This window comes from Chiroxiphia lanceolata, chromosome 3 (assembly GCF_009829145.1).
Source record: "Chiroxiphia lanceolata isolate bChiLan1 chromosome 3, bChiLan1.pri, whole genome shotgun sequence".
NCBI lineage: Eukaryota > Metazoa > Chordata > Aves > Passeriformes > Pipridae > Chiroxiphia > Chiroxiphia lanceolata.
Window position 1 is genome coordinate 106,934,641 of NC_045639.1, and position 144,179 is coordinate 107,078,819.

Sequence of the window (144,179 nt, forward strand, 5' to 3'; positions counted from 1 at the left end):
AATGACAAAAATCACATGTTTAGCAGAACATTTTCACACCACTAGCTCTATGTTCAATATCCCCGCTTCCGTTTTTCTTCTTTATCAAGAATAGTCTGTTTTAGACTCAATGCAGCATCTTCAAACTGGGGGTTTAACTCTAATACTTTCCTGAAATCTTGCATGGCCTCATCAAAGTCTCCTGTCTCAGGAAAAAAAAAAAAAGGAAGAAAGAAAGAACGAAAATAATTATCTTTCAAACCACAACTGAAGAACACCTCCTAGTACTTTCACTAACAAAAAACAGCAGCTCGACTTATTTGACCCATTACATTTGGATTCTCCAGAGGCCCAAGTGGGAGTCAAAGTGTTTCAGAGCAAGAACCAGAGTGTGTATTTTTGAACCTAAAACAGCCTTGATGCTCAATTCAGCCACATTATTAATTCAGGAGAGGAGCCAAAAGGCCCATGCCAACACTCAGGCTGTTTTACACCTGGCACACTGGTATACAGCTTCCCAGATGATGCCTGTGGTCTGGCTTCATTCTCCTGGTGCTCAAGTCCCTCAGCTTGTGTGTCGGGACTTTGCAACAGCCAAGCTCCAACAAAAGGCACAGGGGTGTCATCTTATGGCATAGTCAAAACCTGGGCAAGAAATTCCCCAGAAGTGTCTGGTAGTCAACTGGAAGTTGAGAAGACTCTGCTCTCTGGAGTTACACCTGCTCGTAAGATGCTTTATCTCAGGTTTAATGGCACTGCTTGGAACTGGCTTCTTTTACCCCAATGCAGACTTTTCCAGAACTGAAACTGCACCTTTCCCCCTATTTTTCACTGAATAGCATAATTTCCAATGACACAGCGGCACACCTAGAATCACAGAATGTGCTGAGCTGGAAGGGACCCACAAGGATCAGAGAGTCCAGCCCCTGGCTCTGCACAGGACCATCCCCAAGAATCACACCATGTGCCTGAGTGTTCTCCAAATGCTCCTTGAACTCTGTCAGGCTTGGTTTTGTGACCATTGCCTTGGGGAGCCTGTTCCGGTACTGAATCACCCTCTGGGTGAAGAACCTTTTCCTAATATCTAAACCTCCCCTGACGCAACTTCAGGCCATTCCCTCGGGTCCTGTCACTGGTCACCACAGAAAAGAGAGCAGTTCTGTCCCTCCTCTTCCTCTAATGAGGAAGTTGTAGACTGCGATGAGGTCTCTCTGCACACACGGGGCGGGCTCGTAGCCGAACGTCCCGTCACTGCCTGACAAAGCGTGTCCCGCCTGGCTCTGCTGTGACACCCGCCCTCCGCCCCTGTGCCAGGCAGGTGCCCCCGCCCGGGACACGGCGGTCGCGCCCGGGCCGCCCTGCCCTGCCCCGCCCCGGGTCGTACCCAGCCGGTAGCGCACCAGCCCCCGGTTGTAGTAGGGCACCTCGAAGCTGGGCTGGCACTCGATGGCGGCCGTGTAATCCCGCAGGGCGGCGGCGAACTCCACGCGCAGGTACCGCACCTGCCCGCGGTCGTTGAGGGCCGTGGCGAGGTCGCGGCGGGCGCTGCGGGCACAGAGCGAGCGGAGTTACGGGGGACCCGCCCGCCGCCCCCGCCCCACGCCCCGGCCCCGGCCCTACCCCGCGGGGCTGCGGGCGATGAAGCGGCTGTAGAGCTCCTCGGCCGCCGAGAGCCGCCGCGCCGCCAGCTCGGCCCGCGCCGCCGCCAGCAGCTCGGCCGCCTCCTGCGCCATCGCCCCGTGACGTGAACGGAAGGGGAGCCGCGGAGGGCGGGCGGAGGGCGCTGCGGGCACTGCTGCAGGAGCGGGCTCAGCCCGGGGAGGGATGAACAGGATGGAACAGGATGTCTGATACCAGAGCGCACACACATACACACAAAATACAGTATTTCAGTGTTTTGGATGCAAAATGTATCTTGGGCTGCATTGAAGAGCTGCAACCAGCCCGGGGAGGTGATTCTGCCCCTCTGCTCCACTCTTATGAGACCCCACCTGCAGGGCTGTGTCCAGCTCTGGGGCTCCCAGCACAGGAAGGACACGGATCTGCTGGAGCGGGTCCAGAGTAGGCCATGAAGACGCCTGGAGAGCTGGATTACCCCTCCTATGGAGACAGGCTGAGAGAGCTGGGCTGTTCAGCCTGGAGAACAGAAGGCTCCAGGGAGACCTTATAGCACCTTCCAGTACCTAAAGGGGCTACAAGAGAACCAGAGAGGAACTTTTACAAGAACACAGAGTGACAGGACAAAGGGGAATGGCTTTAATCTAAAGGAGGGTAGGTCTAGATTAGACATAAGGAAGAAATTCTTTACTGTCTGAGGGTGGTGAAGCACTGAAGCGGTTTCTCAGAGAAGCTGTGGCTGCCCCACCCTTGGAAGTGTTCAAGGCTAGGCTGGATGGGACTTTGAGCAGCCTGCTCCAGTGGAAGATGTCCCTGCCCATGGCAAAGGGTTTGAAACTACATGATCTTTAAGGTCCCTTCCAACACAAACTGTTCTACAACTCTAGGGTTCTATGCAAATGGGGTTTATCCTTTCCTGGCCTAAGTTTAGGTGAGAGACATGACTTGCCCTGAAAGACAGTGCAGAAGAGGTGTCAGACTCTCCTCTCAGAAATGTGCCAATGCACAGCATGAATGTCGCAGCTCATGGCTCTTTTCCAAACAGCCAAATGGTGGCTGGTCCTGGGGAAAGCTCACCCTGTGCAGTGGGGACCTGCAGCACTTCCAGAGCAGAGGCTCAAATCCAGCAGTAAGATAGAAGAGTGCAGTTCTAAGTAAGACATCGTTCCTTAGACCTTTGTGTGTAACAAGGGTGACCATTCAGGTCCTGATATCTGTTCAACAGATGTCAGCTACTCTCTCAAGCCACTTGAAAAAAATTGCCAGATTCCAGTTTGAAGGTTCATGGAGGTTTCCTTGTTGAAGATCACATCAGCCAAGCTCAGGAACCTGGATACCGACAGACAACACTGTCTGCTGAGTGTTTTCAAGCCCTTTATTGCTGTGGTGGGTTTAAATACATTTGGCAAAAGAAACCAGCACAAACATGTCTATACTGGTATCATTACTCTAGTAAAACAGTAGTACAAAAAGGTATACAATAATATTATCAGAACTATTGTGGCATTATTTCAACTCAGGAATTACTTCCTTCACAAAACTGTGAATTCTGAGAAAACCCAGTAATCTCCTATGGAATTACAGAGACCAAAAAAATGGAGCCTGCTCAGAGTAAAACATACTAATATGAACCTACATTCAGCTCACATGGTTTTAAAACTAGGCTCAATCTACAATTAGAAAAGAATGCTTTTACCTTAAATCTTTTTTTAAAAGTGTAACAAAAATGGAGTCTATTAACATGGTTGTTTATTCACATAAATGGAACCAGTAAAGGTTTCTCTTGTGGGGTTTCTGTTTTGTTTTTTTTTAATGTTTCCCTAATAGCAGCACTATCTGCTACAATACAGTACTTGAGTTGTATTTTAAAATATAGTACATCATAAATGAGGATACGTGGGCCTTTATCCTCAGCTATACTGTGCTGTGGCACAGAGGACAGGACTTATAATTGCCTGCTTCACTGGCTTTCATACAATGCTTACATACACTGCACATCCAGAATCGATACTCCAGGATAGGGTCTCCTGTTGCAACACATACAGGAAGTTTCTCATCTCCACTATTAAAAAAAAAAAAAAAAAAAAAGAGTAAATAAAGCTGAAAGAATAAAAACATGGTGTGTCAACTGTTAATGAGAAGTTATTAAATCATGTAACACTTCACTGTTCACATAGCCAAATACGTAAATCTTCCCACCAGAGAATGCCCACCCCTAGAACCATACAGTCAACAAATCAGGACCAGCAGATCCAAAAGATGGAGTGAAGGGAAGGCCATATAAAGGTAAGGTCAGATTAGACACCTGCACTACTATTATGCTCCTTCCTCTGACGAGTCAACTTGACAGCTGTTAGTGAGATTCTGTACAGCTGCACAGTAGGATCAAACAAGACATGTTAAAATCCTATTTGCTAAAAGAAAATTGACTCACAGTCAATTTTCATACTCACAAATTCCATGCTCTTAGCAGGAAACATATGTCAAAGACACTGTTGTGGGTATAGCCATTCCAAGGACTTACCCCTTAAAAGTGCCCTTCTTACTCTATTTTTTTCACTTGACATATCCTCACACCATGTAGATTTAGGTAATTCACAAAACACTGGGACTTATTAGTTAATACTAGTTAAACATCACTTGTGGATATTTGCTTCACACCACAACCGTGATGCAACAGTAACATTAAAGAAGTAATGTCATGTGACACAGTATCAGAAGTCCTAAAACTCCTGTGCTCTGTCCACCTGCATTTCAAATTAAGGTGAAGTTACATCTTTATGCTCAGTTCCTGAATACAGTCAGTGTCTATTTTCCCAAACAATACAGTGCTGTATACCCTTTCTGCTAAGTGGCTGACACTGCATGATGCTGCCCAATATTTGGTTTAAGCAGCAAAGCATTTAATTAACTTGGTCACACACAAAATCTGCTAAAACCCAAAATACAGACCAACAGAAGGAAAAAAATGATAGTATTATTACAGTATCATATAAAAATAAGCCCACCTCTCAAGAACATCATCCAGATCAGACTTTTTGTTATACTTTGGACTGTATCTTGTGAATATCTCTAGAGCAAGATCTTCATACTGTTGCCTCTGCTCTGGTCTAAGAGTTTCCAAGGATTCTAGTTTAACAAATGCTTTTGAGCAAGTATCAAATGCTCTGTTTGCACATGCACAGAGTGCCAAAAGGGAATAGATTCAACTGCAGGGATAATGTCTTCATAATCTCTCAAATGAAGAGCTAAAAAAGAAGGAAAAAAAGAAATCCAGGGAAATTATTACACGTCTTCTGAGAACTGCAAGCATCTGGTATGAAATATTTGCTACTAGGACACAGTATTGATCCGACAAATTGGACAGAGTGAACAGAAGTCTTTTCACTGACATGACTATGAAGCATTGCTTTTTAAAAATAAATAAAATTAGGGGATTTGACTGGGAAACTTCTTGACACACTTCATTTTCTTTGGTTGGTTTGTTTTAAAGATGTTACAAGGTTTTGAAATAGATCTTCACTACTTGGATAAAGCACTACTTGCTTCTCTTAACTGCCACAGATTTTTTATGAAGCTCTACCGGGAGGTCCGATGTGAATTCAGGTGTGCCTTAGAATTTAAGGAAAGAAATGAAACAGTCAACAGAATAGCTACAGAAACTGACCAATTTAACCAGGTAATATTTGGAAAGTTAAGATTTGCATTGTCTTCAGGAAAGTCCTTTCCAGCCATATTGACTGCAGCCATAATCAATTCATTATATGGTTTTGGTTTAAATTCCATGGATCTATTAAGAATAGAAAAAAGTGCCAACTATAAATGACATTATGCACTGTGCAGGTGCTGTGCAATTAGAACAGTTTCTGTAACTTCTTTACAGGGTTAAAAATAAAGTCCTACCTGTTTTAAGCGCTGCATCTACAGATCCTTTATAGAGCTGTTTTTGTGCAAGTATGAAAAAATGGTAAGCCTCAGCTCCTCGCCAAGCATTGTCTGCAAAGCGATTAGTTGAAGAAAGAACATCTTCTTCCAGCAAACCAGCCAAAGCTGAAGCACTCTGAAAACAAAGCAGTATCACAAGTAATTTTTATATGAAACAGATACAGCAGGAAATGGGGATACATGAAAAGAACTTTTCTATACTTGGTGATTACACCACTGTCTGTGTTAACTAGGGGAAATATAAATGGACCTAAAGTGAACACTGTCAGACATTTTATACAGAGCACAGGCACAACATATGGTGCAGATTTTCAAAGATAAATATTGTATACGTGTGTACAAATATGTTTTGTGCACATCTGCAGACTGGTTCATACTTTGGATTAATACTGCATTTCAACACCAGAGCTCTTAAAACTTTGTCTAAACTATTTCATTTGGGCATATGAAGATGAATGTGTGCGCAGAAAAAAAAATGCTTCTATTTGTTTCCCTCATATCTGGAGCCATCTCCCTGCTAAATTAAAGGTAAGATAATCTAATCAGAGATCACTCTTTGGGATCAATCCTTACCCCTAAATGACATGAAAATGACAGTCTTGCAGGAAAAAAAAAAAGTCTGGAGTTTCTTAGTATGATTTTCATTGTTACAGTGAAAATATTAGGAAAAACACATTAAACTTGGGAAGAAAAATATCTATTAATATATATGATTTAAATGTTTTAAAATAATACTTAATAGGTTTTCATGGAAGACTTGCTTTAAGAAAAGCTTTGTTCTTAGCAGGAAAAAAAATTATTAGAAAAACATTATAGCCTCCCATGAAGATAGCTTGCTTTATTCTAGGTATTACATACCAGAATTCAGAAAGGAAAAAAAAAAGACACTACCTCTGAACTTTTCTCTTTAACTTTTCCCCTTTGTGCATTTTGCATTTGTTCGTGGCACTGTTCCATAAGTAAGGCTGACAACACATAAAGCTTTTTAACTCGCAAAGGTTTTGTCCTTTTCTTCGACTCTTCCTCTGCAATCTTAAAAAACAAAACAAAGGGATTTAATTCTCTTATACAATTGCATGCTTGTTCAAACCTAGGAAATCATGCCAAAAAATGATTCTGCCTTTCTATGTAATAATTTAGACTGCAAATATAACTATAAATGAAAATGTCAAAGTGAAGTATGCACATTATTCTATATTTATTTAGGTAACATGTATATAAAGCCAGATTCTCATGAAGGATAAATCAGTGTAACCATGTATAAGTCTATTGACTTAGTATAAAAATAAACTGAAAAATAGCAATTTTTAAACACATACATAGCTTTCAATATGGTCTGGTGGTTTTCCCAGGAAAGAAGAATGGCTTTTGAAAGTAACATATATTATATATATACACTGCTATATATATTGCTGTAAAAATTACATATCATTCTTACAGACTTTAAGTTATGTACAGAAATCTCTGCAACCAACCCAAATCTAAGCAACATCTCTATCTTAAAGCCCACCACAACCATTTCTAATTGAAGGTACTAATTGAAGAAATACCAAAATTTAACATCTTAAAGTTATTGACATTGCTATTTTTTTAAAAAAGGAGATAAACCTAACTCACATAACACATAAAATACTGTGGACATGGCAGCCCAGGCCAGTCCACCATATTTCTTTACTAGGCAATGCAGAGCAAAGGACTTTTCTGAGGTGCAGTTCATCTCACCACTGAAGTGAAGTCCTCGAAATGATGACATCCCAAAAGTATCCTCTCCATTAGCTACAGAGGACATCAAGGGTAACTATTATAGAGATACCTGAACTCTGAGAGTTGAATTCATCAGTATCCTGTATAATGGCATCTGCTCCTAGCACAGGCATTGTTAAAACTAAAATAACCCCAAGAGAATAAAAGAAAGTAGCATGGAAGTAATAAGAATTAGTGCAAAAAGCCAGCCACTTGACACAAAAATAAAACCTGTGATACCTTGAACATGAGCTTAGCAGCTTCAAAGAAATAATTGGCTTTACGATAGAGTTCTATAGCATCAAGGATTTTATTCTTTTCCAGCAAATGACTTGCATATCTGGCTAGCAAGGATCCAATCTCTTTCATATTGTGATTTTTAGCCAGCTCCACAGCTTTATTCCACTAAAAATGAAAGGAGACAATTATTAACCTAATTTTTTCAAATACATTCTCAGAACAAGACAGTTATCCATGAATAGACGGATACATTTGTGTGCAATATTTCACTGCCATTTAGAACCAGACTACTATAAAATTAACATAAAAAGCAAGGGAATACAAATGCTAACATCATTGCCAATCATGTGATGCAGCAGGCCTGTGAAACAAATGCTGGACTTCTGTCCAAAACCACATACAAAACAGTTGCTTCTGCTTTGGTAAAAGCTTTGCAAAATCACTTCAATGCAGCTCATAGCTGGACACATGGATTTCAACACTTCTGACATTACTAAAGCCAGACTCTCAAAAGCAGGCCTAAAAGAGGACTTCAGCCAAGAAGCTTAAAGCACACAGTAACACTTTACTTATCCTTCTATGCACCTCATTTTGTCTGCGAATTTTCCTGATCTTCAACAGTTTGGCTACTGTGTTTTCCTGAGATTAAAAGTTTGGCAGGACTGAGAGTCTCAGCTGTATCTCACACCTAATAGCTCCTCAGATCAATAAACTAAGAGATTGTTGATATAAAGCCAGCTCTAGCCAGTCCTGCCATTCCCATACATCAAGTTCCTCATAGCCATCCTCAGTTTTTCTCTTATTTGTGTCGACGCAAACCTTTGCATAAGTAAGTCATACCAGGAAACAGCTCTAGATGTAAACACACAGATCAATTTTCAGATCAGCTTTTTCCAGCTACATCCTCACTCAGTCACAAATCTATTTGCATCTATACAAAGAAGGAGGGGGATGTGGAAAACATCCTGAAAAGACATCTCTCTCTCCTCCGGTCTTCCTCCCATTCCATCAGAAGGCAGCACGGCCCAGCTCCAGAGAGGCTACAAACGTCTGTATGCTGAGCATGCTGACCACACACCCTGCATGTGCCTTCCCACTGTCCCTCCAGTGGTCTAATCTTCATCTCGGCTTAACCTTGAAGTATAAATCTTCCAGAAACTGTGACAAATCTTCCAGACACTTAACAAGGACTTGTATTTAACTGGGCACTAGGATAGAAATCTCACAGTTAAACTGGTATTGGTAAAGCAGATGATCTCCTCCTGTTTTACCTGGTTGAGGTGCACACAGGTATCCACTGCATCCTTTGGTTGATTACATTTCAGAAAGGCTGACACAGCTTGTTCACACATCCCCACTCGTACAAACATATGAGCTATATCCTGCAAAAATCATCAGCACCATGTTAAATTCACTTCCACATTTTTAGTACATTGTGTACTTATATTGCTTAATTTAATTCCGAGAGGCTGGGGAAGGGGTTATTCCCTTCATGGATCCTATGAAGGCATCATGCACTGTTGCAAATATTTAGAACAGTGAATGTGCTACTTTCACACGCTCCTTCTAAATTTAAAAAAGCTATTTAAAAATTTTTCTTTCAAATAAAATCATATCAAAAGGATTGTATTCTTACTGTTTAGAGTATTTTATGAAACTTTGCTACTACAGTGAGGTTAAAAAAGAAAGTGCTAGGTCTTGCTTTACTGAAAATGGCATTAAAAGGAGCACGTTTTGCATTTTTCAAGCATTTTCAATTAATCAACCATAGCATAGTTTTAAATTAGCTATTACATAGAAGGTCATATCCTGCTATACATACACAGCTATACCCTGTACATCTATATATCCTATTCACCCTATCCCACCTACTTTTTCTCCTTTGAGAGTATCTTCTATTTTCATTGTATATTAGTATTCCCACCAGAGTTACCATGCAATAAGTTAGGGATAGCAACTAGGAAGGATTTAGGGAAAAAGAAAAAACAATAGTGTAAAGATGACAAAATGAAATCTAAAGTAACTATCCCTCCATGAGTGACTTCTCAGTGAAGCACAGCTATTTCAGAGAGAAATGCCACAATTTGGGGAGAGAAACAGTAAATTATGACTAAGCCATGTGGCAATAAAACATGATGAACAATTGGACCTTTCTGGAGAACTGAGACAATAAAGGAAAGGAAGAATAATGGACTATGAAAACAACATTAATACTGGAGATCAATACCACAGTAACACTATTATGCTTAAGTGAGTAGGTCCTATGCTGTATTCCTTCTCTCTTCCTTAATCCTCCCAAGATGTGAAATTTTAAATAAATAGTTGGGTATAAATAAGACAATGAAAAATAAAGATGCTTTTTGCTTACAGGGAGCAATTTATGATTCTCTGGAAGTGAGTTAGCCAGATTCTCCAGTCCTTGGTAGTCCTCTAGCATGTAGTAACATTCAGCTAAACGTTCCTGGTTTCGTCCTTGCACGTAATACTGTACAGCATTTAACCTTGTGGGACAAAAAAGATGTGGTGGCTTCTGATATATAAACAGGAGTGAAGTTTTTAATTCTGTAAGCCTTTTGCATTTTTAAATCTAAAATCACATTATTTTTAACATACAGCTTTCCTTGGAAAAACTTTTGTAGCTAGAATTTCACTGTTTTTCTAAAAAGTACTACAAGTTTTAATTTTCAGAGATCATTATATTCAAGAAGTAGCAAGACTGATTCTCTGACTAGCATAAGGTTAGGAAGTCAAGGAATCTTGAAACTATAGATCATAGCAGATAATGGATAACCTACAACTAAACCTTCAGAAAAGGGCTTTACTGTTGTGCCTCTGTATTTTAAAACACAAGCACTGAGACCTCCAGGACCATTCTCCAAAGTTACCTAAAACATCTAAAAGTCAACTTTCAAAATCTAATCTCAAGTTTTCAACTGCTTTGGAACCCAAGTTCTTTGTGATAATACAATTTGGGTAATCACAGTACACAGTGGAGCTGTGGAACTCTGAGACATAGAGTTAGAAGGCAACAAGAAAAGTGCATGAAAAAAATTCTTGGCAAGTTATTAATTAAGAAGACATTACCTCTGGCTCACTAAGTACCTGACTGCAAAATGTGTTCTGCAGAACACATTACAGGTGTGCACTGTGTGCACTGTCCTTAAAATCTTCCTTGGGTGCCCAGTTTGGGCAACAGCTGGAGACAGATCCAGGCCATAAAGAAATCGGGACCTTTTCAAATATTTGTGGGTTGAAGCATTCTAGAAAATTCACTGATGTTTAATAATTCTCTCCTACCTTTAACTACTATCCAGCCTAATACAACTGTAGAGGTATTTCTCTTCCCCTCCCCTCCTTTGAAACAGATAGACTTCTGGCAAAACAGAGATTTTTATCACCTTCATTCTTTAGACAGCTGATAACAGCTCTCTGTTTACCTTATCATGGAACCATAAAGGTCTGAGCTAAATCACATAATTCCAAAATTATCCCATGTACTGCATCCTGATGTCTGTCCCTCATAAATTAAGTCTTGTCATCAGTTTAATAATTTTCTTTGTAATTTCCTTCTTACTAGTTCTTCTACAGAACATACCACTTCTGACGGTCTGCAAAGTAGTCTCCAATAGCATTGTGTGCCTGTTCCAGGAGGGCGTCATCCGAGTCCCCTGAGCCAGTTCTCAGCAGCTGCAATACCCGAAACCAATCTCCCAGTTTGATCCGCAGACCAATGGCAAGATCTCTGGTATAAACAGAAAATAGCAGGGAAAAGTCAAAGACAGTAAAATAGGTAACAAAAATCTTGAGAAAAGCATCCAAAAGTATTTTCATGTTCTTAACCTGCATTGCAGGTATGACAGTGATCCCAGATATCTTATTTTGATTTTAAACACTATTCTATGAAAGCAAATACTCAGAGAGCTCACAGGTTATTTCAGACACATGCACCTCCTTATTAGCCACACTCCTGTGTGAGGTGTTAAATGAGCAGCTGGTGAGACAATTGGGCTGATGTTACTCCAGGTTACTTCTTACTCTGTTCTGTATCTTTCATGCTGACCACCACAAGAGATGGCAGCAGCTGCAAAAGGCTGGAGGCAGGAGGAAGATGAGGAGAAAGGCCAAGGAGTGAGGAATATGAATAATGGAGACTAAAGCTGAGATGAAATAATGTGGATTTCAGAGACTTCTCTTTCAGATTCAGGGTGACTTTGGCTAAAGGAGAAAGGATTCAGATGTAGTTTTTCCTTTTTATTATTTTTATTATTCATGCATACATATGACTCACTGTGTGTCTGTCTGGCATATTTTTCCATCAAATAGAATAATTCTGTATTACTTCATATAAAAGTAATTCTGCAGGTGCATAGAAAATAAATGGGAGAGACTTATACATGTCTTCTAAAAATGCCCTCAGCTTACAAATGAAGGAAGGCAGTAGCAAGTCAGTGCAGTCAGCAAAATAAGAGCATCCATCTAAAAACATTAAAATTGTATTTGAAAAATAGATTTATTTCATCCTGATTTATGGTAGATATTTCTCAGGATTTTTCTAGTGGTGAGGAGACATGTAACATCAATACAGAATTCCCATATTCTCATAGCTGGAGAATAAGATGCTCTACTGTTGAAGAAACCAGTAAAAAAAGTAAGTTTTTGACTTCTGCAATCCTATAATGTCCACATTTCTCTTCAGCCATGTGAAAAGGAATAAGCCACACTTAAAAATCAGTGTTCCAGTGTGACTGAAGTGCTCAGGAGGCAGTCCACCTCCCCAAAGCAGCATCGAATAATTAACTACGGGCAAGAAAGTTTTCCATTACCAGGCTCTAATGGGCATCTCCCTCTAGCTCCTGCCTTCTCCCTCTGCCCCCCTGTCCTGTCCCCCTTACTGGGAAAGAGGAAGGTTTCTCATTCTTACAGCATGAAAGAATAACTAGTCTTTTTCTCCATCATTCCCTACTGTTTTTCATGGCTCCATTAATCAAAGCTTAAAAATTTCATGTGCGCACAAGTGATTCATGTTTCTCCATGTTTGACCACCATCTACAGGCTACACTGTACAACTGCTGCTGATGATTTATCATTATCCTTTTCCAGCAGAGACAGTGCTCTAGCTAATTGCTTAGTGTTAATTTATATTCCCAGCAATACTGTAATTTTGCTTTGTTTGTTTTCATTTCTGAGGAAAAATTCCATTGATTGGTCCACAGTTTCATCCAGAGTCCTTTCTGTCTCTCCAGAGATTACAGTTCATTAAAAACTCTGTTGTTTGTATATGTAATTGGGAAGAATGTGTACTTGGCTACTAGCTAAGACCAACAGCACATAAATTAAACATTAGTTAAGACTGTTTGTAGTTTTGAAATCCCAGTTGAAATACTGACAAAATACTTGTGAAAAAAAATCTATGAAACACAGCACTACCTAGAACAGCCGAGGTTTTGCAACCAGTTTGGAATGCACTGATTTACATATAGAACTGGTTATCTATGGATACAAAAAAATTCTCTCCATTTGATCCTTTCATGTCTTTGCAGAAACTGGTAAAGACTCTTCAGAGCTAAAACAGCCATTCCTGATTTAGGCATGCTTTTTTTTTTTTCAGACTTTCTTTCTTTATTTGCTGCTGAGATTGATTCCGTACAATTACCTTCTGTCCATATCCAGATACATTCTTTCAGCTTCTTCAAATCTGCTAAAATAGGCTGCCACTTCTGCTTGCTTCATGGACTCGCTCTGCAGGTTGCCCAGACACTTCACAAATTTAATACCTTGATAATCTTTGCAACGCACGAAAGCTTGTTCAGCCATCTGCAGATCCAGCTTCTGAAGAGCAGCTTCAGCCAGGAGACGCCTGTGTGAAAAACAAACATGACAGATGGAAAAGCAGCTAGAGAGTAAATTAAATAAGGATCCATTTAACTAGTAATTATTTAAAGAAGACACTGAAGTTATTCCAACTGTATTGTTTACTAGCTAATCTTAGTACAGTTGTATGATTGTTCCCAGTACCTTCTGTGACCTGTCCAGTACCTTTCTCAGGGAAAGATGTTCAAGCAATTGCTAATATCCTATTTTTCAGCTGTTCAAATGGACACTTGACTTGGGAGGAATGGGCAGGATTTGAGTGTTACACTTGTCCTGCATGAAATGAGTTGCTGGTCTCAATGCAGTTCCATTTAGATATGTCTACCTATCCATTTGTCATTGCTTTAAATCTTGATGGCAGCTTCAGTCTAAAAGCCTCCAACTACATTGGCCACGACAAATAAATTATCCTTCTGATCCATCTGGATGTTCCTTGTCCTGTTAGGATGGCAGTCTGGGAGAGCAGGGAACTTTGGGAAACCTTGTACTGGTTCCACCCCATTGGTTAGTTCTGCAAATAGTGAACTTATACCTGCAGGTCAACCTACCTCAATCAGGTGCTTGAGTGAGCTCTAGAATTCTCTGCAAAAATCAGGCTAGTTAAATTTAGCCTGGCTGACTGACACTGAAAGAAAGGCAGCACAGCAGGGCACTGACAAAACCAATAATACTGCTGCTGTATTCAGTGACCTAAGCCATGCTTAAGGCAGTACCAACTCCGTATTTTTGAATCAATTTGAGAAGGCTGGTATCACTTCAAATCAAGTGCTCATCACTGACATCAAAGAAACCAAGAGAAGAAGAGTATGGCAAATTTAATCCATCTACTAAACACATCATCCTGTTTGCCGCATTCTAGAATTAAGGGCACTGTCCTGTTCTGATCTGGAATGTATTTGTTTTATATCCAGTACTTCTAATCCATCTCTTCTTTATAAATATGTGACATGTGTTTTCTTGCATAATAAAAATGAAGTTCATGGCAATTTTGGAGCAAGATGAACAGAATTCGATGTGTATTTTGTGATTTTACAATATAAAACTTTTACTGAGACACAGATTTTCAAACTAATAGCAAAAAGCATGGATGACTTCAAAGCTCCAAAAATCTTCAGCTAGCTCAAAATGAAGATTCACAAAACCAACATTCTACCCAACACACTCAAGCTAATAAAACTACAGTATTATTACAGAAACTTTCGATATGTAGCTAGCAAATCCTTTTTTTCAGAATGAACATTCTGGAGACAAAAGCACAACTAGATAGGAAGAAATTCTTTTAGGGACAAACTTAAAAAAAGCTGCCTTGGCCAGTCTTTCAGCAACTCTTAATTTTCCTCTGAACTGTCAGAATTAACAGCCAAACATCCAATCAGTTAGCTTCAAAATAAAGCCAAAATTAGTAAAGACAGGTAAGGATAAAGAAACAATCTCCATAGAGTTAAAGAGAATTGGCATCATTCATCAAGAAACTTGTCAATGAAGTTTTAGGTTCTGCTACTCACTTTTCATTAAATTACCTACTGATGCATTTATTCTTACAGCCCTTATGACTTGGGATATTAAAGAGATTTCCAGAACTACTGTTTTCCCAGGTTTATTCTTTATTCTTTGCATGTTTGCTTACATGCAGGCTTTTCAACTTTAATAGCTGAATCCATGTTTAGTTTAAGCATGCCAGCATCTCCAACTCTCAGATTACTTCTGAGATGCTGCATCATAACATGATTAACATACCCAGCCCTTGTCATTTCTGTCCTTTATGGCCTGTCCAAAATGGTACAAGGTTAGTCAAACTACTCTTACCTTGTTATCATTCTGATGTGTTCCCTTTTTTTTTAAGCGCTTTGTCATCAAAGTTCAATATCAAATATATAAATTTAATTTTTAATTTAACCAACTGTCAGTTAGCTTTCTGTCAGCTTTTTTATTTCCTTTAAACTCACCCCTAGAAGCAGGGAGCATTGCGTTTTGGGGCTCATACAGCACAGAGCTTGTACCCTACACACACCACATGCTTGCCAGTCCAGGTACTCCAACATTCATAAATTCTTAGTGCATACTGCTTAGCTGGTTTTAATTTGAGGTCTTGTAATTTCATACTAGATCTGTCTGAACAGTAAAAGAGTACAAAAGAGCACAGATTTACACAAAGTTGGCTTATAAAAGATTTTACCAAAGTCTGGGATGTGGATTGTCTTCTATGAATTGGGAAGATTCCTCAATGCCAACTTTTTCAATCAACGCTCGACTGTCTCGTAATGACCGGATCTCAAAATTGATGATGTAATCTTTGTTAGGATGTTCAGGATTCTAACATAATGGATAAAGAAACATATTTTTATTCCATGTGACCTTTGTTTTCACCCAACATAGATATCTACTGTTCAAATCAGTAAGACAGACACCAACTTTTCCTACAAAATAAAATTAATTATACTTACCTTTAATATTTCATCTAGAAGAACAGACTTAATTTCTAAATCTTCAAAGTTGCAAATATATCCAGATGTTTGTATAGGTTCCTTAAAATTAAATAAGTTACAAAGGAATCAACTTATATTCTTTCTGATTAAATCCTAATCAAATCTATTAAGTATACATATAAATACATTCATCTGCAAACTAGGATTTAATTGCACTTCCAACGAGAAACAAATACTGAAGTCATTAACATTATTGACAATTCTATAAACACAGACATCAGAAAAAATTCTCATGTTTTCTGTAATTAAATTATGAGAGAGATAAACACCTATTATTTAGAGTCAACTGAACTGTGTTTTACAAGTATCTCTACTAAAATTGCATTTGTTTCCCAAAGCATACAAAAACATTATGCTCCTGAAAATATCTCATATGACAGCATTTTTATGTTTCCAGGACTGATAGTTCATTTTACTTATTTGTTCCAAAACAACATTCCTACATGAGAGTTGGGAAGATTTTGAGATTTCCAGAAGAAAGTTCATATAAACACTTGTCTAACTGAATGGTAAGCACAAGAATACTATTATTCAAGAGCCATTAACTTATGAGCAAACTTGTAAAATGAACAGTTTATGTATGTTAATATTTACCTCTGGATCCAAGTTTCTGAAAACATACATTCTTGTTTTCTCCATCATTGCAAACAAATCTGGGTTATCTTTGGCCCATTTCATGTCCCAGACATCTTTGCGTTCCAGTTTCAGCTGCTCCCCTATCACCTGCTGTCCTGTGCTGTCTATTGCCCGCGCGTCCAAGTCAAAGAAAGTCAGAACACCTGAAAGGTCTATGATAGCGAGACGACTACAGACAAACAAAGGAATAAAAAAATAAGACAGCTAAAAAACCACTATTCAAGGCTGCAAATCTGAAATAGCTCTCAAAACTGGCACAGTCTAATGCTATAGATTCCATGAGATGCCGTCGTGTGCCAAAACCAGCACAGATGCATGTGATTTTCATTTATCTGCACAGCAGAGACCAGAGACATGGAAACATCTGTTCACAGAGGATCTGGCCCTGCAAAGGCTCTGAAATACGCCCATTTTTTCATCCAGCATTTTGAAGATCCTTAGTACATCAGATATCAAGTTGAGTAAATTACAGGTTCTGCCCCTCGCCAAACTTTTCTTGACAAAGACTAAAATTAACAACTGAACAGAACTTGTTTTCTTATTTACTAGGAGGCAATGAAGCAGATTATTAAATTAAAAAGTCAGTTTGGTGATGTAAACTGTTAATTCCTAAAACAGGATTTCTTACATTTCTACAAAGGGTATTCTTTAGGTTTTTTCAAGGCAATAAAAAGTATAATCCAATTAATCTTTCAAGTCATTTAAAATATGGGAAAAATACAATTTCTAAAATGTTACATTTGAAAATTTCCAGTTACATAGGTCTTCAGGAAATCATAGAAGCCTGTATTTACTACATTTTAGAAGCCATTTTAGAAGCATTTCTAAATACTGAATGGTAGACACTCTAAATCCCTATTAAAATTTCAAAAGCAATTTAGAAAATTTACTTTAAAAAGCTTATGGATCTGAGCCTTCTTCCCTAGCACAAAGTCATTTAGGAAAGAAACAGCTTGGGTTCAGAACAAAATGAATGTGGCTCTGACTCGATCACATTACCTTCTGACTGAAAAAATCTATTTTTGGGCTATATCTAAAGAGGCAAGAGCATTAGGAATCTTTTTTGAAATTATAAAGTCATTTTGAAGTGATTAAAATTGTCTTGCAAGTTCTCTTTTGTCAGTATATTTTTGCCTTTCCTGCCAAGACTCTTGTGTGCTCTCTTGCCCCAAAATAGCTGTAAAGTAGAAAGCCAGTAGAAAGCCAGTAGCTGTTCAGTAGAAAGCAGCCTTGCTAGAAGTATTGCCACCAGTTACAGCATGTAACAAAATTAATATGAGATGAACAAACTTTCCAGACATTAGAAGGACAGGGAAATCTAAAGAAGTCTTGGAGATACAAAGTTTCAGGTTATAACATAATTTTTTCAACTAATTTCATGATCACAGGAAGGTTATGCTTGGCTCATCTAATAAAACAAAGATATTTTCATGTGTACAGGGTATGAAGCATAGGAGAGCTTTACTAAGTGTCTCAGAGCAGTCTCTGATGACTGTCTATAATTAGTAATAAAGAAACGGTTAAGCAACCATTAATAACAAATAAAATTAATAGTTTATATTAAATTAAAATTAGTACATACTTATTATAGAATTATAGATTTCATAGAATTAGTATTTTCACAAATTTTAGTGCTTTATTTTGAAACTTGATACATATGTTAGAAGCAGATCTGTAACTTACCTGGAGTTGCAGTTCAAAGACAGCTGATAGGCACGACAGTTCAGGAGATAGGTCTGCACTAGAGCCACACTAGGGAGACTGTATCTCTGAATAGTGCCAGATTCTCTTCCCTAGGGAAAAGCAATCCTGGCTTAGCAAGAGAATTTTTCCATCAGTAAACTCTTTAAAATGGTTTTCTTTACATGCTGTCTTAGTCAAAAGAGCTTTCGGATTAGTGACAGAGCGTAAGTGGAAAGAGGGAGTATCATCACCCTAAAAGTTCTGAATTCTGCTATTTAAACATGATGCTACAATTGACAGATCTGCTTAAATCAGTGGTGTTAAAACAAACAGCTCTAGTCCACATACAGCCCACAGCCCTATGAACTTCCAGACGTGGTCTACATAACAAAAAAGAAGAACAGTCAAAAGATCTTTGTCCCATGCTGGTAAATCCCCTCAAACAGTGCTACTTTTAAAAGGAAGTGCTGTAAAATACACTGGTTATTCACAGGCTTGAGTAACAGGAAACAAATCTAAGTACTGATGTGATTTATCTTTATTTTGCTGAATGACATACCCATTCCCTGTGTCAAGACACTATCAGGCCAACAGTCTGAAAGGAGTTTGACATCTCTGGACTGAAATGGTCACTGCCACTATTTTCTCATGGTGTTTCTGTAGACTGAATAACATATCCAGCTTGGTTTACCTACTGTTTACCTACTGTTCAACTCTTATGCTGGAAATGAGTAAACATTAAACTTTAAGGTAGTCTAAACTTCATTCCTTCTTTTTCTTTTTTTCTTTCCCCAAAGCCACCCCTAAGATCCTCAGCATGAAATATCATCTTTGATTTTTTTCACATCTGTACGCCCTATAAACTAAAAAGCCGGTTTGGTCAGAAGCATTAGAAAAATCTAGCCACTGCAACATGAATTCACCTTCAGCACATCTATCCAGATTTGATCTCAAAGGCATTTCCTCTCATTCCCTTCCTTTTAACCAAAGACACTGATTAATTATTGTCTGAATTTCATTTTCTCATTCCTGTTCTTCAGGCACAAACAGAATCCCATCATTACCAACTAACCATAACACTTTTTTCATTCATGCTTTTTCTCATGACCCATTGATTTTGTAAAATCCAGCAAAGGATATAATAACAAACAACAACAACAACCAACAGCTCAAGTAGAAACATGGGAAAACACCAAAGGTCTTTCTTGGAACGTGGATAACATGAGGAAACAGTGTTCTTTTTCTATCTTTGTTCTGCTCACTTAGTTACTAATATGGATATAGCAAACTACCATACATTATACCATTAATCTGTAAATAGACAAACTTTATAAATCTTTTTGTCTAGAACATAAAGCCTAGAAGAGACTTCCCAGAACTCAGATTACAGAATTAAGTCTTAACGTGGACTTTATCAAACCTATGTATAAGTATCAACTCAGGCAACTAGTCCTAAACTGTAAGTACTTCATGAATTAGCCCTCCTAAGGAAATAACCCAGGTTAACAGAAGAAACTGTTAAAGTTATCTCTGGAGACGTTTAAAAAGAGATTTTGTCTGTATAAGTTCTAAATTCAAAAATGCTTTGAAATTATGACTGCTTATGACATTCTGCAGAAGAATCTCATGCTTACAAGCACAAGGAGCAATAAGAAGTTGTTTTAATCACGTAACTTACCACAAGTAGTATCTTATCAGATGCTGTTATTGCACAAATTGGATCTCTTGTTCCCTGAAAGTATACAAGCAATATCAGTATAAGTTTTACTGCAAAGGTAAGAATACCCTGCTGAAAAAGAAAAAAAAAAAAAAAGAGGGTTTATTTAAATACACAAGAATGTTGCTAAGTATCCACACGAAAAGAGGATCTCAAACCTTGTCGGCATACAGTGTATGGATGGGTTTATGATATTACTAGCCTTTGTTATGGGAATCATGCCAATAATATTAACAGCTTCCTTTCTTCTCCTGCTCCTCCTCCAGAAAAATAAGAAACACAAAATATAACAGAAAACACAGGAAGGCAACTATCTCTGACTTGTGAGGTCCCTAATTAATTTCAAGTATATTTGTAGGTATAGCCAGCACTCACACACCACATAAAGTGAAAATGGTCAAAAATACTAGAAAAGATTACAAGGGTTATTGAGTTTCAACAAGCCTGTATTTTGTGGAAGAGGAGCTGCTTCTGACCACGAAGACAGCAGGTATCTACATACTGCACCTCAGAATATACTTTTTTCACATTCCCTACAATTTACTGTATATTTACAGTAATACTTAATGACACAGTAACAGCACAAACCAGAGGGAAGAAACATAACATGTAGGCAAAAAAGGTAAGAATGAAAAAAAAGTTTAAGTACAACCACTTCTACTAATGAAAATCTATGAAAATAAATAAAGCTAACTACTGCTCTTTCGAGCTACCAGTGACACCACAATAAACTAGTTAAAAACATCACTCACTTCAATAGCTCTGCTGTAATCAAGGCGTCCATCTCCAGCTCCTGAAGAGGTGTCATCAATATGATAGATCCTGTAGAAAAAACAAGTCCAAACAGAGGATCATTTTTGGTAGCATATAGCTATCTCCAATCCTTGGAGAAGAAACCACTGGAATTGGAGAAGAGAGCAAAAGCTATGCCTGTTCTTATGTTCCCATAGTATTCCCATTGATAATCCTGCTTTCAATTGATATAAAGATATGGTGATTGCTTTTACTTTCACAGCCCCTGATGGTCCATTCCCATGTGATCGGAGAATTTTCATTCTGCAGTAAACCATCAACCACCTTCAAACATGCACTTCCATATTTCACCAGGCTCTTCTCTATACTTATGAAGAGCTTCGCCTTCATAGCCACAAAACTTATGTATTACTGTGTTATTCAATACTTCATCATAACTTCTCTTTTGCCTTAAAAAGTAGCATTGGGATAGATTTTAGAATGCTAAAATCATCATTAAGGCTGAATTACAACTATTTACTTTTTCCAATATTTTACCAAATTTACAATCTTGTCCAAGGCTAGGACATTCAGGTCCTACAACAATGTAAGTTATTACACCATGTACAAATAATTATTCATTATTACAGATATATGGTGACAGGAAATGGTAGATTTTTACAGCATCTCTATGGAAGAACACAAAAAATAACACAGAAGGAAACCATAACAAAGTTGAAAGCTTGTGGAGGTGTCAGAAAATTTAATGCTAGAAATGAGCACCTGGGAAGGAAATATTTTGGACACAGAATGATGTTGATTTTGGCTTGTTTAGTTTGAGAGGATAAAAGTCCATACAGGATTAGTTGTCAAAGCCACAATCAGACACAAGTGTATTTAGAGAAGAACCAGCTGGACAGACTATGTTCTGTCTGACACATGAGAAGGAGTTAAAGTTATCAGAGGGAATATAGCTGCCTGGAAACAAAGAGCATGGAGGAGAAAAAGGGGAAGGGTAAAAAGGCATGAAGAGACACAGCTCCCTCAGAAAAGCACGTAGAGAGCAAATGGAGACACTGAACAGGAACTAATCCAAAAATGTCTAAGAAATTTGGATAACAAACACACATTTGTTATGAAAAAATACTATTTAATCTTACAAGCCTACAAGTCAACAAATCTGATTAGAAAAATGAGAAGAGTTTATATTTTAGGCATGGGAGAGTCCACCTTTATCAATAACACCAGAGCAAAGGAAGAAAAATGACAAAGCCTGAAGACAAACCTTTCTCTGCCTTCTTTCCTGGTCCGTGCTACCTGATTGATTTCCATTGCTGTGAGCTTCTTGGCCACACGGTACTGCCAGATGTAAAACGCTCCTCTGGAAGCTGCTATCACATGTGTTTTGGTCATCGTGACAAACAATGGCTCTGTCATGAAACCCAAAGGGTTGCAAATTTAGAGTGGCAAGCACTGGAATAGATGCCAAAAAACAACAACCCACACCCTCAAAAAACCTAGCAGCAGTTTTTGTTAACTGCTAAAAAGTTTCACAGGGGCCTTGTGGCCTTTTGCACAAGAAGAGAGAAAATCCTCATAAGTTCTGATTTTACAATTAACACTTTTCCCCCTATTATTTCAGCAGATTTCCATGTGCTAATGTCAAAAACATCAAATACATATAGACAAACTTTCAGGTTAATAACCAGTTCAGGAACACCTTGAATGTCTTTACAAGATCTATAACATACCTCCATATCTGACATATTTGTAATTATTCAAATGTAAATAAAAGCAGCGCTACTCAAAAGTTGATAGTCTAGAAGAGATTCTTTGATGAGCACCCCTTAAAAACAGTTCGTAAATTTTAAATTAGACGAGACCTAGAAATACTATTTGTATCTCAGTTAATAGCTAAGCCAAATATCAATTCTTTTCCTGAATGGCAGCAAATTAAATATTTAGCAGAGTGTATGCTTAATCTTACTTTATTATATCCAAAGATTACACTGTAGGAATGCAGGGTATTTTCTTTACTTCAGCCCTAAGCTCGCTTAGAATATGTGCATAAACTGAGTATCTCATTCCTGATGTCCATGTTCAGTGACCAAATATACATAAATATATATATGCACACAAAGCATTACAATATTCTTTATAATACACTGTCTTGTTTTTTTTCCTTTTTACAATCCTTTGTTTCATCTTTCTGAAAACCAGTGAATGCACATAAGAAGGCATAGAAGAATGAAGAAACCTAGTAAGTAAATCCCCCAGTGCCATCATATTCTACAAGAAAATCATTATGCTACCAAAACAAGCCAGGCAAATTCAAAAGAATTGCATGGCCCAGCCTGGTGGGGGAACACTGAGTCATACAGATAACATGATGTGAGCACAAAATACAATTCTTTTACCGTGGGATCTTTTTTTCTGTATTTTAGCACAGAACAGAACTCTGGAGGGAGCTATAAGCCTGCCATAAAGGAGAACAGTGCTACAAGAGACAGATGGGGGAAGATTGGTTGAACAGATTTTATTTCTTTGAAACCAAGAGGATTATATAAGCTACCCGATGGATGCAGAATACTTTTCAGTAAAACTGTGAATACTGGGTAAGAAGGCTTAGTGATGATGCTTAACATGTGAGGAGCACAGTTGTTTACATTATATGCAACTCAGTGTATTTCATGTACTTACAACACATTCAATAATTAGTCACATCCAAACTGAAGGGTACAGTCTCCTGTTTCATCAACAGTATTAATAAATTCTACATATTTGTTCTGTTCTTTTATTAACTTGCAGCCATAGGTGCTGTAACAATTATGCTTTTATCCTTTAAAAATGAAACATCAAAATCTTCTGACTTGAGCGGGAATAAGGTTTGCTGAAATCACTCAATTTTTGTACTAAGCCTCATACTGGGACTCAACTTAGTCAACATTTAAGCACTTGTAGTCCAAGACAATGTTAAACCAGGCCCACACCTGAAAGCCATGGGCATTCCTCATACTCACCAGGTGGCTTCCCATTTGACCTGCAGCTTCCACAGAGCCTAAACTTACTCATTTGTGCACAGCTTAAAATACCCCAATCCAGGAAAAAGGATGTTCACATAAGGTCTGTTGTGACTGTCAGAGACTGAAACGGTTAATTATTTATGCATTCTAGGATTGCCAAGGGACTTTTGCAGGCTTCTGCAGGACTTTTGCATTATACCTCTGATGGCCCATCAAAGCCCATCCCCCCTCTGCCAATCTTGAAAAGCAGGAAAAACCCTTTGGCCAGGCCCCTCATGGGAACTCAGCACGGACCCAGGAGATGTTGGAGGCTCATGGCATGGCCTGTGACACTAACCATGGATATAGTAACTCATAACTTCTTAGAGTGTGGGGCTTCCCCCCTTCACCCCCAACGGATCATGGCCACCACTTCAACTGACAGACATGGAAGCGGCAACTACCAAGTTTCATCGCTGGACCCCGTGGGTGGTGACTATATACATCTGTCCACTCTCAGCTTTTCTTTCCCTTACTCTCCCTTACCCTTATCCTGTCTTTCCTTTGCCTCCCTTATGCATTTTCCCCCCAGGGGTTATCCCTATGATGTATGTATGGCCAGTCTTCGCAAACGAAGATTTGGGAAAGGTCTTACACCCTTCGAGCCTGCGCAGTGGATTTTTTAGGTGAGACACAGTGTGCGCTGAGCTGAGCCCACCCTTTAATCCTGAGGTTCATCTGCCGGGGCCGAGCAAGCTTGGACAGTGGCAGTGAGGTCCTCAGGACGTAGGTTTGTTTAGAGTGACCTTCTCTTAGATGGATGGCCTTACAGGGCTGACGAGCTCCATCTGCCTGGGGGACTCCTCTGACCGGGACTCGAACCCGGGCCGCGGCGGTGAAAGCGCCGCATCCTAACCACTAGACCACCAGGGTGATAGATAATATAGATAACACCCAAAATGCTAACATACCTGTTCAAACAAAATTGTTAAAATAAACCCTGCCTATATATGTTTTCAGACACCAATTATTCAGTCGTTTCACTCTAATCCACTCCAAGGGAATTATTGATAAGAACGTGGGTTACCCCCTCCCCTTTTTCTGGGGTGGGTCGTAACAGTGATCTAGAAATAAGATGGCAAAGCATCCATGCTTTATCCAGGGGATGCAATCAGTTAGGCATTTTATGAACATGTTTGACTTAAACTCACTGTGATTGTCAAAAAACACACATACACCAACCCCTGACACATTTCCCTGCCACTTCTTTTATAGCAGCTCTAGGAGCAGCTTGACAACAGAGTAAGTTGGATCAGTTCATTCATTTAACTAACCTCAAAATTAAATAAATAAAAGATTAGTTTAAGTTGGATTAAAGAGAAAATCACAAATTCTGGAGCAGGCAGGAATGAGTAGCCAGTATGGAGGGCAGGGCCCTCCCTTCTTTGCAACAGCAGGCTCAAGGATGATTGGATTTAAGCCAAATGTGAAATCCCAGGGATACACAGCACACAGACACAATCATCAGGATCAGGTCCATTCAAAATCACATCTGGAAGAGAAGTATCTACATGTGGGAACTGATGGTTTTACAAAACTGCCTGTATAACTTAAACAATTGCATAGAAAACATGATTTTTTTTCTAGAATTGCTTTAGCATTTTATACTGGTCAGTCATTGAACAAGAAAACACAAAAAAATACAAACAGAAAAATCTGTTGAAAAAGAAACTAAAATCCAAGTCTAGACTGGACACAAGGAAACACTTTTTTACAGAGAAGGTAGTCACACATTGGAACAGGCTTCCTAGAGAGGTGGTCAGTGCCCCAAGCCTGTCAGTGTTTAAGAGGCATTTGGACAATGCCCTTAACAATATGCTTTTGGTCAGCCCTGGAGTGGTCCTGAACTGGATTGGTCAGTCAGTCCCTTCCAACTGAAAGTATTCTAGTCTGCCTTTTCACCAGAGAGCCTTCATCACTGGGCTACTGTCAGTGTAGAGTCGTGACGGCCGATAAAAGATATGAGGAGTCAGTTTTGTACAGAAAAGATGTCTTCTGTCTTTATTTTCTCATCTGCTTTTTTATACCCCTTGCTAGCAGCAAGCAGTATCCTTATTTTAGGTAAGCAAGCAACAGTGTTTTCATTGGCTACGTTCTATGGGCGGTACATTTGGCAAAGCTCAAGGCCTTATTGCAGTTCCCACATTCTAGGCCTACCAACTTTACAGTCTGCCTTTGTTTTCTCCATCAGGGCTGTGTACTGACTTCCTTATCGTCAAGGATACACCTGAAAGTTTGCCCAGTCGATATCTTCATCCTGGGAGCTAACAGACCCACTATTAACCCCTTCAGGCTACCACTCTGCTCCTAAAATATTCTCCTTCTTGACTGCATAACAGCATAGATTCAACACAAGGGAAGGACGCCCCCAGCCACTACAAGTTTAGGCTGTTGTTGGGGCAGAGAAGGAAGTAATGGGATTTCTCCTTTCCTAGGAAAGGAAAGATGCTCATTTCAACTCCCTCAGGCTGAGGAAGATCCAGAACCCCTTTCAAGGCAACTAGTTTAACTACTTAGTTTCCTTTAGTGTAGAGAAGTATTACCAACTTATACAGCAGCGCTGGTTTTAGCAGCCAGTGCTGCTCACTTGAGCATCAGTGCCCTTCACAGAATCTGTGCTCTGATTGTTAATCAGACAGAAATGCAAGCACCTAAAGCCTGAAGGAGGCAAGATATTTGGGTACTCTTCTGCTCAGCACTTTCACTGCATAGCAGCTTTCCATGCTAAATGTAGACTTCTGAGATAGTCTAACTCTTCCTGCTGATTTCCTGATAGCCAGCTTCAGTACTAAGACAATACTTAATTTTCAGACCTTGAAAATATGTATGGAAAACATTTAAACAGGTGCCTTACTTTTCAGTTATCAAATACTGAAAAGTATTAAACATACCATCCCCATCAAAACAACTCCAACATGTGAAACAACTGCCCTATAAGTTTTCTCTGGACCTTCTTTCTTTTCTCACCTCATTTCTCTTCACTGTTCCTTCATAAAACCTCCTCCCTGAAGGAAAGAAGCTTTACTTATTACATATCCAGGAATCTCAACTAACCTTCCACAATGTCTGCATTTCATCTACACACACTCCTTCTCACTTCAAAACTGTAAGAAAACACCTGCTTTCATGTCTGATCTTATAAAAATAGTAAATGGAAAACAAACTTTATGCATGACTACGTTACTTTGCCACATGAAAAAGCTGAGATACTTTCTAGTATACGAAGTGGGATACACAAACGCAAGACAGGCAAGTCATCCCACCCAAATCTGATGGAAAGGAAGCAATTTGACAGACAGACACAATACTAAACTGTTGTTTTCATACAAGTCTGATACAGGCTGTTCCTGAGAAACTGGAATGAACTTAGTCCAATCAAGAAAATCTACCTAATTTTAGAGCTTGATTCAAATGTCTCTAGAAGTGTTGGCTCACAAATAGAAGAAAATGTCAGACGGCAGCTGGGACAACTGAACTGCATGTGAGACAACTCATGAACAAACACAGTTTACAGAACACAAAGAAATACTCAAAATCAGTTATAATTTACATTAAAGGGTTCAACTTTAAGTAACAGCAATTCAAGTGCTGTTTCACATGTAGCTCAGTCACCCTTTTCAAGGCATCCAGGAGGGAGGCAAGACATCTGGGCACAACTCCAGCTCTCTGCCTTTAATCCACCTGTATGTTGGTCAGGCTGTTGTATGAATTTCACTGGGTACTAAGGCAAACTTGAAAGATAACACTTCCCTGTGTCAGTGCTCCTAAGCACATGTAAGAAGATGATATAATCCAGCCTGAGTGACCTTTTCTTAACAGATACCATCTGCTGTGTTTCCATTAAAAAGATATTATATAACAAGATATTTAACCTTCTGTAGTTTATATTTAGTTATTCATCAAAGGACTTCATCAGAAAGCCTGTAAGCCTGTGAAACAAGCACAGAAGAAACTGTGTTGGTTAATTTTTGTACCAGAGTAGGATGGAATGCAATAATGCTAGACAATGAAGAAAAGACTAATTTATGGGCTAGCAAACACGAGCTATTGTGAAGGACCTCAAACACAAGGCACAGGAAGCACAGGAAGAAAAATGCCTTTGGACAAAATAAAAAGCAATATGAAGAACAGCCTGAAAGCTTAACCATCCATCAATGTCTAAAGAAAGCTGAAGTGATGGCCCTTCATCAGATAATGACTGATTAATCCTTTTTTGTCACTGTTAGCAGAAGTAAACATTAGAAAGCTAATGACATAATTAAAAATTCAACAGAATGTAGGAAATAAGCACTTCTTCTTTTGAGCCTTTCTTGAACTACTGGCATAGAGCCCAACAACTTAAGATTTGCATCTCCTGGGGGTGAATCAAACATTGCACAATGTCACAATTCATTAGGAGATTAATAGCACTTTGTTGGAACATTATAAAATGTTATAAATTGACAATTCATACAAGTTGTGCCTTAACACACATTCTCAGATGCATTATTCAAATATCCTGTCAGCTACTTAGCATCCCTAAATGAGCAATCTTTTTTCTCCACTATCGATTTCCTGCCAGGACAAAGCCCAAGAGGCTTTGCCCAAGAGCACAGCACCAAAATCTCGAGGAGGACTAAACCCTTTATGCTCAGGAGAGCACCAGGTGATTGCTGTTCCAACAAGGGGCACTCTGCTAAAACCCAAAGATGGTGTGTGTTCAAATTGCAGTAATTACAGCCAGTCAAACAGAGTTTAGACTCGTGGCAGAGAAGAGCGCCCACTCAAGAACAGGAAGGAGCACACAGATACCAAGTGGCTTGTTGAGGACATCTACAGCATGAGAAAGCATTTTTCATAAGTATTTCTGAAAATCAAAGAAAATGATAACCTAAGTTGTATTTAAGCCACTCTAAAAGATGGCACTTAGAAGTCTGAAACAAGAACAAGAGTTCAAAACAAAAGTTACCTGAGCAAATTATTTTATGGACAGAATTTATGCAACAATTTATCGCTTTACTAAAAGAAAATTGAAAAACTGTATTGGTAGAAAGGAGAGGAAAAAAAAGAATTTAACAAACAGGTGATACATTTTTTCACAAGTCAATAACACTTGAGTAATAGATATGTAATTTTACTTTTGTACTGCTTATATCTTAAACTATTAATGGTTACTCTGATCTGAAAATTGATTCAATGCTGATTTTTCTCATTCATGAACAGGACAAAAAGCTAATGATTTTGTTAGAAATTATGTACCTACTGGAATCTTACATGAACTTTGGAAAGGTCGTCTGTCCTTAAGGTTTTACAAGGTCTTCTCTCTCTATTGACCTCAGCAAGGCCAGACAGCTGCTTAAGTTCAGCATGCTGTCAAAGGAACAATTACACATCCTACTGCCAAGAAGCTCCAACTGTGATAAACAGCATGATATACTGTACAAAAAGACCTTGATTATGTACAGCTGTCAACCCCTCACACAAACTGACCATACATTATAAATATTTCAAATTGTTCTATAAAGTTGTATCTTCAAATGTTACAAGAAAAGGAAAGTAACTATGGTGAAGCCAGCACAATGTGCTCAAAATTGCTGCATTTAAAGGTGTTTGCTTTTCACTTTTACCTTCAATCTCTTCTGTAATTTTGGTAGGCAAGCTTTAAAGCAGTCTTGCAGGATGCATATATTAAAAAAAAAAAGGTTGAATCTTTGGCTGTGTTTACTAAACAGCAATGAAAGACTTGCTTGTAATGCTTGAACTACTGAGGCTACAGAAAATTTTCAGGACTCAAAAATGCAAATATTCCCAACCTCTGGTATCTGCCCATCTATGAGGCTGAAGGCTATAATGCCCAGCATTTTCACAAGTGAAGTCACACTAGAGAAGAGCATTGCAAATCCATGCACTCAACTGGTCCGCAGACACTGGAGGGAACAGCAGGAGACTGCAGAAAGCTTAGTTATGCTAAAGGAGGAGAAGCTTTTTCCAGATCGTTTAATCTCTTCAGGACAATTCAAATGCAGCTGGAATAACAGCAGCATTTTTCAATTAAATAGCATCATAACTGTCTTCACTGGAGAAGATTCTTTTACAAGCAGCTGTAGGAGATGGGTCATAGTAGAAGAATCATAAAGAAATGGATACCTTTGTTCATAATATAAATAACACTATCACAGATAGATTCAGAGAGCTCGCATAAACAGAACACTAGAAAAATGCCAAGCAAAAAGTTTACATGCAGAGGTAGAAGTGTCCATGCAAAGCTAATTTTGACTGTCTGAGTGGGATTCATCTCACCTAATTTTAGACATCTCTGACAGATGAGCTGTCTGCCCTGGGCTTCTTTGTACCCAACAAAGAGCAAAAAGACCCCTTTGTGAATGATTCACTGAACTTATTTTAGATGTCAGCTGTAGAAATGGGACAAACTACTCCTTCTAAGTCCCTGAATCCTCCTCCCACCACCCTGATCCCACCTGCCAATTATGTTCTGGAAACTGGTAGGCACATACAGGACAGGGGGGACACAACAGACACCCAATTCAGACCACCATCATCCACCACATCATCTTACTTCAGTGCTCAGGTTTGGGGCTTGGGTTTTTACTTTCGGCAGGAGGGATGTTTTTGGGGACTTTGGGTTGGTTGTTTGGGCTTTTTTCCCCTCCATTCATTATAAAATTTTTGGTGTTGAATTTCCTGGACACTTTATTCCTTAAGATTCTGATGTGCCACCCCTGTTGTGAAAGATGGCAAGAGGACATCAAACTGACACCAACAGAAATTACAAGACTAAAATCTTCCACAACATTTCATACACATTCCAGAGGACAAATCAAACTCATTTATCAGCGCAGGATACTTTTAATTTTAATTATGATCTGCAGTATAAGGCATGAATTTCACCATATATATATAAATATATATATATATGAGACTACAGTTGATTTCCTGCTGCTATCACTGAAAAACTGAACATTAGCAAATGACACTTACAAACTTAGTTAATATATAATAAAGAATAAAACTGTTTAGAAGCACTGGTTAAGGAGAATAATCATCTTTATGATCTCAGCTATTTCTAGTCTTTGGTTGATTTTTTTCCCTACTTATATTTTTCTGTGAATTGTTGTTACTTCCTTGTCTAATAATTCTTCACCTTACTTTCCTTAACATTTCTATCTTACTAAAACTTTTCCCATCTATTTTATCAGACAGAATGGCTGTTTGTTGTTTAATATTAAAACCAAGTATTAGCACTGTGGCTTGGAGCTAACTTCTCTGATGACATTAACTTAGACAAAAGAGTTTCATTTTGCAGAGAAGATGAAACAATGGGTCTAGAAGGCAATTGACACTGAAAAAACTTTGAGGTTTCCTATCACAATGGCTACACCCCTTTTTGGCACAGGTAAAGAAAAGATTTTGTTTTGTTTTCATTAAAAATTAAACCTAATTTCTGCAGAATCAGAGCACGTAAGTTCCAAAGCTATATGCACATATTAAGTAAACACCTTTACATTAATAAAATGAGAGGGGAGCAATTCTTCCAGGTTTACAATAAACAACTGTTTTATCCATAACCTGTTCCAGTATGCCTATTCTCCTGTACTGTATCAGATGCATAGAGACTAATTTTTTTCCCTAAGGATTTTAGTGTGCTCACAAAGTGCCACATGACTGATCACAGCAGAGGGTACACTGTATCCCACCTTTCCAACATAGTGGGATCACATTAGATGTCTACTGCCAAATACCCCTTCTACTTACCATCACTTTGTTAAGAGGTTCAAAAACTAAAAATAAGTACATACTTTTCATTTAAATAACTAGACTCCCCTCTCTCATTCAAAAGCAAATAAATATTTTTGCTAAACCTTCATTACAAATTATTTAGCCTTTCAACGAAACAGAAGAGTTACTCAATGAATTAAGCTTCGAAACGAAAACTGCAAATGGGGTTCACAGTGTCTATTCTGAATCCAAATTCAGACCTATTTGGATAACAAATCAAAAATAAAGCAAAACCAGGAACAAACAAATGTGGATTCCTTAATCAAAAAGCTCATTAATGTTTCAGTTTGTCCACATTTCCCTCATCTATTTAAAGAGAAAAAAAAAAATCAATGATCTTTATCCTCAAGCAAAATTCCCAGAAAACAGTGGTTTGCAATTACTTGGCAATGTTCTGCACCACACCTGCAGCAAACAAGCAGTAATGAAAGCCTGGAATTCAGCCCTAGGATTCATACTCCTGTTATAATCCACTGGAGTTTTTTTAAATTGAATTTTAATTTATAATCTGAAACTATTTAGATAAAACTATTGTGAGCAAGATAAGGAAGAGATATTAACAACACTGAAACACAAGAATTTGGGAAGCAGCAACAAGTTAATTTTAAATTAAAGTCCAGATCAAATTATTTCACTTGCTCTGATAAACTAGACTCTCTTCAAAGTACCTTTTCCTAAAAAGGAGTTGAATTACACTGTTGTGAAGGAAAATTGGAATCATCAAAAACATGCATCCAAAAAAAAAGGAAAAGTAACAATTTTTAAAGTGTAGCCAATTTTACAAGGAATATGACTAGTTTTATGAGCCACTGTTTTTATTAACAGAGTAATTAAGAGGTTATTTCCAACACAGATTACAGTTCACAAAATGGGAACTCCTGATTACATGTTTATTTTACTTAGAGAGATTCCAAGCAGAAGGGAGAAGCCAAAATAAAATCATAGTTACAGCTACATACAGAACACAAGGTCACAATATTTGAATGGAAGTGGTGTTAACACACAGTGATTATATCATTGAAAAAGACTTGCATAGGAAATTAACTATAAAGACTAGAAAAAATGCCAACAGAATAAGACTATTGCCAGTTGCTTACCAACATCAATATATTTTGGGTCCAAGGGCGTGCCAATAGAATTGCAGAGAACCAGCACATACTGTATGGATACAAAAGCAAGGGTCATTACTAATTGAGAAAAAAATATGCTAGTAATCTGCACAAGGTTTTCTGTGAAGATGCATCTCATAACCCACGTGTCACACAGCTTAATGCTGATCGGCAACAGAAAACAGAGGGACTATGACTGCAGTAAATATAAAGCAGCATAAGCATGAGAGTAATAAGCTATTTGCCAATTATAAATGAAGAACAAGCACAAAACAGGAAAATGACCAGCTGTTTTAAGCAAAGGAGCAAATCTACCAGACAAAACACAACAGGAAGGATGTACCACCAGCACAGCCCACAGACAAGACATGGGCAAGAGAGCCACTGTGTCACCTGCTGTGTGTGAGGCACTCACTGCACTGTGATTATGTACGAGCATGATCCACCACTGACTCAGGGACTTAACTCTCATCAGCTGCCCATGCAAAACATAACCTAAAAACTCCCACAAGTTAGGAGGACCTTTGTTCTATCCTTCGCAGACCCCCATCTCCTTGAACCTCTAAGAAGGTAACAGTGTGGGCAGAAATGTGATAAGGGTCTCCCTTTGCCCTGCAGTATCACAGGTGCTACAAAACTGGTGAGTTTTGTTAGTTTTGCCCTCCTTGTAATCCCGCTGGGGAAGGTGTTGATAGCACAGGAACCTCGGATTGGGCTGTTAAATTCAGGAAGGTACAAATAAATAAAAACTGACTAGACACCAATGCTTCACTGTTGTAGCTGATGTATTTCCTTCTCCAGACCTAAATCAAGGATAAAATAGCCTAACAGTGATTGTACAGGGAAATGTCTTGAATGACAAGTGTGGACATTAAGGAGCAACTTCTGCTGTCAAATCTTTAGACTTAAAATAAAATAAAAATAAATAAAATATACTGGGCTACCAAAACTTGAATTGCCTAAGAGCTGATACCCTGACTCACCAGGAAATGAAAGATAATTAGTTTTCCATAGCTCTTTCACCTCCTGAACAATTCCTGTAATTGTGGTAGCAGACTAGAGCAACTGTACAGCTTACCCCTTTAAAATAACAGATTGACATCTTATTAATCACATGAGAACAGCTCAATTTAGCTTTTCAGCTACTATATGAACTTCACTCTTTCAAAGAAAAAGATCTGAACAAGGATTTCTTTTCATTAAAAAATTTATTTTTTCTGGTTCTGCCATCAATAAGCACCTCACAAAGATAGTATTTTTATTTCTTTGTTCATGAGTTCAACTTTACACCAGCATACTCAAATTTCTCTTTTCCAGAAAAAATATGTTGAGCATCCACCTCTGTAGGAAACCACACTGGGCTTTTTTATTTCCATCATGTTTATATTATGCCTTCTTTAGTCACCTCTGAGACTCCAGGTCAGTAGATCAGAGCCTGCCAAGGGGTGATGCAGTAACAGTATCCAAGACAGAGGCTGTATGACCTACACAGAGCGGTGCCAGGGGCAGGGAGTTTGCATTGTCTGATTTATCCAGCCTTACTATGGATATCAACATTAAGTCCTTCCTAACTTACTGACACTCACCATCCACTTGCAATATCTTTAAAAAGGGCCTGCTGAAATTAGGATTTTGGCCCCATTAGCTATTGCTGGAGTTTCTGCCATTTTGAAATCACAATCCTAATGACCAAAATCTCTTGTAAAACAAATCTGTTTTTCAGAAAGCAACTCTAATGAACTGCTACCCATAAACTTGTGCGCTTCATTTCCTAAAAGCGGGCCCCTCATGGTGTTAATAATTGCACTGGAGCCATTTCAAAACAACTGAAAGATCCTTATTATCTGTAATTTTCAGATGCTAAAATTAAATCTCTTCTTTATGCTCAAGAAAGTTACATTAAGTCCCTCCACTGTTTGTTTCCTATTTCTAAAATACAATCCAGAAAAAAAACATTATATTGCACTCAACTTCACCAAATGTTTTTTGCCATGTATGTCCATATGACAGTACACCATTTATTGCACAATCAAGCAAAGCAGCACTAAAGCATGATTTTTTTTTTTACCATTGCACCAAATGACTCTGTCTCATTCTCCTCCTTTGTAAGCAATATACAAGTGATATAGAAAATAATTCAGAAGTAAATGCAGTAAGAAAAATCATTTAACAGTTAGCATGATGCTAAATGAACATTCATTAGCCAAAGGATACATTTATCATACCATTTGTCGCTACATATAAAATAAATTAATAAAGAGAAGTTTGTTGTAACATGTAATTTATATCACCTAAGAAATTGCCCTTTTTTCCCATTTCTGACTGATGAAATATTCATTACCATTCTGATGCTCTCCTGCTTTTAGCTTGTCTCTGGAGAACTGTTCTAAATATTTCTGAAGAAACATTAATCTGGAAGTCTGCAGTTTTATTAGGTTACTAGTGGCTACAAGGAGTTAAACTGTAGAGGCAGTTAATCAGTTCCTTTGTTGTTTGTTGGGGTTCTTTGTTTTTAAACACTGAGCCCATTCAAGTGCCATTCTGTCAAATGACAATTGACAACTCTAAGACAGATTGAGACTTGTCCATTTCATCTTATTCTGGCTGTAAAGAACTGACGTGGAACAGAGCATTTCAATTGAAAATTAAAAGACAGGCTTTACCTGAGGTTGATTTTCATCTGCTTTAGTTGCTAAAACACAGAAGTCTCCATAAGTTGTTATGGAAAGAAGGCTCTTGACATATTTTACATACTTCTCGTTGTTTTTTGTGTCCCAAAAGACTACACAGCATTCCGGGCGATCGGGTCGGGTGTAGGCATAAACAACTGTGTTGGAGCAGTAACCCCACTGCCAGGAAAGACAATTTGGATAAAACCTATCAGAAATTATGAGAGTTCAATAATAAATTGTTCACAGCTAAGACAGAAAGGGTTTATTTCATGTACATCATCAGCATTCAATACCTTTTACCTGTCAGGTGATGAACTGATTTATTAAAAGTATGTGAACACAACTCCAGTAATAAGTTATTGCCATAATATTAAACTGGCAGAAGAAGCCTCCCCATCACACAGAGTAACCTCGGAACTGGAGGACCAACGTCAAAATACGACAAGATCCCACTTCCCCGCATTTCTTCCTTCTTCAGCAGGTACAGACAAACACCCACTCTGATGCTGGGTTTTGCCATGAACATGCTTGCTCTATGACTACTGATTTGGGAACCCAAAGTTCATTTCCCAAGGGAAATATAATAAACACCTCAAACAGTGCAATTCCTGAAGCAGACAAAAATAAGCAATTATATAAGAGCACTGTAATAACTCACATCACCTCTTTTATATTAGTAACATGAGAAAAACCCTCTCTTCCTCCCAGAAGAATATAATTATTCATGTAACAAACAGGAGAAAGGGCAAAAAGGTAAAAGAAATGGAATATCATAGAAAGATGCATTTTATTGCATTCAAGTGATTTAAAGTATAGAATTTTCTAATGCAGCAGAATCAGAAAATATCTGAGAGAGGAGGTGAAGCTGTCAAATAAACAAGGTATAAAACAACTTAAAAATGATGATGCAATTGTAGAAAAACTAATAGAATTCTCTGCATCAGCATCCACAAGAGAGGGGAGGGGAGGAGAGGGAGAGGGAGAGGAGAAGGCTTGTTGGAGTGCTGACCACAGGGGTTCCCACACTCCACAGGAAATGAAACTGAGACAATAAACTAAAGCATCAGCAGAAGAATTTCTAGAATAGATCTCTAAACTGAATGGCAATAAATTGTCAGAGCCCAAAGGTTTTCACTCAAGCAGAGTTGAATTCTATGGAAATTAAAGCATAATGCTGTGGAATAGAGCCAGAGGACCAGGAGTGGGCAGATGTAGAAAGCCTTATGATTTCAGGAATCACAAATCAGTAAATCTATCTTTGACACAAGGCAGAGATGTAAAAAAACAAGTGAATAATGGGATTAGGTGGACATGGATAAATATAACACACTGGACAGTCATCATGTTTTTAGCCCTGGAAGTTGAATCTCATTCCTTTATTATATTTCGGAGAAGCAACAGGCATGTAAATGAAAATTACCCAACTGATGTAACCCACTTGATCTTATCAGTAGGATATCAGTTGGATTTTCAATAAAATCAAGCTCATTTTGGATACAGGAAAAAAAGTAAAAGGATTGGAATAAAAACAGTTTTTGCAAACCAAGCGCAATATGCACAGGGTCCTTCTCAGAGATGCAAACTGGAACTTATACTACTTTGAATATTCAAAATGTATACGAAAGGAGTAAGTTATGAGGTAACTGTAAATTGTGTTTGTCAAACATAAAACTGATTTCAAGAAGTGGCAAAGGACCCCAGCATGCTAGATGATGACATTTCTACATGGTGGAAAGTAGATTTCTACAAGGTAATATATACCAGAAGAAATGTAACTACAGCTATAGACTCTAAGTTAGTATTACAGTTCCAAAAAAATACTATGTAAACTATGAATAGTTTAAAAAAAGATCAGCTCAATGCATAGTTTTTACTGTCATATTAACTTAGAACCACCTTTCTCTTATTACACTCATACTTATGTAAAAGAAAAAAAATAGGGGAAACCAGATTATTCAGTGGAGGGGTAATGTGATACTAACACTTCAGGTCATTAATTCCAGTCCAGCCTAAGTTAATAACAGCTTTGAATCACTCCCACTTACTGACTGCCACCTTTTAGAATATCTACTTCCTAAAAGGGAGTTACTGATATAATCAGAACATAGCAGAAGTAATGTGTATTATTTATTGAAGGAAAACATGTATCATTCACCAATAAAAATATTTAACATTGAAACTGAGTATACTACCAACACATTAAGAGTTTATTTGCTGCAGAAATAAAATAATTTGAACACATCTTTTTCCACTTCAAGTGAAAGGAAGGGGGAAAGAGCTTACACATGCAGTTTCTAAAACCAAGACTTCCAAATATTAATTTGCAAACTGTGCCAGATCCTGAAATACACATGGTCTCATAGATACTGATAAGTTTAAGAGAAAGCAACAGGCCTGTGTTCCAGCTGTTAGACATTTCCCAAAATAAACATTAGGTAGCATTTCCTGCAAGACTAATTTCCAGCTCAAATTTCCAAAGTCTTTTCCAGCAGATTTACAACAAATTATTTGAGATTGCTTCCCAGCAGATTTGTGTTTATAACTCTCTGACCACTGTTTTTTCACAACCAAGTGGAACAATACATTTCAATATATCTGCAATATGTTCCTCACATTGCATTCTCCCTCTCTGTAATCACAGTGGTTACACGCTGATGATTAAAAACCATACCCTGTGCTGGGGAAAAAAAAAAAAAAAAACACAATACTGCAAACTGGAAAGTAATTGCTACTTTTTGTTAAACTGTAAATTTAAGTGAAATAGTCCTAACTCTTAAAAAAAACAAAACCAAAAACCAACTAAACAAACGAAAAAACCCAGATGATAGTCAAGATAAAAACATTATTTACAACTAGCTGTGAATACACACTTCTAAAAAGTATATTGGGAATTGAAATATCAGTAGGAAGTATGTCTATCAGGTTATATTCATTTCTACTGTTCAGGTTTCTACACGACTCTCCTGGTTCAAACTAATAATTCACCACCAGAAAAAATGACAGTAAAAGTACGGCTCAAATAATTCCCATCGTATCACTTAGCCCACTTTGGCTGACCAAACAGCAATGAAAACACTGGAGCCTTACCTACATGACAGCCTCAATTACTACCAGATTTAGAATTGTGCCTAATTCTGTTAATATTAATAATGCATACATTTCCTTATTATGAAAATAAAATCAAAAATTCATTGTAAAAGCAATGAATAAATCAATTCCATCACCAAGACAGACACTCAGACTCCAATAAACCTTCAAGTCAGTAGTGTTAGTCAAGCAGTAATCATAAATTAAGCACTAATAGACATATATGAGACCAAACTACTCTTTCAACCTGTTCAGAAAGAAAAGAAATAACAGGAAACTTATTAATACAGTTAAGTGTCACGTTACTACATACCTTGTAATGTGGACGGATGTTTGCAAAATATATGTAATAATCGACAGCCAGTGCAATTTTCAGTCCACCTCCCTCCCAAGACAAGGAGGATATTTGTTTGCCAGGAACTTTCAGTGTATGTAAATGCTTGGTTAAAACAAGGAAAGAAAAAGAATCTGAATTTATCACAGGAAAACCTTTTTTAAAATACATAAGCAACAGTTGTGGTAGTGGATGAAAAAAAACCCACAGATCTTCTTAACAGTACTCCATAATGACTCTCAAATTGCAACACATATGTAAGCAATGAGGGAGATACTTAACATGCAATACCATAAAGTGTTCTTTTGCTTCAGTATTGGTGTGTGGTTTTTTTCCAGAGAGAAAGAAAAATCAGGACTCAGTGATAGTTCAAGCTTACAAAGATAAGGAGTAGATGGAGAACAACAGTATAAACGTTTATTCCTTTGGCTGGTAAGTTGAATCACCTTTGTAATTTCAGTCACAACTAAAACAAACATAATAATAGTAGCAATCCTGACATGCCTGAGAAGTTTCATTGATGCTGGAAATGTAGTCAGTTGACGCACAACACCCCTAACTAGAGCTGATAGTTTAATCAAATAAAAACATATTGCTAATCTATGTCAAGAGCATGTAATGAATTAGCTGCATAGGTACACAATTGGCAGTGAGGCAATGGATGCTTTCCTCTTCGCTATTCCTTTTCAAAAAGAGTCTAACAACGGCAGTTATTACACTTTTCATCTTTTTTTAAGATCTTTACTTTGTTGAAGAATTTGAAATTGAATGAAGGAAACAATTGGGGAAAAAAATAGTGTCTCAAAACCAATAACCCTAGTCCCACAGAGAACTTCTTTTTGGTATGTTTTTGTTTGCAAATAATGTAGATGAATGTAATAAAGGATACACTAATCTACTGTTTACTGTAAGATTTTGAATAATCTTAGGCTTTAAAGAGATATAACATTTTACTGAGTGTAATACTGATACATGCTCAGATTCCTTTTGAGGGCAAAACTTTGGGCCTATAGAAACTGCTATCAGTACCCATTTTGTGCTTCTGACCGGATGCAAATACCAAGTCAAAATACTTGTCACACATTATTCACAGAAAATACCATCTTCCAAAAAGTTAAGTTCATATCTACGTATCAGAACTAGAACAAAACAATTCTAAAACCTAAAGAATTTACTTCTAAACACTAAATACAAAATCTGGAACACCAGTTTCAGTTCAACTGAGGGACATTAGCAACTAGAGATGTAACATTATTGTCAGAACTTTGGTTCCATTAAATACTGTCAGCTAAGGAAGCCCCTACAAATGATGCTGGATCTTAACCCCTTTCACAGCACAACTCAGAGCTGGCCAATACTTCCTCTGTACAAGGGATAACCTTCCTCACAGTCATAAATAACACCAACTTACTGATTTCCAGATATATTCCTAGGAGGGAAAGGGAAATTACCTGAAATTACCCAGCAAGGCAAAAATAGCACCATAAACAAAAATATACTGGAAAGTTGTCTCTCAACTATCAAATATTTAACACACTATAAAAAAGACAGATGTATGAAAAACACTTAAAAAACAATATCCTCAACAGCCATACGAAGAAGATTAGAAACAGTTTACCTTTTCTGAGGTTTCTGAACCATTGCTTTTACTGACACTGGATGCCATTTTCTGGGTTTTAGTGATTCCATAAAAATAGAGGGGATCTTTCACTGCCATGTTTTAAGCTCCTAATCTAGAGATGTCCTGGTCTTGTACACAGCCAGTGCAAAAAGGCAAGTACCTCTGGATTTGATACACAGATGTTGACATCTTGACTGCTGCCTAAGCTCCAAATCACTTACTGTCTATAGTCTGAGCTCTGGTATCTGAGTCAGGTGTTCCACGTTAGACACCCCACATATCCCAGCATTTAGTGTTTTACGAGATGCACTCGGATTTTCGTGCTGGCCACTGTCCTTCTGTTCTAAAAGGGCACTTGGTCCCGTGTCATCTTTCCAGATCCACATGGATATCCCAGATAACCTGGAGTATGTTGAACACACTAAACACCTGCATATTGGCATCCAAATTCCACCAGTAATGACCATATAGACAAGACATACTAAGATTAAAAAAAACAAAAAACAAAAAACAAAAAACCAAAACACATTTACACTATTTGAGTATATCAAATATTTTTACCTCACCAAAGGGAGTATAGAACTGCACAATGTTGGCATCTTGAGAAGTTCCTTTCAGGGAGCCTGCCACTGCCAATACACTTCCACAGGGGTTCCACTGAATACACACAACATTCATACCAGTGTCAATCAAAACAGGATCTAGTTTTCAAGGAATAAACATTACAAATATCAACACAAGTAGACATTTTGGGTCAAGAGGAGCTCAGTAACTCGCATCCCACATTTTGTACCTACTGTAGTCATTCTCATTCCTCATTATCTGGCATCTTCCATTGTCATAACAGACAGCAAGGCAAGGACAATCTGGTTCAAGGTAGCCTTCGGTGCCGTGATACCAATGTATCCCAGCAATACTGAATGCTCCAGTTAAGTTCACCAAACAACTCAGCTTCATTTTCACCTAGATAAGAATGATTAATTAAAGCCATATACAGCTTGCAAAAAAACAGATGTCTAAGCAAAATTGTTTTCCTGTCCAGAGAAAAATTTTCAAGTTCTCAGAATTTCATGGGTTTAAAAAACTTCCTTATATAATCAAAGCCAGATCAGACATATGAAAACATATATTTTTAACTACAAAGAAATACCTTAACATTGGCATTTTCAGTCTTTGAAAAATAACTGGAAAACAAAGAAAACCAACAACATAAAAAACCCCACCACACACACACACGTGTGTAACACATGGAACCCTGCTGGAGCTTTAAAAAAAAAAAAAAAAAAAAAACAAACCCAATAATTTCAAACCATTCCTGGCCACATTGGTTTTTGTTTAAAAATAAACCATTAAAAATAAACCGTTTTCTTAATAAAAGTCTGATGAATAACATATAAAAATAAGTGGAAAAAATAAGTGTCCAAATTAGAATACCAATTAAAGTAAGTTAACTTTTGCAATAATTAGCTCTGGATGCCTGGTAAGACATGTAAGGGCTTTTTCTGAAAGGTAAGAGTATTCCTGGATCAATTCAAAGAGGGATACCAGGTAACCTGTGGGAGAGAGAGGGGAGAGGAAGAGATAGCACAACCATACATATTGTTGATATGGTGGGGGAAGTGACAACAAGTTATTTAAAGAATTTCAGTAATTTGTAGCAGTTGGAAACACCATGAGTCACACAGTGGGAAGAAAGAAAGATACAGTGGGAGGTTAAAGAAAAGAAAATGGGAAGGGTAACAGATACTTTCTTGGGGAGGCAATGGAAAGGAGAAGAAAATTTGCCATATTAAGCATCTAAAAGTTAAGAACATGGTCCCAAATACCTTTTTTTAAAGTCAATGTTTTATTTCTATTTAGGATTTTGTCATAGTCATATTCCAATAGTCCAAGTAAGTAGACAAATATAAATAAATAAATAAATAAACAAACCTAGATTGTAGGAATGCAAAAATATCCTATAGTTATCTCCTTTCATCCTCCCACTCACTACCAGGTTTTCTCTAAAGCATGTAACATTCCTTATGTAATAAAGAATAATAGGAGCAATAGGAAAATAAAATACTGCTTCTTTTTGAAAGCAAGCTAGTACTTTCAGAAGCAGAAGCTGTAAGAAGTTAATATCCTTTAAGCCAGCACTAGTTCCTCCAATTAGTTCCTTTTACTTTAATGAAAGTAAGAAAAAACAATAGCTAAAAAATATTAAATCTGACCTATCATCACAAACATCTTCAAAAATAAAAGATTTTCAGATGTCCTAAAAAGCCTCATTTAATTTCTTTAGTGTGAACATTCCTACTTTTACATTTTCAGTAACTATTCCAAGGCAAAAAGGCATTAGTTGATGTGACATTCATTTAGCTATCAAAAAAAGAAATAATTAAAAGCTGTAGAACTCTTGAATAAAAGCTCTGTGCACAAGACATTGTTCAGTTCTCAGTACTGTAGTCGACCAACTAAACAAATAAATGAACATGAAATAAATTAAGAGGAAGTAAGCTTTGATGCCTGTTGAAGTTAATACCTTAATTATACCAGTATGAACTTACAATAAAATTTCCCTGATTGTCATAAATGTGAACCTCTCCATTTGCCATTCCAAAGAGTAAAACTTTGCTATCAGAGGACCAAGCCACGTGGCACAGGTGGGAACCTTTCAAGTCTTTTCCCCAAATGCGATTGCCTGTAACAGAATATTGTTTGTACTTAATAAATACACTACAAAATCAAAAACAGGATGCAAGTTACCAATGTAAACACTAAAACAGCTAAAGAAAGTCAAAGCAACAACTGCTAAGTGACTATTAATTTTATTTACCTAGAGAAACAGGGCCACTATGTATATAACACTGCAAACAGAAGTTGTGTAACAACAAAACAATTAGTAGAGCTTAAATTTTACCATCCACTGATCCAACAATCACAGCTCCATCTTCATACACAATACAAATCTTTTGTCCATCAGCATTCCAGCTCATACTTCGAACAACTGATTTATTTCTGTTGTTAATCATCTCTTCATACCAAGCACCTGTTAGTAGTGAATGAAAAAGTAAGTTACACTTGTGATTTGATAATCCTCTAGAGGATTCAAGATACACACTAATCACTGAATTCAAAATTAAGTTACTCTTCATTAAAAAGGTATGCAAATGAGATGGTAATGATATTTCTTAGCCATATGAATTCCCAAAGATGTTGTAAAAAAACACAAGTTAAACATAATAGAGTTTATAAAAGTTCCCAAGCAATCAAATTAGGTTCTCAATGAAACAGAAAAACCCCAGAATGGTATTTTTAAGTAAACATGATGCAGTAAGTCACATGTGACTCTGCAATGCAATATACAACAAAAAGCTACAGAAGCAGTAAGTTTTGGAAAAGAATTGATCTTTGGAAAGAAAGTTCTGCCCTTTCAGTAAAAGTCTAGCAAGACAGTGTCCCCCAGAAGACACAGATATAATTATTGTGAAACCCAGTGTTCAGATGTGAGCAGCTTATTTCTGAAATGAATACTAACAAATGAAGAATCAGAAAGGGGAGCCAAAGCCCAAGAGGGGCCCTACAGGAAGAGCTCTGTGCTTAAGTAATTTCAGAACTGACAAGAATACACTAGGAAACATTATCAGAGAGAACAACCATCTTTGCTAGGAATAGGTAGTAAGTAATTTACTGAATATTTCCCGAAATTATGAGCTTATTTATGTGACAGTGGCCACCAAATTTCAGGTAGAAAGACTAATTGAGTTATATTTATTATTCTTGAAATGCAAAGCTAAGATGAGATTTTATTTGTTTTCATTTTTCATTAAACTAAAATCCCCAAGAGAAAAAGAAAACCCTTTATTTTATTTTTTTCCCACATATGTTGGGCAGTGGTTAACTTGACTGTGAGGTTTGCTGGCTTTCAAATGAATTGAAGTGCACCAAAGTAGTACATGGAAGTATGAAGAAGTCAAGAGTAATTAAAGATCATTACAGCAATACTTAGTCATATTAGTTTACTGCCTTAATTAAACATTTCTAAAGATTGTTTTTATGGAAGTATTTAATTGATGCTCTAAGTAGGGTTGCTAAGTTCTTGCAGTTCTACCAATATGTCTGTGCTTGATGCACAACACATTATTTTCCTCTAAGGGAATAAAGTAACAGAGATAAGAAATTTAGAGCAGTTTATCAAGCATATGGCTAAGAACTGATACACTCTCTCAAGGGAGGTCTGCAGTATAAATGCCTTTTGTAGACAAGTATTAGAATAAAAACTCAGGAATTGTTTTAAAACTATTTTGAGCTTTACAATCTGCAAAATAAAAACTCTGAAAAAGAAATGCAAAAATTTCTAGGGGGTTAAAAAAAACCCCAAACATTTCTCACAACATGGAACATTATCCCATCTCAAGTTTATCCTGCAGAATACCTTTATACAGCATCCACACAATGATGAGGCCATTTTGATCACTGGTAGTCAGTTTTTGATACTGTTCATTCCATGTCACAACCTGCACAAAACCTAGAAAGCGATACAAATTTTTTATTGACATTACTTAAGTAAGTTAACAAAAACCACCACATCCCACTCAATCAACCTGAAGCTTTTCAGAGATTTACACTGCTGACTTTGACTTAGTTGTATTCTTTCTGTACCATTGGTTTCCTCTTTCAAAATTCTGCTCAACAGCTCCTTTTGCTTCTGTATTCACCTACTTGAGTGACATCCTCTCCAAATCCTGCTCGGAATGTTGCTTCCAAGCAAAACCCAAATAATGGTGGTTTCTTACCGCCTCTGACAGCCTGGAACACTGACAAACCTTCACTGTCATAGGAATTCATGGTTTTTTTCTTTCTCTTAACAATTTGATCCTCACTAGTGCTGCACTTTTAAAACAAAATCTCCTTCACAATTAAGAGCACTCTACACAAAACTCTGTCAGACCCTCAAGACTCATATGGGATCCTACTCATAAATATTTGACTTGAATTATCTTCAAATCTTATTTTATCAGTTTCATACTGGATATGAAGTTGCATCATGCTTTTTCATGCCATTACTATTAGTCACCCATTTTCTATGTATCCTTTCCATTTTACAGGATTTCATTCATGAACTTTATCACCAGATGCAATCAGAGATATCCTGAATATCAGGGATTTTTAAGGTAACAGCGATCTATTCACAATTGAAAACATCCATTCAAAGTATCCTCTAAATCAATTCCTCACAATTTATTTGTTCCAATCCTATTTAACCAGGTCTCTAAAATAACCTGACTCTTGGCAGGTTTCAAATGCAAATCCTCATTAAAAGTCAATTTCTTCAAATAATGCAAGGATTTTAGCATTCTCTTCATATCCCGTTGTCCATGGGATAAACTTTGTCTGCATACTATACTGCAGTTTAAGCATGTATACATTCTGTAATACATCAATAAAGGGAAAATGAAGATATATTTAAGACAGAGTTAAGGTTTACTGAACTAATTTTGATTTCTTCAGAAGAAAATGTAAAGTTACCATAACATATAGGCAAATCACACAGACACTATATAAACAAACGAAATGGACTTATCCACATATGAATCACTAGAAAAAATGCTTAAGGCTTTTATTGTCATTTCAGATTTTACCCTATAATGTGGAATTTAAAACTTTATATATACAGTGTGACAGAAAATTGTTGTTCTTTCTTTTTTAACTCACCAATTCCAGCATCAACTGCCTATCAGTTTATCTCTTCTACCATAAAGCATTCTTTATCTGTCATCTACCAAGGCAGTGTGTGAACAAATGTACAGAAGCAAACATATCATGATCTTTTATGTAAATACGTAAAAATATATTCCTGTCCCACACAACAGAGCAGCACTTCCATATTAGCCATGCTGAAGTCAGAGACAACAAGTAATATTCCAGTAACACTGCACAATTAAGAAAAACCCAAAAGCAACAACAAAGTCCCTCTTTGTACGTATGGCACATACAACAGCATCACCCACTTAAATAGAAATCAACATTTCCTTCTCAAGATAATGAGTGGGCACCAAATAATATGGAAAAACCGAAACTGAGGTAACACAAAACACAAGTTAGGTTGTGATGTCCAAGTTCAGACTTAACCTTCCAAAATCCATAAGCAAACTGGAAATCATACCAGGCAGAGCAGAGATTTTTCTGTGCAGGATGCTCCACATGTACAAAATCAGCCAGGAGAACTGAGGGAAGGTTGCATTAGTTTGATTCCCAACCCAGTGATTCGCTTAAGATCATGAAATATTGACTGCAGGTCTTTCATCAGATAACTTGGTAAAAATTGACAGCCAAGCTGTTACATACCCAAGTTGAATACTGCTAACCTTTATTTCAGGCTTAAAAATAAAAAGTTATACCAAAATTACTCTATCAGCTTCACAAAATCTTGTATCTTTTGATTCTAACCAAAGGTAGATTAAATGCCTAAATACACTTACCACTGTGACCTTCAAGAGTTTGATTGACAGAAACATTGCTAGGAGCCGCCAGCCCCTTTATTTTTGCTTCATCTAAAATAACAAAAATCATATAAAAATAAACCTAACAAACCATACATATTATTGTGTCTCTATGAATACTGCAGCTCTAATCACTATTTACATCAATAAATCAGCTAAAAGTATGTAAATGGTAACCGCAGGCTGAATTTCCCACCCATCAGCTCAGTGTGTTCACTATTGACATCTGTCATCCAAACTGATATATGCTTTATGGTCTAGCACTCTTTCAGGAAAAAAAAAAAAGCACAACAAAATAAACAAAATCCCCCACAACAACAGCTGTGGCTATCACATTTTATTACATTCAGAAAAAGGTTTAAAAAATTTTGAGAATAGATTTTACTTTTCTTGGAACATATTTATTTAAATGAAAATACACAACTTTCTCCCAGAAATTAGTAAGGTGGCAGACAGAGAGCATTCAAACAAAAATCATGAAATCATGAAAAAAGGTCCAAAATAAAGGGAAAGCCTGCACAAAAAGAACAAGAATTAAATGCATGCCCTGAAAAAAGAAGCAGAAGCACTTAAGAAAACATCAGCAGATATAACAGGCAAATTACACATGCATCATGTAAGACCAGCTGAAGAAAAACTGTTCAAATTAAAGTAATGAAAGAATTTGATGTTAGTGCAAATATGTAAGTAGCCAGGTACAGATTTAAAACACATGCCATATCAACAGGTAACCTGTGGAAGAAGTTATGCTTTCTAAAGTGTGGTGGGTGTTGTTCTTTAAAAAAAAAAAAATTAAAACCCCTCATTTACCTGTTTGTGTTTCTAATTTCAGAACTTTCAGCAATCCGTCCTCTCCACCACAGGCTATGAAACCTTGATTCTTATTCCAGGAAATACATTTTAAGCGGACATTACCGGGAATTGCAATCTGAAAAAGAAGTCCTTTGTATCTCTACACAATTGCAAGAATCACGTTTTATTTCACATGCTCTACTTGAACACCTCAAAGGCACCTACGATAGCACGTGAGACAAATTTAAGCACGTGAGAAAAATTTATTTCTATTAACAGAGCAGTACACGCAAAAAGAGACAGAAGACAGAATGACAAGCACTATGGAGCTGTGCCACACTGGAGCAGTCGAACACATGCAGTAAATAACAATATCAGGACACCTTCAAAGGTGTGCTGACAAAGAGGACAGAGGGGTCACACAGTGCACAGGGCTTCGGTCTCCAGCCGTGTCCAAAGCATCCCGAGGGAGCAGCTGCCGAGCTGCGGGAGCAGCTGGAACACTGGAGACCGAACCCCAAGCCCCAATCCCAGGCCGAGGGAGCCGGGGGGGACAGAGCAGGGCAGCGTTCTGGGAAGCGCTGCACCGGGACCAGACGGCCCGCAGCGGGAGAGACCCCGCGGGTCCCTCAGGGCTCCGCGCTCCCGATCCCGGGGAGCTCCCGGGTGAGACGGCGGGCGAGTGGGGAGCTCCCTCTTCCCCAGAGCCGTCCGCGCCCCGCGTGTCCCCCGTGCCCCAGGAGCACCTTCTTGCACAGGTAGATGAACATCGCGGCGGAGCAAAGGGAGCGGGCCCGGGCCGCCCCGCACGGCAGCGCGGCCGCCGCGTCTCCCTGGCAACGGGCGCGGAAATGGCGCCGCTTCCGGAGGGGAGCGGACGGGCGCCATTAGCGGGCTGTGCCCGCCCCGGCGCCGCGAACGGGATGCTCCGGGGCGGGGCCGTGAGGGACCTGGGCGGTGGAGCTATGGGTAGTGGCAGGGGCTTTGTGCGCGGCGCAGCCACTGGCGGTAGTACTCGCTTGGTTATGCGTTCATGAAGGTCACTCTGCTTCTACGCGAAGGAAAATCGCAAAGCTTGTGAACCCCAAGTTCTGTGCGCGCGGCGTTTGTAGTGTAACTTTTATCAACACAGAATCACAGATGGCTGGAAGGGACCTTAAAGTTCCAATCCCCATGCCGTGGGCAGGGACACCGTCCACTAGACCAGCTTGTTCAGAGCCCCATCCAGCCTGGCCTTGAACACTTCCAGGGATGGGGCAGCCACAGCTGCTCTGGGCAACCTGTGCCAGTGCCTCACCAGCCTCACAGTAAAGAGTTTCTTCCTCATATCTAAATGTGTCTAAGAGAATTTGTATCCATCTAAATAATCAATGTCTCTCTTGAGTGTGTAATTATTGGCTTGTGGCACACAAGGTAACGAATCCCATTTTTCTGGACAACAATATGTCGTATTTTTAAAAAAATCGGTTTTATCACCTTGGTTTACCTGGTACTCACGAAATGAGACAGATAATTGCTCAGAGGAATTGAATGTAAATACTATCATTTGTAACATAAAATGAAGTTATGAATACTAGTGCATGAAACAAAGCCTGCCCAGCTGACAGCTTGCAAGACACATCTGGCCTCCAGGACAATATTCCACTGTGGTATAAAATTTTACATCTCATCTGACAACTGGCCTTAGTGTAAATGGGACTGATGTCATCCACTCTCAATTGCCAAAAAGTTGTAAAGTCTTGCATTAGATTTACAACTTGTTTATTCTTACCAATCATGGAGGCCAAGGCATACTTCTGGCCCTATAAATCCCTGTATAATACCCATGGCTAAACAGAGGACATGAAAGAAAGCAAAGTGCTGGATATAAACCTCCCCGACTTAGAGAAAAAATATATGCATACACAGCACTTTGAGGAACCAAGTGTAGCATAGCCAGGTTGTCCCACTAATTGAACGACAGCAAATTAATACCAGTGGGGACACATCATAAAATATCGACCACAGTCCAATCCAGCATCCTTGGACTGTTTCTAGTTTGGTTTTTAGCCCTTGCTGAAACTGTTCACTTGTGCTATTAAGTGTTATATTCCAGCTTAACATTAATGTGTAGACATACCTGAAGTCTCACTCCCATGTGCAGTGAACATAACTGGACTTGTTTGAATCTATTATGTGCAGGGTATGAAACATGCACAGAAGTCATTAATATGTCCTTGGCAAACCAGTTACCAGATATTTTATGTAATTACATTGCAAAACTCTACAAAATATGTTGGAATTTTTTGATTAAAAAAACTTAATCATAGTTTTTACTCTAAATTTAGAGAATCTAAATTTAAATATAGATTCTAAAGCATTTGGATTATTATAAGTGCCAGTGTACAAAAGTAGTAGATTCCTTTCACAATTAATTTTTTTAATTGTTAGCTTGTGTGTTTTCTTCTACAAGCACAATAGACACAAGTAGTCTCAGTAAAGTCCTTGGTATGACAACAGGAATGATTAACTAATAATAACTAATAACTGACTAATAAGTAAATCTTGCAAGATAAAAACCTTAAATTGGACGATATCTGTTACCATTCTGAATGTTAAACAACATTTTTAATGCTTGAAATTACTGTTAAACCTTTTACCTATATTAATAAGTACTTGTAGGTTTTAAAATCAAATGCTTCTTTTTCCAACTATGTAACTTGGGGACAGTATCCTGTTTAATTCTGTGAATTTCTCCCATTTATGCCTCCTTTATCTTTGAGGTTTTGTTTTTTTGGTTTTTTAAACCCTTTATTTCATAACACACATCTTTTAAGTTGTATACAAAAACACTTCCAACATCAATGTGCATATCATACTGTACTTTATTAAAATAAGTTACAAGATCCCAACTTACTTTCCCATTTAACAGACAGAAGACATAGGCACATTTTTTTCTCTCTGTCTTGCCATTTCACAGTTTTATATAATGTGATATACTGTATCCATTCATTTTTTTCTGTATTTACTTTGAAGTAAGAGAATAAAAAATGCAGTTATTGCAGAAAAGCAGTATCTGCTGCACTACTTGCAGTACGAACTGAAGCACAGCAGGTGTAGTGTTATGGCTATGAAGTGACTGTACATGAAGATCCTCAGGGTCACTGTATTTTCAAGACTGTTTTCTTCATGAAGTCTACTTGGCACTTGTCAATAATAACAAACCAACTCCTGTTTTGTAAGCTGTGCAACAAAGTAAAGCAAAAAAACTACAAAAAGTTTTGATTCTGAAAGATTATTTTAAAATCAAGCAGAAGGATAACTCAGACAACCTGCTGTCTGTCTTGATACGCCCGCAGCTTCTCAGACACTTCATCTAGTGGCCAGTTGTTAAGGGCAATAAAATAGATGGCTATAGGGTTTGTTTTATTTTTAATCTTTCTCATTGCTGCATTTTCAACACACATTTCAACACACAATCTGTTTTCTAGATGAGGTCAATACATGCTTGAACCACAGATTTCAAAACATTTTAGAGACCTGTCATGGTCTGGCATCTTCCCAAATAATCTCAACAACCCTCACTTCTTAGAAGGAATTGGACCAAGTGACATTCAGGGCTGAGAAGTGGCAGATGATTGTCTGTGCTGTGTTTTCCAGGTTGTCTTGAAACAATGCTAGGGATACAAATGGCCTACCAAAGAAAAACTCTGAAAGGAAGCCTCTATTCTTTATAATCAGGTAAAATCCTAACTTGAAACCACTGCATTTTTTTGCTTAGCATTAGCTCTTGAGGCAGAAAAATTGATCTCTGAAGGACATGCTACTTCTAAGATGACATTACAGGTTTAATTATCTTACTGTTCACTTTTAACTACTTAGATTCCCAGAAACATATATTATAATCCAAAAAAGTCAGTCTTCCCTTCGATTTTCCCAGGCAGATAAACTGAACTCCAAACACAGTGCAAGAAGAGAGATTTGCAATTAGATCTCATAAAAATAACTTTGAATTTATTCAAGCTCTGGGAAAGCCTTTTGTCCTTGGCAGAAGTTTTCATTTGACTTCTAGAAACTTTGGCAAACTGAAAAATTCTTTTATCTGTCTAAATTATGAGTTCATGTCTAAAACTTACTAGTTTGCTCTCCTTCTCTGACTAATCCTAAATGACCATACTTCTTTGAAGCCACGGGGATCAGGATGACTACCACTGACATAACACTCCTCTAAATCAATCCCTCTTTGAACAAGAGCACCTTTTAGAGAAAAAAAAATGCAGTTGCAAAAATTTCCAGCAAGGAAAATCTTTGGTAAATTGTAAGTGATCAACCATTCTCACTTTAAAAATTATGGATGGACCACAGCTTGTCCAACTTTAAATTCCAGTTATTAGTTCCTGCCATGCCATCTGAGGGCATTTATTCCAGCATTCAGGTTTGTGTGGTACCACAGAGTTCACTGCTTTCTTTTTGTATGTTGTTTGGGTTTTTTTCTCCCATTTGTTTGTGGAATGTTGAATCTGGGAGCTGACCACATTTCTTGGCACCCTGCATTGCAGCTCTCCCATTTTTCTATATCCCAGGAGCTGGTTATTAATAGGTTTGCACATTTCCACAGAACAGAAGGTGCATGAAAATCACTTGGGACAGTGCCTGCCTCTGCAGGTGGGATGCAGAGGAATACCACACCTAAGAGGACTCTTGTCACACTGTGAAGTTGTCTCTAAAGTTTTGGGACATAATTAGGAGTGCTCAAAAGTGAGCATTTGTTGTAACAGTAAAAGTCATCTGGAAGAATTATAAATAGATCAGTGCTTGATGTTCAACATGGCATATATAGTCTAGGGGATGTGGCCATATGCATTTGTTATATCTGTGTCATGATACTAACGCTCTTCAGTGAAGATTTTTTTTCCATAATTTTTCTAAAATCACATGGAAAATACTTTCTCTTTTGAGGGATATTTCTTCCCTGGTTTATATCAGAACAGCTACCTCTAAAATACCAGTAAAGTGCTGAATGCAGGAGCTCAAGTAAGAAAAAGGATATATTTTGTGGACAGAGCTTCAAGGCGCGAGGTGACCGAGTCCTGGAGGGCAGCTATGGCCTCACACTTACAGGACTCTTCAGTTGTTACGAGACTGCTCGTTATGGCTCCTAAGAGAGAAAACAGCATTTAGAGTATTTATTACAATTCCTGACCATTTAAATCCCAAGAAAATGCTTGATTCTGCAAAAGGAATCGAACCCATGCTGTAAGACTGCATAAAGCACTGCAACCCAGGGCAGTTGGGAAGGAGGGACGGCCGTGAATAGGGGCTGGTGTGTAGCCAGAGAGCTGAGTGTCATAGTCCAGGACAGGAAAGAAAGAGCTTGACTCTAATGAAGAAGGAGGCAGAGCAGGGACTTCCTTTCCTGCCTACCTGGATCCTCTGCACTCTTTAAATTAGACCATTACTGAGCAAAATATAAAAAGGGGCGTGGGTGCAGGGACCAACTAACCTACTCCATCAGCTCTAACTGCTAGACTAGGGTGAATCTTCCCTTCACCCTCTCGTCCAGAATATCCCCATGTGAAAAAATAGGGCACCCTGGGAAGTAGAATGAATGTGTTCAGGTGATGCAGACTGAGAAGAACCTGCAGTCCAGGTCTCCATCTTGGAAGCAGTACTTTGACCATTAGACTATCCACAGAGGAAGGCCACTGGCATCACTGTAAACAGAATTTATTCGCTTGGATGTATTTAAGGTCATGACTACCTTGTTGTGCTTCTCCTCAGAGGAATGATTCTATGATGAAATGGTTTGGGTTGGAAGGGACCTTTAAAGGTCATCTAGTCCAACCCACCTGCCATGGGCAGGGACACCTTTCACTAGACCAGGTTGCTTAAAACCCCACATAAACCTGCCTTGAACACTTGCAAGGATGGGTCATCCACAGCTTCTCTGGGCAACCTGTTCCAGTACCTCACAACTCTCATAGTAAGGGATTTTTTCCTCATATCTAAATATATTTAAGAGAATCTAAATCTATTTATACAAAATCACGGTTGCTGCCCTGTCAAAGCTGTATTGTAGTGCCATTTGGTGTACCCATCACTCCCAAACACAGGACTTCTGAGAATGCATTAGTCCAAAGTTAAGCCTCCACAAGTTTTTAAGCCAAGCAAGAAGGCATGTAATGATTTTAGACACAAAGAGTAGGTCAGTGCCTTCATTGCTTTGCATCAGTTTCTGAGATGTGGGTAGAATTTAGATACATAAGTCTCAGCTTGGGAAGGAACTAGAAGAATTGAATTTACCTCTTGGTAAATAATACCAGGAGCTTGTGTATTAATTTTAAATACTCTGCATCAGAAGTTCAGCTAAATCATCAATGTGTATCACCCCACAAGTACTCTTGGTCTCTAACATTGGCAATATGTATGCATAGGGAGTATCTTTTTTGGTTCAAAAGGTGTGGGCACAAATCCATTCCAATATAACATAAATATAGAGGGAGGGAATGACATCATTCTAATAGGCCCAAGTGAATTTAAAATCTAGTAGAAAGACACAGCAATATCACTGGAGGAGCCAGTTAGTGTGATAGAGAAGTCACCAGTCTCTTAAGAAAGAGAAAACAAGTATTCTCATACTCCACTATAGTGCCATTGAATCTTTCCTAGGTCTTGACCTCAGTCTTCCAGACTAACAGGGGAGCAGCCTCAGCTGTCTTCAAGAATTCCCTTTTCTCCATAATTCACAAAAAACCCAGGGTTCAGAGAGATGATAATTTCATTGTGGTATAATAATGTCAGGTATCAGCTGATGGCTGTGAGGTGTTAGCTGCATGAAAGGCAACTTAACCTCACCTACTACATAAAGTAAATAAGTTAAGGCTGCACCACTTGCTGCAGGCTGAGAACAAACATATCAACAGCTACTGCAGCACAGGTACTGTAGTGAGATAACCATCTACATCTGAGACCAGAATAATAAGTATCCAAAGACAAAGACTTCTTAAAAGAGAGCCTACAGTTATGAAATATACTCTCAACGAGTTATCAAGAGGTACTACCTCTATGTAATAACTGTCTCTTCATATATTTTTTTTACATTGCTTGCAAAGGCAATGACAACAGATTATTCATTTATTTTGCAATGACAACAGATTATTCATTTATTTTTTCTGTAGATATATAAATGCATAACTGATCAATGTCAAACACAGTGCTGTAACAAAGAAACAATGGGAATATTGTATCTGGATACGCTTCTCTTTCGTTCTGAATTGGTTTGGCTCCTTTTTTTTTGGTTATCAATCATGCCATTAATATTGCCATTTTGCATGGAAATGAACAGATTCATTTCTAGCAGTGCAGAAATTCATTTGTCTTAGAGCCAGTGTTGAAACTGGTGTCTCCTTGATTCCAGTGGACCTGTATTTGTTCAGCTCTCTTCTTTGGAACATTCCACTGGCTTTATGGTCAATGTACAAGGAAGAGCTGTTCAAGAGACAGCTGGAGGAAGGCTAGTTCAAAACATCACACCAACATGGTTGGTTTCCAGCCAACTGCCAGTTAATTTTTTTATGTCTCATTTAAATTCTCCAATGACAGATCAGATCCTCCTTGGATTTTGTCTGTTTCAACAAAATTACTTTTCCAACCAACTCTGGCAATTGTCCAAGCGTACTCTGAATTCTTCTTCAGTCCTTCTGTGAAATTGAGAGTCTTCCAGTATTTGGTATTCAAAATATGGGACATTCCTGTTGCCACTGGGATGCCCAAAAAGTCATACAAAACACTCTAAAGTTGTGTTTTTACACTGCATTTGTGTTTAAGTCCAGACCAACAAGAAATCATTATTTTTGCAGATGGTGTTTGGCTATATCCACCTATTTTATAACTGTGCTCTCACATAGAGTCTTTGCCTACTTGATGTGATGGCGAATTATTCCTGCTCTGAACCAGAGGTCAGACTAGGTACCTTCTGACATCCCTGCCAAACCCAACTTAACTTATCTACATCAGGTTCGGCCAATATTTGATGCCATTATTGCCCATCTGAAAAGACAACAGTTCATGCTTGCCCCACTCAGCTTGGAGGAGTGGACAAGAACATAGGGTTTAGCACTGCAGTAGTTCTTACACCAGTTCTGTTCCCCTCTGGCCCCCCACCATCCTCCAAAAGCTGGTACACAATTGAGACCCACATCCCACAGACAGATGCCCCAGAACCCCACCTTGCTAATGCCCCCAGTTATTTCCATTTCATAAGGAAATGCAGATTATAACAGATTGCATTTTTAAATACAGTGAGTCCTTAAATGCATGGTGACAGATAAGAGTCATCTGTAGTTTTAAATACAGTAACTGCTATAACTAAACAAGAAAAACCAAACTAGCTCAAAACACTAGTGGAAAGAGGCATAAAAGAATGAAAAGGGATTATACTTCAAGGGAGCTTGCAAGTTGATGGAACATTTCTCAAACAGCTTAAAAAGATTTAACACATTGAAGAGAGGTGCTTCAGTAAATAAACATATTCAGAAAAAAAACCCCAACATTAAATTATTACTTGAGCATGTTTTCTTATCCGGATTAAAGGTAAAGCGTTCATAGCAATCACAGGTATATGATCCACCATAACTCTCACAGATCTGCTCACAGTCATGGGGTCCTGGTGCATGTACATCAGTTCCTACAGAATGCACTTTGGAGGAACAGTTATCAGAAAACAAGATGACGTTTTTTAATGCTTCCCAATGGCAATGCTTTTCCATGCTGGGAGCCTATCCTGTATGAATCTTACCAGGAACTACTGAGATGTGTAACTGATCTTGTCTTGGAGCAGCGAGACAAACTAACTGTCTTACTCTGGATAAATACATTAATTAATACAAGGGATACCTCAGTCCTTGGTCCCTCTGACTGCAGCTACCTAACCTTACCAGATGTGAAATGCCATATGAACTCCAAAGGAATGCTAGGAAAAGTTTCCAGTACACAATAACTTGACAGTAAGGAGACTGGGAAGGAAAGAAACACTTCTGAAATTATTACATTTTTACTGTAACACAAAGTCACTGTGAAGCAAAAGAAAGGAACAGCAACATGAAATTCAGCCTGGAAGGGAGGATGTCACATCAAACTGTCTTACATGATGGTACACAGGTTCCACAGTACTGCAAAGTATGACTAACCCCAACTCTTCAATTATTTCTCAGTTCTGAGTTTGCTGAATATTGCATAAATTAGTGAAGGCCTTAGTTCTAAGATACAAAGACTGAATGATAAGCAGTTACTAGCATTGTTGCATAATAAAGTTCTTTGCATCTCTGAATTTTGCTCAAAGTGGAAAAGGCAGAGTGACATAGAACTGCCTTGTAACACCTGAATGCATGTGAAAGTTTCTCAGACAGATTCAAATATATTAACCTGCTAGTGAGAGCTATTGCAACACATGCACTTGGCTGGGGAGGCTGTGAGGGGAAAGGGAACAGCGATCTGGTCTTACTTGAGCAAGTCTTCTTGTCTGGGTTGAGGGTGTAGCCTTGGTAGCAGTCACAGGAGAAGAACAGATCATCTCTCACACAGACCTGCTCACAGTCGTGCCTTCCAGGTGCACACACGTCAACAGCTGGGGGAGGCATTTGAGAAGAGAATATTAATCAAAATATCCAAACTTCAGCCTTTAGAGTTGGTGATAGCAATTCCCATTTGCAAATGTGTCTTCATTTAGATTCAAACCAGGGTGTTTTTATTGCATGTCACCATGCCACTAACCAGAGCAGGGTACACAGATTGTGTTTTTATCTGGCTATCAACATCACAAAATTAATACAATTTTTTGAATACTGGCAACACTTTTTTGCAGTTGTAACAGATTGCAAAAGGAATGGAACTAGCAAGGACACAGTTACAAAACAATTATCCAACAGAATCTCAGAGAACAAATATGTGGATTTTAAGAGACTATTTGGCATTATTTCAGCTCTAATTGAGTTGGAGAAGACACTGTTTTGTGGAGTCAAAAGACCATAAACTGAAAAGTATACGTGGCTGCTAAAAAAAAGAGACATGACACCCACTGCCAGTTACAAAGTGGGCACTTTATGTGTGAGGCTGCTGTTTTCTGCCAAATTTAACACGTCAGCTCTGAAAGGGCAAGCTGAGAAGGAGTTCCTATATTTGGATATCTTTGCAGTAAGGAGGCCCAGTAAGGCACAAGGAAGGATAAAGGAAGGAGAAAGAAAGCAAGAGAGAAAGAGAGGAAGACACAGAGAAAAGGCAGAGAGAAAAAGAGAGAGAAAAAGAGAGAAAGAAAGGAAACGGGAAAGGGAAAAGAAGAAAAAAAGAAAAAGTGGAAAGTACCCTCTCCTGGACCTAGACTATTTTTGCATCATTCTTTGCATGTCTTTGTGATATAATTATATATCACAAATATATATATAATAATTATAAAATATATATATATATTTGTGATATAATTACATAATTATATATAATTATATATAATTATCACAAAGACTTGTATGGTTGAGAAATCATTAGTAGCATACTGCAAAATGAGATTCAAAAGGGAAAAAAAGCAAGCATATTAGGAAAATAATTTCAAGTTTGACTATGCAGGAAGAGAATCAGTGCTAAGAAATAAGCTTTGGATTGGACTCCCAAAGGGGATGCCTAAGTGAATCTACATTCCCTCACATGTTTATTGCCTCTCTATAATGCCAGGTGAGAGTTAATCCTAGGCACCATATTTACAAAATCAGATTTTACACTAAACAGGAAGAAATACTGAGACCCTCTGGCTTCACCTCTTTGAGATGTGAGACCTGTGACTTAATTGGAGAGATTTGCCTAGGAACCTCCTGGAACTGAAAGCTTAAGTTCAGCACTTTGTCACACACAGTGTAGTGTGTAGGAAAAGGATTATAGTCAAGTGGAAAAAAAAAGGAATTTCTCTAAATAAATCGTCAGTGAGACATCCAATGAAATTAACAGTGAAGTTCAAACCCTAATGACATGAAGAAAATATAGAATACATATTATCAATATATTTACTTGTATATCCTTAACTATCAGCTACATCTATGCTCCTGTTTTCCACAAGAGACCAGCACTGGGAAAGAACATTTCCCTCCATCCTCTAGAGCTCTAAGACTGGAGTATTTTTTAAGGTCTCAACACATCCACCAGAAAGAGCAATCACACTCATGATGATACAGACTTCAGTCTCTCTTCCAGCACAGTCCTTGCTCTCCTTCATCTCATTTCCTTGTGCTGCTTTGCTGAAGAGTTTTCTGACACGGGTAATGCACATCACATACTGGATATGGGAATTTATGCTCCATGGGTGTAAAAATACTATGAAGTCCTCAAGGATATGCTAAATGGTATTTTAATATTACCAAATACAAGCTTCACACAACTGTAGAAGAGCCATGGGTCTGAAATTACTACTGTTCATATGAAGAAACAAAGTAGTCCTGTGTTTTAAGTAGTTGTACATAAACTCTTGGATAATCTATCAGGAAAATGACATAAGTTAACCTGATTTTGAAAAGCTACTTGCTGTTTCCTTAATCGGATTTTACCTGAGCAAGTCTTCTTGTCTGGATTCAGAGTGTATCCTTCATAGCAGCCACAGCTGTAGGATCCATCGGTACTCAGACAGACTTGTGCACAGTCATGCCTTCCAGGTGCACACATATCCATGGCTGTGGTGAACCATGGTTAAGAAAAGAAACCTATTAATCTCTCCCAGACACTCAAGAGTTTTAAATGCTCAGCATTTATAATTACAATTTAATTAGAAATCAACCAGTGTCCTACTGCATTATTGTATTATGCTGCAGACAGCTGAATTCAGTTACTAATTATTTAATGGAGAAGGCAGATACCAGGACTGCAAGACACAACTATACTACATCTCATGCAGTTCTTACTTTCATCAGAAATTCCAACAGTCCTGAACATTCCCAGTAAGGATGAAGCTAAAAAACCAAGATGAGCAATAACCTGCCCTGTGTCAGACTAAGCAGCTAAGCAATGTTTAAGACCATGAAATGGTAGATAAGCGCCAAATTGCATTTTTTAATGAACAAATATAAAGCAAATTACAATTTTGTTGCTATTGGAACCAAGGGGAAAGTCTACAGGTGAGTTCTCATTTTAAGGATTGATGTCTATAAGCAATTTTTCAAGTAGAAATAAAGAGAGTAAGTCAAAGAAAACATGTCCATATCTCCATGGGTTTCATATATTCAAGTAGCCTTTAATTCTTACCTGAGCAAGTCTTCTTGTCTGGATTCAAGGTGTAGCCTTCATGGCAGTCACAGACATAGGATCCGTTGTTACTCACACAGATCTGATCACACTCGTGCCTTCCCGGTGCACACGTGTCCACAGCTGCAAGATGCACATTAGAGAAACAGTTCATTGTTAATAAAAAGTTGTTCAGATGGAGTGCACATTCACATTTTTTAATATATTTCTATTTGGAGTCAGCTCAAAAATGGCAATACTAATTGAAAGAATTAGAACAAGTGGTAGGAGAAAATATCTATGCAGAGTCTGCATCTGAAGACTTTGTTTTGACATCTGGCCCTCATGAATGGATCTGTAGGCATAATTAAAAAGGATGGTGATGGAAACAAACTACTTCTCACCATTACTTGCAGCAGATTTTTATTCATTATTCATTACTAGATTTATTATTATTGAAAAAGGTACAGATGTTCAGTGTTTCAACAGAAGTACGCAAGTAGCTTCTCAAACCCAATTATGGTGTTAAAAAGTGAATTTTTTTTCTAGTTGCTCACAATAAGCGAATGTTCTCTTCTCACATAAGAGAACCTGAGCAGGTTCTCTTATCTGGATTCAGAGTGTAGCCTTCATAGCAATCACAGAGGTAGGATCTGCCATTCCTCACACAGAACTGCTTGCAGTCATGGATCCCGAGGGCACACGCATTCACAGCTACAAAGGGCAGTCACAGAAAGGTACTTCAGTCATCCCAAAGGAAAGAAACAGTCATTAATCATTCATGATTACAGAAGTACATCTTGCACTCTTTGCTGGATTAGTGGTAGTAAATGTCAATGCTGTGTCACTGTCTCAAAACCTTACAGGTCTCCTATGCATCATTCTGTAGCCAACAGGGAGAGGTCATAAATGTCACTGAAATAACTCACCACCTGAGGTGGCAGAGGAAAAGATGAATTTAAAAGAGTGCAACAGGGAGAGATTTTAAGCATTTAGTAACATTACACTGGAAATGAGAAATCAGCAATGAAAAGGACCTTCTGGTTTTTTATACCCAGTCCTTTCTATTACAGACAGCCAGCTGAAATAATGCTAAAATGTATCAGTCACTGTCTGGTGGCTTACAAACTTCAGCTCACTGGCACAGAACCTGATCTATGAGTTGTTGGCGCACTGGAAAACACTCCCATGTAAACTGAAATGCAACAGAAAGCAAAATGAAATTAATTGAGAAGAAAGGGAAAAGGAAAAGGAAAAGGAAAAGGAAAAGGAAAAGGAAAAGGAAAAGGAAAAGGAAAAGGAAAAGGAAAAGGAAAAGGAAAAGGAAAAGGAAAAGGAAAATAGAAGGGAGGGGAGGGGAATGGAGAGGAGGGGAGGGGAGAAACAGAAAGAGGATCAAGACCAGAAGGAACAGAAAAATTACTCAGAGGCACCAGGATAACATACTGTCCTCCCATGAATAAAGAGTGTGTCTGTGTAATGATGGCCCATATGTATCAGCCAGCAAGGAAACCCACCAGTGCAAGATGGGGCGTGTGAGAGCTGCAGCTGCCTTGACCCATCAGATTTTAGAAGTCAAAACCAAAGGATGATATGCAGGAAAGTCTCTACAGTAAGGTAGCTATACAGGCACATGAAACTCCTAATTGAAGGGGAGTACAGAAATAATATTCTAATCTCAGAGAACCAACCGAGAAGCTGAAACTCCAAAGTACAAAATGAAGTTCAGTTTTCAAGGATCCACTGATTCCCCAGCAAACAGTAAGGCTGTCTCAGCCTGAGAACAGACAAAACTGACATGAAAGCAGCATGATGGATATGCAGCTGATATAAGTGTGCTGTGGTGACAAGGCAGACAAAATGCAATGCACTGTATGTGTTGACAGTCTTTTCCTTCACAGACTATGTAGCTAATTAACTCCTGATCAGTTTTTCTCAAGTGTATTTAGCTGCTTCTCAAGTGATCTGCTGCCTCTTTGGTCACCTAAAGATGCCCTTGTTTATCTCCACAGACTGTAAAGGAAACATGGATACTCACTTAAATGCTTTTGAGATTACTAAATTGAGGAAGGGAAAGGGAGAGGGAAGGAGTGGGAAAAAACATTGGAGTTAAAAAATATGAAGGGGAAAAAAAACAGAGATGATAAGTAAAGAAATAAAGAAACAAAAGAGAAGAAAAATGGGAAGACAAGTATGTTTTTACCTGAGATTTTATTTAGACTAGTACTTACAATGTGGGTATGGACTACATTTGGAGTTGGAAAATCAAACTCCAAAGCAATAGTGGTGAGATAAGTAATCAGAAGCAAGAGTGCTTGAACCTTCTCATGTTATGATGTCTGAAAACAAGGCAACATTTTCCTTTGGTAAAAACAAATTTCAAACCAAGACAGTGCCTTTTCATTCTGATACACCCTTGGGAATAAGAGAATTAATCTCTATCATTTATGAACAAAATCTGTGGTGTGATATTTTCAAGCATAAGTGAGAAGCTCAGACTCAAATGGTCAGATTTTTGTGGTAGGAAAGTCAAATGTCCACTGACTTGGACAGCAATTCAGCGCTAAGATTTTCCATTTCTGGGATGGTCTCATATTGAATAATGCTCTCAATGCATCAAGAACTTGATCTTAGCAAACTGGTTTTTCCCTGAACATTAGTTTTCCTGTTTTCAGTTCACCCTACAAACAAATTTATTTACCTTGTTAAAAGCAAATTGTCACTGGTGAGTCCAGAATTCTGACCAAAAAGCAGTCTGGAGCTGGAAAACGACCCAGTTTACCACACTGTCTTACAAGACCCTCTTAGATTCATTTGGTTTGTAGGAACTTTTTTAAAAACTGTCTTGTGCCCTGTCTTTGTTCATGAATCCCACAGATTCTGGCTAATTGCACACAGGCAACTCAGAGTTACACTGGAAGTGTACATGTGTGAGCTCTCTGATTTATCCTCCAGCCCTGCAGGGGCATAATTTCTGTGCTTCAGCACAATAAACAGTAAATTTACTCTTAAGAACAAGAGATTTTTCTTTGGTGCTATGAAAGGACTTGCTTTGGCAAAAACATAGGTGGAAAATTAGTGCTGTGTTCACAGCACACATACATGTCCAGCTAGATGGGTATTTGTGCCCACTTCCAGCTACCAGAGAGAGGATCTGGTCACATCAGCAGCACAACATGGTGCCAAGCCAAACCTCAAGGCATTTCCTATGCTAGTTATTGGGCAAATTGTCCTGTCTGCAGATGGTCCTACACATTTATTTCATACCTAGAGAAAGAGGTCTATTGACTCAAAACATACTCAAAAGGTATGGGGGTAATTTTTAGTAAGGCTCTGAAATAACAGAGTAACACATTGCCAACTTTTTGACAATTAAGATATTTGTACAAAGTAGATTTGTACAAGATTTGTACAAGTTTCTTAATTGTCAAAAATTTGGTGTGAATTCTGTGAGTAGGGCTGTGTCACAGTTCTTGGACACTTCATCCTGCACCAGATTTGTCAAGCCAGCATGGTAGTTCACCTGCCCACTTACTTTCCTACTCTGAACCTATAAGGAGCCCTTCAGCTCCACATTCCTACCCTCCTAGCTTCCCAGCGAGATGGGAAAAGAAGTGAGCAGCCTGCAGAGCTCTGGTGTGTGCTCTCAGTAAGTCAGTAAATATACACAGCCAAACCCTGTCCAGATTGCCGTGATTTCTCTGGCACTAAATCTGACCACCTGCACAAGGAGGTCCACTCAAGTCAGGTCTGTTACCTGCGTGGTAAGGTCACTATTCAGAATGAATACCTGGCCTCCACTGAATAAAAGGGTTTGCTTGTTTACCCAATGGATGGCAAAGGAAATATTTAGATGTGATACATAACACTTCTGAAAAAGAAGAATTTCTTTCTTAGGGAGCGAAACCACAGTAGAAACCAAAAGGAGCCAAATTACACTACTCTCCTGGACTGGCCCCCTTACCACAGAAAGTCTCTCTGAATTTCGATGTCAGCTTTTCAATCACACCATAGGTCTCCACATAGAAGACATGTTCATCCAGTGGCTCACTGGCCATTATCCTCAGGGACTGCATGTCTGCCCGGTCCACCCCAACCGCGTAGATCTCAATGCCAGCTGTCCGGGCACTCGCTGCCACCTCTTGGACCTGGTCTTGTGGCCGTCCGTCTGTCACAACAATGACCACCTTGGGGATGTTGAGGGTTGCTGGCCGGGTGCCCATTTCCTCAGTGAAGACTTCATCCATAGCAGTCTGGATGGCAAGGCCAGTCATGGTGCCAGCAGACAAGGGCTCAAGGTGAGACACAGCCTCCTTCAGAGAGGCTTTGTCGAAATAGGTCCGGAGGGGGAACTCCACCTTGACAGTGCTCGCGTAATTCATGACCGCCACACGCGTCGTCCTTTCCCCAACATCCAGGGTATCAATCATTTCTGACAGAAACATTTTCACTTTCTCGAACTCTTCAGGTCGGACACTACGGGAGCTGTCTACAATGAAGACCAGGTCCAGGGGCCGGTTCTTGCAGGTGGTGTCTGTCAAGAAGGAAGGGAAACACTTCAGTCGTCTCCTGCACAGGATAGGAGCTCTCACCCAAGAGGAGTGAGTGCTGTCATGGCAAACTACCCCTACCAAATAATGCTGCTTGATTCTTTAGGAAGAGGCTTAAAATTATAGTGAGCAACACATTAGAAATTTTTAAATATTAGTTTTGACAAGTAATTAAATAATTGAACTTTTCTAAGTATTAATGGATTAACAGATAGGTGCACATTTGAACCCTCAAAATGTCTAACTATCCCTGAAACTAAGGGTTGTGGCTTTCATGTAGCAGCCAAAACAGAGATGTAGCAATTATATATAAATGTATTTACTGTTTATTTTTGTAACGATAAAGCCAGAATTCCACTTTTTATAAGATAAAGAAATAAAATGGCAAAAGAACTGGCCAGATCACATAGTGAACAGATCCTAATATCTTTTAAGAATAGTAGCAATATAACTTGCTAAATAGGAATTATCTCTTTGTAATTCACAATCCAAAGTACACAAGAAGAAATAAAGGCCAACAGAAGAAAGACACAAATGATGATGCATAAAGGTTTCTTTAGAATTTGTTACTGTTTTAAGGCTTCTAGAGCATAGAGAAAAATGAAATTACTTATGAAGTAACTTTACATGTAAAAATGGACATTTACACAATTACTTCTAGCTTCCAAAATTCCTCACTGACATATAAATCTAGGAACAGAGAAGCCACAGCTCAGATCAGAGACGGGCACCACTTCTAAGAAGACAAAAACCAATCAAGACAGCAACAGCAGGCACCCAAAATGTACCCTCCCTGTCCTGATACCCTGACCTGACACTTGACGGTGCCACGTACTTAGTTTATACCATCAAGGTTGGATTTGCAGCAGGTTTATGAAAAACACACAACCCAAAAGCAGAGTATTTTCTATAAAAGAGACATTCTGGCTCAAGAGTGCATTAAATAGTAAAATATTAGGTATTCAGTTTGAATTTGCTGCCTGAGAGCAGTTTTGGGATCACACTTCTCCTGGCTACTGTCAAGTTCACTTTTATCATTCCAGCTGAAATGAAAAAAGAAAAAACAAACCCACTTCACAAGTCTTTTAAAAGTAGAGGTGAAAACAGCACTTTTTTTCAAGGCATTAAAAAACTTTTTTCTGTTGTTCAAGTGAAAACAGAGGGAAAAAAATCAAATTGCACAAATTCCATCAGCAAGCGCAGCAGCAGAGTTGATTTTGCCTTTAGACAGAATAACAGACCAGACACCAGAGAAATCTAGGATCCCATACAGGTATATTCTATATAAATCTACATAACTCAGTTTTGCCTTTGGGAAGCTGAGAAAACATGTAGAAATGGCACATGCATGCATAGCTTAAGACATGAAGAAAAACACAAGAGGTTTGTCCTAAAAAAAAAAGAAAAAAAAATACAAGAAGACCAAATGCAGGATTTGTAGGTAGAATTCCCTTTTATAGATTAAGGGAAAAAACAAAAACAAAACCAACATTTTTTTCAGCAGCGTGATCCTTCCGCGAGTCTGAAATAACGTTGTTCGGAGAAATGAGCGCAGGTAGGGAAGAGCTATGCGGGTTTTTGGGTCGTGCCCAGAGCGGCAGCGGGGCAGCAGCGAGCGAAGAGCGGAGCAAGTGGGGCCGGGGGGCAGCGGGTCGGGGGGTCCCCCCGGGATGCGGTACCTGCAGAGGGGCCGCCGGGGCGCGGCTGCCGGCGCGGGCGGAGCGCGGAGCCCCGAGGGGCCGCGGGCAGCGCCAACGCCAGGCAGCAGCCGAGGATGCCGAGCGCTCGCCCCATGGTGCCGAGGATGCCGAGCGCTCGCCCCATACTGCCGCCGCCGGCCCCGCGCCCGCGGCCCCGCTTTTAAAGCTGCCAGGACGGGCAGGGGGGACGGGACGCCGAGGTGGCATCGGCCGCACCCGCCGCCTCGTCTCCAGGAAGGGCCGGCGGCTCTCGCTTCCCCGCCCCGGCGGGCGACCAGCCGGGCGAGCATTAAGCTCAACGTTGTGTTCCTGCGGTTCAAATCTGGGAGCGGGGGAGCTGAGGCACAAACCCACCCGTTCTTCCTCCACTGGAAGTGTCTGGTCCAGGCTAACTTTGCACTTCAGTCTCCAAGGCAGTATTTGTAAAGAACGTGAGAAAAAGCTCACGGTGTGATCACCGAGGCACAAAGCTGCCTCCCCTGTTCCCAAATCTTAACCATGGGCATTTTGTCTGGTTCCTGGCACTGGAAATCCTGCCAGTTCCTGTGGGAAGCTGCAGTGAGTTTTAACAGAAAGCACAGCTTAGGGCACGAATCCACTATGATCTCTAGCACAATGCTTTAGAAGAGACCTCTGCCAAAGCTGTATCGTGTTGTATTGCAGGACCATCTTCTCTCCTATCACCTCCTTAAGGGGAACAGGAAGCCCCGATTTAGAAGAGGAACCACCAACCCACCAGCTGTACAGTTTCAGGCAGGCACTGACGCACTTCAGCAAGTTCTGCACAGTAGAAGAGGCCACCACAGCATTCACAGAGGCTGCAAACTACATCAGGGAAGAGGGACCACCGCCCTTCATGCAGGGGAAGACCACAGGACAGGGCTCCAGGGGAGTACAATGGCTTTCCTCTCCCACAGGGGGCTGCAGTTTTTTCAGCAACAGTATATACACAGACACACACACCAGACGAATTTCAGGCAGTGCCTCCTGCTGCCAGACACAGCTCACCCACGCACTTGGGAAGTCTCAATATCCACCCCTTGGCAGGAGCTCTCTGCCCACATCCAAGTTCCTCTGGTGCCTACTCATGGTCAGACAGACACACTCACTCAGGACAGATGGATCCAGAGCAGAGCATGTTCTGGGATCAGTATTTGAGTAGCACCCAACAGGTTCAGCTGTTTCTCAGGCCACTTGGTTTCATATGGTCTTTCAGCTCGCCCCTCTCCCCCCTCCCTTTCCAAAGTCCCATTTAAGCAGTCTGGCAGCATCTAAAGATCCCCTAGGTTTTGGAGTCTCTCTGGGAGTCCAGATCCAATGCAGTTCTTCATAACCTGGAAAACTAAGTGCAGCTACCCCCAGCCCTGGGTGTACTCCAGGTACCCCCTCAGGGTAACTGGGAGGACAGGGCACTGCCACAACAGTGGAACAAGATGGTCTTAGACCACTGCAGTTGAAGGTGCTCTCACAGGTGGCACCTAAGGGAAAACTATTGCCAATAGCACAGCCATCACAGAGCAATTTTAAACATGTACAGAGGTACACACTGAAAAGACAATAACCAACAACCTGTAGCAACTTGAATCCTTTTTATCCAGAATTTAATCCAAACTAGAAGGCCATTTTTTTCTTCAGAAATAAAATCACTAAGTTATCTTTTACCTCCTTATACCTCTTGCCACAAAAGAGGAAGAGCAGAAAGTTGTTTGTAGATGGTTTAGTTTTTATTCTTTTTTTAGGACATTTCTGAAGTTATGGTGTATCTCAACAATGCTGGATATTTTCCAGTGTAAATAATGATATAGTCCTACTGGGTGTCTGTCCTGCTCTTAATGCCTGAGCTCTCCAGACATCAGATTTCCCCAAGGGCTAAAAGCCTCCAGTACAACTCCCTTTTCCCAACTCATATATAAGTACCAATCAGGCAAGTAGAAGATGACAGAGTACTTGAACTGCGAAGGCTTTAGTACAGGCTTATGTGTTAGAGGGAATATCCATGTTCTCCACCCACATGAGGACTTCTGCTGAAGAACAGATCAACCACTAAACCTGTAACTAAGTATGGGGACTATCTGCAGGATACTGAAGCACTTAAAGAAAAAACCACCACCAAACAGATAAACCAAGGCTATGGTAAACATTTTGTAAAAGATTTATTTAAGTATCATTTATCACAAAGAGGAAAATACATAGAAGATTAGAAGCATGCAACCATCTTCCACATTTCTATTTATTTTTCTTGCATTCACAGCATGTTGTAATAGTACTCCTGTGCCATCTCACTTCTTCCTCAAAAATACTATGTTTCAAGACATAGGATAACCAACAAAAACACAATAAAAGGTAAGATAACATATGAGAAAAGTGCAAAGTAAAAAAAGTCACGTATATACCACATTCAAACCCCTCCCCTTCCAAAAAATTGATAAAGGCAAACTGTCATTTTGCTGTACGATCAGATTGTCTTTATGAACTACTTTACAAAAAATTAATATAAATTAAGGGCATGATCCTGCAGACACTTATAACTGTAGCTAACTTCAATCAGAGTGGCTCAGTTGGTATTATTAAAAGCCACAAGTTAGTCACATGCATAAGTTCTTGCAGTGTAAGGCCCTAAGGCAATAAAATGTTTAAGAGCATTAAGGAGAACAAAAATTAAAGCAAACAAAATCACTCTCAGATGTGTTTTGCTTAGTAAGTTTATATCAAACATATTTTAAACAGAACAGTTTGCTCCTAAAAGCCCTGAATATTTCTATTACTTAAGCAGTTTTGCAAGATTAAAAGACAAAACCTCCAGGAAGCTGGTACAGATGTTAATTAACATAAAAATTGCTTCAGGCAGGTATGTAGGGAGGTGGAGGTTCCTTCTCAGGCATCTTCACTGCCATTTCATAGGTTGGCAGAACATACTAAGAAAAAGACATTTTGAAGTGATTAGTGCAGAAAGTTTGAAAATAAAAAAAAAAAAAAAAACCAGAACAAAAACATACATGCCCCATCAGCAACTTAATCCTCTGTTGCAGGCAGAAGTTTTTAAGAACTTACTGCTGTTTCTAGTAAGCAAATGAGGAAGTGAAAGAAGGTGCAGGAGCAGTTTAGTGCTCTGCTGAGCCTAACCCTGGGTCATTCATTCCACCCCACTACCTCCTGGCTTTGCAAAGCAGCAAGACAGATTTGGACTCATGCAATTAAAGCTTCCCTCTACTAAAACAAAAACATTCTAGGACTTCTCTTAATTAACGCTCTTATTTTAGGCACAATCAGAATGCAACCGAGAAATAACCCACCAAAAAATTAGCTGCTTTACCGTTTTTAATCTTTCCAGCCTTTCTTTAGAAAGGTGCACAAGGCTTGGAAACATACAGGGATATGGTGATTTTCTACTTCAAAATTAAACAGTGCTGATTCCTTTTATCTGAAACAGAGGTTTTACCTGTGGAGGAGCTTCAAAAGCAGGGTACACAGCGATCTCTGGCAAATTTCTGTTGCTGATGTATTTATAGCAGTTCCATACACAGTTAATTAGATATGCCTGAAAGAAGAGAGATTTCTCTTTTTAAAGACCTCATACGCATTGGCTGAGTCAGAAATTAGATGTTTGATTACATTCCTATGACAAAAAGGAGCATAAATCAACTTAGGCAATACATATCTGAGGAATGGTTGCTATTTCACAGATCTGGCCACATACCTATTGCTCCCCATTTAGCTTTGCTGTCACGGTGACTCAGAGAGGACAAACCACACAGGTTTTAGCAAAAGAATTCACAGATTCATTCAACTAATCTCTGTCAGCCTCAGCAGTGCTAATCAAATTAATCCCCAACTGGCTCATGCTTCTGTGGATCTCAGTCCAAACATGCCCAGTAGGAGGAGGAGGAGAGGCCAACAGTACAATCCCACTCATCCCCGAGGTAGCACTATTTGTCCAACTAACTGCCAGTGTGAAGGAGAGGACTCAAATACACAGCTGGGCTGGCAGCAAAGTGATGGCAGAGCAAAGCTGGTTGGACTTTGAGTCAACACTGACTGCTGTAGAAAGACACACTACCACAATCTGATGAGGACTTGGGGTTTATATTAATTTGTGTAACATTAATGTTTCCCAATCTGGCAAGTTAGCACTTGGTCATACAAGAAGTATCGAATTTCCCAATCTATACCAAAATCTTATCTACTGTATTAGGCTTCTGCTCTCCCCAGTCAGACATTCCTATTGGAGAACATATAGATAATTAGTGAAATTATTTTTCATTACTTCATTTTTTCTTAAATGCAGTCTGAATGCAATAAAAGAGCATTATCAGGGCAAATGTACATTATCAATTCATTTCTCTAATATGATTTGTCTGCACAAGAGTTTCTGTAATTCAAATTAATGCCTCTGTACTTAGATTCTCAAAAAGAAAATAACTGGTAATATCACCCTTCATTAGGAAGGGAGATGCAGCTCTGAATTAACTACACATTTCCTCATTCTATCATCTTCCTTTCAAAACATGCATCCTGGTTTGTTAGGCACAGTGAGGGATTTTAAAAGTTTTGTTTAGAAAATTGTATGCTGTAACTCAATATTGTTTCACCACAAGTTTTCTAACAAATATTAAAATTATCTTCACATAGGCAAAAAGATGTTATTTGAAGCCTTTATGCATTCTTACTTCCTCCTAAGGAAGGGCAGAGCTGCATAAACATGCCCCACTGCACACACACAAGCTAGCTGAAGACACTAGTACACAAAATATTACTTAAGTCATACCATAACTGAACATCCTAACAATTCTGCTTAAAGAAGTTCTTATCTCAGCATTAAGAAGCCAGATGGGTTCTGAATTCAGCACTGAGAATTAATGCAGATTGACAGTATCTTAATATTTAGCAACTGTTGAAAAAGCCATATGCTTAAATTTTACCTTACCTTTAAAATGATAAATAAGGCAAAGAACACCAGAACAATAAACAAGAGACAGCTGGAGTCCAAGGAAAGAAGGTCATCTTTGTAAGGGAAATCCGGCTAGTCAAAAAAAAAAAAAGGGGAAGGGAGAGAAAGGGAGAAGAATGAACACTGCACAGTCAAATATGATAGAAAAACATCCAAACTTCACACCAAATGAAACAAACTCTTGTGTAAACTACTCCCCCGGAAACAAAAAGTTCTGTTTCTCACTAGTTTCTTCTCTATGCTCCCACAAAGCACAGCATTTATCCTGCCTCTATCCTGCAAGAACGGGTCACTACAGCACTGTCCGTGCTCAGTCACATTATCAGTTTCATGCTAATAAAAGATATCCACAAAACTTCCTTTTACACAGCTCCAGCACAGAATGTGTACTTATGGTCCTCTACAACTCTTTAATAACCTAGTATTAATTACCTCATGGCAGTCCAACCTGTAACATACATGTGTGCAGAGCAAAAAGATAAAAAGTTGTCCCCAAACTTCAGAAGAGCCAAACAGAGAGCTTCTTCAAACTTCAGACTTCACTTTCCCTGACTACAGTAACAAACACTAATCCAACTTTGTTTTAAAAATTACTTTTTTAAACATCTGCTTGATCAGATCTAAACACCAGCCAGAAAGAGTTTGTGCTCCCTGTTAACTGACAGTGCATTTTATCCACTGAGTCTTCTTGCAGTTAAATTACAGGCAGTGCTAATGAGAATTCCATTCACTTTCCTTAGAAAGTATTGTTGTAAAATAAGAGTCACATAGAATGTAAAAAGAAAACCTCAATCTCAGATTCCATCCCATAATGCTGCAGGACCTTTCCTACACTTTTCCTCCCCTTCTTTACCAAATAAGGGCCAATGCATTTTAATCTGCAGTAAATTTGCCATAGAGCCCCACTGCTTAAAGGGTTACAAACACCCTTTCAAGTCCAGTTGTAGCCAACACAATTTAAACCAACAATTCCCATCACAATTCTTTTTTTATTCTCCCTGGCTTTCCTTTGGCAGTGATACCTTTGGCCCTTCCATCTCTGATAAGCTCCCGTTCTCATAACCACCCATGGCTGCTGCAGGCTGAATTCCTCTTTCTTATGCACGGGAAGGGAACTGTAGCTCAGTCACTGATCCAATTAAACCAAACCTGAATTTCAAATGTAAAATATCAACTTGAGCTGAACACTTACCAACTGATCCAGGTAATCCTTGATTCTGGGCAAGTAGGTTAGAGAGCTGATGGCAACCAGACAACTGAGCACAAAGTCAAAGAGTTGGTAACAGAAAAATGGGATCAGCCAGCCTACACGATGCTAAGAAGAAATAGAAAAAACCAGCAGCCTGTAAGTTATTTAGTTAAAAATTCAAGTAGCATGTTTAAAAACAGGACTATAAATATACTTACAGCAATGGCACCATACACCATCATTGCACTGATTGTGAACATGAGGAGGGAGATGGCAAACAAAACGCAGGCATTTTCTGCATTAAAAGAAAAACAATAAGCATCAGTAATTTCCTGGAGTTGTCTCACTGCAGCTGACAGGTACCCCAGCTCTGTCCATTACCATGATCTGTTCTCAACTAGTTCATCTGTGCAAACTAGCAGCAGCAGAATACAGTAGCTCAGATCTCACCTAACAGAAAAAGATCTGGTTCAATAAAACCGAAAAGTATTTGGAAAAATCCCTCTGCCTTAATCAGAAGCCTGACTAAAGCTCAGACACATCAATTACAAGCCTGACATAGTTTGATAGTAATGCACCATAATAATGCTGATTTGCAATGTGTCAGTGCTGAAAGTATGTGAGTAAATAACTTTACAAATGGAAAGAATCTTAAGTGAAGCTAACACAGTATCAACCTTTATACTTGAAAATGACTTGGTTATGTAATTCGGTCATTGGCAGTGGGAGCAGTGCTGCTCCTTCAGTAACACTAAAGAAAACAGGAAATCACTGTGTGGAAGGTATCCCATTATTTACAAGAAAAGGCAGTTGAACAGAAGCCAATTTGGAGGAAAATCCAGGACACTCGTGGAAACTGCATGATAAAGATTCTCCTTGAGCATCACAGTTACTGATGACAGAAGCACAGCTGCTTTCCACGAGTTAGATTATACTTTTCTCCTTTTTTAAACACAGAGAAAGAAACCAGCTTGAGAGTCTACAGATGTGGTAAATGAATGTTTTTTACCAATACTGAAGCCAAACTTTTGTGGTTCTCATGCTTGGAAAAGAGATGATCTGAGAATACTTTCTAGTCTGAAATTGATTTGAAAAGACACTATAGAAGTACTTATGTATCTAATTCAGTACAAGATAATATCTACATACATAGACTGCATCAAGAAAGAGCCCCCCCCCCGTCTGAAATGCACTGTGTTGATCAGATCTAAGTCTCAGCAGTCACCAACAAATGTGGTTTTCTTCTGAGAATTTATTACTCTCAATATTCACATGCACAATAAAACCTGTAATATTTCTTCATGCACATAAAACCCTCTAGCCCAGATGACAACATGGGAAATAAGAATCTCTAAGCTAAAAGCACGTGACAGACATTTTACACTAAAGAGTGAAGAAAGAACCTTCAGCTTCAGATGCATCTTTCATTCATATAAGCTTAAGGCTACCAAGTATACCAACATTCATTACAGAACATAGGACATTTTACAGACACCTGCTGTAATTTTACTTAATATCTTGGCTTTATGAGGCATTTGTTCCTTTCTCCCACTCTCAATTCATTACTAATAAATGTGAGTTATGGTCACAGGTCAGAACTCACAGATCCTCAACTCAGGTCATGAAGATTTAACACAAAAGGCTCAAAACCCACATTTGTGCTGCACTATTTATCCTTTGCTCCACTGGATCTAACCCTCCCTAAATTTTCATATAATACAACAGACTACAACCAGGCACCTTAGAAGTGCAATACTAAACATATTTCTGCACGTTTAAAAAGAAGAGAAGCAAAATATATGCACAAGTTTACAGATATGATAGTTAAAAAGCTTGGTCATTGCAGACAAAAAGCTTGACGTCAATTACACTTGTACACATCATACACTCAATAACAGAGTGAAAAGTAGGCTTAATTCTTCTCATGATGCTTTCTGTTTCATTTCTTCTGCAGGTCAAACTTAAATACTTTGGTTTTACTCAAATACTTGGTGTCCCAGTTCTTCCACTTTTCTTAGAAAGACAGCATGATTTTCCTCTTAGGAAAGTCATACAGAACAGCTCTAAGCTCTTTCCTTAAATCTACAAAGATCAAGAAAAATTCTCAAAGAAAGTCTTTAAAACTGTTTTCTGCTGTTTTACTGAGACAGCAAAGATAGTAAATGTTCACGAAGAAAGCAAGTTAGATATGTAGACATATATGTGTTAGATATGTAGTTAGATATACAGACATACTTCAAGAGTCAAAGCATTATATGGCCAAGAAATCTTCAGAAATCTTATCATCTGAGAGGCTTAGGCATAATATGAAGTGAAAATAACATTCCATGAAGTTCTTTTTATTCTTGTAGAAGAACTCAATCCCAGAATAATTTAGGAGAAGTTCAGAAAACAAGACAATCACATTTAAAAGCTCTATGCATATATTACACACTAGTGTAAGGCAAATCCACCACAACACTGCTTTATTTTCTAATCACCCAGTTGAGTTATGGACCTACCAGCCATTCTCTCGGAAGCATAGTAATTTCCAATGACTTCATACTGGATATCAACTGTTGGCACTATATTTGGATGAGTCACTTCTACTGTCAACAAGATGCCCATCAGCAAGTTCACCACCTGAGAGAGATCAAAGTTACCTCAAGGTTATTTGCATTGCAACAACTAGGATCATCTTAATGACACACCAATAATCCTTTATTTCAGTTAGAACTACACTCTTTGCTTTGCCTATATGTGGAAGAAAAAAAAAAGAGAGCACAACTTACAATTAAATTTCAAGCTGATTTAGTTAAACCTCTACCAAAACAACCAGAAGAGCACCAGACACTTGTTAGGTTTAAAGAATCACAACAGAATAACTTTACAAAGTAAGGGGATGGATAATGTTTGTAGGGATTCAAATGACATAATTAATAATCATGGCTGGGCTTCGCGGACGAAGATTTGGGAAGGCTTTATCCACATTTGTTACAGATAATTAATAATATTATTATAGTAATAATTAAAAGAGGCCAGGAAGGTAAGGGTACAGCAGACACAAGACGACACATTTGGAAAGTTTCCACTATCTGTCACAAATTGAGTTAATTTAACCCACAAATAAAGTACTAAGTTTCTGCCATGTTACAGCCTTTATAGAAGCTGGGGAGAACCATCTCCCTCCCCTTCCTAGAGAATTTATTAAAACCTCATCAGTCCTTATCAGAAAGGCTACACGAAGGAGAAAGGCTGCTACAGGAGAAGAAAAACCTCACATAAAGATTGAGCTCCAAAATGTGTAAGCATTCAGCACAGGCTGTGTGCTCACCAGTCCTTCTCCTCCCTCATACGGCCACTGAAGACTACTTCTGTTACCCAGTTTTGGTACATACCAGAAATGTCTTCAGTAAGAGCTCAAAGAACCAAAAGTAGCTTAAGCCTCTGTAAAATTGCCTTCAGAGCATTTATAACCTATTCAAGACTTACAGGGGCATAGTTTCTGTTACTAATATCTGGAGAGACATGCCAAAGGTTGCGTAACAAAAAAAGCCATGATGGTATTTTCGAGCTGCAGACATTTTCCAATCAGTATTCAGTACAGTCACCACCACCAGCAGGATCTTTTACAATTAGCCTCAAAAGAAAAAAAACAAACTGGTTTGCAGTTTCTCACAACTTAAGAATATTTGCCAGGGATTTCTTCTTTTACTGGCCTGGTTCCAGGAGGCAATAACAGTAACAGTGGCAAGTCTATGTACAATTATTGAAGCTTTCAGTAAGGAAAAAAGCTGTTAAAAGTTTTAGCTTTTGAGACTCACGGTTCCTATATTTTTACCCCCTAATGGTTTTATTGTTTGGGGGTTTTTCCCCCCCCAAGGTTTAGAGATATCGTGGTGATAAGCTTGCTTGCACTTTCTGCTAAAAGCAACTTTCATGATATCAAAGCTAGTCACTTTGTAGAAATGCAACTTCATCATACATTATACAAACTTATTAGAATTTCCAGAATTTGAGTCACTTGTATACTCCATTTTATGCCTTGGAACATAAGATACAGCAGCTACTACAGCTGGCAGTGAAGAAATAGGTTCAACCACCATCTTTAGCCTCGAAACAAGCATATTTTCCCCACTCGCAGGACACTGCAGGGTAAACTGTCAAGTTGCTCATCTGCCACTTGTCTACATATTTTATTTTGCTTCACCACTGGTCACATGTACAGAACACTATAATCTCTCACCTGTTTAGTCCTTCTGTATAGTGGCTTTCTGCTCTCAGTGCATTTTCAACCCTTCCATTTCCTCTTCTCTCTGTGAGAGAACTGAGGGTATCCAACTATATGTTGGAAAATACCTTCCTGCTCTAACTTGCTTTAAAAAGCCAGTGTCAAGGGGCAGTTGAAATGTTGATCTCTACTTTACAAAACACGAAAGGACATGTTCAATTATAGCTAAATTATTTATTGTTTACACACAGTCATAAGTTTAACTGCCATGATAGGCTATCTGCCTAAAGAAAAAGAGCAAGCAGGACTTGAGTTACTATAGAAGTACTGAAGAACTCAAATGCTTTGGAATTTTGAGACTGTAATTCCACATCTGTCACTTTTTTTTTCATCCTACCCACAGTCCAAATTTAGCATATAGAAGTTTTTAGTAATTTCGCTAGTTCCTGATCACAGTTCAAAGTATTAAAGATTAATTTTCTCAACCTGAAATGATGTGAAAGGAAAACAGAAAACAGTAATTCAAAATACAATCTATTAGAATCAATGAGACAGAATAAAAATAGTCACTTAACCCAAACCTCTGCCAATTAACACCCCAGGGTTTCCAGTACTCCATTGTTGCTGTTTATGAATCTGTCACAGCACTGAGCAATTCATCACATTCGACATATGGATTTCAATTAACAGCTACAGAGCCAGAGCCTGTATTTTAACTGCTTCCATCCTTTCACAGAAGCTTCATAATAGCAAGACCACACGGCTTGTTTCAACTTAACAATGAACGTAAAAGGCAGCAAGAGTAAGGTCTGGACTGCAGAGCATCACTAGAGCTTGTAAGTATGTACCCACTGCAAATCAAATGTATGTTCACAAATGCGTACATGGAGAAGAAGTCGGAAAAAATATAAAACTTGTGTACACATCAGTTTAAGAAGAGGATTGAAACCACCACCACCTCTGCCTCAAAAAATCCCACCGACCTTGACAAGACAGCACCCAATGAACAGTGCAATGTTCTGAGATAACACCTCAAATCCCAGCAGGCCCCATCCTCATCCTTTTTGCTGGGAAATCAAAAATAATAGTAAAAAAATGTGCAAAATGCACGTTCAAACTCTTACTCAAAAGGTGGTTCAATTAATATGAAAACCCCCTTAATGTACTTTCGTAATATTTTACATTTTAGATTTGGGATGGCTGAGTTTAACACAGTTTGGTGTAGCCTGTATCAAAATTTAAAAATCAAAAAGCTGGTAATCGTGTAGAAAGTCAGCATTTATTACACAATGGTAACAGAAATATTAGCTCCCTATATGATTAGAACTCAAAAGGCAGTGGGACTATTAAAGAGCATTAACTTTTTAATTAGCGAGTTTCACCTCCACAGGGCACACTTAATGCCTTATCATGTAAGTGCTTCTCTCAGGAGGCCTGAACATGAAGTCTAGGTTTCCCCAAGCACTCAGAGTGACTTGAACAAAAACAAGAACTCCTACTTATAATTTGCTTATTTCCTTTTATGAGGTAAAAGAGGCAAATTGCCTTGCACTACTATACTTCATTTTCCTTTCACTTTTCCAATATTTTTCCCTAAACTTGCTCCCAAATTAAAAAAAAAAAAACAACACAGAGTTTCTGATTTGTTTTGGTTTATTATATTGAAATAATAAAAACTGAAAAAGAATTATTTTAAATAGGGTACTTCAGAGACTCTAGCACTGTCAGTATTAGATTGGGACCAGTTATATTCCCTATTTCTGTAAGTCTTGTTTAGTGAATAAACGACTCCAGAGATCCCCCCTCAGCCTCCTGCTGACCAGCAGCAGTTGTATCACTGCCTCCATCGCTGAAGTTTGCTGCCAGGAAGCACCAGCCCCTCCCTCCAAAACAATGCTATTGCTTTTAGACTGTTTATTGAACTCTGATCCCATTTTTGCCAGTGCAGTGTTCGTGCTTCCGGTTTCTGGGAAGCACTGTGCCTAATATGAAAGTTTACAGGAAGAAACAAACTTCAAAGCCACACGTTTGCAATTATGGAGCGAGGAACAGGACGTTTCTTTCTCCTTCCTACACAGAACAGCAGTGGGTGTTGCGGAGCAAACCAAGCTCTGTCAGTCCTGGATCTCAAGTACGACTCCACTGGAAGTGTCCTTAACTTATCTCTTTGCAACTGCAGCGTTATTTACTGATCACAAACAGCAGCAGCCCGTGGACTGAAGCGTGCTTAAGACACTGATCACACAGCATCAACAGCAGACATTTTAGAAGATAATATCCTTGTTTTCTCTGGACTTGCAGAAGTACTCAACAAGAACAGTGATACAACTGTTTTAGCGAGATGAAAACTTAATTAGATGCAAGACTTAAGAGTATGCAAATAAGCAAGGCATATGAAATGCCTAAAGAAATGGTTACATAAGATAACATGCATGTATTAAGTAGACAAACTCTTATCTTAGTAAAACATCTGGAGTAGATTGTTATGAGACTCCATTTTATGTTTGGTATCAAATTCCCTGCACTGCACGGGAACCCAATCTATCCAGTAAAGATCAAGATTTTCAGTAATACAAAACTATTCTTGAACTAAACATTCTCCCCTAGCAAAAAAGCTACCTCCTTCAAAACAACCCCAATAAAATACAAAAAATACAAACAAAAAAACCACCAAACCCACAAACCAAAAAACACTACCCTACAAAGAAAGTAATTATTACTTGTCCCACTGTAACTTACAAGCAGAGATTATTAAGTTGATTTAGAAATACTTCTCATGAGAATCTGAAAGACTAAGTTAGCGCTATATTTAAATGGTGCATTAACTTCTAAACAACCTGACATACTCTTGACCATTTAATTTTTTTTAAAGTTTGTGAGCAGACAGATAAGTCTAATTTTCACTGTCCAAACTGTACACTTTGCCTTCAAAAAGGTATAAATTATCGTTGAATTCCGATTTAAAGCATTAGGCAAGACCACATAAGACTTCATTGACAGACCTTATTTCAGCTCAAACAGCCAACAGCTGTCCGACTTAAAAGTCCTCACCTCTTCCCACGTCACAGCTGGGAAGAACTGGATAAAGATTTTCAATGCACAGTTTAACAAAGCGTTTAATACATTTTATATAAACTTTTTTTATAGAACAACACAGCTCTGAAGCACTTCGTGTGCCCCCCACTATACTGAACTCAACTCTATTTTTCCCTCCAGCAGACTGACTCGTTGCACAGATCAAAGCCCCATCCGTCCCTGGAGCAGCAGCCTCATGGGCGCCCGGCGCACTTTTCACCGTCCCTAGCACGCGTTCAGAAAGAACAAAGAGGAGCTGCAGCCAGGCAACAAGGCGAAACATAAGCACAGTAAGAGGGAGGTAGCAGCTGGAAGTACTACCAGGTCTGTGGCCACGGAAACACATCCCTGTCCTCCGCCCCCAGCAAGTTCCTGGGTTTACAGACACTCCCGCGAACAGGAAACGAAGTGGGGAAGGCAGCGAGGTGCTTCTGTTCTCTAACAAGGATCACCGTCTCCCTATTGTTAACGATTTGTGCTTCTCCTTGAGGTACCAGAAGCACATTCTTGAATTCCATCCATCAGCACGGGGCAAAACTTCCGGAGGTTTTGCAGGTTTCCAAAACAAATCCGACTCTCAATATTACAATGGACATTTATTTTTCTATTTTAAATGACCTAATAACAGAACCTAATCAGCACCATGACATTTTTTCCCAATTTCTTCTTGAAAATGAAAGAAATATCCTTTTCCTAGAGTTTTGTTACATTTCCAACCCCCTACCTTGCTTTTTCTTCCAGTCCTCTCTCCGGCCACTTTATTGTTTGACTTTACATTTTTTTGCCAATCAAAGGACCAAAATGCATAAAAATATAGGATCTCCCCATACTCGCTGAAGATAAGCCAGGAACTCTCCAAACTCAAATCCCCATGCCTGTAAAAGCAGTTTCTGTGCATAGCTCTTTCACATCAACCCGTTAAAATTCAGCATTCTCTATTTTTTTTACAGGGTAAAGGAAAATACAGGCTTTGGCTACAGCTTCAGGAAAACAAAAAAGTTATGATTCAACTTTTGTAAACTGTCCTCTCATTTTTACTGCCCGCGAGGGTAAGGGGAAGGAAAGATGAAGAAATCACTTCAATAAAGGGGAACTCAGGTTGGTAACTCAGCTCCGTTTAAGGGAACTAAGGGAAGTTAGGGATCCAGGCCTTTAACTTTCTGGTACTGTTTTCACGCTTCTATTTCACCCTAGTTCAGAACTATCTCTAATGTTTCATCTTCATCATCACCGCTCTCTCTTGGAAAGAAACAACTCACCAGGCAGAAAGCAAAGAAATGTTTTGGGAGCCAAATTTGTTTCCATTGCTTCTCAGCCCCTGTGCCGAGAACACCAGAGCATGGAATAATAGGGAACTTGCCCTGTTAGAAAGCTCTTCGACAAGCAAAAGAAATGCTCATTTTGGAGACAATGACCTTCCCCTCCGAGCTTACACACCACAACTAATCCTCCTATAACACACCCCAAATTCCATTCTCCCCCAGCTCTCTTCCCTTACCAAGGACACGCTCAGTGCTGTTAAAAGTCTCAATCCCTCCAACATAAGAATGGCAATATTAACACAAACCCTCCGAAACCCAGATTACAACGCTCTGAACTTTCCCTTCCCTTTCTTTTTCTAAGTACAACAAGGGAGACCGCCGAGGGACAACCGGGCTTGGTAAGGGAAGGAAGAGGGACTCGAGCCCCGTCGGGTGACCCCAGGAAACCCCCTCGTCCAGCTTCCCCTCGGGAAGGGAACAATTTCCTGGGGGACGGGGTAGCCAGAGTTCCGCAGCCCCTCGAGAAAGGAAACAACTCCCGGGGCGAGGGGAGCGGGAGCCCCTCGAAAAAGAGAGCAACTCCCGGGATGAGGGGAGCGGGAGCACCCCGGCCCCTCAGGACGGCCACGCGCGCGCTGAACCCCCCGCCCCCCTACACCTCCACCTCCCCCGCGCACGCGCGCTGCGCGCGGCCCACCGCCGCCGCCGCTCCCTCGCCTGCCGGCCGCCCCGGGCACTCACCATGTACCAGGTGCCCAGAATGATGGTCCCGGTGCGCACATGGCAGCAGCCGCAGCAGCGAGTGCTGTAGAAACGGTCCCGGCTACGCTTGAACGTCATGGCGGCTACAGACACCTCCGTCCGCCCGACCCACCACCCGCCCTCTCCAGGCAATTCCCGAAGCCCGGGGCCGTAAAACCCCCGCGCGCGCGTCACCCCGCGCGTTAGCCAATCAGGAGCCGAGAGCGGGTCGCGGGACGGGTCCGCGTTGCCGCGGCAACGGGTGACTGACGGCACCGCTGACCAATCGCACTGGCCTCGGGAGTGCCGCCCCGCGCTCACCTGCGGGGGCGGGGCTGCGTCCGCCATTTTGGGTCCCTCCCGCCCATCCCACAGCCCCTCGGGCGGTGCCACTCCGTGCGGCAGATTCGGCGGGAATACGATCTGTCCTGCTCGCCCGGGGCATGAGGAGCAGCTCGCCGTGCTCCACCCATGCTGTGCCAGTGTGGGGTGACCGGGCCGAGGAGCCGGGGCTTGGCCGTTGTGCAGGCAGCGAAACCATAGGGGTGAAACTGTTGTCCAGCGACAGCGCGGTTTCCCTCTGTTCTCGGCGCTGGTGAGGGGCACCTCGAGTACTGTGTCCACTTTGGGGCCCCTCACTACAAGAAAGACACTGAGGTGCTGGAGAGTATCCAGAGAAGGGCAGTGAAGCTGGGGAAGGGTCTGGAGTGTAAGTCCTATGAGGAGCGGCTGAGGGAGCTGGGGGTGTTTAGTCTGGAGAAGAGAAAGCTGAGGGATGACCTTACTGATCTCTACAACTACCTGAAAGGAGGTTTTAGCCAGGTGGAGATCGGTCTCTTCTCCCCGGCAACAAGTGGTAGATAGGATGAGAGGACACGGCCTCAGACTGTGCCAGGGGAGGTTTAGACTGGACATCAGGTGCAACTTCCTCACAGAAAGAGTCATTAGATATTGGAATGGGCTGCCCAGGGAGGTGGTGGAGTCACCATCCCTTGGAGGTGTTTAAGGAAAGATTGGTGCTTAGTGCTGTGGTCTAGTTGACATGGTGGTTTTTGGTCATGGGTTGGACTCGATGATCTGAGAGGTCTTTTCCAACCAAATTGATTCTGTGATTATGGGGCAACCTTTAATTCCAAAATAAAAACCAGGAGTAATGTCTCCTGGTCCTGGTTTGAGCCAGGGCAGGCTTAATTTTTTGCAGTAGCCTGGAGGGGGCATGATCAGGATATGGAGGTTATTGTGTACCTCCTTACAGGTTATTCTGTACCACCTCGTGGCATTACGGGGGGCAGGGAAAAGGGACTCTCCCTTTCAGGAAAAGGGGCTCGTTGCAAGGGAAAGGCAATCTTACTTTCATGAAATGAGAATATTTTTTTCTTATGAATAGTTTCTTTTCACATACTCTCTGTCATTACTATTGTTGCTACTCCTGTTAGTTTTCTTAACTTGTTGCTGTTTCCAGTAAATTGTTCTTATCTCAACCCATGATCCTTGCATTTTGTACCTCTAATTCTCAATTCCATCCCACCAAAGCAGGAAGGGGAAGAGAGAAAGAGCACAGAGTGCAGTTTTTGGAGAGCCGAGGTGGGGGCACTTAACTGGGGAGTACCATTCCTAAACCACAACACCTGAGGAGAGCCTGAAGCTTTGAGGTACTGCTGACATCCCCCAGCTTTCACTGAAATTCAGCCAGTGCTGTAGAAGGTTTGCTATTCTTTTGCTATTCTTTTGCGTTAATTCCTTGGATTAAATAATAAGATTATACTAAGAGCATAGGTCATAACAGGGAAAATAGAAGAGGTGAAATTCGGTCCACAAAGGTGCTTTACTTTGTTGGTGAGTCCAAGGCCCTGTTGATGAGTGGGTAATGGGAATGTTTCATTAGTCCCACTGAAACCTGCAGTTGCTGTCCATGTTAATGCACATGTTAATTAGAAATAACATGTATAAGTCCAAGTGCTACCTTTGTATGTGTACCACACATACAAAGTGGTGTCCCCACCACTTAGACACGCAGTCTCCTGTTCCCACATGGAGCAGGACCTATAAACTTCCCCTGACCCAAGGGTTTCTGCAGACCTGAGCTGTTGATACAGAAACGCACTGTTTATTTTACTCCTTTATATGAAGCTGCAAGTATGTTCTTCTTGGCAGTGTACAATCAGTTTGAGACACTCACAAAACCGTAAATATTTGCCATGCATATATACACCAAGATGTATGTCAGTATTAATACTGAGCTTTTTCACCCTGAACAATGAGAAGGTAATGATAGTGACTGTGCTTGTCCTTTTGATATATTCCAGATCCTACAATTAACACATTTTATTGTTTTAGCTGCTTAGCCTATTTTTAAACATGAGCTGTTGCTGAGTTGTTTGAAATTATTTACTTAAAGGCTTTAAAACTGACCTTTTTATTTTAAATCCCCAGTGTTCCGTAATTGGTGTTTTTCTTCCTTAGGGCATATTTCATTTTTGAATAAACATGTTGTAAGTGCTGCTAAGACTGTTGTAATGATCCTATTATAAACTATTGTTTGTTTCTCTAGTGCTCCTAATGTTCTCAGCCCTGTGCACAGATGCCTTAATTATCAACACTCTGATTCAATGTAGCGAAAAGGGACTAATTTTAATCAATATACATGCATCCATGTAAATAAATAGAGAAAGAATGTGCATTTTATTGTAACCAGTCATTTAAAAAATCGGTTTCCTCACAGATGGCACATTGGGAAGCCTAAGCCAACTGTTCCTGCTGCATGCATGCCTGAATTGATTACATTGTTCTGTGGAGCTCAGAGACTCTCCCTCCTGTTGGTCTGTCCCTGTGTGAAACAGGAATTCACAGTACTAGAATGAGTCAGAAGTGAAAGCCAGAGCCGCTCCCCCGAGCTTGGACATCAACTTGGTAACACCTAGATCCCACTTTCAGGCCAAGTGGTTTGTGAGGGCAAGTGTTCCAGCTAAGATCTTGCAGTTGGACACTTTGCCTTTGCTTGGATCATGGCAGCTCTCATGTCAGGCTCAGATCCTCAGGGCTATTTTCATGAGATGAAAGAAATCTTAATTAAGTGTTCATATCTTTGTCAGCCAGACTCAGAATAAAAATTGATGCGATTCCCTTGAGCTTCACTGCTTGTTATACCCTGCAGACAACAAAGATACTGGGAAGAATAATGTGAATCTCATTTAACATCACAAAGAAGCTTTCCACAGCAGGATAGACTGATGTGAAACTATTGAATGGGCATAGAAAAAACTCTCTACTTTCTCTTCCCTTGAAAAAAAAAAAAAAAAGAAAAGATTAAAAGAGTATTTTGAGAATGATTGCATTGTTTCCTATACTTGGGGAAAGAGAGAATAGGTTAATGATTTTAGTCCTACCCTCTGTGAAAGATTCCAGTTCTTCTATGCCACAAGCAGCCCAGATGACCTCAGGCAAGACACTTCCTTCTAGCTGATCCTTAATTCTCTCCTTTTTGCTAGTTCAAAGAGGATTTGTGAGGCTAAATATATAAAAAACGAAGGGCTCATCTTACAGCCATGACAGCCAGAGCAAAATCTTGGAGACAGAGAGTACTGGTGATAAAACTTTTCCTCAAACAAATAGCAAAAAGACTTTAGCATGCAGGACCAAATTCCCACAACAGTAAGAGCAGGAAGCAGATCTGCAAGTCCAAAGCAGCTGCAAAAGAATGATTGGGATTCCTTTACTAGCATGATACTTAACTCCTTCCTCGCAGCAGGTAGGGAAGGTATGATATCACAGTGTTCCTCATTAGCCAAGCTAGTTAGGGCTTTCGAAACCCATGTCTAGACAGGAGATTTGCACTTCTGTCTTGAGAGGGCCTAGCAATGTTTTACCAAATACAAATTAGTTTTGAATAATCATATCTTAATAAGGTGACAGTAGAATAGCTAGGATGAGGTAAATGAGAGACCAGGCTGCATTTTCCTTCAACTTCTAAGTTCAACACTCACAAGATGTCAAAACCATGGAGCACTAAGGCTGTTTTCTCCTGATATTTGTAATACCAGTCTTTCCCTTTTGTGCTGTTCTTCAGTCTGTCCTTGGCTAGGAGATGTTGGTTAATGCTGTCACCGTTACTTCTCTGCACACACTGTACTATTGCCAGGATGGAAATATTTTGAAGGATGAGGTACAGTTCTACTTCAGCATTTGCTCTGTTGCGTGAAGGGAAACCTGCAGATCCTGAGCTGATGATCTTATGTAACCTCCTCAGGCAGAGTTCATATCAGTTTATAATGAAAATATTGTCACAATTGGGGTTGGGAGACTGAGGCGCGGAGAGATGAACTGATTTGACCAACACTACAGAGGTTAATCAAAGTTCTGGGAAAATCAAACAAGTCCCTTGTGCACTGGGTTCTTTACTGGGGAATAAAAGGTACAGTGCAGGACATGTTGGAGCTCCTCCATCCCCAGTGGAAGTCACTTAACTAAAAGGGCAGTAACAAGTTACTCCTATATTTTTTTCCTATAATTGTATGTGTCTACTACTCTGCATTCCAAAATTAAAAAAGAAAAAAAAATGAGGAAAGGTAGCTTCTCAAACTCGGTTATTTTCTACACTGAACAACCATTTTTAAATTAAAAAAGCAAAGATTTTCAACATCACAAAGCAGGTAATATCTTTACATAGCTATTGCAATATGTAACACCATATCCCTTCAGCAGAATTTAGAAAAATCCATAGAACTGTTGCAGAAGGTGTGAAAAATATGCAGGCTAAGATCATGGATTGACTTTTTGCTTCCTTAAAAGATATAAGAATGTACTAAAGTAAAAGCAAAGCATTAGCATATCAATGAGGGGAAAAATCCCTCAAATAAATTACTCAGGGGGAAACTTTGCTCTTGGTGACTCACACGGTGAAATCCTAGATATCCTGACGTCAGCATTAAAAAATTTTACCAGCCTTTTTCTCCAAGATGGATTCTGCTGGAAGAAAACAATGTAATTTGGAGAGTCAGTGGTTTCTTGTAAAAGAGGTAAGAAAGTAATAAGAATGTGTCACAATGACTTTTGTGGTTATTGAATTTTACTCTTGTTTACTGAATTAATCAACATCACTTTGGGATTCCTAATGTAATGTTCCAAGCTTCTATACTATTTGTTCTAGTTGGTTGCTGTTAACAATATGAATTATCTTTTACCAGCAAGAGTCAGTTTAACTCAGTTCCAAACCTTTTAAAATAAAGGTTAGAAAATCAGCTAAAATATGACAGCATGATGTAAAATTTCTCTAAGCACAAGACTGTGTTTCTGGGTGACTTTCTCTATGCTCAGGTTTTCTGACTCTCAAACACTGAATAAAAATTCTCATCTTCATTTAGAGAATCAAAATCTGATAAACTAAAAGAGCTGTGGTTCATTTATAGCAGCCTCCACACAGCTGAGGAGCTATGAAAATGTCTAAAAATAACACGATCTAAAATGGTACTTGCAATTTCAGATATCTCAGTGCTTTCACATGAACAAACAGTGAGCGCTGGAAAGGGGAAATGTCCTGTACTCACTGCCCGGCCCTGCCCTTCCATGAATCTTGGCAGGGTGAATAGGATGAGCCTAAGGACCTGAACGATACCTGTTCAGGGAAGCAGGATGTTCCCTTCTGGTGGTGGTGATTTCTTTACACATTGACTCTTTGACTGGGTTTGCAATTTGAGATGCCAGCAAAGATTTCCAAGAGGAACACAGATGAGTTGAATAAAGCTATTTATCACTTGTCTCTGTAACATGCACTACGCAGAACCAAAGGAAAATTGTGCGTGCAAAGAGAAATTAAAATTTGATAGAAAATAAAGTTTGCCAAGTTTCTGATATTCTCTTGATGGGACAATAGAGGGGTCAATTTATGTGGCAGTGGCCGTTTCCCCAAAAGACACAGGGAGTTTGTTTCTGAGACCGATGCATTACCATGTCCATTCAATACGGGAGGACCTTCCCTTTGCGGATGAGAACATCTGTGAGGCTGAATGTCAGGGATGGCACATAGTGCACAGTTCAATTTGCCTTGAAAATACCCCTGGGTCTGATTCAGTACAATCACAGAAGAAGGACAAGGCTTCCTCTCTTTAATCTTTGTAGCCCATGACTTCAAAACCCTCTCTCCTCACAACATCCAGCTACCCTTAGAAAAAGTGAGCATAATAAAGAAATTATTTCCTGCCAGACAATTAGCATATGTACCTGCTCCTTGTCTTGTGCAGATATGTCGGCTGTGCCACCAATCTGCAGATTGGGTGGAACCTTGATAATTATAGACAATTACAATGGTCAGTTATGGAAAATTATGGAGCAGCAGGCCAAATTCCTCTCTGCGGTTGCCCCACTTAACCCTGGCAGAGTTACACACGTTTGCAGTGTGAAGCAAAGCTTCGGCCTCTGCATCTGCATCCTGCTGTCTGCTTGTGAGTAAACACAGCTTTGTAGGTCAGCAGTTCATGACTTACAGCATCAACCACATCTTAATGCCAGAGATACAATGGATTCACCACGTATGGATAAGGCCCTATTATTAGGGATACAGCCAATCTTTCACCTTCAAAAGGCTGCCCACAAGAAAGAGTATTATTACAAAAATAGAGCAGACTGAGTTTAAGCAAAAGTGGAAACTTAAAGCCATGTATTTCATCATTTGCTGCTGGAACAATTAATTGTTGTCTCCTAACCAGATCATAGATGTTTCCCAGCCACACTTCAGCCCACCTCCCACACCATGGCTGCACCAGAGGCTTGATTTCCAGCTGCTGGGCCATTTGCAGGCACAGGGAGAGCTTTTGGCTGCTCCTAAGGCATGTGCCTCTCAAGCAGCTAATAAATTGCTTAGGGAAAAGGCAGGGGGAGCCAGCTGAACCTGGCCCATGAACTGAAAATTAAACTACGCTGGGTTGATGGATGACCAGAGAGGCTACTCTCAATTTACTCTTCTAAGGGATAACATTCAGCTATAGCTCAAGCAATGCTTCAGCTTGTTGGAGGGATGTTGAATCTTCTGTCTGAGGATTTACCCTAGACTCCAGCTAGCAAAGATCAGAGACTAGGAGAATGTGCACATCTAGCACATTCATTTAACCCTCCTGGAACCAGAATCAGCAGAGCAGGCTGATAGAAGCCTGCACAGCCTCATAGAAGAGAAGGGGAAACATGTTTTAAGAGCACAGAAACCAGGGAGTAACCTGAACATGCGGTGGTGAAGGAGCGTTTCATAAGGAACTCAAAGGCCTGCTTTTCAAAGCATCTGTGAAGGCAATTTGATAAGCTGTGTAATGGTCTTTTAGCCTCTGAGGACTGGGAAGAGAAAGAATGGAAGTTGACAGCAGTTGCTGAGCGCTTTCTGTTTGGGTTTGGTTTTTTTTTAAACTCAGTTCTCTCACTTCAGAACACTTTCTCATCACTGAGAGCACGTGCAGCAGCGGCACTGGGAGGTGTAGTGCAGGAAGGCTTCTGGCACTACCACAGCCATATCAACCAAGCAGAACCCAAAATACCCTTCCTAAGTGCTGACAAAGCAGATGAATCACACAAGCAGGCTGTACATTGCCACCCAACTTGCCCTGAAGAGTGCTTTTCAATTATTTAGCAAAGCGTCCAATCAAGAGTATTTAGTTGGAGGAGTGTATTTTCTTTGCCTACATTAGAATAGGGTATTAAATAATGTGCTGCTATAACAGCACTATTGAACCCATCTGTATTACTGATGGCTTCCCATCTGTGAAGCTGCAGAGCCAGAAGAAAAATGCAGCTCTCCAGATAGCACTGATGTCGGTAAGAGAGGTACTGATGAATTTGACAGAAAAGCTGGGTAATATAATCTGCTGCTGCTTGTCATCAGCACCATAGTCAACTTGGCAGTGTTACAGGTCTTCGTTCTTTTTTCATCCCAACAACAGAAGAATGTCATGAGGATTTCCTAAACATAAAAGGGTTCAGATGAAGGGAATCTCTTAAAAAACATTTATAGTACCTTGAAAAAGCTTGAAAATGAAATGGTTTTAGCCAAAAACACATGCTCTCACTCACACACATACGAATTAAATAAAACTGCTCAAGAGTGCGGGGCTTTGGATAAAATTTTTCATTTTTTATTATAAAAACGGTGACATTTGAAGTCCTGAAACATTGAAATAAAACATAGTTACAAAGACATCAAAAAGTTTGCAAGCAGATATAGACAAAAAAGCAGAAGAAATTTTTTGGATGATAGAGGTTATATTCAATGCTAAGCAGAGACCATGGGCAACATCCTGGCCCCAATGAGGTCAATGAATGTTTTACATTGGCTGCAGAGATAGCAGAACTTTGCTTATTACCCACATACTCATTAGCACATCTAAACCCTTGAACTTGCTGTACCGGCTCCTCCAGTGAGGCCATGTATTTTCTTGTTATGCATCTGCTCCAAACCAGTTACTTTCCAGATAAAAGCCCTTTGGTCTAGTCAGTGCATTCATACACTGCCAATATTTTCCTACACTGAGACTCAAACACCAAGACAGTGGGCTGCTAATGGTATCAGTTAAGATTACCCCTCCTCTGCCTTTCTGAAACAATCCTGCTGTGCTAAATTTCAGGGCACACAGCTAACTACCCCAAAAATCACAGCACAAGAGATCTGCCCTTTACCATATAGTAGCTAAACTCTAAACACAAATACATTGCTGCAGTTAATTGCTTCTCTGAAGGGTGTGGCTGCTTTGACAGCTATGTAACAGGTGAAGGCCATCAAGGTAAAAGTATTGAGCTGCAGGTAAAGCTCAGATGAGTCGGGATCAGGGGCAGGGTGGCTGCCATGGCAGAAGCGCAGAGCTCTCCTCTGGCTCCATGATGCAAACAGGAGTGCAGCCGTGGCAGTGTAAAGCCACGTCCCTGGTTACTCAGTGTCCCAGTGAAATGAGTTTCAGAGCATCAGCCCAAAGCCTACAAATGTGCACACATTTAACATGCATTAGTAACATAACCTTCCCACACCATCTCCAAAGGCAGAGTCGAATGCAGATGGGAGATTTGACAAACACTCTCTCATCCTTCGAGGCAGCACTTCTGGGATGGGTCAAGTCTGAAGAAATCCTCCCAGCTACCACCAAAGCTGCAGCTCCTCTAGGGATAAAGGGCTTCTGCTTTTAGTGGTGTCAACTCAGCATTGTTTATAAACCACAGTATTCAATTGTAACACATTCTCTCCTCCATACTGTGAGCTCTCTGACAAGGAGAAATACACACTTGTCAATAAATACTAAACTGACATTTTTAAAAATTTCATTCACAAATTTAGTTTATATTAGAATATTCAAGTAACAAAATGATAAAAACTTCGAAACAACACATGAAGAAAAATGTTTTTAAAAGTTACCTCAGTCTATTATAGGTATGAATGCAACATGCTTGGACATACAGACTTTAAAATTTAGCCCACCATGAAATCCAAGGAGAAAAGAAGGTTTAGACCAGCTTTCCAAACAAGTTTAAAATCTCCTTTAGAAATGTTCCCTTGTGGAGCACGCTAGTCTGATGTGGGGTAAAAAGTATAAATATGGCAAGATATGAGGCAAAGTCTGACTATAGCAGCCAACAAGGATTTAAAAATATTTAGGAGGTTTGAGAATGATCCATGTTATTCTCCCCTTGTCTCTGAACAGTGCTTCCTTCTGTACATTACTAGCCTGTCGATGAGTACCTCTGCCAAAATGCAAGAGGAAGCCAGACTATCTGGTGGATCCTCCTTGGGACCAAAGTACAATCACAGTCAGGTACAGCCCAACTATTTCTACAATGGCATATAACACTACAAGTTGACAAATAACATGACAGTGAAAAACTGAAAGGACCTAATGCAACCAGTCAAACTCCATTCAACACCTTTTGACCAAGGGCAGCGGTTTGCAATGAACAGCCACTCTGTTTCAAAACCACCTCCTGTGCACAGCCTGCTCACTCTCTCCGTTCTCTCACACACTCACGCTCTCTGGCTCACTGTTCCTCTTCTCCTCTTCCTCTCACTGGGAGTCTCCTGAAGTCTCCCTTTGCTTTGGGCTCAGTGTGGCATCGCAGAAAGCAGAATCCTTGCAGCTCATCAGTATGCCTGCCCCATCGGGTTGTCACTCTGGCAGCTGCACAATTCCCTCAAGTCTCTTTCTTCATTTTCTTCCTCTTCCTCCTCTCCTTTTTTCCAGATACACCTGCCATACACACAACAGGGGCCAGTGCACAAATGTTCCATGTGCAATCACATCCCTGAGAACTGTTGGCTTTTTGCCTAATGAAGGGGATTTAAGGGTTCTTAGATGTGTTTGACAAGGGCCACCTACTTTTAAGGGTAATCCAAAGTCATGGGGAGGGCTCTGAGTGTTTTTAGCGGGCTCTAACTCACTAAAACACGTTTCCTTCTGTTTTGTGTTGAAAAAAATTACTGTCACTAAATGCAATCGTAGCTTTGCTCAGTAACTGAGAGGAGCAGGAACAGGTATTTGTCGCAGAAAAGCCTCTGTAATACCCAGTAATGCAGAGGTTCTCAAAGAATTAACATATACAGCTAAAGGAGAAGCATTTTGCATATTCACTTAAAAATGCATTTGTGAACCCTTCTCAGATTACATATTATTCTGAAAATTCATCAGATGTGCAAAAACAATCACTTACCATTACTGGGTGAATTATTAGCAACATCCAAGGATTTTTTGAAGGAAACAGAGACTGCATCACTGCTATAGTTTGTAGATATCAAGTCCCTTGGGCCTTCTTCCATTCTTGTTTGTAAACCTTGCTGGGGTTTAATTGAAACAATATGCTTCACTAAGCATACGAGTTAAACGAAATATATGCAAATACAGAATATGAGAGACAATGTCATTATTGGGGGGCATTTAAAGAAACTGTAGGACAAATTAATTTTTACATGTTAGAATATTCCTCATGAGGCATGTCCTCAACCTACCTCCTATTTATTTGTTTTAGAGGGGATTATAGTGTTGAAATTGTCTTTAATTATGATTTTTCCCCTTGCTTCCCCCAGTGAATGGGAGAACAGCAAGAAATATTGAGATGGAAGTACTGTCATTGTGTAGTGACACTGAAGAGTAAGATGAGCCTCGTGTCTGCTAAATGTCCAAAGTCCACAGAAACTCTGGATGTAGCACAAGGAGTGTGATGAGCAACTTTGCAGATCTGGCTTCAAAAGTAATTTCATTTTTTTTTGTCCATCTCTGAAGGATGAGCTTGCACAGCAACAGACACCAGCATTTGGGGCTGACATACAACATGAGCTTCTTCTGGCCCACCATAAACATGCCAGAAGAGCAATGCTGTCCTGAGGAGTCTAAGCAGCACTGTTAAGATTATTCATTAAGGTACATACAAAGCTAAACCAACTAATTGGATGTGCAAGAGAGCAAGTAGCCTGGCAGCACTCTGGGAACTGATGGACTGGCCTAATGACTATGTGGATTGTGGTCAGTTAAAACCTTTTTGCTTAAAATGGGAGCATCTGGAGTTCAGGGAGCAAAATTGTCCTGAGGATCATGAGAGACCACAGTGGGTGTGACAGGAAGAGAAATGATAAAAACAAAACAACAAAAAAAAAGCTGTACAAGTCCAGAAAAACATATTCTGTGACAAGTGAATGAAATACAATTAGGACATTTTGTGGGATTCACCCTTGCATTTCTCATTTCACAGGACAGCAAGGACATTACAGCCAAGGGCTGCTCCAAAATCCAGTCAACACCCTGTTCCTTTGCACTTGCCATCCCCAATGAACTGACACCCTCCACAGCCTTTCTTGGTTGCACTCTGAGACATTTTTCTCTCAGTAAGCTTTTTGCTGGTATAACACTGGCCTCTCTTTATCTTCACTGACTTTCGGGAACCACCTTTGCATTACTGTTTATATCTCTGGGCGACCTTCAGCTACAGATAAAACACAGCTCAATTGTATACTAAACTTGGAGTGCATCTGGCTTTAATCATGGAAGAAAAAATGCTTAGGCAGATGCATTCCAAGTTTAGTGCACAACTCTCTGTACTGTAAAATCAAACTGTTTTGCAAATCTATTAGGGAATACCATGTTGCAAAACCCCGGGGTTCACTGTGCTCACACTTCTTTTGTGGGAAGGCAGGGAGAAAAGAGAAGAGGAAGCCAGAAGATAGAGAGGAAGAAAAGTCTCCCTTGGGTCACAACATCCTAACAGAGAAGACATACCCCTCTGTTCTTGGAAAACCAAACACTACTCTTGAATAAAAAATACTCACATGCTTCAGCCCAGATCCACCCCTTGCTTCCTTCACTTCCATTTTCTTCTTCTTCCGCTGTGTTTTGCTTTCAAGTCCAGAAGGGCAGAAGCGAATGCCTGCTTTGCCTTTTGGCAAATCCTGAAAGCATCAGAGATGTTGTAAGAGGAGTTATGGGACAGATAATTCTTGGGTTTTTTCAGGAAAACCAATTACCTCCAGGAGTGTGTTCTGACAGCGCACAAGCAGGGCATCTCTCTGGATAAGGTACACACCTGAGATTAACACAGCTCTTTGCAAAAAGCTCAGCACGCTCTTCCGACTGCTGCCAAAGGGAATATTTCTCTGGGCTTCTAGAAAGCATTTAAACAGCAAGCCTTTTGCTTCTACCTCTCCACCCGAGCTACCACTGTAGCACTATCAGCAAACCCTCTTATCAGCAAACTTAAATAAATATGTCCCAGAAGGCTGGTGTCAGCTGTGGACTCCACACCTCTTTTCAGGCCCAGGTATTTGGAAAAGTCAGCAGTGGTAGAAAGAGTTCATTCATGCAGAGTGACCAGCCAACTCCCCCCAGCCTATCCTGCAAAAGTGTCCCCCAGCTCCAGCTATCTCAGACAGGTCAGGGGAGTGACCACGCCAAGCACCTCCTCCCGGTGTGAGAAAGCCCCTGCAACCAGAGGAGCCCAGCTCCAGGGCTGGACTGGAGACCCCAGCCTGGATGAGACTGACCCCAGTGGAGCAGGTCTCCCTTGGCCATCAACATCACTGCCTCACCTTCTCCTTCTCCTCCCCTGTCTGATGTTCCTCATCTCCAGTCCAGTTCCCCCACTCTTCCATGGGAGCTTTCCAGTCAGAGTCCAGGTCAAACACTGAAGGGTCATCTATTAAAGCAAGTGTACAAATGAGTTATGTTCAAATCCACACCACCTCCAGCCTCACACGAGTAGCACAAATGCTGCAAAGAATACCTGTCACCTTTCTGCTTGCCATAGGGTGTGCATATATGCATCTGTCTTAAATGTACCAAGACATTTACAAATGTATTTTAAAAAATTATTAAAACATACACATTGACTACTAATTCACAATTACTGACTGCACTCTTCATGACAGGAAGAAAATTAAAGAAGGACAGAAAAACACATATAGGAACAAAAGCCCTGCCAGCCTGCACTTCAAGAAAACGAGCTTTACAAAACTAATAGCATGGCTGGTCAAATATTTTCTTTTAATTCCATGGAGAAGGATTCAAGCACATCCAGAAACATTGGCAGACACAGCAGGCTCTTCCACTCACTGCAACACACCATCCTCTGTGCAATTATTTGTATGGAAGGGTAATATTAGCAAAGGATTTGTGCATTCATTAATGCTCTCATTGGTGTTTTCTTTCCTATAAAAAATAAAACGAAGTACATTCTTGACTTCATCTTCCTTTTCCATTTTCTTTTTTTGAATGTAAGCCAGAAAAGCACCATTAAGCACTGTTTTCCAAACTTCCCTAACAAGCAACTTTAAACAGGCATGAAGCAGGTAACACCTACTCTGGATCAACTCTGACCATGTCATGGGGGCTACGCAAAAATCTTATCAAAATCTTTTAGATTTCTGTATCTTTCAGCGTCTGGTACCTTTGAAAATCTGACTGCAAGCCCTCAGCTGCCTCTCCACAAAGGACTGGCAAGTGGTCCTTAGGCAAGAAGGCAAAACAGACCAGTCTAATTCCTTTACACAAACTGAACGAGGTCCAAAAAAGCAGATAAATCAGCATAAGACTTTGAAAGGGTTACTTGGTTGTTTTTTAATGATTTGAATGCAACAATCCTAAGTCTTATCCTAAAAGGGAGAAAGACTTCAAAAACGCAGCATATAATAATAACTCTTAGCTGATTATGTGTCTTAAAATAAAAATAAAAAAAATTAAAAAAATCCCAAACCTGATGGAAAAACTTCCAGTTGAAGCAGGGCCAAAACCAAACGCATGCTGGGGATGATAAAAGAAAACTGTTTCCAAAAAGTTGCTCTGACCAGTTTGCTGCCAAATGTTATAAACATGATTATAAACATTGCTCAAGTTTCTCAGTTTAAAATCCATGCCCTCTACATAGAGAGTCTTTCCTTCTTCAAAAGGAATATGAACAAGTAATTTTGAACACATTCCCCAGTAAAATTCCAGTCTAAAATAGAATTCAGTCTCCTGAGCTGCAAGGCAGCAGCTCTTCCAGTGGATGCTCTCGCGGGTGTGCAAACAAAACAGACCATAACTTAACACATGGGAAGCCACAACTGTTGTTTTCACGTATTTAACTTCTGATTTCTCAAAAAGTGCATTAATGTACATTTAAACATGAAAATAGTTTTAATGGCAATCTGCCTGCAATGGGTTTACATTTGTGCTTCACCCTTGTCATGTGTGGTAATGAAGCTTGGCCAGACAGTGGTGACTCTGCCACATCTCAGAATTACTCTTCCCAAAACTTTGTGTCCCAGGATGTTTAAAGTCAACTCAGAGTAAAATTAAGGGCAATATAAGATTCTTTAAAATTTGCTGGATTTGATGGGTAAATCGGATTAAATGTACTTATCCCAAAGCTCTGGCTTAAAATCTCTCCTCTTGTATAGCATATTTCCCTTCTACAGTGACATGTCTCACAATGCCTTTAAACTTTGAATACTCTCTAGTATTTTTAAATCAGCAACTGATTTTCCTTGGGTCAAAAATTCTCTCACAGTCTAAAACTGATCAGTAATTTCTGTGAGCAGGAACACTAAAAGGAACATGCCATGCAGCAGCAAGTCCCCCTGCTCCCCATATGGGCTTAGCACTAATGGGGGTGATATCTCTCCTGGTGCAAATATAGACCAATATCTTGCTAATTCCTGGTGTTCATTTTTACAAAAGCAAGTCTGTTACATTTTCCAACTAGGTTCTTCCTTGCAACCCACCTCAGTCCCCCAGCAACTCCACCCAGACAAAGCTGTACTCTTCTGCTGGCAGCAAATATTTACAGCATGCGTTTCAGGGCCAAGGTGGTTTCCATATACCCCATGCAATGAAGACACTTTTAGATCCTGAAAGGAACTATGTTGAAGGTTTCTTCAGAAATCAGGGACGCTGCCAGCACCTCTGCAGACGAAAGGCCATCCCAGCACCAACCACCTGAATGCTCTTGATCTCCAGTCTCTCTCTGTGTAATGCTGAGGAGCAGCCAGTTGCACCCTGGGAGGTGTTGGGAAACAGGCAAACAGGGCCCCACAGTATCAGGATCTGGTCAAAAAGGAACAGTCAGCAAGTTCTCTGTGCCTGCTGATAGATAGGGTGGAGTACAGTACTCTACAGGCTGACTCTTGTTATCTGGCCTGGAAAATGAAACTGGAAAGTACTGCAGCAAAACTCACTCTATGTCGTTGAGATAGGGATTCAAAATTTTCTAATCCAGAGTTGTACATTTGGATTCTGATCTTCCACCATCCCTCTTGGCATGCTCTCCCTCAATATGGGCAGCAGCAACCTAAGGGAGGTTCATCTGGCAGGGCAGTCCCTCAGTAGGCTGCATATTGTCCATGGCATTGAGTCTTTCTGTGGCTGCTGTAGAAAACCCAGCCCTTTGCAAAGGGCAGTTGATTGTGTAATGAGCACAGTTTTAACCCAAATTCTTACACTTGGAGGCCAAGTGTAATCCACTCAGTTCAAATGGATAGATAATTTCCTGACTAAAGCTTGCATTTCTGTGTTACAGATCAAAACTATTGCTACCAATAGCTGGGTGTAGGATTCCCTCATTTGGCACCTTTCATAATTCAGTAGGGGCAAAGTATCAAATAAATCCCAGACTGAAGACTTCTTTTAGTGGAAAGAAGCTATTGATTCTCATGAAACAAAATAATTAAAATTTATTTTAACCCGAGAACAGAAGGAAGGATGGGAGTCAGGAAACATAGGGTCAAGAGGCATGGGAGCTTTCTTAAGGTTCCGGAGAAAATTTGTGTTGGCAATCAAGAAGGACTCATTGGGAAGATGCCAAGACACAGGTAAAAAGCAACTCTCATGGTCATGAGGTGTTGCATTTGCAAAGCAGAATGTGGGTTTTCTGAGACTGCCCTGTGCTGTTGCCAAAGGCCAGGTCCACTGCACTTGGAAGCAGATGCACGGGATAAAATTAGTATTTGCTTTCCTTGGAGCCAGACACAAGTGCTCCAAAACAGCCCAGCCAACTGCGCTGTGTGGGTTACATGTTTTGTAACAGCAAAACCAGCCACAGCTTATGATGCATTCTGTGAGGCAGCAAAGCATAAGTACATAAATGTCACCAAAGGGGCAGTGGCAGATGTGTGGTATAGGTGCACAAAGGTAGGATTGGGAAACATAAGCAAGTAAAGCTTCCAAGGCAGAGGCAGGAGGATCCAGAACAACCCTGCAGAAGAGGCAAGAAAGATGCCTGGCAAAAGCAGAGCACTTTCTGGATTCAAAAATAAAGTGAATTATGCCAGGACCAGAAGAGGTTCAGCCCTCTTTCTTTTCTGTTTGTGGCAGGAATGAAAAGTATGCAAACACTAATGATAAGCAGGGAAAAATGACAATGAAAAACACTTCCCACTTTGGGGCCCCCTTCTCTCGTGGAAGAGGCCTGGCCACCTCAACCTGCTGGTGGGACTGCTGAGACTGCAGCCATCAGTGTTGACCATGTGGCTTCAGGTGCAAGATACCGAATGCCCCCAGACAATGAAGGCTTAGATTGCTAAGGACTGATTGTTTGAACATTTAGAGACAATGACTGATGACAGAATGAGGATTTCAGAATTGATGAGGTTGGAAGGGGCCTCTGGAGATTGTCTAGCCCAACCCCACGGCTCACAAAGGGCTCAGCTGTAGCAGGTTGTTCAGGAATGTAGCCATCAGAGTTTTGAATATTTTCAAGGGTGGAGACTCCGTAACCTCTCTGGGCAAACTGTTCTGTTGTCTGACCATCCTCACCATAAAAACAAAGCTTGTAAGTGGAAATTCACTTCATACTCATTGCCTCTTCTCCACCCTCTGGGCAGACCATAGGCAACCACCTCATCAGGTTTTCATATGCATGGATCGCCTCTGCCGGACCCACTCCAGTATGTCCACGACCGTCTTGTACTTGAGAGCCCAGAAATGGGCACAGCACTCCAGATATGACAATAATTAAGAATTAACCACCAGCAGCGTGTATCAGTAATGAATGTCAACACAGCAGTGTGTTGTTTGGAAACCAGGCTGATCGATAGTCTTTTTTCACTCCCATATCGCAGTGACTATTCAGTTCTCTAACCACTAGCTCCCTCTCTACCTCTATGGATATATGCTTTCAGTTGTGACAATACTTTAGCCTTTTGACAACACTCAAGCTTTTGTGAGTGATGGTGTTATTATTGCTGGTACTTTACAAAAAGATAACCTGATGTGGAGCGGGGAGCTGGCCAAGGCAGCTCTGCCGGCTGGGGCAGGAGCAGGAGTCCAGCATCCAGTTCCTTTGGCTGCACCAGCACAGAACAAAGAGACTCAATACATGTACTACTCTGGATTTGATAAAATGACCCCAACTTGTATTCAGGTTATAAATAGATTTTTTTTTTTTTTTTTTTTTTTTTAAGTTTCCAGGCCTGCAAGAGCTAACAGGCTGTGTTTGACTGTCAAAGAGCTCATTTTGCCTGCAGCATCGTCCTTAATGCCAACCATTACCTCATCTAAATTCAGGGAATACATGTTCGTGACACTCCCCTCCCCTGCATCAATATCAAGGCTGATGATTCAAAGGAAAGAAAAAATACCAGGACGAAGAAGCAAGCTGTAAGGCAGGCAGAATAATCCTTCCAAATGCTTCTGTTCGGATGTTTGCAGGAGCAACCTGCTGAATTTGCTCCTATCTGTTCTGCTCTCAGACAGACATGGCACTCAAAAAGCGGAGCTCTGCCTGGCTTTGCAACTGCAGATCAAGCCCAGAGTGTGCCAAGTCTGACATGTGCTAGATGCAGTGCAAGGGAACGCTGCTGATGAGCTGCCCACGCTGCCTCCCTCCATCCAGCGCAGGCGAGCCGGGCTCCAAAGTTGGAAAGGGCCAGGCACCCTCTTGGGGCAAGGCAGGGATAAAGAAACACAGCACTAAGGGAAGGGAATGCTTGGGGTTGGGATTTTTGTTTTTATTCTTTTTAAAGCAAACAGTGCTATTTATAAAATCATGGCCAAAATGATGCATCTGCTGCAGAGCCTCAGTTACCACTGGGCAGAGAAGCAAGACAACCACAGTCTTTTCTCCTTAATGCATTCCACCACTCTGGCTTCTCCTACAGTTGAGCAATCAGAGCAGCTAGAGTCCGAAGGGGTTTGCTCGCTTGTCAGCCATCATGCCTGCAAGAGCAGGGAAAGGCCTCCCAACAACAGGGGTATATATAGATACTTCCCTCAATCCTGGCCAAAAGGTCAAGAGAAAAAGGTCACCTAATACCCACACTGTTCATGCCAAATTATTCCAGCTACTCAGAACCCATGCTGGTCTTTCAAGTAGATTTTGAAAGTAAAAAACCCTCATTACCAGTCATAAAAAGACTGAAATCCTGATTGCCACAGTGCACTGGAGGTGGATTCTGCATCTGTGTTCAGGGTATTACCAAGGAAATTTAAAGTTTAGGCAAAGGTACTCTGAGCTCTAGAAGCACCCTGTCTCTCCATGACTCTCCCCTAGCCCAGACTGCAGTTGCCTGGAAAAGGGCCACTCAGCTCCACCTTCCCACAACACGATGGGAGGGAGGGAAACGCAATGCTTCAGTTATGAAAACCAAACACAACTTTGAACTCATTTCACAAATTTAGTAATCTGAGTTGACTGCTAAACATGGGGTTTTTTTGAAATGCAGAGCCTATCCTGATGCATCTGGCTCAGGAAGTCCCTGACCCGCTCTCTGCAGGGTGTGGGGAGGGATCGCCCTGTGCTTGCCCTGTTCCTGTGCTTATCTGCCCACAGCTGATAGCAGTGCAACTGCCAGAGAGAGGACACCGCCACAGAAGCCTGCAGACAGCCTCCCTACGGCTGCTCCTGCTGCCCAGGAGCTCTAATTGCACTTTGCACAGCAGTATGTGTGCACTGAAAAAGATTGTACTTTCTGCGTCCCTTTTTTGTCATCTTCTGAGGAAAAACATAAATAAAATGCAGGTTCTCACTCTTCTCGAGGGTCCCATGTGGGCACCTCCTGCCTGATCGAGCTCACAGCAGCTCTGGGCATCTGCCAAAAACTAGACCAACACTGGATTTCTCCCTTATCTCTACCAGTGAATGAGCCACATGGGAAGTGGCTCCTGATTTCTGAGGCTTAGGAAGCAGACTACAAAGAGTATCAGCATTAGTGCACTTGCCTTTGAACAGAAAAAGAGCAAAGAGACATACCCTGCCCCTGCCACACATCGTCTGTGGGGAGGAAAGTCGAGCTGCTATGCCAACAGCATCTGGAAGGACTGTCCTCAGATGATTTACTCTTCACGTTATCTGCATATAGCAAAGTGTCCTTTTTAAAAATTAAAACAAAACCAAAACCAAAAAAACCCTCAAACCTAAAAGATAATCACATAGGTATATTCACATTATTAAAACCAATTAATCATGCCTCTATCTGCTTATTATGTCACAATGCCTAGATGTTATGTAATTTAAGCCACACATTAATCTATGCTGCTCATCGCAGTGGATTTATGAACAAAGGCTGGACGAGGACACTACATGCATAAGTTATTAAAAACAACTCACTCAGGAGTGGCTACACTAGCAATAGTCATAAAATGTTGGGGACCTAAGAAGGAAGCTATAGTTCCTGCAGAACAAAAGCCACATGCAGTGAATCCAGCTCCAACTCCCACCACCTTCAGTGAGAAAGTTTCTGCTCAAGCTAATAGAAATCCATAATTACTAAATTAATTGCTTCATGAAAGAGAGAGATTAGAGAACTGCTGGGGGAAAAAGAAAAAAAAATTTTGATGATTACATTCAGCAGCTAAAGTAACCAGTAGGATTCACATACCTCCCTGAATGACTCCCCTTAACCCCTTTCTAAGGCCTGTACATAACAGAAGAAAACCAGTGTTTTCTTCACATCTTTCATAAATCAGGGAGATTTTTTCACATCTCTGATCTTTCTTTTCTTCCTTTCAGCTGAAGAACTCCCTGATTTTGTTCAGTATCAGCTTGATTTTTTGCTGCATAGATGCAGATGTTAACAAATATTTCTCCTTGTTGATTACTTGTACATTAGGAACTGCTTCAATCCATTAATGCAGTGTTGGAAAACAGATGATTAAATATAGTATGTATTATATTGATTGCCATGTCTGGCTTTAGATGCTAATTTCAGCATTCAGGCTAACACCACACACGCTGTTTTGTGCACAGATGTATCTATGCTTGCCTTTAGCAAAGATTCAGGACCAGACTTTGCATTCATGATCCAGTTGAACTTTCAGACAAATGTGAGTTTCTGGTAGGCAGGGAATGTATGACCCAGGAGTGCTCTGAGTCAATCAGTGAGAAGAACTGACAGTTGCAGAGATACAAAGTGAAAGCCAGAAACGAGGATCAACTTAATGCAGAACCAGTAGATGTTCCATCCTTCTCAAAGCCACTCACAGAGAGGGTCAACCTGAAAATCCCTCACTGTGCTGGACAGGCAGCCTCTGACAGAGCTTTTCCAACCTGTGCGTTCGCTCCCTCCCTCAATCTGAAATTCTCTGAATTTTTTGGTCAGCACAACAGAAACCTTCTGTGTGAGTAAACCCAACAGAAAGAATTTGCTGGGGAAGCAATATTTTTTTTTTATTTATTCCAAGATGAGATATGAGTTTGGAAAGCACTCAATAAAAGGTTGTGATGTCACTCTGAAATACTGGTGTGCTGGATTGCAGATGCAAGCAAGCTCTGCAAGGGAAAGTGACTAATGAAATGTGGCTCCAGGGTAGAAGACCCATATGTGATCAGTGAGAGCCCTTTTAAGCCGAGCTTCTAAGAAAGTGATAGAAGAATTCAGATAAAAGTCCAAAGAGAGACCACTCACCTAAATCCCTGGACAGATCTGATAACGTCCCAAAGGTCACAGGACAGGATTTTACATCTGCAATATCCCATGTTCCTGCATTTAAAACGCAAACAAACAGTAACCCTAAGCCTGATGTCATGTTCACAGCTGGTGGCAGCAGTTTCTACCTCGCTCTCCCAACCTCATTACAGGCCTTCTGTGTTCTCTCCATCCCAAGCCTGCATCCACTGCTGTTGCTGAACAAGAATCAAGCAAGGAGAAAAAACCTTTATGGTGTCCAGCTCCATCACCATGCACACCTTCTCAGCCCTTCAACATGCATGTCACACCAGCATGGCCCTTCTCTGGACTTAAATTCCTCACTCATCTGAACTGATGTCCCCTTTATGCACTACTGGCAGAAGTTGTCATCAAGTATCAGCTGGAATTTGGCCTTTTGAAAGCATTAGAGTAAAAATGGTACTAATGTCCTCCCCCTATTGACCCTATACTTTGCAAGAGAAGGACTCCAGCAGAGAAGGTAACTCATGTGAGAGCAACCTAAGAGCATTTTCTGAATCACCGGAATACTGGATTATTGCTACTGAAGGTGAGTCATCATATGGCCTTATATACCAATCAGTCCAGCCATCACTCTTGGTTAATCAGAGAATGTAGTCAAAACCAAATGCTTTTTATTTAGGAATACCCTGCCCCATAGTGCTTTGAAACATGTGGATATATACCTGCAGTCTAACTCTGACCATGCAAGAACAACCTCGGAGGGAAAGGCTTTGGTTGCAAGGGGCCAAACACGAAATACTTGTGGGTAGAAAACAACTTGCACCCTGCAGGTAGCCTACAAGAAATTCCTGCCATAAAGACCCCTCTTTTCACACTGCTGGGAAATAAATGACAGCTAGCAGGGTGCAAGGGGGGTGGACAACACTGTGTGTGCAGGATGAATGTCTGATGGAAACAGCAATTTGTGAAGCTTTCCCTTGGCAATGCTTGAATGCCCACACTCACCTACGTTGGAGAAAATATCCTCTTCTGACCGGGAGGGCACCGATTCTTCCCGTGTGGCTCCTGAGGCCTTCAGCGTGGCCCCACACTCTGCCTTGGCAAAGAGAGCACCTTTTCCACCACCACTGGTGTCCCCTGTGAGTGGCCACACCGCTCCCTTCTCATCCCAGTCAAAGGCTGGCTCAACCGCTGAGCTACCCAGGGATGCTCTGCTGGGGTCTTCTCGGGAATAAGCATTACATAATTATTTTTAATTACAAGGAAGAGTTTTTACTGAAGAAACAATAGAACAAAGCCTGTTCTAAACCTGTCAGATGTAATGGCTATTTCTAACTGAAAGTATTTACAGATACAATTACAGTGAAGCAGAGTGCCCGTGATGGGACTCTGAGGCAGCAAATATGAAGGTCATATGAGAAAAAAGGCGCCACAGAGGCCTTGGATGTCCCTTCCTGAGTGCAAGGGTGGTTCAAGGCCTCTAGAGTCCAGCTGGAGACCCAGAGCAGTGAAGGGAGAGAAAGAGAACAGCTGGACCTCCAAGGAACAAGAAAGCAAACATCTTGGATATTGCTAGTTCAAGGCTGCTAGAGAAATCAGCGCCAGGCATATGGATATTTTAAATAATGACAATTATCTCCAACATATTTTGCTTCAAAGGACTCCTAAAGCACTTTATGACTCCAGCCTTCAGAACAGCAAAGCATTTTCCTGGGGCTCTGGTGGAGAGGGGATCACTGCTGGCAACAACTCCACCTTCACTCACCTTAATGCTGATGCTGATGCTTCTCCTCTGATAGGGAACAGCAACCCGCACTTAGCAGGGTTAGGCCTTCTTCCTAGAATACATCTCACTGCTCTGTAAATGCCCATACTAACATGATCACTTGGTTCAGCATCCTGGACAACCCAGGCTCCAGGATCCCACCAAGGGCTTCTGGTCCTTCAACTATAACGTGATCTGCTGAGCTCCCTTTCCTGGGTCAGCAAAGCACTTAATGCCTGCACGACCTTAGAGTTAAACCAGGCATGGTTAAAATTCTGCCTGTGCAGCTGGTTACACCCATGCCAACAGGTCAGTTTACATGAAGAAAGAAATGTGGAACCATCTACTTTGCCGGAAAGCAAGCAGAGACCTCAGCATCTTAATCCCTTAGAGACTCATCAGGTATTTAACTGTTGATAATCCAAGAGTTAAAAATCCAAGCTCTTGATTTAATAATCAAAAAGCAAAAAGTAGTCCTAAAATGTCTGTATATTTTCAGATTAAAATTTGCTGTTCATTTTCCCTTCAATTTTAGTAGAGCATCTGAGAGCACTTTAAGACAGACTTACTGCAGACAGTGCACAAACTCACACATATATATCCAGCTGCAACTCCCAAATCCAAATTCCTGTCTTAGCTGTATAAGCTATATTACTGTAATATATTAAATTTACAGGTTATTTTGATTATTTTATCACAGATAATGAAAACATTTCCAAATGCCTTAATTCCATGACCCATTTCATATAGTGGTTATTACATATAGCATGATTAGTAGAAATGTATGTAGGTATAAGTGCATGGCAGACACCTTGAAATACCCAGAGGAAAAACATGGAGTAAGCAGAAAGTGTTGTTTCATTTTACCTCATTAGGATGAGAGTATATCCCCCTGTCATATTTCTTTACTCTGGGCAGGCCTGGACTAAAGAACCTGTTTGGAACTGAGCAAATTACATGGGTTTTTATACATCCATTATCAGAAAATTTCTTCTGTCAAGCCAGGCAAAAGTAAGTAACCCACACAACACCAATCCTTTAGTAGATCTCAGATCTAACAGACACCTGCTTTCAGAGTCCTGTGGGTAATGCTATGTGTTTTAATGAGAGCCTGGAGTAAAAGGCAAGCTCCCGGGTAAGAGCTCCCAAGGCTCTTTTCTAAAGTAAATAGCCTCAGTAAGTGCAAAGACTTTGCTGTCAAATGACGAATAGAGCAAACAGAAAGATGCTGGGAAGTGAGGAGGGGTGACAAGCCTGGCCAGATCAGGTGTGTAAACTGAGCCTGTACATTTACCTTTTTGTTTCAGCCTTTCCTTCCTTAAGTGTCTCTTTTCACGGCTGCTGATCTTGGTGTGCCAAACTCCTACAACACAGAGCAAAGTTCATTTTCAAGCTAACAAACAACTTCCTTTATTGGCTTTACTGCTTAGCCCAAGGTGCATAGCTATCTGATTGTTTCTGATGTTGACTGTAAAAGTGGTTACAGGTCTCCTGCAATATCTCCCCTGTGTGCAGCCTTTGCTGCCTCTGCAGAAATGTGTTACATAAGAAATCCCCATCACAAACCTGTCTGTCATGTGTCCTGACCCACATAACTGCACATATCCTCCTGTCCTGTGTGTCAGCTGATGTGACACCCCTTTCCCTCAGGGGAGATGTCATAGCAGAGCATCAACCGCCTTGTATATTTGTCAGCAGGGAGAAATTAATGAAAATCTCAACTGTTAAATAAGGTTTCGATTCACTGGGTTTTTCTAGCCCTGAACATACTCTAAGACTTGTTCTGATGTGTGGACAACTTCTACCACTCAGCTGGTTTCCACACACATTTGTTCACACCAATGGGGCCGCATTCTACCTCTGTCCATGCTCTCCATGACCCCAGAAGTCAGAGAAGGGACCTGCAGCACAAATGGTTAATGAAGAAAAAACAGAGTCCCTAGATTTGACCAAGACAAACACTTTCTTTTTCTGAAGCATCCACAAATAACACATGAAACAGTTCAGCTGGCTCATCCATTCAGAAAAACTACAGATCCATTTGAAGAAAGCCTCTACTGTGTCCCCTTTTCCCCCAGCAGCCTTGCAGGCCCTCTGACACCAGGCCCCGGGAAGGACTCCGGACCAACAGCAAGCAAGGGCTTCTTTTGCTCTCACCACCACACTAATCACATTATAATCTTTTAAGCCCAGAAAAGCTTAGAATTTGTTGTTTTCAATATGACCCTTGGTGGGGGAAGGCACAGAGGGGCTCATGGGATGCAATGTATTTTCCAATGAAATTCTAGCTGCCTGAGCCTTGCTGGCCTCTGCCAGATTTCTTTGCAGATCTGCTTGCAAACAAAGATCTTGGCTCTGCTCACTGGCATGCTAGAAGTTGGCTGTATATTACCCCAGTGCCTTTACCAGCCTCAGTCACAGCACAACAATACACTGCCTGGGAAGACCACAGCTCCAGCTGCGGATCAGCATAGCAGGGGCCGCAGGAGTAGAGGAAGAGCATGAAGACAAGACCTTGCTGCCCCGTGGGCCTCTGATCACTTCAGAGATGCTTCTTCACCTGCAGATTTGCCACCCTTGTGAAGATGCTCAGGATCTGAGCAGCATGGCAGGAAAGCACATGGCCCCTATCCATATAGTAAAAAGCAGGTGATAGAAACAACTCTCAAACTGGCAACTTTCTCCAATAGTGCAGAACACTGGAACAGTTGAGAAGACCTCCCTGTTGACATATTTCATCCTGTGTTACTGTTTGGTAATATACATCAGGTAACAGAATAACCAAATCTTTTTTTACCTTCCTCTTCTTGCGGTTTGTCTTTTTCCACAGAAAGCAGATCTTTTGGCACCTCCTTGTCTGAGCACTGGGTTTTCCTCTTCTTCTTGGGCTACAGTATACAGGAGATACACAGCAGAAAGATAAAACAGGTATTTGTTACATTTCATCATGAAGAAAAAGAGAGTCAGGGCAGTAGTTTTGAAAGGGAGACCACCCATGGTACTCAGAGAGAACAAAAGGTTGCTGGAATCCTTAAGTGGGGGCAAAAGTCTTCCTGAGAAGATTTTATTGCAAACTCCAAACCACTAAATGCTATCACTTTGGGCCTACAAATCTTAATTTATCTGCTAGATTAGAAAGCTCACACTTTTATTCAGGCACCTGCTCTGTAGAAGATTTGCATTCATCATTCCTAAGTCCTAATTTTCTGCCTATAAAAGAGAAAAGTCTGAAAGTATTTACCCCCTTTAAAAGCAGGAATGCTGAAATCAAGAATTAGGACCCTACCAACGCTTAACAAAAAAAAAAATACAAAAACCAAGAACCCCAAAACCGTGGAACAACTTATTTTTAATGAAGGTATCTGTAGTTTACACTAATCTGAAAGGGCATGGGAGTAGCTGAGCCCATTTTCAGTTGAAACAGTAGAGCTAACCTTAAGCCTTCAGTTTTGAATGTTGTAGTTGAAACACAGTGGTTCTTGACTTTTCCAATATGGGAAACCCCTGCCACAAACAGTTCCCTGGCCAGGCTCAGAGGCTGCTCCTCATTTAGAATCATAGAATCACTGAAAGGCTTAGGAGGGACCTTAAAGATCATCCAGTTTCCACTGCCCTACCATGGCAGGGACACCTTTCACTAGACCAAATTTCTCAAAGCCCCATCCAGCCTGGCCTTGAACACATCCACAACTTCTCTGGGCAACTTGGAAGTTGGAACTTGGAAGTGTCTTGGCATTGACCCTTTCTCCCACACCAGTACGACTGCTCAATGCCCAAGATAAAACCCTTAAACAGATCCAAGGACATGTACCCTGTAGGAGCTGGAAATGGAATACAAGAGATCCCAGCACACACTTGGGCTTGGATGATGAGACCATCCCACTTATGGTGACAGTGACAATCACTACAGTGTGACTGTGCCAGAAAATTACATGGTCTTATATTCCTAAGTCATCCCTTAAGTGCACCAAAACCAGGAAGAAAAAATTACCTTAAAAAAGGGAATATTCTTAAAACAACTGTCTCTTCAAAGACAACATATAAACTCTAAAACTCTTGCTGGTACCTTGAGGAGCTTTTTCTCTCTGATGTTGACTGATGTGATAACTTGGCCATTTACTGGGACCTACAAGATGGACAGTAAAAAAATGTATTACGGAATATATACATGCATGTGTTTGTATGCGTAAATATATATGTAAATACAATTACTTCAAAACCTTCCTATAAAACTTATAATACTCTGAAAGACACAGCTAAATAACCTGCTGTACAAATCTGGGCTAGAATTTCTGGCCTTGTTCTAATTGGAGTAATTTATTCCAAATTAATTAGTGTTAGCTAAGCCTTTATGAATGTAAATCCACAAACTCCACATAGATTTATTCCAAAGCAGACATATTTGTGGTTTATCCTAAGATTTGTCTAGGATCAAAGTTGTTTTTCAAATAGGGTAAGCCTGTCTTAAAACAACAGCATAGACAGGAGAAGTCTTATTTCAATTCTTGTTTACTGGTTGGGGTGGACCTTATCAAATCTATCTGACCAGCTAAAAGAATGGCTTTCATCCTACCTAGACCCTGTAAAGTAAACAATGAAAGTTTAAGGACTTTTCAAATTATGGTTTGATTAATGTCTCAGCTGTCTCAGAATTCCCTGGCAATGGCCAGCCTCCAGATACAGAGATGGGAGAGTGTAAATCTGCAGCTGACACAGCAAGGGCTGTGCCAAAAAGGGCCACTGCACACTATGCAGAGCCAGCAGCATCCAAGACAAGGCAGAACCTCCTTCCACTGGTGGCTGCTCACCCTTCTGATAAGTCATCTCTGTCCATGAGACACTGTGGCAGTGATTAGTTACCAGCAAATAAAATCCCCTGGGTGACTGCCCATGCCTGTCCCTGTCAAGCTCAGTGGGGCAGCAGTCCTTCAGACTGTTAGTGCTCATCTCTTTGGTATTTTGGGGATTTCAGAGCTATTTTTCACAAGTCTCAGAAAGGTCTAGCTTGAAGTGCAAGTTAAAGACAGCATGACAGGCACCTGCATGCTGGCAAGTGCTTTGTCCCTGGGGGTGCTTGCTTGGAATTCCAGACCAGTTACAAGCCTGTGGTGGACAAGGACCCAGCAGGCTGGTGTTCATCTGATGTACCACAATTATTAGGAGGGGAAGCTCCAGAATTGTGGAGTTTGCACACAGACAATACTGATTCTAGGTCTTCCAGTAAAATATCACAGTAACAGGAGACAAAATCCCTGCCTGTTATATCAGTAATTAATTCCACCTGCTTCATATTATAAGCTTAAGCTAAAGTGGTCCACATCTCTTCCATCTCCCTTAGCTGTCAATTGCAAACAATATTATTGTTACAATTATATTGTTCTGAACATTCACTAGCAAAATAATTACTTCTGTGTTAAAATCCATTACATTTTGTAATAGCTAGCAAGGCCTTTTTGGATTTTCCCACGGGCAGTCATCTCTCTTCTAAGATTCTCAGGTTCATTTACTAGAGGCACTCCATAAATTCCACCACAAAAGAAACCATTTTCCATCTCCTGCTCTGTTCAAGGAAAAAATCCCACTCTACCTGCAGCAGGGAGGGAAGTAGCCTCTCACATATGATGTAGGACATAAAATACAAAACCAGGAGTATTTGCTGAAAATTTGAACCATGTAGAAATGGAAAAACCTGAGCTTACACTATTCCTTGTTTCTCAGCATATGCTTCTGTCCACTTTAATGTGTGAAAATACAAATAAGATCATGTCTTAGTGAAGAACAATTCCTATGCAAAATGGAATATGGGGGGAGGTGACTTTCCACTATATGACAGAGGACTTCAGGAAAACTGAATTTTATGTGATGAATACAAGAAGGGATGACTGGGGGAAGCCACACAACATGTAAGTGCAATATTCCTTCCTAATCTCATCAAACCCTGATGATTTCCCAATTCTCATAATGAAATCTAAAGGCTTTGTAAATGGACCTCCCAAACGAAGGCACTTTGAGCAAGACTGCCACCGTGGGCACAGAAACAGCAGTGGCAACTTAGGAGGCAAGGAGGATGCTCTCTTGCCTTCTTTCAGATACATACAGAGGATAAGTGACATCCTCCTCCTGTTAGCCTCTCTTTACGTCAAGATGCTTCTGCAAATATAAGAGACTACAGGCAAAGACAAGGAGATGTCAAGATTAAGGACATGCAACTGCCTTCCTGCCCTAGGCTGCCGTAACGGAGCACAGCCCAAGGCTGTACAGAGCCCTGACGTAGGCAATGAGAACTCCAGAGGGAAAATGTTGAGTGCAACAGAGGATTAAGGAAGATGGAAACTATATTGACTCTGACAGACTTGTCTCAGCTGGGGCACGATCACGTTCCTAGACCTTCTCTCCATATAAATGACAGCAAGCAAGAAGGTGGAAAAATTGCAGCACTTTGTTTTAGCTCTTTGCCAACCTGACTGTTTTTCTACGGGTAAAACCTGTATGCTTTTACCAGACAAGCACAACATTTGCTACTTAAATGTTATTTCATCTGCTAGACAAACATCCCCCTCTCTCTCCATTACTGACTAAGAGGTTAAAAATATACTGTTGAGAGTCATTTACTATATTCCAGGGGTCTTCATGGTGACTGACTGGCTGCTCAGCCCTAAGTACCCACCTGGGACTCCTGAACCTTGTTGCATCCTTCCTAATGATCAGCTTAGTGCAAAACAATACCACACTTGACCACTGACTGATGCTCTCACCAAACAGCCCACCACGGTGATGCTCTTCTTTCAAACCTGAAATATTTGTTGCTTCTTCAGCATCCTTCAGTATAGCAGCATATATAATATATATAATAGCAGTAATTCCCTTCCTTTCATCACCAAGAATTTTTACTGAGTTCTACTTCCTTTCAGTGGAAAGGTATTATGTTAGCCTGACCTTTTGTATCAAATCCTGCCTTTATCCAACCCCTTTTCAGGCAGTAAGCTGGCTGTGTGGCTGAGGAACCCCACCCTACCCTATTCTTCCCTTTCGAAGCCCTCAGGGTAAGGGATTAGTCATGCCTCTTTATCATGCCGTTTGGCCATTCTGAAAAGGAAAAAGGAATTTTCATTATTTTATTGCATTTAACCTAATGGAATCATTAAAGAGAAATGAATATTGTCGGGGTAAATTTTTTCTCAATGAAAAATGTAGTTTTGTACAGGGAAAACACATCTAAACCCACCACATAAAGTGACTTTATAAAGTCATCAATGCAATTCCAAATACATTAAATACATGCAGAGAAGCAGAATCGAGACTTTTAGTGGAATAAGACTTAGCATATTAATTTCTACTCACATTCTGTGGAACAATAGGAAGATTATTTTTAGTTCATGGCCATTTGCTTCGTGACCCAGTGGAACAGGATTTCCCCCCCACCCCCTGCCTCTTTTCCCTTTTTATGTAACTTAAGTTTATATTTCTGATGATTGCTCTGAAACAAGCAATTTCTGATTGATTCTTTTGAGCTAGTGTTTAATTTATTTTATGCTGTTAATATAGTTCTACATAAAGCCTCAAAGAAAAGAGGCAAAGTGACAGGTCTTCAAATGTTACAAAATACTGGGTTTAATCATTAGTATATAAACCGTGTATTTGAAGCCATAAAGCTGTACCCCTAGAGACTTACCTTTATGCATTTCAATAATTTTGTGAGACTAGTCAGTTTTGTAAAACCCAACACCTTTGTAAGTGTCTATCAGATCAGGCAGCCTGCTTTCACATCTCAGTGCCACCAACTGGTTACAGGATTAATTAAAAATTGTGTGAATATCAGCTTCACGTTCTCTAACTGCCCTTTGTCCCTCTTGGGGAAGGTGCTTAATATTGCCTTCCTTAGGAAGGCATGGAAAGGTTTGCCCAGTAGAGGGATACTAGGACAAAATAAACCCAGCCTATGAAACCCAAGGGGAGCTATTATATGCTTCACACATTGGAAATCAGGGAATTCATTTAAGAACATGAATAAAATTCAGAAAATTGTTTTCAGCTACCACTTTCAGAAAACTCAAATTAAGTGGGTTGGACACTGGAAATGAAAGGAAGCAAGACTACCCCATTCTGGCAGGGGGTCTGTGAACACAAAACCATTTCCAGATTTAAGAAATACTTCAATTAAATTGTTTCTTAGTGTTCATTTCCAGTGCAAAAACTATTTTATTTTTTTCACTTTTTATTACAACACAAAATAAATGTGGTGGATTTAGGCTAAAAGGCAGTACTGGTATGACAAAAGTAACATCAAAATGCACCAAATTAAAAAAATAAGGGAAGGGGGAGGAGAAAAGAACAAAAAGGAAAGGAATTTCTAACCAGGGCACTACATAACCTTCCTTAAATATGCGGTGTTATACTGAACAAGGTATCACTACACTCTCAGATTTCTCAGTAGATGTTCAACAAGAACTTCATCACCCTCAGCACCCTCTGGAAGATCTGGTCTTTACTCCCTACTCTCCACGCTATGAGTTGGATACTTGCAGCACCGCTTGCAGTCCCGTTTGCTCTCTGCAAATGGGTTCTTGTCTCCTGTGCACAGAGTGGGGGCTCAGCCACAGGGTGAGCAAACCCAAGTGCTACTGTGGCCAGACAGCAGCTCGTATTGCTCCATCCGCAGACAATGAGCAACCCGCATGACAAATGTGTTGGGAAATGAAGCAGCACTGGCTCTCATTAATTCTGATCCAGATTTTCATAAATGGAAGCAGACATCCTGGCCAGTCTGGCTTTGCCACATGGTCTTGTGCTGATGATGGACTTCACTCTGGGAGTCTTATTCCCTATATCAGTGGGAACCAGGTGAATGGGAAAGGACGAGACTGCATTTGTCGGAGGAGAAAGGATGGGGTTAGGCAGAGGCAAAGGCCACCAGAGAGACAGGAAAGTATCAGCTTCAAAGAAAATTACTCATTGAGTCCTAACAACTAGAGAAAGGGTAACATGATGCCAATTTCTGCTAAGGTGACAATGGGAAGCCAAAAATTCCTCATATTTGGCTCATTAGAAAAGGAAACTGAGGGGTCTTCATGAATGGCAGAAGAACGTAAAGGAGCTTCTTTGTGGCGTGGCTTTTCACAACACTGAACAGATATACCTGCAAAGGGGAAGGAAAAGAGAGCAGGATCTTGGTTTGTGATAAATACTTTAATTACTAATAGTAATAATATTAATAATAAGCTTATTATTAATAGCTATTATTTGTATGTGTTAATAGAATGTTTTTCCTGAAAAAAATCACATCAGACAAATGTGTTCTGAGTAGGAAAGAAGAGTCTGTTGGAAGGTAAAATTACATGGGAAACATACACAATGAATAGACAGACAGGAATACCTGAAATTTCCCCCTTCACTTAAGGCCTCTCACTTAGAAAAGAAAGGGGTAGGGCTCCCATCAAATGGATGCTCCAAGAACCACATGGAAAAGGATCAGCGCAGAAAACCTGTTCCTCTGCACATATTCCCAGGGATGAAGTTGCCCATAGGAACCCCTTGAGCACAAACACAGGTTGATGACAAGAAGTGAGGGCCAGAACTGCAGCTGTAGTCATTCATATCCATAAGTAATTTCAAGAGAAAACGTAGGGAAGCAGCCCTAGGATGATGCTGCCTACATTACATATCCTCCTGCTGGCCAGCCTTCCCAGGACACACAAGAAGCCATATACAGCAGCCATAAACACACGGAGCTGACGGGTACCTGCCTCTGTTCAGCTGCTCTTATCATCTGGGGAAAGAAAGAAACCTGTATGAGTGGATTAAAACCACTGTTGAGAAGAGGAATGAAGAAATCAATTTCTTGGGATCTGCTATTCTGATTAATTAGAGCACCATCCCAACAAGGGATAAAGGCTCCATTTTAAGGAGGCAATTACCAAACTCCAACACTTTTCAGGATACTTTCAAAATTAATTCTCATCCAAGACAGCTGTATAAAAATAATTGTGCAACTGTGTTGCTTTGGCATGAAGAATACTGTGTAACCTGAAGAGGTAAAAGAAAAGGTCTGTCTGCAAAACCTCTGGAGCTGAGGGGGGATGGATCTTTAGTTCTGGTAGAGTTAAGCAATCTCTGCAAGAAGCATCTCCACTTCATAAAGACACTTTTGAAAAGCAGAAAGCTTTTTTTTTAATGTATCAGATAATAAATATTTTTAGAGGTTGCCCACACTTTTTAGAAGTCACTACATTTGTAAAAAAAAGTTCTTATTTAGAACTGACCAATTTGCAGAACAACCAAAAAAACTTTGAATAAACACAAACCCCAACACTCAACAGCAATCCCATCCAGATCAGTTGGCTTCCAGCAAGTCTTGCTAGAAATTTCCTGAAAGAAATGAGGGAAAAGGCTATCCTGAAAAAGACTAGACACCCTCCAGCATAATTTCTAGAAGGTTTTGTGTGTATGTGTGTGTGACAACAGCCAGAACGTAACTTGCTATGTGGGACGCATAATGAGATCACATTTAAAATGTTCTTGTATGATCATGTGAAGACCATGCATCCATTTGAACAAAGTGGTGGATGAGAGACTGGACATGAGCTGGCAACATGTACTTGGCAGCTCAGAAAGCCAACTGTGTCCTGGCTACATCCAAAGCAGTGTGGGCAGCAGGTTGCGGGACAGGATGCTGCCCCTCTACTCTGCTCTGGTGAGACCCCACCTCAAGTACTGCATCCAGCCGTGGGGTCCCCAGCACAGGAAGGACACTGACCTGCTGGAGCAAGCCCAGAGGAGGCCACCAAGTTGATGAGGGATGGAGCACCTCTGCTATGAGGAAAGGCTGAGGGAATTGGGATTGTTCAGCCTGGAAAAGAGAAGGCTTCAGGGTGACTCTCCTGCTTCCTGCTGGGACAGGGCTAATTTTTTGCAATACCAGGAGGTGGCATGGCAAGGACAAGAAGATTATTTTACACCACCTCACCATCATTGCTGGGACAGGGGAAAGGGACTCTCTTCTAGGGAGAATGGGTTCCTTCTGGTCAAGTAAGGGTGGCAGAAGGAGCCATCCAGTATTGTCCATTGTCAGGGTTTTTTCTTTGTCTTTTCTTGTACCCTGTCATTAGTATCCTTGCTGTTGCTGTTAGTTTTCTTATCTCATTGCTGTTTCCAGTAAATTGTTCTTATCTCAACCTGTGATCTTTGCCTTTTGCCGGCTCCAATTCTCCTCTCCATCCTGCCACTGCAGGGAAAGAGAGGGGGAGGGGGAAAGCAGGGGGGCAAGAGAGACCAACAGGTGGTTTGGCGAGTCTTGGTGGGGTCACTGAATTGGGGAGTATGATTCCTAAACCACAACAGTGACCTAACTGAGGCCTCCCAGTACCTGAAAGGAACTTGCAGAAAAGATGGGGCAAGAGCATGTAGTGAAAGGACAAGGGGGAGTGGGTTCAAATTGAAGGAGAGTTTAGATTAGATATTAGGAAAAAATTATTTACTGTAAGCATGGTGAGGCACTGGCACAAGTTGCCCAGAGAAGCTGTGGCTTCTCCATCGCTGGAAGTGTTCAAGGCTGGGTTGGATGGGGCTCTGAGCAACCTGGTCTAGAGGAAGATGTCCCTGACCATGGCAGGGCTTTGGAACTAGATGATCTTCAAGGCCCCCTTCCAACACAGACCATTCTATGATTCTGTGAGAGTTTGTTCAATAGACTTATCTCATATGGGCTGTGGAAGCCACTTAGTCTGGGTCTAACAGTGCACAGCCTGCTCTGGGACTAGTCACCCCTTCAGACTCTTACTCTGCCATACCTGAAGTTAGCAGGTAATGAGATGAAAGGCATGAATGCTGCCTGCCAGCAGCACTGGCACTGGGAGACACTAACACAGTCATGAACTGTTGTATTTTAGTGACTTGGACCTGGGAGGGGTTTAGATGGAGGTGGCTGGGCAGGCTGGGCTGTTGCTTGGAGCTGTACGGGAGAGGAACCCTGCAGAAAGCTGAAGGCACCTTCAGCTCCTGGGTAGGTGCTGGCTGCCTAATGGGGAATAGGGGCACACAGAGGGAAGAAGATCAGTCCTACATCAGACAACTGCAGCTGTGTAAGAGCAGATTCTGTGGGAAGGCAGTCTCACAGCCCACCCATGGGGAAGTGACAGGGAATCATTGGCAAACTTGCATCCCAAATTGAAAAAATAATTAACCACCTAGCTGCTTTTAATTAAGATCTTGACTTATTCACCACTCCAGGATATGCAGATGTTTGGCTGCTGGGATGTATCAACACACCTGAGCACTGGAGGCAATTGTCTCTTGGCTTCATACCTCAGCAGGCAGCAGAGAGGGGCTCCCATCCTGTAAGACATGCACACCCCAGCTTATGGTATTGGTCATGTCTATGGATGGGAGACTTTCTTATCAATAATATCTCTGATACTGCCTTGGTGGAGATTTTCATATGCAAATTTCAGCATATCAAAGGTGTTTTGCTGTTCTGGCATCCTTGCATCAGCTAAGTGCCAAAGCAGCATGCAGCATTTTACACTTATGTAATGAGATAAAGTTTTTACCTCAAGGATATGATGTTCCAAAGACAGAGATAACATGATGGGAAATGACAAGAAGCAGTGGAGAATGGGGGCTGGGGAAAAGAAAACAAAAGAGACAAACAGAGAAGAGAAAGGGCAGGGTACTGTCGTGGGAGGACAAGCCTCTGTTTTTCATTTCAGCATGTATGATGTTTTCCCTGGGTTATCTCTCTCTAGGATCTTTGAAGTTATTTTTCTTGATCATCCTCTCCTCATCCTTCACCTCCTCAGGACCATGTTTTCTGTACTCTACACAATAGTCAGTGAGTCTCATACAGAGGATGATGCTACTCTGTGCAAATGCAACTGTTAGAATCTGGCCCCTCAAGAGTAAGAATCGCTCAGTGCAGGAAAAGATGAGATTAATGGCAGAAACTGCAGATAACTGTAAACAAATTCATCCCTTCAGTTTATCTCTCCTCTTCTTTCGTTTCTGTTACTCAGGCCTGTGAGACGCAGCATCTCTGATTAGAAGATATCTATCTAAATCAATGTCTTCAGCTTGAACTAATAACCCTGTCATCACCATAGCACCTGGCCTGTCTCTGACACCTTTCTGTTCATGAGAGACAAACACGCTTATTTTATAGCACACTTAAAAAAAATTCCCAAAAGTTCATTTTGTTTGTCTTTCTCAGAAAGGAGACCAGGTGGGTGTCCGCCCTTTCTGTACTGCACTGCCTGCAATAATTGGTGGGTCTGGAAAAATTTTCATTTGTTCTGCAGCCAAATCAAGTTATCTAGTATTGATTATTATAAAGCTTTAATAAAATTGTTGCTGAAATCCCTCTTCACACCTTGATGTGGGCAGTTCTGTCTGAATGGACTGCTTTTTGATTTAATTGTTCTTTACTAATTCAGGGATACCTGTGTTGTCAGGCCAACATTCTGCCCTCAGTGATGAAAGAAAAAAATGCTCTAAAATGAAATAGTCTATTAAAATATAATCAACTAAAAGTTACAACTCCCAGAAGAAAATAATAAAACCCTGAAAACTAGTGCTATGATGGAAAGCCTGACATATTTCTGTTCATGAGGAACAAACCCACTTATTTTATAGCACAGTTAAAAAAAAATCCCTGCAAATTCATTTTGTTTGTCTTTATCAGAAATGAGACCTAGGAGGTAATAGTAACAGATTAAAATGTTCAGAAAAGCTTGATGTAATATTTTTAAATACATATGCATGTTTGGTATGTTCCCCTGAGAGCTGCACTTTACATATTACAGTGCCTCAATGAAATTGTTTTCTGTAATTTACAGCGAGATTTTCTGCCACAGACAGCTTACAGCATGTCAGAGTGACACAGTCATGACAATGTCATACGGAAACTTCAGCACTGTGCATCAAATCAAGCTCACAGCCTGTATTCAACAGGGTGGCATGGTCATCAGCTCAGAGCCACTACCACGTATCAGTGCAATAACAAAAAGGCTTTGATTTGGAGTATATTATTAGCCCATTGTATTAACACCATAGTGCCAATACTATTCTTGCATACTCCTTCTTTATACGATGGACATTAACTGGAGCTTTTTTAATTGCCTTCAAAAAGGATGAATCCCATCTGTTGTTATGCTCTTAGACAAAGCGTCGGATGAAAGGCCAGCGCCAGAAATCCCCAGCCAGGTGCTCGGGCAACCTGTCATCTGGATGGCACCACGGCGCTTAGCGGGGAATGCTCAGCCCCTCACCGCTATATCACACAGAGTTCGGGAGGGTGCCGATGTAGGCGGGATTGGATGAGATGGGATGAGATGGGAGGGCTGCAGCCCTGTGGGGCCGGGAGCAGAGGGTGCAGACCTGGCTGTCTGCAGGGCTGTTCTCCGCACGGTGAAAAGGTGCTGGGGAGGAAAGAGGGAAGGATGATCGTCCCGTCCGGGGAGAGCGGGCCAGGCGCGACCCCCCCCCACTAACCTTACCTGCGCCGTGCGCCTTTGTTCCTCCGGCTGCCGCGACGGCAGCGCCCTGGCTGCCCGGCTGCCGGCCCCCGCGAGGGCATCCTCCCCCTCCTCCTCCTCCTCCTCCTCCTCTTCCTCCTCCTCTTGCTCCTGCGCCTCCCCGGCGGCGCGGCGGCGGGGGGGTCCCGGCGCGGCCCGGCGGCCCCGCAGTCCCCGCAGGACCAGGACCATCAGCGCGGCCGCGGCGGCCGCCAGGACCAGCGCCGGCCAGAGCAGCGGCAGCAGCCGCCCCGGCAGCTCCCCCGCGCCCAGCGCCAGCCGCGCCGCCGGCCCCAGCATGGCCGCGCCGCGCCCCGCACCGGGATGCTCCGCTCCGCTCCGCTCCCAAAGTTGGTGCCGGAGCCGCGCTCTCCGCCGCCCGGAGCGGCACCAGTGCGGCTGCGGAGCCGCGCGGGCGGGGGGGACCGGCCGGCCGGGGCGGGGGATGCGGGGGGAGCCGGGGGGCGCGGACACGTCGGTGCTTACGGGAGCCTCGTCGCCAAGGGCTCGGCCGGGAGGGCGGGTGCGCGGTGCGGGAGGGCGGGAGTGGGACTCCCCGGGCGCGTGTGAGGCTGGTCTGGGGGCAGGAAGGGGTTAATGCATCGAATAGATCTTCCCTATGGAAGTGGTACATGATGAAAGGAGAACGCGATGCGGTTCGAAGCAGCAGAGCTGCGGGCATCGGCAATGGTTTGAGAGCAGATGTTTGGCCGAGGATCGGCGTATGCAGGGATGCTCGCAAATTATACTTTTCTGCAAATTTCCCCCAGTCTTGACAGAAGAGTTTTTAGGGATGTACTTGAGTTGTCAGGCACCGTGACAAAAAAGTCGTTATCGAGCACCATCGCTGTGATGATGACAAGCACTGCCATGTAACGCAGCGCGTGATGCGCTCTCATCTCGGGCTGATCCTCAGGGAAATAGCAGTTTACCGCCGCCAGCAGAACGCTGAGCAGAGCGCCTGGAGCCACATCTTTGCTGCGCCGGATAGGAAATTTCTCCACCCACCTGATGAATAAGTGCAGGTGGTGCCCTCAGAAAGTCTTTTTTTCAAAGTCGCTGAGCTTCAGTGGCAAGTTGAGTTTTATCTTGGCCGATCTAGGGGGACAACCTCCAAGCAATAAATAAGCAGTGAATAGGAGTGAACTGGAGTGAGCTCCTCATTCAGAAGTGTGTCTCAGTATGTTTGTGACTCACACCTGTCACGAGCTCAGTGGCATTCACTAGGGGCTATTACTACAAAATAAGATAGTAAATAAAGCTTATTTAACTAGAACAGCATAAAAAGTTATGTTTGTAGTAAACCCAGCACAGAAAAGGAACTGGTAGGGGAATGGCTTTCATCTATCAAGGCTTTATTTCAACCAACAGGGACTGCTCTCTCCTGAGCATGGATCCAAGTGCTGGAGCTCAAGCTCAAACACATGCCCATGAAAAAGATAGCAAAGGGGAAGGCTCATTATCCACCCTTCCATTGGATTACCAACTCTTCAGAGATGAAAGATTTATTATTCCCATGTCCTGGGCCTAATTCCAATACATCCTAAACAAGTCTTGGTCTTGAAAGCATCATAAGGTGTTAAAGCGCTCTAGAAATTTCCAGACAAAATACAGGAGAATTGTCAATGAAATGATGTGCTGAATGACTTTATGGGGAGAAGAAGGTTTTGGCAGGAGGGAGAAACACTTAATACACAGAAGAGATCTATGGGGATACAGTGGTACTTCAAACACTGTTGTCAGGGTGGGAAGCTTCTATTTAAACATAGATCCCACAAGTTATCATTTTCTGTGTCTCCTACTGCCTGTCTTCTAAAATTCAGCACTGACTAATGTTGTGGTCTGAAACCTCAGGAATTTGAGTGGTTTTGTACCTAGCCCTGATACTGGTTTCTTATGAGAATATGTTTATCTTGTATCCATCTGGAACCCTGAGCTGGTAACCCAGCTCAGTCACATGCAAATGTCAGAGACAGGGGGACTTCTCCTGAAGTTAAAAGTGACAGTTATCTGATTAGTTTAGATACTTGTCTTTTATTTTTTTCCCCTGTCTTTATTTCTCTGTTCATAAAAGGAAGGTAAGTATCTTCAGGTCTGAGCGGTTTAAAAGTGTACAATCTATGCCTCGGATCATAAATAAATTCACTACTTTCAACTCATCTAAATTAGGTTGCTGTTCTTTTCCTGGGGAAACATAAGCTGAAAGACATTTCAGGAGTCAGCATTGCTTAATTGACTATGAGATTACTGCTTTGCAACATTCCTTTCTATTTCTTTTTTTCTTCAATAAAGGCAATTAGTGTGGCTGGCCTCTAATGGCATTTATTTTCAAAGATAAGTATCATCATATTAGACTTTTTTTCCTAGTATTATTACAGTCTTATTAAGCACCATATCACACCATTGTTCTATGAAAATAGCACAAATTACTGTCATGTAATGTTGTATGGAAAGCCTGAAATTTTATTGCAAGCCTGAGAAAATATTTTTCTATTTATGTGTGCAAATTTTGGATAGGAAGGTGTTCTCCATTCAGACTTAGACAGAAAATCCAATAATCAGGAGCTGGAATCACATATTTTTTGTAGATCAAAATGTGCTAATGCCTGTTGAGTCCTGTTCAAACCTGTCTGCTTCTGCATGCACAGTTAGTCATTCAGGGTGCTGAAATTATGAAAGTAGGCTTTGGGAAGTTTTCTGGAGAAAAATTCAGTCTTATTAATGTTTAAATATTTCATTAAAGCTGTTTGATTTTGACAAAACCATATGGCAACAGAAAAATAAAACAGCAAAACTTGGTTTGGACAGTTTTCTAGCTGAAATTAAAGCACAGTTTTTATTTCCATTTTCTATTGAATTGTTAAAAAATGAAATTTTCTAAAACAAGCAAGGAATGAAATGATTATTTTATTAACATTTCACAGAAATTATAAGATTGTGACCTGATGTATTAGCACTAGACTTAAGGATTCACCCACAGAAACCAAGAGGAATGCCCTACTCTGACGCTGCTCGTGTTTAATCAACAGCAACAGAAGTGATAGAAAAATTAGTGTTTTCAAACAAGTCAGAGAAAGAGAGTGGAAGCTTTTAAACTACCCCAGGAAAAACCTTTTGAGAGGCACTGAGGAGAACACTTGGCAGTATTTAATACTCTTCAATCCTTTAACCAGGAATTCAGCAAGCTGTATATAAAAGAAGACAGGCGGGTTTTGTTCCTAACATCTGTTCAGAAAGCCTCGAGTAAGGGCAGAGAATGAGCTGTGTGTCTTCCCTTCGGGAAGCCATTGATGCTGACCAGGTTGTTCGGTACAGACCCTTCTCATGAAGTCACAAGGCTTTGCTTTACTCTCTCTCAGACTATGGGGATTTGGGGCAACTGCATAGAAAACAGTGGGGATTTGCACCGGTTTAAGCGACACAGCGCAGGTCTCCTTTCGGTAGCCAGTTGCTTAGCCCGGAGATGGGAGACTTTCCCCGTGAGCACTGTGCCGACGCGGGCGGGAGGATGTTTGGACGTGGCCGAGATCAAAGCTCAGTTCTCTGTTTCAGGCATTTCTGGGCAATAAAACACTGAGCGAGGAGGTGTCCCCCAGCTGGCTCCTGTCACGGGGCCCTTGCCGGCTGCGACCCTCCTGCTCTGCTGGAAGGAAGCTCGTTTACAGGCTGAGATGGTCTCACAACCCACTCGCTTAAGGTCTTGCAGGGGCATTTGCACCGAATCCTGAGGATCGTCTGCTGATGTGCAGGAAGTGTATTGATTACAAATTTGTGTAATTCACAAACTTTTCCCATTATTCCTCCTATCTGAAGCCCTGATGCACTAACATGGACATGCACAAAGCTGATCAACTACTGAGCTTGCTTAGCCTGTCGATGAGGAAACTGAGGAAGGTGCTTGCTGCATGCCTGGCAGTAGCGTGACAATAACCAGTAATGAGAGAGGAGTGCTCCATCTGTTCAGACTATTCAGCTCTTTTGCACGGCTGCCCACGTGGCCAGGTATTTGCCATTAAATAAGATGATTAATTCCTTGACAAGTTGGTATCTGGCCTAGCAGTCCAGCATTTCCTTTCAGCATCTGTGGCTGCTTTGAGGAATGCAGCTTTATAGAATTTTACTAATTATCTAATAGCTTTTCAACCTCTTGTTTCAGTACAGGGAACTGCTGTTAATTAATTGCAGATCCTCAGCATACCATTCTTAACTGATTCCCCTAGTAAATATGTTTAACACTTGCCTTGGTTTCCTGTACATGATTCATTCGGTTGGTAAGTGATCCATCTTTGTTTGCTGTCAAAGTCCTTGAGTTGGAAGAGGACTTTAATCATGTTACTTGGCTTTTCTGAATAGAGAGAAGAAATGGAGTCAAAAAAGCACGCAATGGTAACACAGTCAAAGAAAAACCATGGCCTGGGTTTCTTTCACCAACAAAAATGTTTTGTAAGCTTCAATTTCCCTTTCATTTTCATAAAGAACATACTGGAAACATCTATTCAGCCAAAGACATGAAATTAAAACAAAGAAACAAAAACATCTTGAAAGGAGGAAAGGAGGCACTTTCCCAGCTTATGCATTAATTAAGACCAGTCAAAGAAAACAGCTTCAAAGGAAGGAGGAAGCCAGTGGTAAGCAGGGCTGCAACTGCTTTTAATGGGCTATAGCAATGACATGCATGGCAGGCAGAGCCAGAGCAGACATTAATGCAACACTGTCAGTTCAAAGGGGACAGAGAAAAAGTTGGAGGCAAAACTGAAGTTACTGAATAGTAAAATTGTTTCACTAGCAGATTTGTCAGCAACACTGTGGGACAAAGGAACTTGTTTAGCAGAACACAATCATCTCGAGAATGATAAACACTACTGGTTTAAAGATAAAATCAAAGGCCTTGAGAGCAAAGCAGAAGACATAAAAGTATGTATAGTTGGCTTTCCTGAAGGCGAAGAGGTTTGCATCCCTGTCAAACCATTCAGAAAGGAGCTGTTAAGCGCCCCAGGTCACTCTTGCACCCTTTAGCACCCACTCTTCTTCTGGGTGGAAGCCTGTGTAGAGCTGCATGAATATACAGCAGCATTTTTAGGTTTTCTGCACAGCTCATCAGCAGTGGTGTTTTGGGAGTCTGGCAGGAAAATTTATTCCCCTTCACCCCACAAAAAAAAAAAAAAGCTGAGTGTAACCTACAACATACTATCATAAATATTTTATACAGTTTAAAAAATGGATTTGTTTAGTAGCAGAAGACAGGGTTTTATTATATTCTTTACGTGCATATTTATTCTCAGTGCTGTTCAGTCTGTGTCTTGGATCCAGCTGTCTGGAAAAGCAGCTGGTAGTTTGTCATCTCCTTTGACAAGCAGTTCAAGCTCTTGCTTTAAAAACTTCCTAGGTCCCTTCATCAGCGATCAGCAGCATGTGTGCATTTTTACAGGAACATGATGTCTACAAGGAAGTCTCCTAAAATCAAGATAAGTGTCTCTATTCCAAACTGGCACACAACAGTGAACATGGAGTAAATGAGTGATGACACACAATTTATTGCTATCAAGAACAGCATTCAGAGAGATGCAGCTGACACACTGGAGGGAAGCGATCATTACCCTCAGGGAGGTTTTAGTGTCAAAAATGTATGAATATGCATCCGCTGGTAAAAGTGTGGCTTACACTGTAGTGTTCTGGCAGTATCATATTCTTGTGCAATCTGGGTATCCAAGGCCACAGTTTTTCTCTAGATTTGCTCACATAACCTCTGCGTCTGAAGAGGATCTTCCACTTTGACCTGGAGACATGAAGGCCTGAAAAATGTACCACATCCTCCATGGTTTCTTCTTTTGTTTAGTCATCCTCCATGGAAAAAAACTACATCTTGTTGCTAACTTAATGTTATCTAGCGGTTTCCCACCACTGCTTTCTGTGACTTGCTCTGACAGAGATATCCTTGTAGCTGCTGTGTTCCTCCTGAGAAAGAGCTTCAGTGTCACAAGTATGTTACCTCTTAAACTCACTTCTGATAAAGATATTAAACCCCTATTTCTCACCAAAAGGCATTTCCACCGGGTCTCTTGCTATTTTTCTTGTGCTCCTATTTTGCACATGCCCTTGACATCCTTCTTCTGTGTTGTCATACGGAGAGGTAATATTCAGCCTCTGTAACCTATTCACTTGTTCCTAGACACACAGTGTAGGATCATGTTAGCTCTCTTTTCCTCACTAACACATCAAAGGCACCAGTGGAGCTGGTTGCTCATGTTTTTCTTGCTTCCTACCAGTTTACTAATTTCAACTAAAAATATTTATATATATATATATATTTATTTTTATATATATAGGATTACTAGAGGAAATGACATCTACAAAACAGCAGAACTTGTTGGTTGCCAGCAGTTGACTGCCCTGTACTTGATTCCTTCCTCTGCAAAGGAGAAATAATGTTTCTACAACACTTAGTCTCTCTTGTCAGCTCAGACTAGTCTCATCACAGTTTTGAGAAGAAGTTTAGTCTTTTTGTGATCAACAGGGAATGTGGAGCACTTGCAGGTAGATTTTTTTGAAAATATTGAAGAGATTTATGGTTGTTGCATAGTCGTAATGGCCTTGGTCAGTGTGACAACATTAGCAGGCAAAACCCTGACATGTCAGTGCTTCTTTCAGACAGTCTGTCCCATCATATCTGTGCAACAGGTTAGATCAGTGGGTTAAAATTTGTTTCTGCACTCTTTGCAGTATCACTTTCTTTAAATTCCTGAGAATAAAAGTAGCTTATGGAGGCTGTATTTACATGATGTTCTGTAGGTACATGGCTGTTTGATCTGCTCACAGAACAACATGTATCTGCATATACTTCTGTATATCTGCAGGTGGTTGCTGAGATCTGGTTTGTGTTCAGTTGTTTTCACATTTGAGGCAGAGAAATTGTGACTCCGATTGTAAAAGACCACAGTAAAGTACCCAGAGCTGGCCTGTCACTGGAGCTCGTGCTCTAGAGAGATGGCCAGGAAAGCTGGGGCAAATCATCTCAGCGTGGGGAGTCAGACCTGAGACTTATGGGGCTGCTGACCCATAGGTGTAACCTGGTCACAGATAATTCATTGCTTTGTCTTCTCTTCCTCAAGGTCTACTTAATTCCGTGTCTCCTTATACCTGAAGCAGATAATCCATCTTGGGCATTGATGTTGAGACAAGCCTCAAAATTTCAGACATTGCAGACTACTCTGATCTCCTGGACCCACAGAAATGAGTGCCCAGATCCTTAGAGTGAACCCTATACGCTCAGGGAGCTTCCTGGCCTTTGCATAAAACAAAACACGAGACCCTGGTTCCTTCAAGGGAGGTGACACAGCAAAGGGCTGAGACTCCTCCATGGCTGGCAGTTACCTGGGATATGAGTGCTGACACAAAGATTTGCTCTACTGAGAGCCTTGTCCTGTGAGCAGCCCGGCTGAAGGACTGGAGTAATCACAAAGAAGCTTCTGGATCTGGCTCTTTAGAGGAAATCTCTATTAATAACCAAGTCCTAAGGTTTTTTGAACTGCTATTTTGTCTAGATCCCAGGCTTGTGTCCATGAGTTGTGCCCCAAGCATCCATCTAGTCAGGATTTGTTGGGATTATTGCTCCTCTGCTCACCCTGCACAAAAGAATACAGCTGCTTGGGATAAACCCAACAATTATTGTCTCCTTCCACAACCCGGGGAGCCATGATTTCACCATAAGGCATGTGACAATTAAATAAATGACAGCAATGGTTTCCCATTTTATAATTACCATGGCAACTATATTGTAACTTTAACTGATAACATCTCTTTTCTGGGGTTGTTTGTCTTAAAACATGGCATAATTTAGCACTCTGAGCCATCCCACCAACCTGCCAACTACACAATACAGCAACACGTTGTTGCAACAGTGCTACTGCAGACTCCCATGCAGAGGGTTACTTTTACTTGTTCCTCCACATTTCTTCACAAATAATACAGCATTTCAGAAGGGAGGGCTGCGTTTGGTAGGCTTTTTAGAAGGGAGTATCTTGTAATCTTCTGAGAGTCTGTAGAGAGTGTGTGTTTAAGCCAAGTTCAAGTCCTTTTGTTGTTCCCTGAACCCCAGGTTCCATTCATGTAACATTTTTCTAAATTTAGTGTATTGAGCTTAGATTCACTGTAAGAGGCATCTCCAGAGATGAGATGTCCCTTTTCTTAGCCTTCAATAACTGTGCTGCCTGCAGCTTACTCTGGTCTTTAGACACCATGCAAAACATGCTATTCAAAGATGCAAACCAGGAAAATAAAATCTGTTTACCCAGCATGGATCAGAGGCAGTCCTATTTTTAAGTCTAACGGAGGAATGTGGGAAGCAAAGCGTCTCAGGAGGAAATCCAGGCTGGAAATGGTAGGCAGTCATGGTAAGGCTGACTTTTTGTCTGAGTCATGCTGCTACTGTGCTGAGTTGTGCTGGCCTCAGGACAGGCAGAAGAGGCAGGACAGGGGCAGGTGGCTCCATGCCCAAGTCCACCTGCCGGGTCTGTCCAGCATTGGCTGAACTCCAAGGCCTCTCTCCAGAAGGAGCTCTTACTCATGGTCAAAAAGTCACAGCTACTTCTGCCTCCTGCTTTCAGCCCTTCTGTTTCATTTGCAGTCCTGCTGCTGGTTCAAGACCTGCTCTGAAACCTCCTTAAGTTGGGAAAATGGGCAAGGTCTTCAGCATCACCTGATGTCTTAACAGCTCTTCTCTGACTAGCCTCAGGCTACAGGCAGCTTTGGAGGAAGGCAGCTTCCCAAAAAAGGGGTTGGAGTGGATGGTATGTCCTGTGGGAAAAACTCAAATCCTGTAAGGAAATGTTGGCCATCATTATGTCAAGGGTGTCTGCTGACACTTTATTACGTTTCTATCTGAAAATTAATCACAAGCAAGTTCTAAGATGATTAAATGAAGCAGACGAGAGACACCAATGTTAGCCACATTTTCAATCTGCAAAAAGGGATTTTTTGTTTGTGTTCCTGATATTTTCCATTTTACTTCTCAAGTAGAAAACATAACCTTTGGTTTACGTGCCCCTTGGGGGCCCTGTTCACTTCCTGGCTCTGCTGGGTAACACTGGCCAAGCCATTTCAGCTCAGGAGCTAATGGCTTTGCTTTCACATCCTTCATCTACTTGTCTCCTCAAATCAGCATTCCTCAAACTCCACCAGCCCATGGTCTGCAAAAGGCAGCACCACCCTTTGCTCTCTTTGTGAGCCTTGGTTTTAATTTCTGAATGTCCTGTGCCTGTGAATAACATTGGAGTAGGTTCCATGACCTATGGACTAGTGTGGCCAGCAGTGTCAGCTAGTGTGGCCAGTGGGGTGGGCTAGAATGGCCAGCAGGGTCACATTTCAGTGCAGGAGCTGCTGATGGTAGACTGGACACCTAAAGCCTTGGGGACATGTACCTGGAGGAGCAGTGGTGTCATGCCCACTGTGAGTATTAATGATGCTTATTGATCTGGGAGTTCTTCATTATGTAGAGAGAAAAACAAGGCTTAAAAACTGCCAAAGTCCTGAAGCAGAAAAGGATTCAAGGTGTATGTCTCTTGCTATTTCTAATTAGCTTGTTTAAACAGCTTCTTGCATGGTGTGCTGTGCGATCTGGGTTTGATCCCTAGGCATATACATCCCCTTCATTATGCAGTCTAGATGCCAAAGATGCCAGGTCTTACAGCTCTCAGTAACAAAATCCTATTAACTAACTGCTCACATAATTCTCTCTCTAAATTGTAAGACATTTCCTTTCCTAATAGTGTTGGTAGATAAGCATGTTAGTGATGTGAGGCAGTCAGATGTAATTATAACAGGAATCAGCAATGGGATTAAGAAGTTCCAGGTCAGTTGTGCCTCTCAAAATATGACATTGTTCCCTTGGAGAGCTCATCCGTATACCATCCATCTGATTTCCTGAGCTGCCATAGACAGGCATGGAGCACAGTGTGCCTGTTCTGCAGTGACTGCCAGGAAGATACCCTGTGTTGAAATTTGAAAACTGAAAATACCTCAGGGAATATTTCTCTGGCCAGTCCTTCCTGGTAGACTTTTGAGCTCAGAAATGCTCCTGCAGAGGATGTGGGTTGCCCTTCTGAGGAATCTGACTACCCAATGCACTCATTTTCAGTTTTCCCACTTTCATGTTATCAGGTAGGAGATACTTGTGGTTAAGAGTGTAATCCAGTTTCAGTAACAAAATAATATCTCTATTGTTCAGTCTAGTTTTTAATAGCTCTGTGATCCCACAAGCCTATAAACAATGGGAACTAAAGTATAATATAAAGCTGAGAAGCTGAAATTGCCCATTCCTCAGTTGCCTGTGCACCTTCTCTGCTCGTGGAACCGAACAGCAGAAGGGAGGTTCAATTTTCTGTTAAAATTTAATATTGCAGAATATGATTCTGCATCCTCTGTGTGTCATATCACCTTTGATACTTCTGAGCAAGAGAGACAAAAGAAAGCCCTTTCATGTCCATGCCAAAGCAGAACCCTTCAAAACAGTGAAATAAATGATCCTGGGAAGGTTGAAGCCTCCAATGGGGATGGTGAACAGTCTCTCTACAACGTGCGTTCCTCACATGGGACAAGTCACAGTCATGTGTGGGCAGGCAGACTGTGCAGACTGTGCAGACTCAGGGAAATCTGCAATTCCAACAGCAGATGGCACAGTCCTAAAACTAAAATCAGCCTGCAAGGGGAAATAGTGCCTGGGCCACGAATCTGAATGCCCCTGGAAGCGGATCCTGTGGAGTGAGTCTGTTGATTTGTCAGACTAAGCAAACTGGTTTTGAAAATAGTGTATTTTCTCTCTAGGGGAATTAATTTATAAAAGGAATTGCATATATGGGACAATGTAGTAGCAGTGGAGTTTAGTTTAAGACTCCTAAGTACAGCTGACAGCTTAAGTGTAATTATAAGGGGTTTTTGCATCCATGCCTCATAAGTTACTATTTTAGTCATCTTTGTATGATGTAGAAACCATTTACAATGGTCATAGGTACAAAGAAATGTTATTTATTGGAAGGAAAGTGAAACCTCAGATTAATTGGACAGTAATGTCTTAAATTTGCTTTTATGCAGACATAATCCTTTTGTGTTTCTTAACCGTCATCCAGAATCTTACCAAATTAGGCACAAAAAATGTGTTCTGTTACATTTGGAATTTTATGAACTAAGTGAGATTTGGGTGTATCAACAAAGCCCCAAAGCCCCCAGCCCTGCATATATTGACTAGGCCTGGCACTTTGTTTCTATTAGTAGTGAGCATTTGGATGGACAAATACACTTAGTTTGGCACTTCTTCTACAAACTTACAGAATAAAACCTGGAGATCTTCCTGCAGTAGGCAGTATGGTAATCCTGGATGTATAACTCAGGAAAACCATTTCATGATGTTTAAGGAATTAAGAAACTAATCCATCCTTTTGATGCACTAAGGAATTGCTACAAGAATTGTCTAGTGGTTAGAGCAGGAAATTGTGAGTCAAGACGTCTGTTCCCCCCTTTGTCAGTGAATCATTTCCTCTTCTTCGAGTCCCACAAAACACCCAGACAGAACCTGTCCCCAGAAATAAACTCTTTACCAGATTTGGTCCCCATGTAGTTCCCAGGCTGCTGCTTGCAGTAGAAGCTCACATGTGTGTTAGAGTCAGAAAGTTCTAGATGTCAAAATACAAAGATATGTTGTGGTCCTGTACATGAATTTTCTCTCATTGGGCTGCACAGAGCCCAGAGCTCTGTTATCAGCTGCCCTGTGAGACCACATAGAGGCAGCAATCTCAGCACGGTCCTCATCTCACTAGATGTTGAAATGCAGAGAAAAAGACTTTTCCAGTGCTAAGAAGAATGTAGTTTGTATTAATAACATTTAGGGACCGGACTATCCACCATTGATAAGGATCTAGTGACTTTCTTGCAGTTAGAAAGAGCCTGCTATATTCAGACTTTCTGGCAGTTAGAAAGAGCCTGCTGTATTCAGAGAGAGATTCAACCCACAAATTTTAAGTTTTTTCCTTGGGATAGGATGAATTGCTTTCTGGAGCTGTCTACTCTTCATAGAAGGAAATGCCAGGCAATTTTACTCCTAATTTACTGTCCCAATTCAGTGCTTAAATGGACATCCTTGACTCCTGCCGCAGGTGACAGACCACATTAATAAGATATTCTTCCTAATTAGATATTAGGAAGAAATTCTTTACTGGGAGGGTGGTGAGGCACAGGAACAGGTTGGCCAGAGAAGCTGTGGATGCCCCATCCCTGAAAGTGTTGAAGGCCAGGTTGGATGGGACTCTTGAGCAACCTGGTCTAGTGGAAGGTGTCCCTGTCCAAGGCAGGTGGTTTCAACTAGATGATCTTTAAGGTCCCTTCCACCACAAACCATTCTGTAATTCTATGATTATCAGCTCATAAAGTTTTACAGAAGTGTATTTGCCTCTGTATTGTATTTTCAACAGCTACGGTCGAAGCTGCTCTTTTCTCAGTTGCCACACATTCCCTGCCTCCCACCACTGCGCACAGAGCACTGCTGCTGCTCTTCTGTTCAGTGGTGTTTGCCCACAAACCAGCATCTTCCCAGAGGCAGCCTGAGGCAGCAGCAGAAAAACAGTGCAATGCTTTTCTGCCCAACACGCCCATCAGTCATCCTCTCTCACTGCTAATCAAGCAAACAAAAATATGTGCTCTCAGAGATAACAAGGTTTTGCAGTTGTTTCCCACATGGATTCCAGGCATTCCCATATTTGCAGTAATTCCCAGAAGTTTACATCCCAGTTGACTATGCAGGGAGAGCAGTGGTCTTCAGTGTTCAGAGAAACACAAGATCTGAGCCAAATAACTCTGCAGAAATGTCTCAAATATTTGAGATTCCTCTTTCAAAAATATCTGTCTGGCATAAGAGGAGATTAACCTCACCTAGCTGCAGCTTTCTAAAAGTTAGGCTGGTGAGCAGGAACCGTCAGTAACTGTTGGAGGCAGGGGAGCAATTTCAGAAAATGAAAACATAAAAGAAATAATGCCTTAAACAAGGGAAATACAGTGGCCTATTCTGTTCTTCCTCTGTTTGTCTTAAAAACAATTATAGCTGTAACTTGCTCAGGGAGAAAATAACTTTCAGCTTCCTTTCTCTGTTAAAATTCAGTTTGCATTTTCCTGATACCTTCAAATTGGTATGCTTTTTTCTGCTCATCCGTCGTCAGAGGCTATTGGTGGATGCAGGTTCAGGTGTACCTGGATTATAGATGTTTGCACCTGATCTACCTATTTTGAGCTATGCTTGCAAATACTTCTATTAAATGGTATTTCTCATTCTAAGGTGGAGTAGGCCTAATGAATAGCACACCAGAAATACTTATTTCTCCCCGTTCATAATGGGGAGAGCCTGGAGTCACTAGCTCTGGTGTAGATATCTGCAGTGCAAATGTCTAAAATTAGGTGGGATAAATCTCATGCCATGAGCTTGGTACTTTAAGCCCCTGTTCAACAAAGCACTTACTGACAGCCTAAAATGAAGCCTGAGCTTTAATGCTTTGCTGAGCTGAAGCTTCAGTTACTCAGTGAATGAGAAGACAATCATGGGGTTCATAGCAGTAAGGCTTGCACAAGGCTTATGTTGGATTTCCACCATGCAGCCCTAAATATCACTCTACTCTCTTACAAAAAAAACTTTTCTTCCTTCAGTTTCCTCCTCCAAACACATTTATTTCCAACCCCTCCCAGCACTCCCTCTCCCTAGCTGAGTCACCCACTCAGTGTAACCTAAAACAGGGGCAGGCGAGTCAGGGGCACTGCAGACTGTCAGGACCCGCAGCCCTGCGCCACTGCCTCTCACTGCTTCTTAGCCCTTGGGGTTTTTTGCTTCAGTGTTTAGCATCAAATTCTTCACCACCCAGCCGAGAACTTTGCTCAAGAGTTGCAGGGCCAAATAAATACCTGGCGGTGGGATGAGTGAGCTTCATGTAATTTGGGGCTTGGTTTGTAACCACTGGGTGTAAGTGGCTGGAGCTCGAAGTCCGACCTTGTCAGGTGTGTTGGCACCAGAAAACTCCACTCTCGCAGGGTGCAGGTCCAAGCACAGGTATTGGTACCCACGTTGTTGGGTCACTGTGGACCCAGTTGGCCTGGGTCACTGTGCCATCCGTAGTGGCACCTGGGCTCATCCAGCCCCAAAACACCCTCCACATCCTGTCATCCCCTCCTGGCTACCACAAAAACTTAGATATGGGAATAAACCTTGAAATTATGTTAATTCACAGAATCGTAAAATCACTTAGGGTGGAAAAGACTTCTAAGATCATCGAGTCCAACCATTAGTCAGCACTGCCAAGGCTCTCACTATCTCTGAGCACCACATCTACATGTCTTTCTTTTAAATACCTCCATGAGTGGTGGCTCATTTAATTTTATAGCCACCTTGCACCTTTAAGGCAGGGATCTAATCATCACTTATATGCAGAAATCAGTTATTACAGTCATCTCCTGAGCTTGGCCAAGGCTTTTGGGTGCAAATAATAAATAATGGTAGTGATTTATTATTGTTGTGCTAATGCTATAAAGATATTAGAGGAGATGTCAAAATTGAATTGACGTGCTTTGTTTATATGTACCATCACTCTGCTACATGAGAAACATAGAAATTAAATTACTAAACTGAGATCAGCCACTAGAATGAATTGCTGCAACCCTGAGGATGTGCAGAGCACAGACTAAGTGCAAATTGATAACTATAAAAATACAGGGACACCAACGTGAAACTTTTTTTCCCCTGTTACCACAATTTAGGCTGTGTATTCCCTGCTGGTTAATAAAATTAACAGAGACACAATCCCAAGTAATTGAGCAATACTGATATTGATAATCACAGACACTTGGATTCACATAAGTAGTTAACTACCTATAAACCAAATAAGTAAATTAAACCCAAAGGTAGCAACACAAATGAAGCTGAGAATTCAGTTAAGTCCAGTGACTGTCGTTGTTAAGGGCACAGTGACTATGTTAAGGGGCAAGGTAGGCTGGGGTCAGCATTACTTGAAATAATCATAATTTCTCTGGGCTAAAGTACATTATGTTTCTTCTCATAACTCTCAAGAACTGAATTCCATTTCCTCATGTTGAGTGGTTATGCCATGTTTACAAATGCAAGTATGACTCATTATCAGATGCATTTTCACTTGTTTTTCTTCTGGTATTTCCTATAAAATGAATGGTTGCAGATGTCCATGCAAAAAAAATTCAAATCATTGTCTCTTTCACCCCATTAGCAGTGAACAGCTTTAGAAGACAATGAGGCATACTTAAGTTTCTGTTTTTCCCTCTTGATCACATATTTATAATTTTTAAATGTGAAATGCTTCAAATTAATTATTGTGTCAAGTTTTTATGATCAGATTTTTATACATTTAGCAATAAATATTGTATTTTTGCTTTTTTCCACCTCTTATTTGGAAGAAACAATGTCAATATTCCCAGTAAACTTCAGGCTGGAAAACAGATGCATGTGTGTTATAATTTCCTGACATGCTTTTTGGTAAACATAAATAATACTTCTGGAATTTTTTAATGTGTGAGAACCTTTCTAGTGGAAGTAAAAACACTGTTACATGATTGCTGAGAAATGTTTATTTAATCCCTTTGACAAGTTGTCAGGAAAAAATGAATGAGTAAGATTTTTGTTAGCTTTTCTCTTTCGTTATATCATGTATGAATTAAAAAACTCTGTAAAATAAGCTGTACCAGTAGGTGTAATTTTCCATTACTCCAAAAGCAGTATCAAGGACAAATTTGCCTGAAGTTCTTATTTCTGACTGTCAAGTGCTCAAAATGTAATGAGTAAATAATTAAAAGGTACTAGCAGTGCAAAAAAAGTATAAATTCAATAAAAGTAATTAAACTCCTTCCTTGCATAACACACAAGGTTTCACAATTCTCCAGCATTTCTCTTTTATATAGGACAACAACTGAGTCAGATACTTCAACACATTTTGTTACAAGCTCACTTGGTGCATGGCCCCTATTTGCTTTCCAACCATGGTCATAAAATGATTTACATCCAATTAAAGCTCACAGGCTGTGAGTTAGATATTCATTACACACCCCTGCTGACTGTGTGCAGCAAAATTGCATAATGTCTTTGTAAATCTTATTTGAATGAATGAACCGTTGAATTAAAAAGTGAAGTAAAGCTTAGTCCTGCCCTTTCATATGTTGTATTGCACCAAGCACTTTCCAGAATTAGCAGGTGGGGAGAAGAGCCTCTGCTTTCCCCACAACACCCATGGAAGGAACAACTGAGCATTTATACCCTGACTCACTGGTTATTATACAATCAAGGCACCAGTTAATGAGTCGGAGTTTAGGTAGTTTATATTTCAGCCCTTATTCCCTTGGCATTTATTTTGGTTTCATAATATTTATTTGTAAAATGTAAAGATACAACCATATGTATGGCACCACCTTGGCCCTATAAACATAGGGGAAGCCTATTTTTTTTTGTTGTGAATTTATGGCATTGTTGTGTGCATTGGCTGTGAAACTGGAGTTCCCACATGCATCAGTGCACCATGCTGCCGTTGAAAACCAGCATCCCTGATGCTGAGGTAGTGTAAAACGTTTTGTCTTGACGATATTGTAGAGGCAGGAGTGAGCTTTTAATAAATTAACCTTGCCTCTTCATGCTAGTCTAGCTTGTAAGGCCCAGTAAATTGCCTACAGAGTGCTGTACCACATTGCTGCATTACATAAAATCGCATCTCTGGCATCTCTCAGTACATTTCCAAGGGAAGTAAAAGTAATGCTCGCTGACCTGCCTTTGGGTGTGAGCTGTGCTGAAAGCACTTGCAGCTGTTGACAATGAACCCTCAAAAACCTGTCCCACTCGAAAACCCATCCCTAGCTTTTCACAAGAACAAACACCAGAGATAAGGGCAGCAATTTCAGCTTGCCATCCTCTGACTCTGCAGGAGTGGCAAAATCGCCATAATCCAGCTGATATTACTCACAATAATGTAACTAATATCCAGCTCAAGAAATTAAACATGCATTTACCTACAAGTAGCTCACTAAAAGTAGTTCATTAGAGTTTTTTTCTCTTTCTTGGATAGTAAGAGCTTCAGACCTGGAGGATAATTTTTTCCTGCTTCCCTCAGAAATTAGTTGTCAAGAGCCTGTGCCACTGCCTGAGATAATTCCTCTGCCACCTCTTTCTCTGTCTGCAGCCTGGTAGATGCCAGAGGACTGGGAAGTGCATGTGTGCTTGCTGACAGTGTTCCTGTTCATAAACTGCTCCTATGCCTTGGCCAGGCATTAGGTGGGAAAGCAGTTTTGCAGTGGAGTTCACCCCCGTGGGACAGAGGTCACAGCCCAGCAAGAAATCTGACTAGAAAATTGATTACTTGCTTCACCACAAGAGAAAACCACTATTTTTAGAGATGAAAAAGTAATATGAGTGAGGGAGAAGCCCTTCACCTACTCCAGCATAGCCAAATGATAACAATCCTTATTCCAGGTGTGGGGAGAGAACATGGAAGCTTTTAAAACGTAGTTTTACAAACAGCACTTTTTTTTCGGGGGGGGAGAGGAAAGAAAGCTAAAAAAAACCCCAATAAACCCAAACATAAAAACCCCGCCAAAAACAAAGCATCTTTAGAAAGATTCAATTTACTTGTAGATCTTGGTCAAGTTTTGCCAAAAATATTGACCCTCAAAATGGAGGCATATTTTTTGAAAATGTTACTTTGGTATTCCTTTCTGGCATTTGCCAAACAAAAATTTTCACTTTTCACTGTAGAAAGATATCTTGAATTTTAAAATTATCCCACATTTACAAAACAAAGCCTTTGAAGGGTTAAGTTTTATCTCTCCCAAGAGACATGTTGGTTTGGATCAAAAATATCTCAGATGGTAACAAAAGTATTTCTTGCCTCCAAAAACCCCAAACTTCTGTTTCTTTGTTCAACCCAAGGCAAAATTTCCCCTTTAGCTGTTAGTTCAATCTCTACCTAAACAGGAAATGTTGTTTTTATACTCAGATCTAGATGCTAGAGGAAAGGTCGAGTCCCTATTCTCATGTCCAGCTATTTGTAGAGAGGATATTTGAACTCTGGTCTAGGCAAAGGTCCCTGACATTGACCTGTTAGTTACCTTTGTGCAATAGTTTTCTCCCATGTTAAGCAAAAAATCACTCCCTTTTCCCCCCCTCCAAAGCAGATACACGTATTCTAGCAAATAATTTTGGTTCATATTAATCAAAATTTTCAGATAGAGGTTTCTCTAGGAAATGTTTAACCCTCTCTAGTTGCCAGGGGACTTGTGGGCTGATTTCTTTTCCTTTCACATTTCACCAATGGGGAAATAAATGATCAACAGGGATGATAAATTAGGAAATTTTTCCCCAAAAAGCAGTCTTGCTGAGGCAGGCAGGGATTCATGGCACCTAGACCCCATGGGAAGGGGGCAGAAGGACAGCCTCTGCCTGTCTGTTCTCAGCAATCAGGACTAGCAGGGAGCAGGATTACTTAAAGCCCCTATCATCTTTAAAAAGCTTGAATTAATAGGTATCCCCACGGGAGCATATTCCAGAGGCAAAACAAGGTGGGAATTAGGGAGGCCATGAAGCAATAACACATTTTATTTCTTAAAGGTTTTGAGAAGCAGTGGGAGATGCAGAAGACAACCTGGGTAGAAGTTAAACCATTTATGGCAAAACACTCTCACAATTAAAAAGAGGAATTAATTGCCTTACAGTCAGAAAGGCCTTCACTTGTTTTCCTTCTATGTATGTAAGAAAGAGAAATTAGGAAATGAGACTCTGAGAAAGAAGAAATGGTGAAAATGCTAATTTTATTTTGCTGTGTTGTTACTAACTTGAAGCCATGCAGATCCAGTGCACAGAAGTGAGATCATCACCACCATTTACAGAAAGGAGAGAGGTAGGATTTGCCCAGGGTGATTCTTCTGGTGATGGAGAAGCAGATTTCAATAAGATTTATTTATGAAGGCATTCCATTGTAAGAGGAGCCCAAACTGCTAGATTGATATTGCAAAATCCCAAAATCACTTCTCCACCTTAGAGAGGGAGGGAAGGAGGAAGTGAGGGAAAGTGGGGAGTTTGTGGTTTGGTTGCTGAGTTTTTTTAAAATATTCTCTTTGATATAATACAAGTGAATTCTTGGGTGCTTTGCACTTTCCTATAAAGTAAGGATGAATAAAGATCAGCTGTATGTGCTACAGTGGACAGATGATGGAAAAACAAAGATAGAACATCCTTTAATTTGTACCTAAGCACAAAATGACTGATACCTGCCCAGCCACAGGGAGGGCTGCTCAAAAATCACACACAAATTTTATCAGAGCCAAGCTATGCATGTGGCAGCAGACTGATTTTTTTTCTTATTTTTTTTATTTTTTTTTTTATGTGAATCAACGCTCTTCCACAGGGAAAGTCTCCATTTCATCTCACAACTCTTCACTGTTGGCTGTGAGAAACTTGGCGCTGTCACTTTATCCTGATGCCCCCGGGGCTGCCAGGATGTCCCCAGCCTGAGACGGCCCCACCCACCACCGGGTGCTGAGGGCTGTTTGTTCTTCTCCTCCTCATCCCACATCGTCCTTGGCTTCACTCAGGTATTTCTCTTCTCTGGTGAAACACCACTGGTTGTTTCCTTGCTCCAAGGAATGTGGACATACGTGAGGTACCTGCAGGGCATGAAGCCCAATGCATTTCTTGCTGCAAGAGGGTGTGGGAAATATCAAGTATTTCACATTTTCCTTGATTACTGTATCTCCATGAATCACATACTTGGGAGCAAGGCAGCCTGGCCCAAGGACCCTGGGACACCAGTGTTTGCAGGGTCCTGCTGCCAGCTTGGTCTGCCGTGACTTTCATCTCCCAGCATCTCTCACACTCCCTTATCATTCCCAACAGTGCCATGTCTCCTCTCCCGGGATGAGCCAGCACCACTGCCAATAATTGCTGCAATCTCAACTGAGTCAGGCCAGCCTGAACTTTGTACCATGTCACTCACATCTGCCACCCACAGCGCTCCAGCTTCACACCTCCACACAGAGGAAACATGGTGGAAGCTACAATGCCTGTGGCCCATTTTTCAAAAAATTGAGTTCTGTGAAGAACTGATTTAACCCTGTACACACTGCTTTGTATACATGGTGGAGGGGAGAGGACTCAAAGGGAATTTCTGTAACACATAATAAGAGGGAGAATACATCCTGGGACCTGGTAGGAAGGCTTTGCAGAAACATGAAAACAGCACTTGGCAAACCTGAACCAAATGCAATTCATTCCTAATATGAGAACCTTCGAGGCTAATATCAGTGCTAAAGCATGCTGAGGGTGGAAAGAAGGATTTCCAGGCTCTTTTGGACGTCACTAACACTGGTGCCATTGTAGCTGTCCAGGGAGGTGTCCTGGTTTGCAGCCCCATGGACACACAGTGTGCCAGTAGTAAAGACTTTTAGAGGGAGAAGGAAAAGAGCTGGGGTATCCTCAGAGAAGATGGAACATTGTGGGTAGGAAACAGCTGCACCATGTCTCAGATCAGCTGTTTCTCTGCCTCATCCTGCTCATTTGACCTGTCTCACATCATGTGCTCTGCTCACCCTTTTTCCTTTGTTTCCCTGTGTTTTCTTCTCTTACCCTCCTTTTGCATCACCTCCCCTTGTACCTGAGCACACATCCCTCTTCTTGGGCATCAGAGGGCTGATGGGTACCATCCACATGTTCCATTGCAGAGGCCAGTGCTTCACCACTTTGTTACCCACACTAGGTAGAGTTATAATCCTCTCACAGACCATGCAGTGTTGTATCACTGAAACAATCGTTATTTGCATTAGTCATAACTAGAAACTTCACAGTGTTTTGGCTTTGATGCAGTGTAAATCCATAGTAGGAGACAACTGCACTAGAAGGCTTTTAAACATGATGTGTCCGCATCTTAAAAGATGTGGAGTTCACTGGCCCCGTTGGTGAGCCTGGAGAAGAGCCAGCCCCCGTTTCTTGAGGTTGCTCCGGGTGGGTGGCCCAGAGGTGGCCTGAGAGAGTGATGACTGCAGGTGGGAGCAGGTACCCTGTCTGGAAGCAAGCGGTGGTACTGCATGAGCCACAGCACCCCGTGGTACAACCCCTGGCATGGAGGCTACTGGGCACCAGTCTGGGGCAACTGGGAGCATCTGCCCAGCCTAATGACTCCATGGGGACACCAGCAGAAGGGGTGGTGACATTGTCCATGGGATACTCAGAGCCCTGGACAGTCAGAAGCCTGGCCAGTCACCCCACTGAAACACTCTGAGCAGAGGCATGCTTCAGGGTGAATGGGACCAGGGAGGAGGGCAGCAGTCGTCCTTTTGGCACCATCACAGCTGCAAGGAGAAAGATGAGTCCAGGCTAATTCCTTAATAACTATGCTGAGGGGCAAGGCAGGGGCACTCTCAGTCTTAATTCAGATTTCCCAGTCTAATGCTTCCTTCTGTTTCCTTCTGTCCCTCCCCTCTAATAAAGTTCTGTTCATTTAAAACACTTAATTAAAGCTTGCCTCTCTGACTAGTGAAACACTGACTAATTCAAGGTGTCCAGAGTCATTTAGTGTCCCAAGCTGTTGAATGTGAGGTTGAGCCAGGGTTGCTTCAGTTTTCAAGGAAGCATAGTTCAAAATTGGATCCAACTTAGCAGCATGTGCTGAAAGTGTTACAAAAGTAAGGAGACAAGACACAAAAAATGGGATGACAAAGATGAGGTGAGGGATGCTCCCAGGATCTTTCATCACCTTAAGATATATGACCCAAATATGGGTTCCTTCCAACTTGAGATGTTCTATGATTTTGTGATATAGCAAACAGCAATCCTCCCTGAACCAAATACCCCTCCTCCCCCTCATGGGCCTTATCTTAGCAGCCACAGGAAAATCCGCCCAATTTGACCTCCATCCGTGACTCCCGGCCTCCATAGAAGGGCCTACCCCAGTATCTGCCCTACTACGCTCCAGTACAATAGTAGTCACCGGGATCTTCCTACTCATTCGCACCCATCATATACTATCTAGCAACCAAGTCACCCTAACCTTATGTCTTTGTATAGGTGCTCTATCCACAGTGTTTGCCGCTACATGCGCTCTTACCCAGAACGACATCAAAAAAATTATCGCTTTTTCTACGTCTAGCCAATTAGGCTTAATAATAGTCACAATTGGCCTGAATCTCCCTCAATTAGCCTTCTTACACATTTCAACCCATGCATTCTTCAAAGCTATGCTTTTCCTCTGCTCTGGGTCTCTTATTCACAGTCTTGATGGAGAACAAGACATTCGAAAAATAGGAGGACTTCAAAAACTACTCCCTACAACCACCTCATGCCTAACAATTGGAAATCTAGCTCTTATGGGGACATCATTCCTAGCAGGCTCCTCTGCCTGACAACATGTTCATCATGAGACTGAGCATATAGTGGACATGGACATATCCTGATGAATGTCAGGTCATGTGTTTGGGCCTAGTTTGGCAAGTCTGGATGTGCCCAGTAAAGTCTCTTACTCAGTTATTTGCCAAGCCTCTCTCTTCTTACAACTGCCCCTTTGTTTCTTCTGTTGAAAGTTCTCACCCTGCAAAGCTGAGAAGACTCACTGTCACTGTCATAGAGGGGACAGTAGCAGGGTAGATGTGTCCTGGAAATTTATCACCACCTTTGCTTTCTGTGCTCTATGATATTACTAAAAACCAATAGCAACCAGTGCTGCATCCATAGATATGATCCATCCATGACCTTCTCTAAAAAGGCAATGTCATCTCACACAGGCAAAACTTCTGTATCTAGAATAGCAGAATGGAGAGTAATACAAAGTATGGAAATCCACACTGGTAGCCCTTGATATCTATGATACCTCTCTATACTTTAAATAAAACAAGAGTAGTATTATGATTTTTTTTCTTCATAATCATCTTAATAAAGAGACCGGTATATGATTTTATTTGTCTGTCTTTTTAAATTAATGAAATGTATTATGAATTTAAAAATTAATCCTTTAGAAAGTTGCAGTAGATTTCAACTCTGCATTAAGACTTGCGAACTTCGGTGTCTCCATGCAAACCACAGCTAGCACACATCGTACATATGAAACCATTGAGGTCAGTGGAGAGCTTGTCAGTACAGCAAGGGAAACCCAGCAGTTCAGGTCATCAGTCCCCAGGGCTATGGGCTCAACTCAGCTGGCCAGACACATGTCCTGGGGTGCACAAGACTTTTATGTGGTGCTGTGAGAAACAACACAGCACAGTCCCTAAGACATTTGCACTGTTGCCCAGAAGCCAGAGAGGGCACCAAGAAGGTCTCAGGTGATAAAAACTGAACTTCTCCTTTGCCTCATGTGTTGACACCTAGATGTAGACACCTCAACTTAGTAATAAATTTAGTAATGACTTTTTTACAGTAACTCACTGTTTTCTGCTAAGTCCTGATGTCTGAATTGCTTCCAAGAGCTTCATTTGCTCCTTTTGTCTCATATGCTGGCAAGATAAATCCTAAAATGGCACCACTCTGAATAGAAAAATTGTTCAAGGGCTGCTTTCTGCCCCATGGTCTAGAGCTGTGGCATGCCTCATGGTCACACAGGTAAGCAACCTTCTCCCCAAGGCTGAGCAGTCACAGTCTAAATGCCTGTTGTCAGTGGTTCAGCTCCTGAGCCGTGCCTGAGTTTTGACTGCAGGAGTGAGAGCTGTCCTGGGATGAGGATGAGTGATGGCCAACCCGTGGGCCTCTCTACACCTTGCTCGTGCATTTGTATCATCTTTTCAGAGTACTGCTTGTCAGTGTTATATCTACTTTTTATGACAACCTAGTGTTTTAAGGCCAGGATGAAATGTGAATGAAATTTTACAAAATAAGTGTGCTCTGTATAATGAAGTGAAAATCATAACCACAACGTTACTTCGTTTAATCCAGAAGCTTTTCACGGATATCCTGCAAATGACAACTTTACACAGCTAAGGCAAACTTGCAAAGCCCAAGAGTGCCAGATTTTCTGAGAGCTGACTAGGTTTTGCCCTTTCATCCCACCTTGGCTTCACATTGTAAAAGTGCAGATGCTTAGGAAATTGCCTCCAGGTGTTGAGTGACCTGAGTTTCACAAAAATAATAAACCTTGATCTGAGATAGATGACCTTGTTGTCAGCATAGAATCTTTAGGCTCACACAAGAGAACTGAAAAGGGTCATTTTGCATTCCCTTGTTGCAGCTGTAGTGCTCCTTTGGAGAGTCTCAGAGAGACTCAGAATTGCTCAGTTTTCTTGGGCAAGAGAGTCTTGCCATACACACACAGCACAAGGCTGTTTTGGGGAGATATGGGAACTAATGCTAAACACCCCTCATTCAGGTACTGTCTGTCCTGGCACTGTAGTGCTCCGCATGGAGGAAGACATCTCTTTTGGAAGTATCCAGTGACCATAAAGCTACGTGGTGTTTCTGTACAGTGACCTGCAGTGGAGACCTGCCCTTTAGTTCTCTTTGTACTTCTCATGGACCAAAAGCACCTGGCCCTTCTCTCTTCATTTTTTCCACTAGAAGAAGTGATAGTACTATTTTGTTTTCTCTTGAGGTTCTGTGTTGGTTGACTTATAAATGGGGGTGAAATCTGGAAGTCTTTAGGTAGAGGCTTGCTATAATGCCAGTCCTTTGTCCCATGTCTCCCAGTAGACCAAACTATGCATTAGGGGCATCTGATGTCCACAGTAGTAGCCAAGCAATTACTGCCCAGCTCTCTTTATGCTCCATATAATATTTACTGTGCTGCCACATTCAACAGTGCTGGAAAAAATTAATTGTAGATGCAATTTCACTGTAGAAATTGTTTAGAGCCTGCTAAAGATTTAGTCAGAGTACATAGGATTTTTTTTCTTCTATAAAGAGCCTGAGGATTAGCGTCTGTTTAATATTCAGGAGGCAAGAAATGCTTCCAGCACTCAGAAACAGTGAAGAACATCCTTCTGGGATCCCTGAGATGAGATGCTAAATCTTGTAATGAACTTGGACTCCTTGTTTTCCTATTACAGACATCGAGGGGTAGCAGTTGTGTCCCTGTACATCATCACCAGCAGCAACAAAACACA

The 144,179-nt window shown here is 40.8% G+C and overlaps 5 protein-coding genes and 2 long non-coding RNA genes across 10 annotated transcripts in view; 1 reads left to right on the plus strand and 6 right to left on the minus strand.

Moving 5' to 3' along the window:
- Positions 1-1,712, minus strand: part of TTC32 (tetratricopeptide repeat domain 32) — a 2,674-nt gene extending 962 nt beyond the window's left edge. The window contains exons 1-3 of the mRNA XM_032684279.1: positions 1,600-1,712; positions 1,364-1,524; positions 1-181 (exon numbers count right to left, since the gene is read on the minus strand). The exon at positions 1-181 is cut by the window's left edge and continues 962 nt beyond it. Of these exons, the coding sequence (XP_032540170.1) occupies positions 54-181; positions 1,364-1,524; positions 1,600-1,712 (402 nt within the window). The 3' untranslated portion in view covers positions 1-53. The remainder of the gene's footprint in view (positions 182-1,363; positions 1,525-1,599) is intronic.
- A 1,245-nt stretch (positions 1,713-2,957) lies between these two features.
- WDR35 (WD repeat domain 35) lies at positions 2,958-48,442 on the minus strand. Its single transcript, XM_032683348.1, is given in 29 exon segments — positions 2,958-3,658; positions 4,605-4,800; positions 4,803-4,844; positions 5,500-5,656; positions 6,433-6,573; positions 7,525-7,689; positions 8,796-8,906; positions 9,893-10,025; positions 11,120-11,266; positions 13,178-13,381; positions 15,572-15,708; positions 15,840-15,920; positions 16,476-16,686; positions 18,201-18,310; positions 19,879-19,932; positions 20,670-20,739; positions 21,935-22,079; positions 32,585-32,645; positions 34,665-34,697; positions 35,260-35,445; positions 38,669-38,794; positions 40,872-41,011; positions 41,108-41,273; positions 42,860-42,993; positions 43,213-43,341; positions 44,728-44,820; positions 46,775-46,846; positions 47,606-47,723; positions 48,334-48,442. Coding segments are annotated over 29 exon segments (3,534 nt in total). The 5' UTR covers positions 48,358-48,442; the 3' UTR covers positions 2,958-3,510.
- Positions 48,443-50,468: 2,026 nt separating this feature from the next.
- On the minus strand, positions 50,469-66,165 carry MATN3 (matrilin 3). Its single transcript, XM_032682247.1, has 8 exons — positions 66,051-66,165; positions 63,786-64,355; positions 60,413-60,535; positions 59,843-59,965; positions 59,152-59,274; positions 57,069-57,191; positions 52,617-52,724; positions 50,469-50,945 (listed from the first exon to the last, which is right to left on the minus strand). Exons 1-8 carry the CDS (start codon positions 66,163-66,165, stop codon positions 50,890-50,892), a joined length of 1,341 nt encoding a protein of 446 aa, XP_032538138.1. The 3' UTR covers positions 50,469-50,889.
- Positions 66,166-68,200: 2,035 nt separating this feature from the next.
- On the minus strand, positions 68,201-81,869 carry LAPTM4A (lysosomal protein transmembrane 4 alpha). 2 transcript variants are annotated; one of them, XM_032681565.1, is made up of 7 exons: positions 81,497-81,869; positions 74,710-74,830; positions 72,427-72,503; positions 72,212-72,334; positions 70,996-71,091; positions 69,511-69,609; positions 68,201-68,986 (listed from the first exon to the last, which is right to left on the minus strand). In XM_032681565.1, exons 1-7 carry the CDS (start codon positions 81,842-81,844, stop codon positions 68,912-68,914), a joined length of 939 nt encoding a protein of 312 aa, XP_032537456.1. In that variant the 5' UTR covers positions 81,845-81,869; the 3' UTR covers positions 68,201-68,911. The 2 variants fall into 2 exon arrangements, with proteins under 2 accessions (XP_032537456.1, XP_032537457.1); XM_032681566.1 differs by having other exon boundaries at positions 68,206-68,370.
- LOC116783755 lies at positions 76,068-81,095 on the minus strand. Its single transcript, XR_004355814.1, has 3 exons — positions 80,753-81,095; positions 77,402-77,485; positions 76,068-76,605 (listed from the first exon to the last, which is right to left on the minus strand). It is a non-coding gene; the product is annotated as an uncharacterized LOC116783755 (long non-coding RNA).
- LOC116783753 lies at positions 81,784-84,822 on the plus strand. 3 transcript variants are annotated; one of them, XR_004355813.1, is made up of 3 exons: positions 81,784-82,153; positions 83,033-83,148; positions 84,219-84,822. It is a non-coding gene; the product is annotated as an uncharacterized LOC116783753 (long non-coding RNA). The 3 variants fall into 3 exon arrangements; XR_004355812.1 differs by having other exon boundaries at positions 81,784-82,091; XR_004355811.1 differs by lacking the exon at positions 81,784-82,153 and having other exon boundaries at positions 82,579-83,148.
- Positions 84,823-89,577: 4,755 nt separating this feature from the next.
- On the minus strand, positions 89,578-119,968 carry LOC116784069 (protein LYRIC-like). The gene is made up of 12 exons (XM_032682248.1): positions 119,869-119,968; positions 119,052-119,641; positions 108,632-108,691; positions 107,363-107,453; positions 105,860-105,928; positions 103,806-104,021; positions 102,816-102,890; positions 101,162-101,260; positions 94,527-94,633; positions 93,771-93,890; positions 92,162-92,285; positions 89,578-91,701 (listed from the first exon to the last, which is right to left on the minus strand). Exons 1-12 carry the CDS (start codon positions 119,966-119,968, stop codon positions 91,646-91,648), a joined length of 1,707 nt encoding a protein of 568 aa, XP_032538139.1. The 3' UTR covers positions 89,578-91,645.
- Between the last annotated feature and the right edge of the window lie 24,211 nt (positions 119,969-144,179).

Excerpts from the sequence above, each read along its gene's own strand:
- MATN3 (XM_032682247.1), bottom strand. The coding sequence starts at position 66,165 with ATGGGGCGAGCGCTCGGCATCCTCGGCTGCTGCCTGGCGTTGGCGCTG. Across the intron at positions 59,966-60,412 it reads AGATAAGAGAACCTGCTCAG|CTGTGGACACGTGTGCACCG; the intron begins GTTCTCTTATGT and ends TGCATCTTGCAG. Across the intron at positions 59,275-59,842 it reads AGACAAGAAGACTTGCTCAG|CCATGGATATGTGTGCACCT; the intron begins GTAAGAATTAAA and ends GGTTCACCACAG.
- LOC116784069 (XM_032682248.1), bottom strand. The coding sequence starts at position 119,968 with ATGAGAGCGCATCACGCGCTGCGTTACATGGCAGTGCTTGTCATCATC. Across the intron at positions 108,692-119,051 it reads AACAAAGGCGCACGGCGCAG|GTCCCAGTAAATGGCCAAGT; the intron begins GTAAGGTTAGTG and ends TCCATCTTGTAG. Across the intron at positions 105,929-107,362 it reads CAAACCGCAAGAAGAGGAAG|GAGTTTGGCACACCAAGATC; the intron begins GTAAAAAAAGAT and ends TCTGTGTTGTAG.
- LAPTM4A (XM_032681565.1), bottom strand. The coding sequence starts at position 81,844 with ATGGCGGACGCAGCCCCGCCCCCGCAGGTGAGCGCGGGGCGGCACTCC. Across the intron at positions 74,831-81,496 it reads TTCTGGGCACCTGGTACATG|GTGGTGAACTTGCTGATGGG; the intron begins GTGAGTGCCCGG and ends GATCTCTCTCAG. Across the intron at positions 68,987-69,510 it reads CTTTTGAAGCTCCTCCACAG|TATGTTCTGCCAACCTATGA; the intron begins GTAAAACCTCTG and ends TCTTTTTCTTAG.